Genomic DNA, 137,844 nt, shown 5'->3' with positions numbered 1-137,844 from the left:
CATGACTTCCGCCGAAGTTGGTCCCTCTCCTTGTTCGGGCGACGTTCGGCGGTCGACGTCACCGGCCTTCTAGCCATCGCCGATTCACTTTTCATTTTCTATTTGTTTTGTCTTTGTTTTACACATAATTCCCCAATTACATGTTCATTATTTTACCCTCTGTTTTACCCATGGTTTTTGTGCGTGTTTCTTTATTGTATTTCGGTCCTTTTGTGTGGGCTTGGTATTTCTTCATGAAATGTATATTATTGAGTAAAGTTGCTTTTATTACTCATCTCTGCTGTCCTGACTCCTCTGCACCAGCTACACCCAGACTGTTACAGTTATAGACTGATAGGAGATGGGTAATGTGGTGTGTGGATTTTAATGGTTATAGTATGCTCTGGGGAGGGTTACGGACTAGAGGTCGGCCGATTATGATTTTTCAACGCCGATAACGATACCGATTATTGGATTACCAAAAAAGTCGATACCGATTAATCGGCTGATTTAAAAAATATATATATATATTTGTAATAGTGACAACAATACTGAATGAACACTTATTTTAACTTAATATAATACGTCAAAAAAATCTATTTAGCCTCAAGGAAATAATGATAAATGTTCAATTTGGTTTATATAATGCAAAAACAAAGTGTTGGAGAAGAAAGTGAAAGTGCAATATGTGCCATGTAAGAAAGCTAACGTTTCAGTTCCTTGCTCAGAACATGAGAACATATGTGTAGTAACCTGGTATATTTATGTTTACCAATAGATGGCAGTATTGACTCAAGACGGGGGTTTGCTTCCCGCTATCCGTAGCCGTTTCCTATGTCTGCCTATTTAACTATGATTAAGAAAGCTTCAGGTAGTTTAAGCCAGGTGCATAAGATAATGTCAATCTAAGTTACAATTAAATACTAAACCGTACTTAAGTCTCATGAGTCGTAATTCTAAGAAGCCTTTAAGGATACTACAATATGAAAGCTGGTGGTTCCTTTTAACATGAGTCTTCAATATTCCCAGGTAAGAAGTTTCAGGTTGTAGTTATTATAGGAATTATAGGACTATTTCCTTCTATACCATTTGTATTTCATTAATCCCACCAAAGTGTCCGATTTCAAATATGCTTTTCAGCGAAAGCAATACAAACGATTATGTTAAAACCACAATAAGCACAGCCATTTTTCCAGCAAAAGATAGCTTTTGCAAAAAACAGAAATAGAGAAAATTAATCACTAACCTTTGATTATCTTCATCAGATGACACTCATAGGACTTCATGTTACACAATGCATTTGTTTGATTTAAGTTCATATTTATATTTTAAAAAATTGATTTTAGCGTTAGATTCACTAGTTGCAAAAAACATCAAGTGATTTTGCATAGCCACATCGTTTCAACAGAAATACTCATAAATGTAGATGATAATACAAGTTATACACATGGAATTATAGATATACCTCTCCTTAATGCAACCGCTGTGTCAGATTTCAAAAAAACTTTACGGAAAAATAAACCATGCAATAATCTGAGACTGAGCTCAGAACAATAGCCAAATTAGCCGCCATGTTGGACTCAACAGAAACCAGAAAATACATGATAAATGTTTCCTTAACTTTGATGAATTCATCAGAATGCAGTCCTAGTAATCCCAGGTCCACAATAAATGCTTGATTTGTTTTCGATAATGTCCGTTATTTATGTCCAATTAGCTACTTTGGACATGTATACCCTGAACAAGGCAGTTAACCCACCGTTCCTAGGCCGTCATTGAAAATAAGAATGTCTTTCTTAACTGACTGTTAAATAAAGATTAAATAAAGGTTAAATAAAAACCGAAAGTCCACTGTTCTTTAACATTGTAAAAAAAGAAGAAAGAAAATCGGCAAATCGGTGCCCAAAAATACCGATGAAAACTTTAAATCAATTAATTTAAACGGACTGGAGTGTTGGAGGAATTACTGGATGAGAAAGTGAGTCTTAATGACGGCCGGGGAACCACGATTGACCCAGTAACTGGAGATGAATCTGTTCTGGGTCTTTCTCTGATCTACAGTTCAATGGCAGATGTAGTTGGGAGGTTTCTGAGGAACCTACAGTAGTGATCACTATCACTGTCGGTGAGGAAGAAACAGTAGGAAATCAAATCAAAATAAATCTAATTGTATTGGTCACATAAAGTATAGTTCCGACATCTTACAAGTAATCTAACAATTTCACAACAACTACCTAATACACACAAATGTAAAGGGATGAATAAGAATATGTACATATACATATATGGATGAGCGATGATCGTGCGGCATAGGCAAGATGCTAGATGGTACAGTATATGAGATGAGTAATGTAGAGTATGTAAACATTATATAAAGTGCGGTTATTTAAAGTGACTAGTGATACATTTAACCCTAAGTCCATGTATTTAAGTGACCAGAGATTTAAGTCTGTATGTTGGCAGCAGCCACTCAATGTTAGTGATGGCTGTTGAACAGTCTGATGGCCTTGAGATAGAAGCTGTTTTTCAGTCTCTCGGTCCCTGCTTTGATGCACCTGTACTGACCTCGCCTTCTGGATGATAGTGGGGTGAACAGGCAGTGGCTCGGGTGGTTGTTGTCCTTGATGATCTTTTTGGTCTTCCTGTGACATCGGGTGGTGTAGGTGTCCTGGAGGGCAGGTAGTTTACCCCCGGTGATGCGTTGTGCAGACCTCACTACCCTCTGGAGAGCCTTACGGTTGACGGCGGTGCAGTTGCCGTACCAGGCGGTGAAACAGCCTGACAGGATGCTCTCGATTGTGCATCTGTAAAAGTTTGTGAGTGTTTTTGGTGACAAGCCAAATTTCTTCAGCCTCCTGAGGTTGAAGAGGCGCTGCTGAGCCTTCTTCACAACGCTGTCTGTGTGGGTGGACCAATTCAGTTTGTCTGTGATGTGTTCGCTGAAGAACTTAAAACTTTCCAGCTTCTCCACAACTGTCCCGTCGATGTGGATAGGGGGGTGCTCCCTCTGCTGTTTCCTGAAGTCTTCGATCTTCTCCTTTGTTTTGTTGACGTTGAGTGTGAGGTTATTTTCCTGACATCACACTCCGAGGGTCCTCACCTCCTCCCTGTAGGCTGTCTCGTCGTTATTGGTAATCAAGCCTACTACTGTAGTGTCACGGCTCCTCCTCTGCAGTGCAGGGGGCGGTTCCTCCTGCAGGCAGAGGAGGGTCGTTAGTGATTGGAGCCACCTGGGCTCAGGGTATAAAACTGCTTACTAATCACCTCTCTCTCTCTGCTCCTCCAGGTATGCTCATGATTTGTTTGTTCCTTTGTCGTTTTGCCTAGTTTTCATTCAGTCATGTTCACACACACATATTCACGCATCCATGCACTTTACATACACCTTACATTATGATACTTCCACACCTCATTCCTTTTTCTTAGTTTAAGTTAATAGTTTGTTGTAGAATAAAGAACCTTTTTTAATTGGCCTATACCTGTTGTTTGCGTCCCCTCATTTTTGTCACAGGCTATGAGCCGGCTTGTGACAGTAGTGTCATCTGTAAACTTGATGATTGAGTTGGAGGCGTGCATGGCCACGGAGTCATGGGTGAACAGGGAGTACAGGAGAGGGCTGAGAACGCACCCTTGTGGGGCCCCTGTGTTGAGGATCAGCGGGGTGGAGATGTTGTTTCCTACCCTCCAGGACCCAGTTGCACAGTGCTGGGCTGAGACCCATGGTCTCAGGTTAACTTCACTAGGACGGTAGCGTCCCACCTGGCCAACATCCGCTGAAATTGCAGAGCGCTAAAATTCTAAATACACCATTCGTAATATTAAACATTCTTGTTAATCACCATGTCAGATTTCAAAAAGGCTTTACGGCGAAAGCATACCATTCGATAATCTGAGGACAGCGCCCAGAACACAAAAGTTTACTAGCATTTTCCAACCAAGCATTAGCGTCACAAAAGTCAGAAATAACAATAAAATAAATCGCTTACCTTTGAAAATATTCCTCTGGTGCCAATTGTCCTAGCTACACAGTGAATGTTCGTTTTTGTTCGATAAAATCTATTTTTTTAGAAAACATTTGTAAACCGCTTGCGTCGTGATTTCCGTCTCATTCAACTTTGGACGAAACATTTGTGGTAAATACATGTTTGGTTTCATTGCTCTGGGTGTTACACTTGATGGTTCTTTTCACGGGACGAAACAAACCGATTTGAAGACACCAATCAATGACCTCATTGCGTACCAATGGTAGGAGCGGTCTATCATTGATTAACTGTATTTTGGCCCAATGACCACTGATCATCTTGAAATCTAGCTTGGTAGAAGAGCTATGAGGTAAACGGCAATATGTAATGGTTATACGTTCGAAGACCAGCCTTTGTCGTAAACTCTGGTGTAAAAGAGGTTCATTCGCCATTTCAAATCCTACTTGACGGAGCCACGAGTATTACGCATAGCAAAACATATTCAATAGCATTTTCAATAAGTTTATATATTTAACCTCTAATTCCTCCCAAACCCGGATCCGGGAGCACCCCCATCAGTAAAAAAGCTGATAAGGAAAAACAGTTTTGCTACCAGGAATGGACTGCATTCCGTTATGGAGTTATTGGATTTTCAACTGCTGGGGAAGGGCTACAAACTGTTTGTGGATAACTTCTACACAAGCCCTACTTACAGACGAAGAAGAGGGAAGTGTGGCACCATTCGGACCAACAGAGTGGGCTTTCCGAAGACACAAGTGAACGACATGCCTAAGCGGGCTGAGTGGGGTACCATGCGATGGATCGTGAAGATGGCCTGCTCTTTGAGGTGGATACCAGAGAGTTGGTCATGTGCACAACTATCCACAAGTCCTTCAGTGCGGGGCATGGGCCACAACATTTTTTCCCATTCCAGCTGCTGTGAAGGACTACAACAAGGGCATGGGAGGTGTGGACCTGTCAGACGCACTGATACTACAACAACATACGGATACTACAATATTCTCCACAAGACAATGAAATGGTACAAGACATTTTTCTATCATTTTCATTGACATTGCTGTGGTTGAATGCCTTCATCCTCCAGAAGGAAATGGCCAAGAGCTGTCGACAGCCCCCCATCTCACAGCTAGCCTTCAGGGAGCTGCTCATCCAGGAAGTCCACTGTAGCACCTTAGGTCCCCTCTACCTTTGTCCCTTCTGCTCCAACCAGTGGTGTTCACCTGCCCAGATTCATCTCTGCAGGCATGAATGTGCCTCAGGGCAAAAAAAAGGACACCGTAGGGAGACGTCCCATGACCTGCACCACCTGTTCAGTTTACAGCAGAAAGAGACTGCCATGGCACCAGCAGCACAATATAATGTAGAGGATTGAGGGTCTTCACAATATTGTAAATAGAAAATGTGTAAATAGTTACCCTTGTTATTTTGATTTATTTTTTTGTGTTAGAATAGCATTTATGTATTTTGTATATAGTTATTTGCTTCAAAATGTATCACTGTACAAATTCGGCCACTTGTGTACATTTGGGTACATTTGTGTGGGACACCTGGGTGACTTCATGCTCAATGTCATGTAGCTCGCTCATTTTTGAAGTTATCTGTCTAAAACTTTGCTCAGCTATTGTTGCCATCTTATGTTCTAACCAGCCATGTTCTTCATTCAAATCATCCACAGCATCCTATCTGTATGTTTGGCTGTTCTTGGTCATTTGAAAGATGATGCTACAACAATAAAAAACAGAAAACATATGTTTATTTCCTTGTATTTTCTTCTACCAGATCTATTGTGTTATATTCTCCTACATTCAATTCAAAATTCCACAACGTTCTGAGTATTTCATTTCAAATGATACCAAGAATATGCATATCCTTGCTACTGGGCCTGAGCTACAGGCAGTTAGATTAGGGTATGTCTTTAGGTGGAAATTGAGAAGGGGGGCTTACCCCGAAGAAGTTAATGATGAGTTTGGAGGGTACTATGGTGTTAAATGCTGAGCTGTAATCGATAATATAACATATACATAACGAGTTTGGTTCAGCAACACGGTATGACCTTCTATGCAGCCTCTGTGACATTGAGACGAAGCATGCTGTCCCTCACTCTGTGCTCAAACAGCCTCATGTCCAAGTTTGTCATTCCCAGCCACCAAGTCCTTCATCTTTTCATCTTTTCATTCATCGAAGTGTCTGGATAAAAAGAATAACAATGGACAGGTAATGAATATAATCATAGACATTTTAATAATCATAGACAACGTTTGTAAAATGTAAAAGGAGCAGAAGGCAAATTTTTGTTCGTTTATTTGTTTGTAACTTATTTTTTAACTTATTTTGAACGTAATGTTGCCGTTACCGTTATCTTATGACCGAAAATAACTTCTAGACATCAGGACTGCGATTACCCGGACAAACAGAATCCTTTTTCTTCTTTCATGACTCTGACGAGCCCGAGGTGGAGGATATACGGCTCCCTTGGGAACAGGCCCCAACCCCAGTGATCTGCATGAAGAGGAGGCGGAGAAAGAGAGGCCGGTGGGCGAGCTGCCTTCTGAGGAGTCGGAGGCGATTGAATAAACCCCCACTTCCCTCAACTCTGCTAGCAATTGTGCAATCTTTGGACAATAAAATTGATGAGTTACGCGGAAGATTAAACTACTAACGGGATATTAAAAACTGTAACAGTAAATGCTTCACGGAGTCGTGGCTGAACGACGACAACATCAACATACGCTGGACCGGCAGGATAGAACAGCGGCGTCTGGTAAGACGAGGGGTGGCGGTCAATGTATTTTTGTAAACAACAGCTGGTGCACGATATCTAAGGAAGTCTCGAAGCTATTGCTCGCCTGAGGTAGAGTTTCTGATGATAAGCTGTAGACCACACTACCTACCGAGAGAGTTTTCATCTTGTCAGTGCAGGAGAGCAGAGATGAATGGAAAACAGCTGGACGCAACTGCGTCACAACACTCCGGCCCAAGGAAAAAAGCGATAGCGCACAAATTACACAAATAGGTACAAATAACAAAACCACGGGTTACAACAATACCCGGCACAAAACCAGCCTGTAGCGTTACACGCGTAACAAATGAACAATACCACACAGACATGGGGGGAACAGAGGATAATATACACGTAGAGTAATGAGGGGATGTAAACCAGGTGTGCGGGAAAACAAGACAAAACAAATGGAAAATTAAAAGTGGAGCGGCGATGGCTAGAAGACCGGTGACTTCGACCGCCGAACGCCACCCGAACAAGGAGAGGGACTGACGTCGGCAGGGGTCGTGACAGTACCCCCCCCTTGACGCGCGGCTCCAGCAGCGCGCCGACACCGGCCTCAGGGACGACCTGGTGTAGGGCAATCCGGACGGCGACGGTGGAACTCCTGCAGCAGTGGAGGGTCCAGCACGTCCTTCACCGGAACTCAGCATCTCTCCTCCGGACCGTACCCCTCCCACTCCACGAAGTACTGAAGGCCCCTCGCCCAACGCCTCGTATCCAGTATGGAGCGAACGGAATACGCCGTGGCCCCCTCGATGTCCAGGGGGAGGGCGGAGGAACATCGTGACACATCTGTATTCTTTGTAGCGGTTTACATACCACCACAGTCAGAGGCACTAAGACAGCATTAAAGGATTCCGCCATAAGCAAACAAGAAAACGTTCACCCAGAGGCGGCGCTCCTAGTGGAGCTGGAAAACTTAAATTTTATTTAGTTTTACCAAATTTCTATCAGCATGTTAAATGTGCAGCCAGAGTGAAAAGAACTCTGGACCACCTTTACTCCACACACAGAGACGCATACAAAGCTCTCCCTCACCATCAATTTGGCAAATCTGACCATAATTCCATCCCCCTGATGGAAGCACCAGCGAATAGAGCAATTAAAAATTGGTCAGATGAAGCAGATGCTAAACTACAGGACTGTTTTGCTAGCACAGACTGGAATATGTTCCGGAATTCTTCCAATGGCATTGAGGAGTACACCACATCTGTCGCTGGCTTCATCAATAAGTGCATCGATGACGTCGTCCCCACAGTGACCGTACGTACATAACCTAACCAGAAACCATGGATTACAGGCAGCATCCACACTGAGCTAAAGGGTAGAGCTGCCGCTTTCAAGGAGCCGGACTCTAGCCCAGAAGCTCATAAGAAATCCCACTATGCTCTTCGCTATGATATAATCCTGCTATGCCCTCCGACGAACCCTCAAACAGCCAAAGCATCAATTCAGGACTAAGATCGAGTCATACTACACCGGCTCTGACGCTCGTCGGATGTGGCAGGGCTTGCAAACCATTACAGACTACAAAAGGAAGCGAGAGCTGCCCAGTGACACGAGTGCTGCCCAGTGACACGAGCCTACCAGACGAGCTAAACTACTTCTATGCTCGCTTCGAGGCAAATAGCACTGAAACATGCATGAGAGCACCAGCTGTACCGGAAGACTGTGTGATCACGCTCTCCGCAGCCGATGTGAGTAAGACCTTTAGACAGGTCAACACTCACAAGGCCGCAGGGCCAGACGGATTACCAGGACGTGTACTGCGAGCATTCGCTGACCAACTAGCAAGTGTCTTCACTCACATTTTCAACCTCTCCCTGTCGAAGTCTGTAATCCCAACATGTTTTTAGTTGACCACCATAGTGCCTGTGCCTGTGAACACTAAGGTAATCTGCCTAAATGACTACTGACCCGTAGCACTCACGTCTGTAGCCATGAAGTGCTTTGAAAAGCTGGTCATGGCTCACATCAATACCATCGTCACAGAAACCCTAGACCCACTTCTATTTGAATGAATACCACCCCAAAAGATCCACAGATGATTCAGTCACTATTCCACTCCACACTGCCCTTTCCCACCTGCACTAAAGGAACACCTATGTGAGAATGCTGTTCATTGACTACAGCTCAGCGTTCAACACCATGGTGCCCTCAAAGCTCATCAATAAGCTAAGGACCCTGGGACTAAACACATCCCTCTGCAACTGGATCCTGGACTTCCTGATGGGCCGCCCCCAGGTGGTAAGGCTAGGTAACAGCACCATGGTGTTATGGTAACAACACCACATCCGCCACGCTGATCCTCAACACAGGGGCCAGCAGTGCGTGCTCAGCCCCCTCCTGTACTCCCTGTTCACCCATGACTGCATGGCCAGGCACGATTCCAACACCATCATTAAATTTGCCAATGACACAACAGTGGTAGGCCTGATCACCAACAACAACGAGACAGCCTATAGGGAGGAGGTCAAAGACCTGGCCGTGTGGTGCCAGGACAACAACCTTTCCCTCAATGTGATCAAGACAAAGGAGCTGATTGTGGACTACAGGAAAAAGAGGACCGAGCACACCCCATTCTCATCGACGGGGCTGTAGTGGAGCAGGTTGAGAGCTTCAAGTTCCTTGGTGTCCACATCACCAACAAACTAACATGGTCCAAGCACACCAAGACAGTTGTGAAGAAGGGCACAACAAAACCTATTCCCCCTCAGGAGACTGAACATATTTGGCATGGGTCCCCAGATCCTCAGAAGGTTCTACAGCTGCACCATCGAGAGCATCCTGACTGGTTGCATCACTGCCTGGTACGGCAACTGCTCGGCATCTGACTGCAAGGCACTACAGAGGGTAGTGTGTATAACCTAGTACGTCACTGGGGCCAAGCTTCCTGCCATCCAGGACCTCTATACCAGGCGGTGTCAGAGGAAGGTCTTAAAAACTTATCAAAGACTCCAGCCACCCTAGTCATATACTGTTCTCTCTACTACCACACGGCAAGCGGTACCGGGGCACCAAGTCTAGGTCCAAGAGGATTCTTAACAGCTTCTACCCCCAAGCCATAAGGCTACTGAACATCTAGTCAAATGGCTACCCAGACTATTTGCATTGATCCCCCCCCACCTACCTCCCCTCTCCACACCACTGCCACTCTCTGTTGTCATCTATGCATAGTCACTTTAATTAACTCTAGCTACATGTACATACTACCTCAACTAACCGGTGCCCCCGCACATTGACTCTGTACCTGTACCCCCCTGTGTATAGTCTCGCTATTGTTATTTTACTGCTGCTCTTTAATTACTTGTTACTTTTATCTCTTATTCTTATCCGTATTTTTTTAAACTGCACTGCTGGTTAGGGGCTCGTAAGCATTTCACTGTTGTATTCAGCGCGTGTGACTAATAAAATTTGATTTGACTGTCAATCGGGACACATTATGCCATCTGAGACACACTGAACGGACATCAGAAACCTCAGTTGCTCTAAAGTGATGGCATAACAAGGTGCACCTCCAGCTCCTCTCCAAGCCCGAGGATCCCGGTAACTGTAACTGGCTGTAACAATAATACACTGTGTTTAGGCTACTTAATGTTGTGTTGTGACACAGCCCACCCTCCTCATTACAAAAACACTTTTTAAATTATAGTAACAAAATTGTGGCCAAATAATGTTTTTATAATATTGGATTTTAAAGCCAAGACATAAATAGAAATGTTGACCAAGAACGAATACAATGGGCAGCAGGAGAACCAATACAATGGGCAGCAGGAGAACCAATACAATGGGCAGCAGGAGAACCAATACAATGGGCAGCAGGAGAACGAATACAATGGGCAGCAGGAGAACCAATACAATGGGCAGCAGGAGAACCAATACAATGGGCAGCAGGAGAACCAATACAATGGGCAGCAGGAGAACCAATACAATGGGCAGCAGGAGAACCAATACAATGGGCAGCAGGAGAACCAATACAATGGGCAGCAGGAGAACCAATACAATGGGCAGCAGGAGAACCAATACTAAGGGCAGCAGGAGAACGGAGAGTGAAAACAGTTTGATGTCACTTGATAATAAGTCACCTTTATGTAGCCATTTTTTCAAGACGGCGCCGTTCACTGTGGCTATGGCCGGGGTGTGCAGCTAAATGTAAAATACTCCCTTGGCCTAATCAGACTTACAATATCAGCGACACCTAAGTTACTGAGCCTCCAACATAGCTGCCATACACAGATCCGTCCTCTGTGTTAGCTATAGCTGCATAGCCATACACAGATCCGTCCTCTGTGTTAGATATAGCTGCATAGCCATACACAGATCCGTCCTCTGTGTTAGATATAGCTGCATAGCCATACACAGATCCGTCCTCTGCGTTAGATATAGCTGCATAGCCATACACAGATCCGTCCTCTGTGTTAGCTATAGCTGCATAGCCATACACAGATCCGTCCTCTGTGTTAGCTATAGCTGCATAGCCATACACAGATCCGTCCTCTGTGTTAGCTATAGCTGCATAGCCATACACAGATCCGTCCTCTGTGTTAGATATAGCTGCATAGCCATACACAGATCCGTCCTCTGTGTTAGATATAGCTGCATAGCCATACACAGATCCGTCCTCTGTGTTAGATATAGCTGCATAGCCATACACAGATCCGTCCTCTGTGTTAGATATAGCTGCATAGCCATACACAGATCCGTCCTCTGTGTTAGCTATAGCTGCATAGCCATACACAGATCCGTCCTCTGTGTTAGCTATAGCTGCATAGCCATACACAAATCCGTCCTCTGTGTTAGCTATAGCTGCATAGCCATACGCAGATCTGTCCTCTGTGTTAGCCATAGTTGCATAGCCATACGCAGATCTGTCCTCTGTGTTAGCTAGCAGATCAACTTTATGATTAAGTATTAATAGTATTTAAAGAATAATCAACCTTGTTAACGTGGACTGAAGGGCATCAAGTCCAGGATTATCGGAAAGCAGAAGCCAAGAGCAGTCATTTAGGGTCTGTTTGCAGCGGATAAGGAAGTTCCTTCTCGCAATCTTCAATTGTTGTGTTGTTGCATCAAACTGACTTTACACACCGATTTAATGAAAGGAGGAGCTAGGGAAATTGGCTGGTAAAATTAGCATATTAAAGAACGCGTTAAGTTAGCGTGTGTATATAGAGTTAGTATATAGTATAGATATATATAGATAGTATATAGAGGTGTATATTTAGCAGCTGTAGGCGTTAATTTGACGTTTGCAGGACCGCTTGCAGCCGTTTATTTAGCATTTTTTGAAGCTTGAATGCGTCGGGTTTTGATCGCGTGCTGTTTGACCCAAACGGCGTTCCATAGAGGAATGAGATGGGAGTAACAATAATTTGTTGCAAGTTGGGGAACACAGCATATCAATACAGCAGTATGTACCGGTATGTTAGCTAGCTACCTGACGTTATGTTAGCTACGCTGTCCTTACGAACCACATAGCATATCAATACAGCAGTGTGTACCGGTATGTTAGCTAGCTACCTGACGTTATGTTAGCTACGCTGTCCTTACGAACCACATAGCATATCAATACAGCAGTATGTACCGGTATGTTAGCTAGCTACCTGACGTTATGTTAGCTACGCTGTCCTTACGAACCACATAGCATATCAATACAGCAGTATGTACCGGTATGTTAGCTAGCTACCTGACGTTATACATCAAACTAGCCAACGTTTATTGACTTGATTATTCCCGTCATGCTTAGTTTAGCTGGTATGATGGTACAGTCGTTGTGCGTTCTCAATGGACATTCGGGTGCTTTCATAAATTCACTCTGGCTATCTACCCCGATATCAGAGCACTCTCATCTGAGTGTACCAGAGCGCAGAATAATGAATTTACAAGCGCTCAACACCCGTTGAATATGGCCGGTGTCAGTAAACGTCAGCAAAAAATAAACGGTGGCAAAAAATAGTGATGAAATTGTTTCCAGCAGCACAGTTACAGTCACCAAACACGGAAGACAACCACCCACAAACAAACAGTGTGAACAACCTACCTTAATATGGTTCTCAATCAGAGGAAACGTAAAACACCTGTCCCTGATTGAGAACCATATCAGGCTAAATGACAATGAACCTAAACATAGAAACACATAACATAGAATGCCCACCCCAACTCACGCCCTGACCAACTAAACACATACAAAAACAAGAGAAAAATGGTCAGGAACGTGACAGTACTGTTACGTTTGGTTACATAAGGCCGATGGTTAAGAAGGCTAACGTGGGGTGAATGTCCTAAAGGTTACGGGTTCGAATCTCGTCATGGAAAACTTTAGCATTTTAGCTAATTAGCAACTTTTCAACTACTTACTTCTTTTTAGCTACTTTGCAGCTACTTAGCATGTTAGAACATGTATCTCTGATTGAACCATGTTGTAAAGTGTTGATAACTGTAGCTCTGATTGAACCATGTTGTAAAGTGTTGATAACTGTATCTCTGATTGAACCATGTTGTAAAGTGTTGATAACTGTAGCTCTGATTGAACCATGTTGTAAAGTGTTGATAACTGTATCTCTGATTGAACCATGTTGTAAAGTGTTGATAACTGTAGCTCTGATTGAACCAGGTTGTAAAGTGTTGATAACTGTAGCTCTGATTGAAACATGTTGTAAAGTGTTGATAACTGTAGCTCTGATTGAACCATGTTGTAAAGTGTTGATAACTGTAGCTCTGATTGAACCATGTTGTAAAGTGTTGATAACTGTAGCTCTGATTGAAACATGTTGTAAAGTGTTGATAACTGTAGCTCTGATTGAACCATGTTGTAAAGTGTTGATAACTGTAGCTCTGATTGAACCATGTTGTAAAGTGTTGATAACTGTAGCTCTGATTGAACCGTGTTATAATGATAACTGTATCTCTGATTGAACCATGTTGTAAAGTGTTGATAACTGTATCTCTGATTGAACCATGTTGTAAAGTGTTGATAACTGTAGCTCTGATTGAACCATGTTGAAAAGTGTTGATAACTGTATCTCTGATTGAACCATGTTGTAAAGTGTTGATAACTGTATCTCTGATTGAACCATGTTGTAAAGTGTTGATAACTGTATCTCTGATTGAACCATGTTGTAAAGTGTTGATAACTGTATCTCTGATTGAACCATGTTATAATGATAACTGTATCTCTGATTGAACCATGTTGTAAAGTGTTGATAACTGTATCTCTGATTGAACCATGTTGTAAAGTGTTGATAACTGTATCTCTGATTGAACCATGTTGTAAAGTGTTGATAACTGTATCTCTGATTGAACCATGTTATAATGATAACTGTATCTCTGATTGAACCATGTTGTAAAGTGTTGATAACTGTATCTCTGATTGAACCATGTTGTAAAGTGTTGATAACTGTATCTCTGATTGAACCATGTTATAATGATAACTGTATCTCTGATTGAACCATGTTGTAAAGTGTTGATAACTGTATCTCTGATTGAACCATGTTGTAAAGTGTTGATAACTGTAGCTCTGATTGAACCATGTTGTAAAGTGTTGATAACTGTATCTCTGATTGAAACATGTTGTAAAGTGTTGATAACTGTAGCTCTGATTGAACCATGTTTAAAGTGTTGATAACTGTATCTCTGATTGAACCATGTTGTAAAGTGTTGATAACTGTATCTCTGATTGAAACATGTTGTAAAGTGTTGATAACTGTAGCTCTGATTGAACCATGTTTAAAGTATTGATAACTGTAGCTCTGATTGAACCATGTTTAAAGTGTTGATAACTGGCTCTGATTGAACCATGTTGTAAAGTGTTGATAACTGTAGCTCTGATTGAACCATGTTGTAAAGTGTTGATAACTGTAGCTCTGATTGAACCATGTTGTAAAGTGTTGATAACTGTATCTCTGATTGAACCATGTTGTAAAGTGGAGATAACTAGCTCTGATTGAACCATGTTTTAATATAACTGTCTGTTTAGGAGAAACCACGGTACCCAGGGTGACACACCAAGACAAATATGGTATGTTGCTACATTATCTGCACACTGCACTGAGGCTAGGAAACACTGTCACCACCGATAAATCCACTATAATTGAGAATTTCAATAATAATTTTTCTACGGCTGGCCATGCTTTCCACCTGGCTACATAGACATAGATCTGATTCATAATAATTGATTTTCCTCAATCATGTAGCCTGTTTTTTAATCTGTTCTGAATGACATCACAACCACTTCGTTTTTAATTTCACTCACTTCCCTTTAAGTATCTTCTAAATGCTCCATTCCAGGTTTCCCCTACAGCCCCCAGGGCCTTGAGTATCTTCTAAATACTCCATTCCAGGTTTCCCCTACAGCCCCCAGGGCCTTGAGTATCTTCTAAATACTCCATTCCAGGTTCCCCCTACAGCCCCCAGGGCCTTGAGTATCTTCTAAATGCTCCATTCCAGGTTTCCCCTACAGCCCCCAGGGCCTTGAGTATCTTCTAAATGCTCCATTCCAGGTTTCCCCTACAGCCCCCAGGGCCTTGAGTATCTTCTAAATACTCCATTCCAGGTTTCCCCTACAGCCCCCAGGGCCTTGAGTATCTTCTAAATGCTCCATTCCAGGTTTCCCCTACAGCCCCCAGGGCCTTGAGTATCTTCTAAATACTCCATTCCAGGTTTCCCCTACAGCCCCCAGGGCCTTGAGTATCTTCTAAATACTCCATTCCAGGTTTCCCCTACAGCCCCCAGGGCCTTGAGTATCTTCTAAATGCTCCGTTCCAGGTTTCCCCTACAGCCCCCAGGGCCTTGAGTATCTTCTAAATACTCCATTCCAGGTTTCCCCTACAGCCCCCAGGACCTTGAGTATCTTCTAAATGATCCATTCCAGGTTTCCTCTACAGCCCCCAGGGCCTTGAGTATGTCTCTAATATTGAATTAATATTGAAGTATCATGCAGCAACTTGGTGATAACTCCACCTTCCTCTCTGATTAAATTAGTGTAATTTCTGCCATACTGCTCACACATATCTAGCTAGTCAACAACTGACAGTGAAAGTCACATTCATTTTATATGATCAGTGTTCTTGGGTCATTTCACATCGTAAGTTGTTACTAGCTGAAATATTTACTAGTTTCACGATTCACATTAGTGCTCGTATGTGTTTTAAGACATTTGACATGAAGTTAATGTCCATATCAGAACACTAGAGGGATCTAGATATCGCGAGATGACATGAAGTTAATGTCCATATCAGAACACTAGAGGGATCTAGATATCGCGAGATGACATGAAGTTAATGTCCATATCAGAACACTAGAGGGATCTAGATATCGCGAGATGACATGAAGTTAATGTCCATATCAGAACACTAGAGGGATCTAGATATCGCGAGATGACATGAAGTTAATGTCCATATCAGAACACTAGAGGGATGTAGATATCGCGAGATGACATTAAGTTAATGTCTATATCAGAACTAGAGGGATCTAGATATCGCGAGATGATATTCAACTAGAAGTACTGTAAGTGAAAGTGAAAGTAAAGTGTGAAACTCCACCACCCTTTTCCTCCGTTATTTCTGGAACAGACGTCGTGTTACATTCTGTTCGTTGACAAATTAGTCTTTCAACTGTTTTGGTTTATTTTTCTAAACTCCAAATAGTTTTATTCATCATTTACAAACAGCTTTACCTTGGAGTCAGACTTGTTTTGTTGGTGAAATGAAGACCTTTCCGACCGCGGCGGTCTGGTGTTTTGGGATTCTGTTCATCAGTGTTTCATTGATAACGACAGGTAGGCCACAACATTATTCCTTCATTATTTAGCCTGTAGGCTATTTTATTATCTGAACATAATATTAACAAGAAAGAAACGGGGAGAATTCAAGTGCAGGATCAAAACCGAGTGCAGGAAATGTAGATGTCTTGTCGTCTGATCAGACAGGACAGTTTGGGTGTGGTGGTGCTATAGGGTGTCCGTGGCAGAAACACACTATTTATTTTAACGTCGCTTCGATACAGCAGTGACTTGTTCGTAGCAGGTTAGGAGATTTTCCCAAAGTAGGTTAGGATAATTCATTTAAGTTTAGGAAAATGGTTAGGGTTAGCGAAAATGCTCTCCTAACTTGTTACGAAAATCGTAGCTGTATCGAAGTGGCGCATAAAGTAGAGAGTGGCGAACATTGTTAAGCTACAGGAAGTGTCGCCATGTTTATGACTAGAAAGAGGAGACCATCTGAGTTGAACAGACACCGTTATTCAGGGCAGGTGGGGCTCTAGCTAAAAAATATATATATATTTGTGTTGTTGCCTGTTTTGCATGTTATTTTGGCATTAATACGTGTCACATATCAGTTGCACACTGGCCTATTTTTATTAATTGTTTAAATATATTTTTTTATTATTATGAAAACAACAAATACAAAAAACTGAAATATACAAACAAGAGTACATAAACAGACAGGGGTATTACATATCAAGATTCATTTTCAACTTGTTAAATACTTTCATGGTGCGTATTGCATTTTTGTTTTTACATTTACTGATCATTTCAAAATAATATTTAAATTCTATCTTAAACAATGTGAAGAGGGTTCGTTCTCTGCCCACTTCATTTTATGGATAATGATGAAAGATAAACAAATGAACAATGAAAGTTAAATCAGGGTCCCAATCATTTGGATCAAAACAAAACATAATATCAGATTAACATTAATAGTAGTTTATTTTATAATAAAATCTTCTAACTCCAACATCTTCTGACATGAGAACAGTCCCAAAATAAATCTCTGGGTCACAACCACAGAATACACATTTGTTTCCAATAGCTATTTTGAATCTGTGTATAATAAAGGTCTTTACAGATTCTATGAATGAGTTATGGATTTTTGTTTTAGATTCCGTCTCTCACAGTTGAAGTGTACCTATGATAAAAATTACAGACCACTACATGCTTTGTAAGTAGGAAAACCTGCAAAATCGGCAGTGTATCAAATACTTGTTCTCCCCACTGTATGTTATTTGGACACACCTACTCATTCCAGGGTTTTTCTTTATTTTTTACTATTTTCTACATTGTAGAATAATAGTGAAGACATCAAAACTATGAAATAACACATATGGAATCATGTAGTAACCAAAAAAGTGTTAAACAAATCAAAATATATTTTATATTTGAGATTCTTCAAAGTAGCCACCCTTGATAACAGCTTCATGACAAAGTGAAAATAGGTTCAGAAAATGTAGCAAATCTGAAGATTTTTTTTCTTCCTGAATTACCTTATTGACATAAGTAATTAGACCATTTGCTATTAGACTCTACATTGAGTTCAGGTTCATCCTGTTTCCATTGATCATCCTTGAGATGTTTCTACAACTTGATTGGAGTCCACCTGTGGTAAATTCAATTGATTGGACATGATTTGGAAAGGCCCACACCTGTCTATATAAGGTCCCACAGTTGACAGTGCATGTCAGAGCAAAAAACCAAGCCATGAGGTCAAAGGAATTGTCCGCAGAGCTCAAAGACAGGATTGTGTCAAGGCACTAACATAATCCAAAACATGGACCCCTCTGGAGGAGCAGTTGTAGAGGTGTCTTTAACTGTGTGTCATTTGTTTTTCTCCAGGGTCGTCTGAAGTTCAGGTTGTTGGACCGGCTGACACCGTCGTTGCCTTGATTGGTGATGACGTTATTCTACCATGTTTCCTGAAACCCAATGTCAGCGCTGAGGACATGACAGTGGAGTGGACAGGATTGTACCTGAAAACAAGAAACGTCCATCTTTACAATGACGGTCGAGACTCCAATGAGGAGCAGCATCCATCCTACAGGGGAAGGACATCAATGTTTCATGAAGAACTGAAGAACGGCAACGTCTCTTTAAAGCTGACCAGAGTTACTCTCTCTGATGCTGGAAGATACAGGTGCTTCATTCCAAAACTGATGAAGGAAACCACCGTTCAACTCTTTGTTGGTGAGTCATGAATACTGGAGATGTGATCAGAGGTTGTATTGGTAAATCTGGCTACATGATTGGCTCCTAAAATATCAACATGTCTTCCTCCCTCATCATTCCTCTGTTATAGATCATGTATTCAGCTGGTCTTCCTCCCTCATCATTTCTTCCTCTGTTATAGATCATGTATTCAGCTGGTCTTCCTCCCTCATCATTCCTTCCTCTGTTATAGATCATGTATTCAGCTGCTCAGCACACAGCCTTTACAACACACTCCTCACACATCAAAACCTCCCACACTGTCACACTGCCTGTGTCCCAATATTCCTACTACCTGCTGTTGACTCACTTCTGTGTCCCAATATTCCTACTACCTGCTGTTGACTCACTTCTGTGTCCTAATATTCCTACTACCTTCTGTTGACTCACTGCTGTGTCCTAATATTCCTACTACCTACTGTTGACTCACTGTCTGTGTCCTAATATTCCTACTGTTGACTCACTGCTGTGTCCTAATATTCCTACTACCTACTGTTGACTCACTGCTGTGTCCTAATATTCCTACTACCTGCTGTTGACTCACTGCTGTGTCCTAATATTCCTACTACCTACTGTTGACTCACTGCTGTGTCCTAATATTCCTACTACCTACTGTTGACTCACTTCTGTGTCCTAATATTCCTACTACCTACTGTTGACTCACTGCTGTGTCCTAATATTCCTCCCACACTGTCACACTCTAAAATACTACAATAAAGAGAGGGGTGGACTCAGAGACATCAGACTAAACAAGACATGAATATAGAGAGGGGTGGACTCAGAGACATCAGACTAAACAAGACATGAATAAAGAGAGGGGTGGACTCAGAGACATCAGACTAAACAAGACATGAATATAGAGAGGGGTGGACTCAGAGAAGACATCAGACTAAACGAGACATGAATATAGAGAGGGGTGGACTCAGAGACATCAGACTAAACAAGACATGAATATAGAGAGGGGTGGACTCAGAGACATCAGACTAAACAAGACATGAATAAAGAGAGGGGTGGACTCAGACATCAGACTAAACAAGACATGAATAAAGAGAGGGGTGGACTCAGAGACATCAGACTAAACAAGACATGAATATAGAGAGGGGTGGACTCAGAGACATCAGACTAAACAAGACATGAATATAGAGAGGGGTGGACTCAGAGACATCAGACTAAACAAGACATGAATAAAGAGAGGGGTGGACTCAGAGAAGACATCAGACTAAACAAGACATGATTATAGAGAGGGGTGGACTCAGAGACATCAGACTAAACAAGACATGAATAAAGAGAGGGGTGGACTCAGAGACATCAGACTAAACAAGACATGAATATAGAGAGGGGTGGACTCAGAGACATCAGACTAAACAAGACATGAATATAGAGAGGGGTGGACTCAGAGACATCAGACTAAACAAGACATGAATATAGAGAGGGGTGGACTCAGAGACATCAGACTAAACAAGACATGAATAAAGAGAGGGGTGGACTCAGAGACATCAGACTAAACAAGACATGAATATAGAGAGGGGTGGACTCAGAGACATCAGACTAAACAAGACATGAATATAGAGAGGGGTGGACTCAGAGACATCAGACTAAACAAGACATGAATATAGAGAGGGGTGGACTCAGAGACATCAGACTAAACAAGACATGAATATAGAGAGGGGTGGACTCAGAGACATCAGACTAAACAAGACATGAATAAAGAGAGGGGTGGACTCAGAGACATCAGACTAAACAAGACATGAATAAAGAGAGGGGTGGACTCAGAGACATCAGACTAAACAAGACATGAATATAGAGAGGGGTGGACTCAGAGACATCAGACTAAACAAGACATGAATAAAGAGAGGGGTGGACTCAGAGACATCAGACTAAACAAGACATGAATAAAGAGAGGGGTGGACTCAGAGACGACATCAGACTAAACAAGACATGAATATAGAGAGGGGTGGACTCAGCGACATCAGACTAAACAAGACATGAATAAAGAGAGGGGTGGACTCAGAGACATCAGACTAAACAAGACATGAATATAGAGAGGGGTGGACTGAGAAGACCTCAGACTAAACAAGACATGAATAAAGAGAGGGGTGGACTCAGAGAAGACCTCAGACTAAACAAGACATGAATAAAGAGAGAGGTGGACTCAGATAAGACATCAGACTAAACAAGACATGAATAAAGAGAGGGGTGGACTCAGAGAAGACATCAGACTAAACAAGACATGAATATAGAGAGGGGTGGACTCAGAGACATCAGACTAAACAAGACATGAATATAGAGAGGGGTGGACTCAGAGACATCAGACTAAACAAGACATGAATAAAGAGAGGGGTGGACTCAGACATCAGACTAAACAAGACATGAATAAAGAGAGGGGTGGACTCAGAGACATCAGACTAAACAAGACATGAATATAGAGAGGGGTGGACTCAGAGACATCAGACTAAACAAGACATGAATATAGAGAGGGGTGGACTCAGAGACATCAGACTAAACAAGACATGAATAAAGAGAGGGGTGGACTCAGAGAAGACATCAGACTAAACAAGACATGATTATAGAGAGGGGTGGACTCAGAGAAGACATCAGACTAAACAAGACATGAATATAGAGAGGGGTGGACTCAGAGACATCAGACTAAACAAGACATGAATAAAGAGAGGGGTGGACTCAGAGACATCAGACTAAACAAGACATGAATAAAGAGAGGGGTGGACTCAGAGACGACATCAGACTAAACAAGACATGAATATAGAGAGGGGTGGACTCAGCGACATCAGACTAAACAAGACATGAATAAAGAGAGGGGTGGACTCAGAGACATCAGACTAAACAAGACATGAATATAGAGAGGGGTGGACTCAGAGACATCAGACTAAACAAGACATGAATATAGAGAGGGGTGGACTCAGAGACATCAGACTAAACAAGACATGAATATAGAGAGGGGTGGACTCAGAGACATCAGACTAAACAAGACATGAATATAGAGAGAGGTGGACTCAGAGACATCAGACTAAACAAGACATGAATATAGAGAGGGGTGGACTCAGAGACATCAGACTAAACAAGACATGAATATAGAGAGGGGTGGACTCAGAGACATCAGACTAAACAAGACATGAATATAGAGAGGGGTGGACTCAGAGACATCAGACTAAACAAGACATGAATAAAGAGAGGGGTGGACTCAGAGACATCAGACTAAACAAGACATGAATAAAGAGAGGGGTGGACTCAGAGACATCAGACTAAACAAGACATGAATATAGAGAGGGGTGGACTCAGAGACATCAGACTAAACAAGACATGAATAAAGAGAGGGGTGGACTCAGAGACATCAGACTAAACAAGACATGAATAAAGAGAGGGGTGGACTCAGAGACGACATCAGACTAAACAAGACATGAATATAGAGAGGGGTGGACTCAGCGACATCAGACTAAACAAGACATGAATAAAGAGAGGGGTGGACTCAGAGACATCAGACTAAACAAGACATGAATATAGAGAGGGGTGGACTCAGAGACATCAGACTAAACAAGACATGAATATAGAGAGGGGTGGACTCAGAAGACCTCAGACTAAACAAGACATGAATAAAGAGAGGGGTGGACTCAGAGAAGACCTCAGACTAAACAAGACATGAATAAAGAGAGGGGTGGACTCAGAGACGACATCAGACTAAACAAGACATGAATATAGAGAGGGGTGGACTCAGCGACATCAGACTAAACAAGACATGAATAAAGAGAGGGGTGGACTCAGAGACATCAGACTAAACAAGACATGAATATAGAGAGGGGTGGACTCAGAGACATCAGACTAAACAAGACATGAATATAGAGAGGGGTGGACTCAGAGACATCAGACTAAACAAGACATGAATATAGAGAGGGGTGGACTCAGAGACATCAGACTAAACAAGACATGAATATAGAGAGGGGTGGACTCAGAGACATCAGACTAAACAAGATATGAATATAGAGAGGGGTGGACTCAGAGACATCAGACTAAACAAGACATGAATATAGAGAGGGGTGGACTCAGAGACATCAGACTAAACAAGACATGAATATAGAGAGGGGTGGACTCAGAGACATCAGACTAAACAAGACATGAATAAAGAGAGGGGTGGACTCAGAGACATCAGACTAAACAAGACATGAATAAAGAGAGGTGTGGACTCAGAGACATCAGACTAAACAAGACATGAATATAGAGAGGGGTGGACTCAGAGACATCAGACTAAACAAGACATGAATATAGAGAGGGGTGGACTCAGAGACATCAGACTAAACAAGACATGAATAAAGAGAGGGGTGGACTCAGAGACGACATCAGACTAAACAAGACATGAATAAAGAGAGGGGTGGACTCAGAGAAGACCTCAGACTAAACAAGACATGAATAAAGAGAGGGGTGGACTCAGATAAGACATCAGACTAAACAAGACATGAATAAAGAGAGGGGTGGACTCAGAGAAGACATCAGACTAAACAAGACATGAATATAGAGAGGGGTGGACTCAGAGACATCAGACTAAACAAGACATGAATATAGAGAGGGGTGGACTCAGAGACATCAGACTAAACAAGACATGAATAAAGAGAGGGGTGGACTCAGAGACATCAGACTAAACAAGACATGAATAAAGAGAGGGGTGGACTCAGAGACATCAGACTAAACAAGACATGAATATAGAGAGGGGTGGACTCAGAGACATCAGACTAAACAAGACATGAATATAGAGAGGGGTGGACTCAGAGACATCAGACTAAACAAGACATGAATAAAGAGAGGGGTGGACTCAGAGAAGACATCAGACTAAACAAGACATGATTATAGAGAGGGGTGGACTCAGAGAAGACATCAGACTAAACAAGACATGAATATAGAGAGGGGTGGACTCAGAGACATCAGACTAAACAAGACATGAATAAAGAGAGGGGTGGACTCAGAGACATCAGACTAAACAAGACATGAATAAAGAGAGGGGTGGACTCAGAGACGACATCAGACTAAACAAGACATGAATATAGAGAGGGGTGGACTCAGCGACATCAGACTAAACAAGACATGAATAAAGAGAGGGGTGGACTCAGAGACATCAGACTAAACAAGACATGAATATAGAGAGGGGTGGACTCAGAGACATCAGACTAAACAAGACATGAATATAGAGAGGGGTGGACTCAGAGACATCAGACTAAACAAGACATGAATATAGAGAGGGGTGGACTCAGAGACATCAGACTAAACAAGACATGAATATAGAGAGGGGTGGACTCAGAGACATCAGACTAAACAAGACATGAATATAGAGAGGGGTGGACTCAGAGACATCAGACTAAACAAGACATGAATAAAGAGAGGGGTGGACTGAGACATCAGACTAAACAAGACATGAATATAGAGAGGGGTGGACTCAGAGAAGACATCAGACTAAACAAGACATGAATATAGAGAGGGGTGGACTCAGAGACATCAGACTAAACAAGACATGAATAAAGAGAGGGGTGGACTCAGAGACGACATCAGACTAAACAAGACATGAATATAGAGAGGGGTGGACTCAGCGACATCAGACTAAACAAGACATGAATAAAGAGAGGGGTGGACTCAGAGACATCAGACTAAACAAGACATGAATATAGAGAGGGGTGGACTCAGAAGACCTCAGACTAAACAAGACATGAATAAAGAGAGGGGTGGACTCAGAGAAGACCTCAGACTAAACAAGACATGAATAAAGAGAGGGGTGGACTCAGAGAAGACATCAGACTAAACAAGACATGAATATAGAGAGGGGTGGACTCAGAGACATCAGACTAAACAAGACATGAATATAGAGAGGGGTGGACTCAGAGACGACATCAGACTAAACAAGACATGAATAAAGAGAGGGGTGGACTCAGAGACATCAGACTAAACAAGACATGAATAAAGAGAGGGGTGGACTCAGAGAAGACATCAGACTAAACAAGACATGAATATAGAGAGGGGTGGACTCAGAGACATCAGACTAAACAAGACATGAATAAAGAGAGGGGTGGACTCAGAGACATCAGACTAAACAAGACATGAATAAAGAGAGGGGTGGACTCAGAGACATCAGACTAAACAAGACATGAATATAGAGAGGGGTGGACTCAGAGAAGACATCAGACTAAACAAGACATGAATATAGAGAGGGGTGGACTGAGACATCAGACTAAACAAGACATGAATATAGAGAGGGGTGGACTCAGAGACATCAGACTAAACAAGACATGAATAAAGAGAGGGGTGGACTGAGACATCAGACTAAACAAGACATGAATATAGAGAGGGGTGGACTCAGAGACATCAGACTAAACAAAACATGAATAAAGAGAGGGGTGGACTCAGAGACATCAGACTAAACAAGACATGAATATAGAGAGGGGTGGACTCAGAGACATCAGACTAAACAAGACATGAATAAAGAGAGGGGTGGACTCAGAGACATCAGACTAAACAAGACATGAATAAAGAGAGGGGTGGACTCAGAGACATCAGACTAAACAAGACATGAATAAAGAGAGGGGTGGACTCAGAGACATCAGACTAAACAAGACATGAATATAGAGAGGGGTGGACTCAGAGACGACATCAGACTAAACAAGACATGAATAAAGAGAGGGGTGGACTCAGAGACATCAGACTAAACAAGACATGAATAAAGAGAGGGGTGGACTCAGAGAAGACATCAGACTAAACAAGACATGAATATAGAGAGGGGTGGACTCAGAGACATCAGACTAAACAAGACATGAATAAAGAGAGGGGTGGACTCAGAGACATCAGACTAAACAAGACATGAATAAAGAGAGTGGTGGACTCAGAGACATCAGACTAAACAAGACATGAATATAGAGAGGGGTGGACTCAGAGAAGACATCAGACTAAACAAGACATGAATATAGAGAGGGGTGGACTGAGACATCAGACTAAACAAGACATGAATATAGAGAGGGGTGGACTCAGAGACATCAGACTAAACAAGACATGAATAAAGAGAGGGGTGGACTGAGACATCAGACTAAACAAGACATGAATATAGAGAGGGGTAGACTCAGAGACATCAGACTAAACAAGACATGAATATAGAGAGGGGTGGACTCAGAGACATCAGACTAAACAAGACATGAATATAGAGAGGGGTGGACTCAGAGACATCAGACTAAACATGACATGAATATAGAGAGGGGTGGACTCAGAGACATCAGACTAAACAAGACATTAATATAGAGAGGGGTGGACTCAGAGACATCAGACTAAACAAGACATGAATATAGAGAGGGGTGGACTCAGAGACATCAGACTAAACAAGACATGAATATAGAGAGGGGTGGACTCAGAGACATCAGACTAAACAAGACATGAATAAAGAGAGGGGTGGACTCAGAGACATCAGACTAAACAAGACATGAATAAAGAGAGGGGTGGACTCAGAGACATCAGACTAAACAAGACATGAATAAAGAGAGGGGTGGACTCAGAGACATCAGACTAAACAAGACATGAATATAGAGAGGGGTGGACTCAGAGACATCAGACTAAACAAGACATGAATAAAGAGAGGGGTGGACTCAGAGACATCAGACTAAACAAGACATGAATATAGAGAGGGGTGGACTCAGAGAAGACATCAGACTAAACATGACATGAATATAGAGAGGGGTGGAATCAGAGACATCAGACTAAACAAGACATGAATAAAGAGAGGGGTGGACTCAGAGACATCAGACTAAACAAGACATGAATATAGAGAGGGGTGGACTCAGAGACATCAGACTAAACAAGACATGAATAAAGAGAGGGGTGGACTCAGAGACATCAGACTAAACAAGACATGAATATAGAGAGGGGTGGACTCAGAGAAGACATCAGACTAAACAAGACATGAATATAGAGAGGGGTGGACTCAGAGAAGACATCAGACTAAACAAGACATGAATATAGAGAGGGGTGGACTCAGAGACATCAGACTAAACAAGACATGAATAAAGAGAGGGGTGGACTCATACATCAGACTAAACAAGACATGAATATAGAGAGGGGTGGACTCAGAGACATCAGACTAAACAAGACATGAATAAAGAGAGGGGTGGACTCAGAGAAGACATCAGACTAAACAAGACATGAATATAGAGAGGGGTGGACTCAGAGACATCAGACTAAACAAGACATGAATATAGAGAGGGGTGGACTCAGAGACATCAGACTAAAGAAGACATGAATATAGAGAGGGGTGGACTCAGAGACATCAGACTAAACAAGACATGAATATAGAGAGGGGTGGACTCAGAGACGACATCAGACTAAACAAGACATGAATATAGAGAGGGGTGGACTCAGAGACATCAGACTAAACAAGACATGAATAAAGAGAGGGGTGGACTCAGAGACATCAGACTAAACAAGACATGAATAAAGAGAGGGGTGGACTCAGAGAAGACATCAGACTAAACAAGACATGAATAAAGAGAGGGGTGGAGTCAGAGACATCAGACTAAACAAGACATGAATAAAGAGAGGGGTGGAGTCAGAGACATCAGACTAAACAAGACATGAATAAAGAGAGGGGTGGACTCAGACATCAGACTAAATAAGACATGAATATAGAGAGGGGTGGACTCAGAGACATCAGACTAAACAAGACATGAATAAAGAGAGGGGTGGACTCAGACATCAGACTAAACAAGACATGAATAAAGAGAGGGGTGGACTCAGAGACATCAGACTAAACAAGACATGAATATAGAGAGGGGTGGACTCAGAGACATCAGACTAAACAAGACATGAATATAGAGAGGGGTGGACTCAGAGACATCAGACTAAACAAGACATGAATATAGAGAGGGGTGGACTCAGAGACATCAGACTAAACAAGACATGAATATAGAGAGGGGTGGACTCAGAGACATCAGACTAAACAAGACATGAATATAGAGAGGGGTGGACTCAGAGACATCAGACTAAACAAGACATGAATATAGAGAGGGGTGGACTCAGAGACATCAGACTAAACAAGACATGAATAAAGAGAGGGGTGGACTCAGAGACATCAGACTAAACAAGACATGAATAAAGAGAGGGGTGGACTCAGAGAAGACATCAGACTAAACAAGACATGAATATAGAGAGGGGTGGACTCAGAGAAGACATCAGACTAAACAAGACATGAATAAAGAGAGGGGTGGACTCAGAGAAGACATCAGACTAAACAAGACATGAATATAGAGAGGGGTGGACTCAGAGAAGACATCAGACTAAACAAGACATGAATAAAGAGAGGGGTGGACTCAGAGACATCAGACTAAACAAGACATGAATAAAGAGAGGGGTGGAGTCAGAGACATCAGACTAAACAAGACATGAATAAAGAGAGGGGTGGACTCAGAGACATCAGACTAAACAAGACATGAATAAAGAGAGGGGTGGACTCAGAGAAGACATCAGACTAAACAAGACATGAATATAGAGAGGGGTGGACTCAGAGACATCAGACTAAACAAGACATGAATATAGAGAGGGGTGGACTCAGAGACATCAGACTAAACAAGACATTAATATAGAGAGGGGTGGACTCAGAGACATCAGACTAAACAAGACATGAATATAGAGAGGGGTGGACTCAGAGACATCAGACTAAACAAGACATGAATATAGAGAGGGGTGGACTCAGAGACATCAGACTAAACAAGACATGAATAAAGAGAGGGGTGGACTCAGAGACATCAGACTAAACAAGACATGAATAAAGAGAGGGGTGGACTCAGAGACATCAGACTAAACAAGACATGAATATAGAGAGGGGTGGACTCAGAGACATCAGACTAAACAAGACATGAATATAGAGAGGGGTGGACTCAGAGACATCAGACTAAACAAGACATGAATATAGAGAGGGGTGGACTCAGAGACATCAGACTAAACAAGACATGAATATAGAGAGGGGTGGACTCAGAGACATCAGACTAAACAAGACATGAATATAGAGAAGGGTGGACTCAGAAGACCTCAGACTAAACAAGACATGAATAAAGAGAGGGGTGGACTCAGAGAAGACCTCAGACTAAACAAGACATGAATAAAGAGAGGGGTGGACTCAGAGACGACATCAGACTAAACAAGACATGAATATAGAGAGGGGTGGACTCAGCGACATCAGACTAAACAAGACATGAATAAAGAGAGGGGTGGACTCAGAGACATCAGACTAAACAAGACATGAATATAGAGAGGGGTGGACTCAGAGACATCAGACTAAACAAGACATGAATATAGAGAGGGGTGGACTCAGAGACATCAGACTAAACAAGACATGAATATAGAGAGGGGTGGACTCAGAGACATCAGACTAAACAAGACATGAATATAGAGAGGGGTGGACTCAGAGACATCAGACTAAACAAGACATGAATATAGAGAGGGGTGGACTCAGAGACATCAGACTAAACAAGACATGAATATAGAGAGGGGTGGACTCAGAGACATCAGACTAAACAAGACATGAATATAGAGAGGGGTGGACTCAGAGACATCAGACTAAACAAGACATGAATAAAGAGAGGGGTGGACTCAGAGACATCAGACTAAACAAGACATGAATAAAGAGAGGTGTGGACTCAGAGACATCAGACTAAACAAGACATGAATATAGAGAGGGGTGGACTCAGAGACATCAGACTAAACAAGACATGAATAAAGAGAGGGGTGGACTCAGAGACATCAGACTAAACAAGACATGAATAAAGAGAGGGGTGGACTCAGAGACGACATCAGACTAAACAAGACATGAATAAAGAGAGGGGTGGACTCAGAGAAGACCTCAGACTAAACAAGACATGAATAAAGAGAGGGGTGGACTCAGATAAGACATCAGACTAAACAAGACATGAATAAAGAGAGGGGTGGACTCAGAGAAGACATCAGACTAAACAAGACATGAATATAGAGAGGGGTGGACTCAGAGACATCAGACTAAACAAGACATGAATATAGAGAGGGGTGGACTCAGAGACATCAGACAAAACAAGACATGAATAAAGAGAGGGGTGGACTCAGACATCAGACTAAACAAGACATGAATAAAGAGAGGGGTGGACTCAGAGACATCAGACTAAACAAGACATGAATATAGAGAGGGGTGGACTCAGAGACATCAGACTAAACAAGACATGAATATAGAGAGGGGTGGACTCAGAGACATCAGACTAAACAAGACATGAATAAAGAGAGGGGTGGACTCAGAGAAGACATCAGACTAAACAAGACATGATTATAGAGAGGGGTGGACTCAGAGAAGACATCAGACTAAACAAGACATGAATATAGAGAGGGGTGGACTCAGAGACATCAGACTAAACAAGACATGAATAAAGAGAGGGGTGGACTCAGAGACATCAGACTAAACAAGACATGAATAAAGAGAGGGGTGGACTCAGAGACGACATCAGACTAAACAAGACATGAATATAGAGAGGGGTGGACTCAGCGACATCAGACTAAACAAGACATGAATAAAGAGAGGGGTGGACTCAGAGACATCAGACTAAACAAGACATGAATATAGAGAGGGGTGGACTCAGAGACATCAGACTAAACAAGACATGAATATAGAGAGGGGTGGACTCAGAGACATCAGACTAAACAAGACATGAATATAGAGAGGGGTGGACTCAGAGACATCAGACTAAACAAGACATGAATATAGAGAGGGGTGGACTCAGAGACATCAGACTAAACAAGACATGAATATAGAGAGGGGTGGACTCAGAGACATCAGACTAAACAAGACATGAATATAGAGAGGGGTGGACTCAGAGACATCAGACTAAACAAGACATGAATATAGAGAGGGGTGGACTCAGAGACATCAGACTAAACAAGACATGAATAAAGAGAGGGGTGGACTGAGACATCAGACTAAACAAGACATGAATATAGAGAGGGGTGGACTCAGAGAAGACATCAGACTAAACATGACATGAATATAGAGAGGGGTGGAATCAGAGACATCAGACTAAACAAGACATGAATAAAGAGAGGGGTGGACTCAGAGACATCAGACTAAACAAGACATGAATAAAGAGAGGGGTGGACTCAGAGAAGACATCAGACTAAACAAGACATGAATATAGAGAGGGGTGGACTCAGAGACATCAGACTAAACAAGACATGAATATAGAGAGGGGTGGACTCAGAGACGACATCAGACTAAACAAGACATGAATAAAGAGAGGGGTGGACTCAGAGACATCAGACGAAACAAGACATGAATAAAGAGAGGGGTGGACTCAGAGAAGACATCAGACTAAACAAGACATGAATATAGAGAGGGGTGGACTCAGAGACATCAGACTAAACAAGACATGAATAAAGAGAGGGGTGGACTCAGAGACATCAGACTAAACAAGACATGAATAAAGAGAGGGGTGGACTCAGAGACATCAGACTAAACAAGACATGAATATAGAGAGGGGTGGACTCAGAGAAGACATCAGACTAAACAAGACATGAATATAGAGAGGGGTGGACTGAGACATCAGACTAAACAAGACATGAATATAGAGAGGGGTGGACTCAGAGACATCAGACTAAACAAGACATGAATAAAGAGAGGGGTGGACTGAGACATCAGACTAAACAAGACATGAATATAGAGAGGGGTGGACTCAGAGACATCAGACTAAACAAAACATGAATAAAGAGAGGGGTGGACTCAGAGACATCAGACTAAACAAGACATGAATATAGAGAGGGGTGGACTCAGAGACATCAGACTAAACAAGACATGAATAAAGAGAGGGGTGGACTCAGAGACATCAGACTAAACAAGACATGAATAAAGAGAGGGGTGGACTCAGAGACATCAGACTAAACAAGACATGAATAAAGAGAGGGGTGGACTCAGAGACATCAGACTAAACAAGACATGAATATAGAGAGGGGTGGACTCAGAGACGACATCAGACTAAACAAGACATGAATAAAGAGAGGGGTGGACTCAGAGACATCAGACTAAACAAGACATGAATAAAGAGAGGGGTGGACTCAGAGAAGACATCAGACTAAACAAGACATGAATATAGAGAGGGGTGGACTCAGAGACATCAGACTAAACAAGACATGAATAAAGAGAGGGGTGGACTCAGAGACATCAGACTAAACAAGACATGAATAAAGAGAGTGGTGGACTCAGAGACATCAGACTAAACAAGACATGAATATAGAGAGGGGTGGACTCAGAGAAGACATCAGACTAAACAAGACATGAATATAGAGAGGGGTGGACTGAGACATCAGACTAAACAAGACATGAATATAGAGAGGGGTGGACTCAGAGACATCAGACTAAACAAGACATGAATAAAGAGAGGGGTGGACTGAGACATCAGACTAAACAAGACATGAATATAGAGAGGGGTAGACTCAGAGACATCAGACTAAACAAGACATGAATATAGAGAGGGGTGGACTCAGAGACATCAGACTAAACAAGACATGAATATAGAGAGGGGTGGACTCAGAGACATCAGACTAAACATGACATGAATATAGAGAGGGGTGGACTCAGAGACATCAGACTAAACAAGACATTAATATAGAGAGGGGTGGACTCAGAGACATCAGACTAAACAAGACATGAATATAGAGAGGGGTGGACTCAGAGACATCAGACTAAACAAGACATGAATATAGAGAGGGGTGGACTCAGAGACATCAGACTAAACAAGACATGAATAAAGAGAGGGGTGGACTCAGAGACATCAGACTAAACAAGACATGAATAAAGAGAGGGGTGGACTCAGAGACATCAGACTAAACAAGACATGAATAAAGAGAGGGGTGGACTCAGAGACATCAGACTAAACAAGACATGAATATAGAGAGGGGTGGACTCAGAGACATCAGACTAAACAAGACATGAATAAAGAGAGGGGTGGACTCAGAGACATCAGACTAAACAAGACATGAATATAGAGAGGGGTGGACTCAGAGAAGACATCAGACTAAACATGACATGAATATAGAGAGGGGTGGAATCAGAGACATCAGACTAAACAAGACATGAATAAAGAGAGGGGTGGACTCAGAGACATCAGACTAAACAAGACATGAATATAGAGAGGGGTGGACTCAGAGACATCAGACTAAACAAGACATGAATAAAGAGAGGGGTGGACTCAGAGACATCAGACTAAACAAGACATGAATATAGAGAGGGGTGGACTCAGAGAAGACATCAGACTAAACAAGACATGAATATAGAGAGGGGTGGACTCAGAGAAGACATCAGACTAAACAAGACATGAATATAGAGAGGGGTGGACTCAGAGACATCAGACTAAACAAGACATGAATAAAGAGAGGGGTGGACTCATACATCAGACTAAACAAGACATGAATATAGAGAGGGGTGGACTCAGAGACATCAGACTAAACAAGACATGAATAAAGAGAGGGGTGGACTCAGAGAAGACATCAGACTAAACAAGACATGAATATAGAGAGGGGTGGACTCAGAGACATCAGACTAAACAAGACATGAATATAGAGAGGGGTGGACTCAGAGACATCAGACTAAAGAAGACATGAATATAGAGAGGGGTGGACTCAGAGACATCAGACTAAACAAGACATGAATATAGAGAGGGGTGGACTCAGAGACGACATCAGACTAAACAAGACATGAATATAGAGAGGGGTGGACTCAGAGACATCAGACTAAACAAGACATGAATAAAGAGAGGGGTGGACTCAGAGACATCAGACTAAACAAGACATGAATAAAGAGAGGGGTGGACTCAGAGAAGACATCAGACTAAACAAGACATGAATAAAGAGAGGGGTGGAGTCAGAGACATCAGACTAAACAAGACATGAATAAAGAGAGGGGTGGAGTCAGAGACATCAGACTAAACAAGACATGAATAAAGAGAGGGGTGGACTCAGACATCAGACTAAATAAGACATGAATATAGAGAGGGGTGGACTCAGAGACATCAGACTAAACAAGACATGAATAAAGAGAGGGGTGGACTCAGACATCAGACTAAACAAGACATGAATAAAGAGAGGGGTGGACTCAGAGACATCAGACTAAACAAGACATGAATATAGAGAGGGGTGGACTCAGAGACATCAGACTAAACAAGACATGAATATAGAGAGGGGTGGACTCAGAGACATCAGACTAAACAAGACATGAATATAGAGAGGGGTGGACTCAGAGACATCAGACTAAACAAGACATGAATATAGAGAGGGGTGGACTCAGAGACATCAGACTAAACAAGACATGAATATAGAGAGGGGTGGACTCAGAGACATCAGACTAAACAAGACATGAATATAGAGAGGGGTGGACTCAGAGACATCAGACTAAACAAGACATGAATAAAGAGAGGGGTGGACTCAGAGACATCAGACTAAACAAGACATGAATAAAGAGAGGGGTGGACTCAGAGAAGACATCAGACTAAACAAGACATGAATATAGAGAGGGGTGGACTCAGAGAAGACATCAGACTAAACAAGACATGAATAAAGAGAGGGGTGGACTCAGAGAAGACATCAGACTAAACAAGACATGAATATAGAGAGGGGTGGACTCAGAGAAGACATCAGACTAAACAAGACATGAATAAAGAGAGGGGTGGACTCAGAGACATCAGACTAAACAAGACATGAATAAAGAGAGGGGTGGAGTCAGAGACATCAGACTAAACAAGACATGAATAAAGAGAGGGGTGGACTCAGAGACATCAGACTAAACAAGACATGAATAAAGAGAGGGGTGGACTCAGAGAAGACATCAGACTAAACAAGACATGAATATAGAGAGGGGTGGACTCAGAGACATCAGACTAAACAAGACATGAATATAGAGAGGGGTGGACTCAGAGACATCAGACTAAACAAGACATTAATATAGAGAGGGGTGGACTCAGAGACATCAGACTAAACAAGACATGAATATAGAGAGGGGTGGACTCAGAGACATCAGACTAAACAAGACATGAATATAGAGAGGGGTGGACTCAGAGACATCAGACTAAACAAGACATGAATAAAGAGAGGGGTGGACTCAGAGACATCAGACTAAACAAGACATGAATAAAGAGAGGGGTGGACTCAGAGACATCAGACTAAACAAGACATGAATATAGAGAGGGGTGGACTCAGAGACATCAGACTAAACAAGACATGAATATAGAGAGGGGTGGACTCAGAGACATCAGACTAAACAAGACATGAATATAGAGAGGGGTGGACTCAGAGACATCAGACTAAACAAGACATGAATATAGAGAGGGGTGGACTCAGAGACATCAGACTAAACAAGACATGAATATAGAGAGGGGTGGACTCAGAAGACCTCAGACTAAACAAGACATGAATAAAGAGAGGGGTGGACTCAGAGAAGACCTCAGACTAAACAAGACATGAATAAAGAGAGGGGTGGACTCAGAGACGACATCAGACTAAACAAGACATGAATATAGAGAGGGGTGGACTCAGCGACATCAGACTAAACAAGACATGAATAAAGAGAGGGGTGGACTCAGAGACATCAGACTAAACAAGACATGAATATAGAGAGGGGTGGACTCAGAGACATCAGACTAAACAAGACATGAATATAGAGAGGGGTGGACTCAGAGACATCAGACTAAACAAGACATGAATATAGAGAGGGGTGGACTCAGAGACATCAGACTAAACAAGACATGAATATAGAGAGGGGTGGACTCAGAGACATCAGACTAAACAAGACATGAATATAGAGAGGGGTGGACTCAGAGACATCAGACTAAACAAGACATGAATATAGAGAGGGGTGGACTCAGAGACATCAGACTAAACAAGACATGAATATAGAGAGGGGTGGACTCAGAGACATCAGACTAAACAAGACATGAATAAAGAGAGGGGTGGACTCAGAGACATCAGACTAAACAAGACATGAATAAAGAGAGGTGTGGACTCAGAGACATCAGACTAAACAAGACATGAATATAGAGAGGGGTGGACTCAGAGACATCAGACTAAACAAGACATGAATAAAGAGAGGGGTGGACTCAGAGACATCAGACTAAACAAGACATGAATAAAGAGAGGGGTGGACTCAGAGACGACATCAGACTAAACAAGACATGAATAAAGAGAGGGGTGGACTCAGAGAAGACCTCAGACTAAACAAGACATGAATAAAGAGAGGGGTGGACTCAGATAAGACATCAGACTAAACAAGACATGAATAAAGAGAGGGGTGGACTCAGAGAAGACATCAGACTAAACAAGACATGAATATAGAGAGGGGTGGACTCAGAGACATCAGACTAAACAAGACATGAATATAGAGAGGGGTGGACTCAGAGACATCAGACAAAACAAGACATGAATAAAGAGAGGGGTGGACTCAGACATCAGACTAAACAAGACATGAATAAAGAGAGGGGTGGACTCAGAGACATCAGACTAAACAAGACATGAATATAGAGAGGGGTGGACTCAGAGACATCAGACTAAACAAGACATGAATATAGAGAGGGGTGGACTCAGAGACATCAGACTAAACAAGACATGAATAAAGAGAGGGGTGGACTCAGAGAAGACATCAGACTAAACAAGACATGATTATAGAGAGGGGTGGACTCAGAGAAGACATCAGACTAAACAAGACATGAATATAGAGAGGGGTGGACTCAGAGACATCAGACTAAACAAGACATGAATAAAGAGAGGGGTGGACTCAGAGACATCAGACTAAACAAGACATGAATAAAGAGAGGGGTGGACTCAGAGACGACATCAGACTAAACAAGACATGAATATAGAGAGGGGTGGACTCAGCGACATCAGACTAAACAAGACATGAATAAAGAGAGGGGTGGACTCAGAGACATCAGACTAAACAAGACATGAATATAGAGAGGGGTGGACTCAGAGACATCAGACTAAACAAGACATGAATATAGAGAGGGGTGGACTCAGAGACATCAGACTAAACAAGACATGAATATAGAGAGGGGTGGACTCAGAGACATCAGACTAAACAAGACATGAATATAGAGAGGGGTGGGACTCAGAGACATCAGACTAAACAAGACATGAATATAGAGAGGGGTGGACTCAGAGACATCAGACTAAACAAGACATGAATATAGAGAGGGGTGGACTCAGAGACATCAGACTAAACAAGACATGAATATAGAGAGGGGTGGACTCAGAGACATCAGACTAAACAAGACATGAATAAAGAGAGGGGTGGACTGAGACATCAGACTAAACAAGACATGAATATAGAGAGGGGTGGACTCAGAGAAGACATCAGACTAAACATGACATGAATATAGAGAGGGGTGGAATCAGAGACATCAGACTAAACAAGACATGAATAAAGAGAGGGGTGGACTCAGAGACATCAGACTAAACAAGACATGAATAAAGAGAGGGGTGGACTCAGAGAAGACATCAGACTAAACAAGACATGAATAAAGAGAGGGGTGGAGTCAGAGACATCAGACTAAACAAGACATGAATAAAGAGAGGGGTGGAGTCAGAGACATCAGACTAAACAAGACATGAATAAAGAGAGGGGTGGACTCAGACATCAGACTAAATAAGACATGAATATAGAGAGGGGTGGACTCAGAGACATCAGACTAAACAAGACATGAATAAAGAGAGGGGTGGACTCAGACATCAGACTAAACAAGACATGAATAAAGAGAGGGGTGGACTCAGAGACATCAGACTAAACAAGACATGAATATAGAGAGGGGTGGACTCAGAGACATCAGACTAAACAAGACATGAATATAGAGAGGGGTGGACTCAGAGACATCAGACTAAACAAGACATGAATATAGAGAGGGGTGGACTCAGAGACATCAGACTAAACAAGACATGAATATAGAGAGGGGTGGACTCAGAGACATCAGACTAAACAAGACATGAATATAGAGAGGGGTGGACTCAGAGACATCAGACTAAACAAGACATGAATATAGAGAGGGGTGGACTCAGAGACATCAGACTAAACAAGACATGAATAAAGAGAGGGGTGGACTCAGAGACATCAGACTAAACAAGACATGAATAAAGAGAGGGGTGGACTCAGAGAAGACATCAGACTAAACAAGACATGAATATAGAGAGGGGTGGACTCAGAGAAGACATCAGACTAAACAAGACATGAATAAAGAGAGGGGTGGACTCAGAGAAGACATCAGACTAAACAAGACATGAATAAAGAGAGGGGTGGACTCAGAGACATCAGACTAAACAAGACATGAATAAAGAGAGGGGTGGACTCAGAGACATCAGACTAAACAAGACATGAATATAGAGAGGGGTGGACTCAGAGACATCAGACTAAACAAGACATGAATATAGAGAGGGGTGGACTCAGAGACATCAGACTAAACAAGACATGAATATAGAGAGGGGTGGACTCAGAGACATCAGACTAAACAAGACATGAATATAGAGAGGGGTGGACTCAGAGACATCAGACTAAACAAGACATGAATATAGAGAGGGGTGGACTCAGAAGACCTCAGACTAAACAAGACATGAATAAAGAGAGGGGTGGACTCAGAGAAGACCTCAGACTAAACAAGACATGAATAAAGAGAGGGGTGGACTCAGAGACGACATCAGACTAAACAAGACATGAATATAGAGAGGGGTGGACTCAGCGACATCAGACTAAACAAGACATGAATAAAGAGAGGGGTGGACTCAGAGACATCAGACTAAACAAGACATGAATATAGAGAGGGGTGGACTCAGAGACATCAGACTAAACAAGACATGAATATAGAGAGGGGTGGACTCAGAGACATCAGACTAAACAAGACATGAATATAGAGAGGGGTGGACTCAGAGACATCAGACTAAACAAGACATGAATATAGAGAGGGGTGGACTCAGAGACATCAGACTAAACAAGACATGAATATAGAGAGGGGTGGACTCAGAGACATCAGACTAAACAAGACATGAATATAGAGAGGGGTGGACTCAGAGACATCAGACTAAACAAGACATGAATATAGAGAGGGGTGGACTCAGAGACATCAGACTAAACAAGACATGAATAAAGAGAGGGGTGGACTCAGAGACATCAGACTAAACAAGACATGAATAAAGAGAGGTGTGGACTCAGAGACATCAGACTAAACAAGACATGAATATAGAGAGGGGTGGACTCAGAGACATCAGACTAAACAAGACATGAATAAAGAGAGGGGTGGACTCAGAGACATCAGACTAAACAAGACATGAATAAAGAGAGGGGTGGACTCAGAGAAGACATCAGACTAAACAAGACATGAATATAGAGAGGGGTGGACTCAGAGACATCAGACTAAACAAGACATGAATATAGAGAGGGGTGGACTCAGAGACATCAGACTAAACAAGACATGAATAAAGAGAGGGGTGGACTCAGACATCAGACTAAACAAGACATGAATAAAGAGAGGGGTGGACTCAGAGACATCAGACTAAACAAGACATGAATATAGAGAGGGGTGGACTCAGAGACATCAGACTAAACAAGACATGAATATAGAGAGGGGTGGACTCAGAGACATCAGACTAAACAAGACATGAATAAAGAGAGGGGTGGACTCAGAGAAGACATCAGACTAAACAAGACATGATTATAGAGAGGGGTGGACTCAGAGAAGACATCAGACTAAACAAGACATGAATATAGAGAGGGGTGGACTCAGAGACATCAGACTAAACAAGACATGAATAAAGAGAGGGGTGGACTCAGAGACATCAGACTAAACAAGACATGAATAAAGAGAGGGGTGGACTCAGAGACGACATCAGACTAAACAAGACATGAATATAGAGAGGGGTGGACTCAGCGACATCAGACTAAACAAGACATGAATAAAGAGAGGGGTGGACTCAGAGACATCAGACTAAACAAGACATGAATATAGAGAGGGGTGGACTCAGAGACATCAGACTAAACAAGACATGAATATAGAGAGGGGTGGACTCAGAGACATCAGACTAAACAAGACATGAATATAGAGAGGGGTGGACTCAGAGACATCAGACTAAACAAGACATGAATATAGAGAGGGGTGGACTCAGAGACATCAGACTAAACAAGACATGAATATAGAGAGGGGTGGACTCAGAGACATCAGACTAAACAAGACATGAATATAGAGAGGGGTGGACTCAGAGACATCAGACTAAACAAGACATGAATATAGAGAGGGGTGGACTCAGAGACATCAGACTAAACAAGACATGAATAAAGAGAGGGGTGGACTGAGACATCAGACTAAACAAGACATGAATATAGAGAGGGGTGGACTCAGAGAAGACATCAGACTAAACATGACATGAATATAGAGAGGGGTGGAATCAGAGACATCAGACTAAACAAGACATGAATAAAGAGAGGGGTGGACTCAGAGACATCAGACTAAACAAGACATGAATAAAGAGAGGGGTGGACTCAGAGACGACATCAGACTAAACAAGACATGAATATAGAGAGGGGTGGACTCAGCGACATCAGACTAAACAAGACATGAATAAAGAGAGGGGTGGACTCAGAGACATCAGACTAAACAAGACATGAATATAGAGAGGGGTGGACTCAGAAGACCTCAGACTAAACAAGACATGAATAAAGAGAGGGGTGGACTCAGAGAAGACCTCAGACTAAACAAGACATGAATAAAGAGAGGGGTGGACTCAGAGAAGACATCAGACTAAACAAGACATGAATATAGAGAGGGGTGGACTCAGAGACATCAGACTAAACAAGACATGAATATAGAGAGGGGTGGACTCAGAGACATCAGACTAAACAAGACATGAATATAGAGAGGGGTGGACTCAGAGACATCAGACTAAACAAGACATGAATAAAGAGAGGGGTGGACTCAGAGAAGACATCAGACTAAACAAGACATGAATATAGAGAGGGGTGGACTCAGAGACATCAGACTAAACAAGACATGAATATAGAGAGGGGTGGACTCAGAGACATCAGACTAAACAAGACATGAATATAGAGAGGGGTGGACTCAGAGACGACATCAGACTAAACAAGACATGAATAAAGAGAGGGGTGGACTCAGAGACATCAGACTAAACAAGACATGAATAAAGAGAGGGGTGGACTCAGAGAAGACATCAGACTAAACAAGACATGAATATAGAGAGGGGTGGACTCAGAGACATCAGACTAAACAAGACATGAATAAAGAGAGGGGTGGACTCAGAGACATCAGACTAAACAAGACATGAATAAAGAGAGGGGTGGACTCAGAGACATCAGACTAAACAAGACATGAATATAGAGAGGGGTGGACTCAGAGAAGACATCAGACTAAACAAGACATGAATATAGAGAGGGGTGGACTCAGAGACATCAGACTAAACAAGACATGAATAAAGAGAGGGGTGGACTGAGACATCAGACTAAACAAGACATGAATATAGAGAGGGGTGGACTCAGAGACATCAGACTAAACAAAACATGAATAAAGAGAGGGGTGGACTCAGAGACATCAGACTAAACAAGACATGAATATAGAGAGGGGTGGACTCAGAGACATCAGACTAAACATGACATGAATATAGAGAGGGGTGGAATCAGAGACATCAGACTAAACAAGACATGAATATAGAGAGGGGTGGACTCAGAGACATCAGACTAAACAAGACATGAATATAGAGAGGGGTGGACTCAGAGACATCAGACTAAACAAGACATGAATATAGAGAGGGGTGGACTCAGAGACATCAGACTAAACAAGACATGAATAAAGAGAGGGGTGGACTCAGAGACATCAGACTAAACAAGACATGAATAAAGAGAGGGGTGGACTCAGAGACATCAGACTAAACAAGACATGAATAAAGAGAGGGGTGGACTCAGAGACATCAGACTAAACAAGACATGAATATAGAGAGGGGTGGACTCAGAGACGACATCAGACTAAACAAGACATGAATAAAGAGAGGGGTGGACTCAGAGACATCAGACTAAACAAGACATGAATAAAGAGAGGGGTGGACTCAGAGAAGACATCAGACTAAACAAGACATGAATATAGAGAGGGGTGGACTCAGAGACATCAGACTAAACAAGACATGAATAAAGAGAGGGGTGGACTCAGAGACATCAGACTAAACAAGACATGAATAAAGAGAGTGGTGGACTCAGAGACATCAGACTAAACAAGACATGAATATAGAGAGGGGTGGACTCAGAGAAGACATCAGACTAAACAAGACATGAATATAGAGAGGGGTGGACTGAGACATCAGACTAAACAAGACATGAATATAGAGAGGGGTGGACTCAGAGACATCAGACTAAACAAGACATGAATAAAGAGAGGGGTGGACTGAGACATCAGACTAAACAAGACATGAATATAGAGAGGGGTAGACTCAGAGACATCAGACTAAACAAGACATGAATATAGAGAGGGGTGGACTCAGAGACATCAGACTAAACAAGACATGAATATAGAGAGGGGTGGACTCAGAGACATCAGACTAAACATGACATGAATATAGAGAGGGGTGGACTCAGAGACATCAGACTAAACAAGACATGAATATAGAGAGGGGTGGACTCAGAGACATCAGACTAAACAAGACATGAATATAGAGAGGGGTGGACTCAGAGACATCAGACTAAACAAGACATGAATATAGAGAGGGGTGGACTCAGAGACATCAGACTAAACAAGACATGAATAAAGAGAGGGGTGGACTCAGAGACATCAGACTAAACAAGACATGAATAAAGAGAGGGGTGGACTCAGAGACATCAGACTAAACAAGACATGAATAAAGAGAGGGGTGGACTCAGAGACATCAGACTAAACAAGACATGAATATAGAGAGGGGTGGACTCAGAGACATCAGACTAAACAAGACATGAATAAAGAGAGGGGTGGACTCAGAGACATCAGACTAAACAAGACATGAATATAGAGAGGGGTGGACTCAGAGAAGACATCAGACTAAACATGACATGAATATAGAGAGGGGTGGAATCAGAGACATCAGACTAAACAAGACATGAATAAAGAGAGGGGTGGACTCAGAGACATCAGACTAAACAAGACATGAATATAGAGAGGGGTGGACTCAGAGACATCAGACTAAACAAGACATGAATAAAGAGAGGGGTGGACTCAGAGACATCAGACTAAACAAGACATGAATATAGAGAGGGGTGGACTCAGAGAAGACATCAGACTAAACAAGACATGAATATAGAGAGGGGTGGACTCAGAGAAGACATCAGACTAAACAAGACATGAATATAGAGAGGGGTGGACTCAGAGACATCAGACTAAACAAGACATGAATAAAGAGAGGGGTGGACTCATACATCAGACTAAACAAGACATGAATATAGAGAGGGGTGGACTCAGAGACATCAGACTAAACAAGACATGAATAAAGAGAGGGGTGGACTCAGAGAAGACATCAGACTAAACAAGACATGAATATAGAGAGGGGTGGACTCAGAGACATCAGACTAAACAAGACATGAATATAGAGAGGGGTGGACTCAGAGACATCAGACTAAAGAAGACATGAATATAGAGAGGGGTGGACTCAGAGACATCAGACTAAACAAGACATGAATATAGAGAGGGGTGGACTCAGAGACGACATCAGACTAAACAAGACATGAATATAGAGAGGGGTGGACTCAGAGACATCAGACTAAACAAGACATGAATAAAGAGAGGGGTGGAGTCAGAGACATCAGACTAAACAAGACATGAATAAAGAGAGGGGTGGAGTCAGAGACATCAGACTAAACAAGACATGAATAAAGAGAGGGGTGGACTCAGACATCAGACTAAACAAGACATGAATATAGAGAGGGGTGGACTCAGAGACATCAGACTAAACAAGACATGAATAAAGAGAGGGGTGGACTCAGACATCAGACTAAACAAGACATGAATAAAGAGAGGGGTGGACTCAGAGACATCAGACTAAACAAGACATGAATATAGAGAGGGGTGGACTCAGAGACATCAGACTAAACAAGACATGAATATAGAGAGGGGTGGACTCAGAGACATCAGACTAAACAAGACATGAATATAGAGAGGGGTGGACTCAGAGACATCAGACTAAACAAGACATGAATATAGAGAGGGGTGGACTCAGAGACATCAGACTAAACAAGACATGAATATAGAGAGGGGTGGACTCAGAGACATCAGACTAAACAAGACATGAATATAGAGAGGGGTGGACTCAGAGACATCAGACTAAACAAGACATGAATAAAGAGAGGGGTGGACTCAGAGACATCAGACTAAACAAGACATGAATAAGGAGAGGGGTGGACTCAGAGAAGACATCAGACTAAACAAGACATGAATATAGAGAGGGGTGGACTCAGAGAAGACATCAGACTAAACAAGACATGAATAAAGAGAGGGGTGGACTCAGAGAAGACATCAGACTAAACAAGACATGAATATAGAGAGGGGTGGACTCAGAGAAGACATCAGACTAAACAAGACATGAATAAAGAGAGGGGTGGACTCAGAGACATCAGACTAAACAAGACATGAATAAAGAGAGGGGTGGAGTCAGAGACATCAGACTAAACAAGACATGAATAAAGAGAGGGGTGGACTCAGAGACATCAGACTAAACAAGACATGAATAAAGAGAGGGGTGGACTCAGAGAAGACATCAGACTAAACAAGACATGAATATAGAGAGGGGTGGACTCAGAGACATCAGACTAAACAAGACATGAATATAGAGAGGGGTGGACTCAGAGACATCAGACTAAACAAGACATTAATATAGAGAGGGGTGGACTCAGAGACATCAGACTAAACAAGACATGAATATAGAGAGGGGTGGACTCAGAGACATCAGACTAAACAAGACATGAATATAGAGAGGGGTGGACTCAGAGACATCAGACTAAACAAGACATGAATAAAGAGAGGGGTGGACTCAGAGACATCAGACTAAACAAGACATGAATAAAGAGAGGGGTGGACTCAGAGACATCAGACTAAACAAGACATGAATATAGAGAGGGGTGGACTCAGAGACATCAGACTAAACAAGACATGAATATAGAGAGGGGTGGACTCAGAGACATCAGACTAAACAAGACATGAATATAGAGAGGGGTGGACTCAGAGACATCAGACTAAACAAGACATGAATATAGAGAGGGGTGGACTCAGAGACATCAGACTAAACAAGACATGAATATAGAGAGGGGTGGACTCAGAGACATCAGACTAAACAAGACATGAATATAGAGAGGGGTGGACTCAGAGACATCAGACTAAACAAGACATGAATAAAGAGAGGGGTGGACTCAGAGACATCAGACTAAACAAGACATGAATAAAGAGAGGGGTGGACTCAGAGACATCAGACTAAACAAGACATGAATATAGAGAGGGGTGGACTCAGAGACATCAGACTAAACAAGACATGAATAAAGAGAGGGGTGGACTCAGAGACATCAGACTAAACAAGACATGAATAAAGAGAGGGGTGGACTCAGAGACGACATCAGACTAAACAAGACATGAATATAGAGAGGGGTGGACTCAGCGACATCAGACTAAACAAGACATGAATAAAGAGAGGGGTGGACTCAGAGACATCAGACTAAACAAGACATGAATATAGAGAGGGGTGGACTCAGAGACATCAGACTAAACAAGACATGAATATAGAGAGGGGTGGACTCAGAAGACCTCAGACTAAACAAGACATGAATAAAGAGAGGGGTGGACTCAGAGAAGACCTCAGACTAAACAAGACATGAATAAAGAGAGGGGTGGACTCAGAGAAGACATCAGACTAAACAAGACATGAATATAGAGAGGGGTGGACTCAGAGACATCAGACTAAACAAGACATGAATATAGAGAGGGGTGGACTCAGAGACATCAGACTAAACAAGACATGAATAAAGAGAGGGGTGGACTCAGAGAAGACATCAGACTAAACAAGACATGAATATAGAGAGGGGTGGACTCAGAGACATCAGACTAAACAAGACATGAATATAGAGAGGGGTGGACTCAGAGACATCAGACTAAACAAGACATGAATATAGAGAGGGGTGGACTCAGAGACGACATCAGACTAAACAAGACATGAATAAAGAGAGGGGTGGACTCAGAGACATCAGACTAAACAAGACATGAATAAAGAGAGGGGTGGACTCAGAGAAGACATCAGACTAAACAAGACATGAATATAGAGAGGGGTGGACTCAGAGACATCAGACTAAACAAGACATGAATATAGAGAGGGGTGGACTCAGAGACATCAGACTAAACAAGACATGAATATAGAGAGGGGTGGACTCAGAGACGACATCAGACTAAACAAGACATGAATAAAGAGAGGGGTGGACTCAGAGACATCAGACTAAACAAGACATGAATATAGAGAGGGGTGGACTCAGAGAAGACATCAGACTAAACAAGACATGAATATAGAGAGGGGTGGACTGAGACATCAGACTAAACAAGACATGAATATAGAGAGGGGTGGACTCAGAGACATCAGACTAAACAAGACATGAATAAAGAGAGGGGTGGACTGAGACATCAGACTAAACAAGACATGAATATAGAGAGGGGTGGACTCAGAGACATCAGACTAAACAAGACATGAATAAAGAGAGGGGTGGACTCAGAGACATCAGACTTAACAAGACATGAATATAGAGAGGGGTGGACTCAGAGACATCAGACTAAACAAGACATGAATATAGAGAGGGGTGGACTCAGAGACATCAGACTAAACAAGACATGAATATAGAGAGGGGTGGACTCAGAGACATCAGACTAAACAAGACATGAATATAGAGAGGGGTGGACTCAGAGACATCAGACTAAACAAGACATGAATAAAGAGAGGGGTGGACTCAGAGACATCAGACTAAACAAGACATGAATAAAGAGAGGGGTGGACTCAGAGACATCAGACTAAACAAGACATGAATAAAGAGAGGGGTGGACTCAGAGACATCAGACTAAACAAGACATGAATATAGAGAGGGGTGGACTCAGAGACGACATCAGACTAAACAAGACATGAATAAAGAGAGGGGTGGACTCAGAGACATCAGACTAAACAAGACACGAATAAAGAGAGGGGTGGACTCAGAGAAGACATCAGACTAAACAAGACATGAATATAGAGAGGGGTGGACTCAGAGACATCAGACTAAACAAGACATGAATAAAGAGAGGGGTGGACTCAGAGACATCAGACTAAACAAGACATGAATAAAGAGAGTGGTGGACTCAGAGACATCAGACTAAACAAGACATGAATATAGAGAGGGGTGGACTCAGAGAAGACATCAGACTAAACAAGACATGAATATAGAGAGGGGTGGACTGAGACATCAGACTAAACAAGACATGAATATAGAGAGGGGTGGACTCAGAGACATCAGACTAAACAAGACATGAATAAAGAGAGGGGTGGACTGAGACATCAGACTAAACAAGACATGAATATAGAGAGGGGTAGACTCAGAGACATCAGACTAAACAAGACATGAATATAGAGAGGGGTGGACTCAGAGACATCAGACTAAACAAGACATGAATATAGAGAGGGGTGGACTCAGAGACATCAGACTAAACATGACATGAATATAGAGAGGGGTGGAATCAGAGACATCAGACTAAACAAGACATGAATATAGAGAGGGGTGGACTCAGAGACATCAGACTAAACAAGACATGAATATAGAGAGGGGTGGACTCAGAGACATCAGACTAAACAAGACATGAATATAGAGAGGGGTGGACTCAGAGACATCAGACTAAACAAGACATGAATAAAGAGAGGGGTGGACTCAGAGACATCAGACTAAACAAGACATGAATAAAGAGAGGGGTGGACTCAGAGACATCAGACTAAACAAGACATGAATAAAGAGAGGGGTGGACTCAGAGACATCAGACTAAACAAGACATGAATATAGAGAGGGGTGGACTCAGAGACATCAGACTAAACAAGACATGAATAAAGAGAGGGGTGGACTCAGAGACATCAGACTAAACAAGACATGAATATAGAGAGGGGTGGACTCAGAGAAGACATCAGACTAAACATGACATGAATATAGAGAGGGGTGGAATCAGAGACATCAGACTAAACAAGACATGAATAAAGAGAGGGGTGGACTCAGAGACATCAGAGTAGACAAGACATGAATATAGAGAGGGGTGGACTCAGAGACATCAGACTAAACAAGACATGAATAAAGAGAGGGGTGGACTCAGAGACATCAGACTAAACAAGACATGAATATAGAGAGGGGTGGACTCAGAGAAGACATCAGACTAAACAAGACATGGATATAGAGAGGGGTGGACTCAGAGAAGACATCAGACTAAACAAGACATGAATATAGAGAGGGGTGGACTCAGAGACATCAGACTAAACAAGACATGAATAAAGAGAGGGGTGGACTCATACATCAGACTAAACAAGACATGAATATAGAGAGGGGTGGACTCAGAGACATCAGACTAAACAAGACATGAATAAAGAGAGGGGTGGACTCAGAGAAGACATCAGACTAAACAAGACATGAATATAGAGAGGGGTGGACTCAGAGACATCAGACTAAACAAGACATGAATATAGAGAGGGGTGGACTCAGAGACATCAGACTAAAGAAGACATGAATATAGAGAGGGGTGGACTCAGAGACATCAGACTAAACAAGACATGAATATAGAGAGGGGTGGACTCAGAGACGACATCAGACTAAACAAGACATGAATATAGAGAGGGGTGGACTCAGAGACATCAGACTAAACAAGACATGAATAAAGAGAGGGGTGGACTCAGAGACATCAGACTAAACAAGACATGAATAAAGAGAGGGGTGGACTCAGAGAAGACATCAGACTAAACAAGACATGAATAAAGAGAGGGGTGGAGTCAGAGACATCAGACTAAACAAGACATGAATAAAGAGAGGGGTGGAGTCAGAGACATCAGACTAAACAAGACATGAATATAGAGAGGGGTGGACTCAGAGACATCAGACTAAACAAGACATGAATATAGAGAGGGGTGGACTCAGAGACATCAGACTAAACAAGACATGAATAAAGAGAGGGGTGGACTCAGACATCAGACTAAACAAGACATGAATATAGAGAGGGGTGGACTCAGAGACATCAGACTAAACAAGACATGAATAAAGAGAGGGGTGGACTCAGACATCAGACTAAACAAGACATGAATATAGAGAGGGGTGGACTCAGAGACATCAGACTAAACAAGACATGAATATAGAGAGGGGTGGACTCAGAGACATCAGACTAAACAAGACATGAATATAGAGAGGGGTGGACTCAGAGACATCAGATTAAACAAGACATGAATATAGAGAGGGGTGGACTCAGAGACATCAGACTAAACAAGACATGAATATAGAGAGGGGTGGACTCAGAGACATCAGACTAAACAAGACATGAATATAGAGAGGGGTGGACTCAGAGACATCAGACTAAACAAGACATGAATATAGAGAGGGGTGGACTCAGAGACATCAGACTAAACAAGACATGAATAAAGAGAGGGGTGGACTCAGACATCAGACTAAACAAGACATGAATATAGAGAGGGGTGGACTCAGAGACATCAGACTAAACAAGACATGAATAAAGAGAGGGGTGGACTCAGACATCAGACTAAACAAGACATGAATATAGAGAGGGGTGGACTCAGAGACATCAGACTAAACAAGACATGAATATAGAGAGGGGTGGACTCAGAGACATCAGACTAAACAAGACATGAATATAGAGAGGGGTGGACTCAGAGACATCAGATTAAACAAGACATGAATATAGAGAGGGGTGGACTCAGAGACATCAGACTAAACAAGACATGAATATAGAGAGGGGTGGACTCAGAGACATCAGACTAAACAAGACATGAATATAGAGAGGGGTGGACTCAGAGACATCAGACTAAACAAGACATGAATAAAGAGAGGGGTGGACTCAGAGAAGACATCAGACTAAACAAGACATGAATAAAGAGAGGGGTGGACTCAGAGAAGACATCAGACTAAACAAGACATGAATATAGAGAGGGGTGGACTCAGAGAAGACATCAGACTAAACAAGACATGAATAAAGAGAGGGGTGGACTCAGAGACATCAGACTAAACAAGACATGAATAAAGAGAGGGGTGGAGTCAGAGACATCAGACTAAACAAGACATGAATAAAGAGAGGGGTGGACTCAGAGACATCAGACTAAACAAGACATGAATAAAGAGAGGGGTGGACTCAGAGAAGACATCAGACTAAACAAGACATGAATATAGAGAGGGGTGGACTCAGAGACATCAGACTAAACAAGACATGAATATAGAGAGGGGTGGACTCAGAGACATCAGACTAAACAAGACATTAATATAGAGAGGGGTGGACTCAGAGACATCAGACTAAACAAGACATGAATATAGAGAGGGGTGGACTCAGAGACATCAGACTAAACAAGACATGAATAAAGAGAGGGGTGGACTCAGAGACATCAGACTAAACAAGACATGAATAAAGAGAGGGGTGGACTCAGAGACATCAGACTAAACAAGACATGAATATAGAGAGGGGTGGACTCAGAGACATCAGACTAAACAAGACATGAATAAAGAGAGGGGTGGACTCAGAGACATCAGACTAAACAAGACATGAATATAGAGAGGGGTGGACTCAGAGACATCAGACTAAACAAGACATGAATAAAGAGAGGGGTGGACTCAGAGACGACATCAGACTAAACAAGACATGAATATAGAGAGGGGTGGACTCAGCGACATCAGACTAAACAAGACATGAATAAAGAGAGGGGTGGACTCAGAGACATCAGACTAAACAAGACATGAATATAGAGAGGGGTGGACTCAGAGACATCAGACTAAACAAGACATGAATATAGAGAGGGGTGGACTCAGAAGACCTCAGACTAAACAAGACATGAATAAAGAGAGGGGTGGACTCAGAGAAGACCTCAGACTAAACAAGACATGAATAAAGAGAGGGGTGGACTCAGAGAAGACATCAGACTAAACAAGACATGAATATAGAGAGGGGTGGACTCAGAGACATCAGACTAAACAAGACATGAATATAGAGAGGGGTGGACTCAGAGACATCAGACTAAACAAGACATGAATATAGAGAGGGGTGGACTCAGAGACATCAGACTAAACAAGACATGAATATAGAGAGGGGTGGACTCAGAGACGACATCAGACTAAACAAGACATGAATAAAGAGAGGGGTGGAATCAGAGACATCAGACTAAACAAGACATGAATAAAGAGAGGGGTGGACTCAGAGAAGACATCAGACTAAACAAGACATGAATATAGAGAGGGGTGGACTCAGAGACATCAGACTAAACAAGACATGAATAAAGAGAGGGGTGGACTCAGAGACATCAGACTAAACAAGACATGAATAAAGAGAGGGGTGGACTCAGAGACATCAGACTAAACAAGACATGAATATAGAGAGGGGTGGACTCAGAGAAGACATCAGACTAAACAAGACATGAATATAGAGAGGGGTGGACTCAGACATCAGACTAAACAAGACATGAATAAAGAGAGGGGTGGACTCAGAGACATCAGACTAAACAAGACATGAATAAAGAGAGGGGTGGACTCAGAGACATCAGACTAAACAAGACATGAATAAAGAGAGGGGTGGACTGAGACATCAGACTAAACAAGACATGAATATAGAGAGGGGTGGACTCAGAGACATCAGACTAAACAAGACATGAATAAAGAGAGGGGTGGACTGAGACATCAGACTAAACAAGACATGAATATAGAGAGGGGTGGACTCAGAGACATCAGACTAAACAAGACATGAATGTAGAGAGGGGTGGACTCAGAGACATCAGACTAAACAAGACATGAATATAGAGAGGGGTGGACTCAGAGACATCAGACTAAACATGACATGAATATAGAGAGGGGTGGAATCAGAGACATCAGACTAAACAAGACATGAATATAGAGAGGGGTGGAATCAGAGACATCAGACTAAACAAGACATGAATAAAGAGAGGGGTGGACTGAGACATCAGACTAAACAAGACATGAATAAAGAGAGGGGTGGACTCAGAGACATCAGACTAAACAAGACATGAATATAGAGAGGGGTGGACTCAGAGACATCAGACTAAACAAGACATGAATAAAGAGAGGGGTGGACTCAGCGACATCAGACTAAACAAGACATGAATATAGAGAGGGGTGGACTCAGAGACATCAGACTAAACAAGACATGAATAAAGAGAGGGGTGGACTCAGAGACATCAGACTAAACAAGACATGAATATAGAGAGGGGTGGACTCAGAGACATCAGACTAAACAAGACATGAATATAGAGAGGGGTGGACTCAGAGACATCAGACTAAACAAGACATGAATATAGAGAGGGGTGGACTCAGAAGACCTCAGACTAAACAAGACATGAATAAAGAGAGGGGTGGACTCAGAGAAGACCTCAGACTAAACAAGACATGAATAAAGAGAGGGGTGGACTCAGAGAAGACATCAGACTAAACATGACATGAATATAGAGAGGGGTGGACTCAGAGACATCAGACTAAACAAGACATGAATATAGAGAGGGGTGGACTCAGAGACATCAGACTAAACAAGACATGAATATAGAGAGGGGTGGACTCAGAGACATCAGACTAAACAAGACATGAATAAAGAGAGGGGTGGACTCAAAGAAGACATCAGACTAAACAAGACATGAATATAGAGAGGGGTGGACTCAGAGACATCAGACTAAACAAGACATGAATATAGAGAGGGGTGGACTCAGAGACGACATCAGACTAAACAAGACATGAATAAAGAGAGGGGTGGAATCAGAGACATCAGACTAAACAAGACATGAATAAAGAGAGGGGTGGACTCAGAGAAGACATCAGACTAAACAAGACATGAATATAGAGAGGGGTGGACTCAGAGACATCAGACTAAACAAGACATGAATAAAGAGAGGGGTGGACTCAGAGACATCAGACTAAACAAGACATGAATAAAGAGAGGGGTGGACTCAGAGACATCAGACTAAACAAGACATGAATATAGAGAGGGGTGGACTCAGAGAAGACATCAGACTAAACAAGACATGAATATAGAGAGGGGTGGACTCAGAGACATCAGACTAAACATGACATGAATATAGAGAGGGGTGGAATCAGAGACATCAGACTAAACAAGACATGAATATAGAGAGGGGTGGAATCAGAGACATCAGACTAAACAAGACATGAATAAAGAGAGGGGTGGACTGAGACATCAGACTAAACAAGACATGAATAAAGAGAGGGGTGGACTCAGAGACATCAGACTAAACAAGACATGAATATAGAGAGGGGTGGACTCAGAGACATCAGACTAAACAAGACATGAATAAAGAGAGGGGTGGACTCAGCGACATCAGACTAAACAAGACATGAATATAGAGAGGGGTGGACTCAGAGACATCAGACTAAACAAGACATGAATAAAGAGAGGGGTGGACTCAGAGACATCAGACTAAACAAGACATGAATATAGAGAGGGGTGGACTCAGAGAAGACATCAGACTAAACATGACATGAATATAGAGAGGGGTGGAATCAGAGACATCAGACTAAACAAGACATGAATAAAGAGAGGGGTGGACTCAGAGACATCAGACTAAACAAGACATGAATAAAGAGAGGGGTGGACTCAGAGAAGACATCAGACTAAACAAGACATGAATATAGAGAGGGGTGGACTGAGACTTCAGACTAAACAAGACATGAATATAGAGAGGGGTGGACTCAGAGACATCAGACTAAACAAGACATGAATAAAGAGAGGGGTGGACTGAGACATCAGACTAAACAAGACATGAATATAGAGAGGGGTGGACTCAGAGACATCAGACTAAACAAGACATGAATATAGAGAGGGGTGGACTCAGAGACATCAGACTAAACAAGACATGAATATAGAGAGGGGTGGACTCAGAGACATCAGACTAAACATGACATGAATATAGAGAGGGGTGGACTCAGAGACATCAGACTAAACAAGACATGAATATAGAGAGGGGTGGACTCAGAGACATCAGACTAAACAAGACATGAATATAGAGAGGGGTGGACTCAGAGACATCAGACTAAACAAGACATGAATATAGAGAGGGGTGGACTCAGAGACATCAGACTAAACAAGACATGAATAAAGAGAGGGGTGGACTCAGAGACATCAGACTAAACAAGACATGAATAAAGAGAGGGGTGGACTCAGAGACATCAGACTAAACAAGACATGAATAAAGAGAGGGGTGGACTCAGAGAAGACATCAGACTAAACAAGACATGAATATAGAGAGGGGTGGACTCAGAGACATCAGACTAAACAAGACATGAATAAAGAGAGGGGTGGACTCAGAGACATCAGACTAAACAAGACATGAATATAGAGAGGGGTGGACTCAGAGAAGACATCAGACTAAACATGACATGAATATAGAGAGGGGTGGAATCAGAGACATCAGACTAAACAAGACATGAATAAAGAGAGGGGTGGACTCAGAGACATCAGACTAAACAAGACATGAATATAGAGAGGGGTGGACTCAGAGACATCAGACTAAACAAGACATGAATAAAGAGAGGGGTGGACTCAGAGACATCAGACTAAACAAGACATGAATATAGAGAGGGGTGGACTCAGAGAAGACATCAGACTAAACAAGACATGAATATAGAGAGGGGTGGACTCAGAGAAGACATCAGACTAAACAAGACATTAATATAGAGAGGGGTGGACTCAGAGACATCAGACTAAACAAGACATGAATAAAGAGAGGGGTGGACTCATACATCAGACTAAACAAGACATGAATAAAGAGAGGGGTGGACTCAGAGAAGACATCAGACTAAACAAGACATGAATATAGAGAGGGTTGGACTCAGAGACATCAGACTAAACAAGACATGAATATAGAGAGGGGTGGACTCAGAGACATCAGACTAAAGAAGACATGAATAAAGAGAGGGGTGGACTCAGAGACATCAGACTAAACAAGACATGAATATAGAGAGGGGTGGACTCAGAGAAGACATCAGACTAAACAAGACATGAATATAGAGAGGGGTGGACTCAGAGAAGACATCAGACTAAACAAGACATTAATATAGAGAGGGGTGGACTCAGAGACATCAGACTAAACAAGACATGAATAAAGAGAGGGGTGGACTCATACATCAGACTAAACAAGACATGAATAAAGAGAGGGGTGGACTCAGAGAAGACATCAGACTAAACAAGACATGAATATAGAGAGGGGTGGACTCAGAGACATCAGACTAAACAAGACATGAATATAGAGAGGGGTGGACTCAGAGACATCAGACTAAAGAAGACATGAATATAGAGAGGGGTGGACTCAGAGACATCAGACTAAACAAGACATGAATATAGAGAGGGGTGGACTCAGACACATCAGACTAAACAAGACATGAATAAAGAGAGGGGTGGACTCAGAGACATCAGACTAAACAAGACATGAATAAAGAGAGGGGTGGACTCAGAGACATCAGACTAAACAAGACATGAATAAAGAGAGGGGTGGACTCAGAGACATCAGACTAAACAAGACATGAATATAGAGAGGGGTGGACTCAGAGACATCAGACTAAACAAGACATTAATAAAGAGAGGGGTGGACTCAGACATCAGACTAAACAAGACATGAATATAGAGAGGGGTGGACTCAGAGACATCAGACTAAACAAGACATGAATAAAGAGAGGGGTGGACTCAGACATCAGACTAAACAAGACATGAATATAGAGAGGGGTGGACTCAGAGACATCAGACTAAACAAGACATGAATATAGAGAGGGGTGGACTCAGAGACATCAGACTAAACAAGACATGAATATAGAGAGGGGTGGACTCAGAGACATCAGACTAAACAAGACATGAATATAGAGAGGGGTGGACTCAGAGACATCAGATTAAACAAGACATGAATATAGAGAGGGGTGGACTCAGAGACATCAGACTAAACAAGACATGAATATAGAGAGGGGTGGACTCAGAGACATCAGACTAAACAAGACATGAATAAAGAGAGGGGTGGACTCAGAGAAGACATCAGACTAAACAAGACATGAATAAAGAGAGGGGTGGACTCAGAGAAGACATCAGACTAAACAAGACATGAATATAGAGAGGGGTGGACTCAGAGAAGACATCAGACTAAACAAGACATGAATAAAGAGAGGGGTGGACTCAGAGACATCAGACTAAACAAGACATGAATAAAGAGAGGGGTGGAGTCAGAGACATCAGACTAAACAAGACATGAATAAAGAGAGGGGTGGACTCAGAGACATCAGACTAAACAAGACATGAATAAAGAGAGGGGTGGACTCAGAGAAGACATCAGACTAAACAAGACATGAATATAGAGAGGGGTGGACTCAGAGACATCAGACTAAACAAGACATGAATATAGAGAGGGGTGGACTCAGAGACATCAGACTAAACAAGACATTAATATAGAGAGGGGTGGACTCAGAGACATCAGACTAAACAAGACATGAATATAGAGAGGGGTGGACTCAGAGACATCAGACTAAACAAGACATGAATATAGAGAGGGGTGGACTCAGAGACATCAGACTAAACAAGACATGAATAAAGAGAGGGGTGGACTCAGAGACATCAGACTAAACAAGACATGAATATAGAGAGGGGTGGACTCAGAGACATCAGACTAAACAAGACATGAATATAGAGAGGGGTGGACTCAGAGACATCAGACTAAACAAGACATGAATATAGAGAGGGGTGGACTCAGAGACATCAGATTAAACAAGACATGAATATAGAGAGGGGTGGACTCAGAGACATCAGACTAAACAAGACATGAATATAGAGAGGGGTGGACTCAGAGACATCAGACTAAACAAGACATGAATAAAGAGAGGGGTGGACTCAGAGAAGACATCAGACTAAACAAGACATGAATAAAGAGAGGGGTGGACTCAGAGAAGACATCAGACTAAACAAGACATGAATATAGAGAGGGGTGGACTCAGAGAAGACATCAGACTAAACAAGACATGAATAAAGAGAGGGGTGGACTCAGAGACATCAGACTAAACAAGACATGAATAAAGAGAGGGGTGGAGTCAGAGACATCAGACTAAACAAGACATGAATAAAGAGAGGGGTGGACTCAGAGACATCAGACTAAACAAGACATGAATAAAGAGAGGGGTGGACTCAGAGAAGACATCAGACTAAACAAGACATGAATATAGAGAGGGGTGGACTCAGAGACATCAGACTAAACAAGACATGAATATAGAGAGGGGTGGACTCAGAGACATCAGACTAAACAAGACATTAATATAGAGAGGGGTGGACTCAGAGACATCAGACTAAACAAGACATGAATATAGAGAGGGGTGGACTCAGAGACATCAGACTAAACAAGACATGAATATAGAGAGGGGTGGACTCAGAGACATCAGACTAAACAAGACATGAATAAAGAGAGGGGTGGACTCAGAGACATCAGACTAAACAAGACATGAATAAAGAGAGGGGTGGACTCAGAGACATCAGACTAAACAAGACATGAATATAGAGAGGGGTGGACTCAGAGACATCAGACTAAACAAGACATGAATAAAGAGAGGGGTGGACTCAGAGACATCAGACTAAACAAGACATGAATATAGAGAGGGGTGGACTCAGAGACATCAGACTAAACAAGACATGAATAAAGAGAGGGGTGGACTCAGAGACGACATCAGACTAAACAAGACATGAATATAGAGAGGGGTGGACTCAGCGACATCAGACTAAACAAGACATGAATAAAGAGAGGGGTGGACTCAGAGACATCAGACTAAACAAGACATGAATATAGAGAGGGGTGGACTCAGAGACATCAGACTAAACAAGACATGAATATAGAGAGGGGTGGACTCAGAAGACCTCAGACTAAACAAGACATGAATAAAGAGAGGGGTGGACTCAGAGAAGACCTCAGACTAAACAAGACATGAATAAAGAGAGGGGTGGACTCAGAGAAGACATCAGACTAAACAAGACATGAATATAGAGAGGGGTGGACTCAGAGACATCAGACTAAACAAGACATGAATATAGAGAGGGGTGGACTCAGAGACATCAGACTAAACAAGACATGAATATAGAGAGGGGTGGACTCAGAGACATCAGACTAAACAAGACATGAATAAAGAGAGGGGTGGACTCAGAGAAGACATCAGACTAAACAAGACATGAATATAGAGAGGGGTGGACTCAGAGACATCAGACTAAACAAGACATGAATATAGAGAGGGGTGGACTCAGAGACGACATCAGACTAAACAAGACATGAATAAAGAGAGGGGTGGAATCAGAGACATCAGACTAAACAAGACATGAATAAAGAGAGAGGTGGACTCAGAGAAGACATCAGACTAAACAAGACATGAATATAGAGAGGGGTGGACTCAGAGACATCAGACTAAACAAGACATGAATAAAGAGAGGGGTGGACTCAGAGACATCAGACTAAACAAGACATGAATAAAGAGAGGGGTGGACTCAGAGACATCAGACTAAACAAGACATGAATATAGAGAGGGGTGGACTCAGAGAAGACATCAGACTAAACAAGACATGAATATAGAGAGGGGTGGACTCAGACATCAGACTAAACAAGACATGAATAAAGAGAGGGGTGGACTCAGAGACATCAGACTAAACAAGACATGAATAAAGAGAGGGGTGGACTCAGAGACATCAGACTAAACAAGACATGAATAAAGAGAGGGGTGGACTGAGACATCAGACTAAACAAGACATGAATATAGAGAGGGGTGGACTCAGAGACATCAGACTAAACAAGACATGAATAAAGAGAGGGGTGGACTGAGACATCAGACTAAACAAGACATGAATATAGAGAGGGGTGGACTCAGAGACATCAGACTAAACAAGACATGAATGTAGAGAGGGGTGGACTCAGAGACATCAGACTAAACAAGACATGAATATAGAGAGGGGTGGACTCAGAGACATCAGACTAAACAAGACATGAATAAAGAGAGGGGTGGACTCAGAGAAGACATCAGACTAAACAAGACATGAATAAAGAGAGGGGTGGAATCAGAGACATCAGACTAAACAAGACATGAATAAAGAGAGGGGTGGACTCAGAGAAGACATCAGACTAAACAAGACATGAATATAGAGAGGGGTGGACTCAGAGACATCAGACTAAACAAGACATGAATAAAGAGAGGGGTGGACTCAGAGACATCAGACTAAACAAGACATGAATAAAGAGAGGGGTGGACTCAGAGACATCAGACTAAACAAGACATGAATATAGAGAGGGGTGGACTCAGAGAAGACATCAGACTAAACAAGACATGAATATAGAGAGGGGTGGACTCAGACATCAGACTAAACAAGACATGAATAAAGAGAGGGGTGGACTCAGAGACATCAGACTAAACAAGACATGAATAAAGAGAGGGGTGGACTCAGAGACATCAGACTAAACAAGACATGAATAAAGAGAGGGGTGGACTGAGACATCAGACTAAACAAGACATGAATATAGAGAGGGGTGGACTCAGAGACATCAGACTAAACAAGACATGAATAAAGAGAGGGGTGGACTGAGACATCAGACTAAACAAGACATGAATATAGAGAGGGGTGGACTCAGAGACATCAGACTAAACAAGACATGAATGTAGAGAGGGGTGGACTCAGAGACATCAGACTAAACAAGACATGAATATAGAGAGGGGTGGACTCAGAGACATCAGACTAAACATGACATGAATATAGAGAGGGGTGGAATCAGAGACATCAGACTAAACAAGACATGAATATAGAGAGGGGTGGAATCAGAGACATCAGACTAAACAAGACATGAATAAAGAGAGGGGTGGACTGAGACATCAGACTAAACAAGACATGAATAAAGAGAGGGGTGGACTCAGAGACATCAGACTAAACAAGACATGAATATAGAGAGGGGTGGACTCAGAGACATCAGACTAAACAAGACATGAATAAAGAGAGGGGTGGACTCAGCGACATCAGACTAAACAAGACATGAATATAGAGAGGGGTGGACTCAGAGACATCAGACTAAACAAGACATGAATAAAGAGAGGGGTGGACTCAGAGACATCAGACTAAACAAGACATGAATATAGAGAGGGGTGGACTCAGAGACATCAGACTAAACAAGACATGAATATAGAGAGGGGTGGACTCAGAGACATCAGACTAAACAAGACATGAATATAGAGAGGGGTGGACTCAGAAGACCTCAGACTAAACAAGACATGAATAAAGAGAGGGGTGGACTCAGAGAAGACCTCAGACTAAACAAGACATGAATAAAGAGAGGGGTGGACTCAGAGAAGACATCAGACTAAACATGACATGAATATAGAGAGGGGTGGACTCAGAGACATCAGACTAAACAAGACATGAATATAGAGAGGGGTGGACTCAGAGACATCAGACTAAACAAGACATGAATATAGAGAGGGGTGGACTCAGAGACATCAGACTAAACAAGACATGAATAAAGAGAGGGGTGGACTCAAAGAAGACATCAGACTAAACAAGACATGAATATAGAGAGGGGTGGACTCAGAGACATCAGACTAAACAAGACATGAATATAGAGAGGGGTGGACTCAGAGACGACATCAGACTAAACAAGACATGAATAAAGAGAGGGGTGGAATCAGAGACATCAGACTAAACAAGACATGAATAAAGAGAGGGGTGGACTCAGAGAAGACATCAGACTAAACAAGACATGAATATAGAGAGGGGTGGACTCAGAGACATCAGACTAAACAAGACATGAATAAAGAGAGGGGTGGACTCAGAGACATCAGACTAAACAAGACATGAATAAAGAGAGGGGTGGACTCAGAGACATCAGACTAAACAAGACATGAATATAGAGAGGGGTGGACTCAGAGAAGACATCAGACTAAACAAGACATGAATATAGAGAGGGGTGGACTCAGAGACATCAGACTAAACATGACATGAATATAGAGAGGGGTGGAATCAGAGACATCAGACTAAACAAGACATGAATATAGAGAGGGGTGGAATCAGAGACATCAGACTAAACAAGACATGAATAAAGAGAGGGGTGGACTGAGACATCAGACTAAACAAGACATGAATAAAGAGAGGGGTGGACTCAGAGACATCAGACTAAACAAGACATGAATATAGAGAGGGGTGGACTCAGAGACATCAGACTAAACAAGACATGAATAAAGAGAGGGGTGGACTCAGCGACATCAGACTAAACAAGACATGAATATAGAGAGGGGTGGACTCAGAGACATCAGACTAAACAAGACATGAATAAAGAGAGGGGTGGACTCAGAGACATCAGACTAAACAAGACATGAATATAGAGAGGGGTGGACTCAGAGAAGACATCAGACTAAACATGACATGAATATAGAGAGGGGTGGAATCAGAGACATCAGACTAAACAAGACATGAATAAAGAGAGGGGTGGACTCAGAGACATCAGACTAAACAAGACATGAATAAAGAGAGGGGTGGACTCAGAGAAGACATCAGACTAAACAAGACATGAATATAGAGAGGGGTGGACTGAGACTTCAGACTAAACAAGACATGAATATAGAGAGGGGTGGACTCAGAGACATCAGACTAAACAAGACATGAATAAAGAGAGGGGTGGACTGAGACATCAGACTAAACAAGACATGAATATAGAGAGGGGTGGACTCAGAGACATCAGACTAAACAAGACATGAATATAGAGAGGGGTGGACTCAGAGACATCAGACTAAACAAGACATGAATATAGAGAGGGGTGGACTCAGAGACATCAGACTAAACATGACATGAATATAGAGAGGGGTGGACTCAGAGACATCAGACTAAACAAGACATGAATATAGAGAGGGGTGGACTCAGAGACATCAGACTAAACAAGACATGAATATAGAGAGGGGTGGACTCAGAGACATCAGACTAAACAAGACATGAATATAGAGAGGGGTGGACTCAGAGACATCAGACTAAACAAGACATGAATAAAGAGAGGGGTGGACTCAGAGACATCAGACTAAACAAGACATGAATAAAGAGAGGGGTGGACTCAGAGACATCAGACTAAACAAGACATGAATAAAGAGAGGGGTGGACTCAGAGAAGACATCAGACTAAACAAGACATGAATATAGAGAGGGGTGGACTCAGAGACATCAGACTAAACAAGACATGAATAAAGAGAGGGGTGGACTCAGAGACATCAGACTAAACAAGACATGAATATAGAGAGGGGTGGACTCAGAGAAGACATCAGACTAAACATGACATGAATATAGAGAGGGGTGGAATCAGAGACATCAGACTAAACAAGACATGAATAAAGAGAGGGGTGGACTCAGAGACATCAGACTAAACAAGACATGAATATAGAGAGGGGTGGACTCAGAGACATCAGACTAAACAAGACATGAATAAAGAGAGGGGTGGACTCAGAGACATCAGACTAAACAAGACATGAATATAGAGAGGGGTGGACTCAGAGAAGACATCAGACTAAACAAGACATGAATATAGAGAGGGGTGGACTCAGAGAAGACATCAGACTAAACAAGACATTAATATAGAGAGGGGTGGACTCAGAGACATCAGACTAAACAAGACATGAATAAAGAGAGGGGTGGACTCATACATCAGACTAAACAAGACATGAATAAAGAGAGGGGTGGACTCAGAGAAGACATCAGACTAAACAAGACATGAATATAGAGAGGGTTGGACTCAGAGACATCAGACTAAACAAGACATGAATATAGAGAGGGGTGGACTCAGAGACATCAGACTAAAGAAGACATGAATAAAGAGAGGGGTGGACTCAGAGACATCAGACTAAACAAGACATGAATATAGAGAGGGGTGGACTCAGAGAAGACATCAGACTAAACAAGACATGAATATAGAGAGGGGTGGACTCAGAGAAGACATCAGACTAAACAAGACATTAATATAGAGAGGGGTGGACTCAGAGACATCAGACTAAACAAGACATGAATAAAGAGAGGGGTGGACTCATACATCAGACTAAACAAGACATGAATAAAGAGAGGGGTGGACTCAGAGAAGACATCAGACTAAACAAGACATGAATATAGAGAGGGGTGGACTCAGAGACATCAGACTAAACAAGACATGAATATAGAGAGGGGTGGACTCAGAGACATCAGACTAAAGAAGACATGAATATAGAGAGGGGTGGACTCAGAGACATCAGACTAAACAAGACATGAATATAGAGAGGGGTGGACTCAGACACATCAGACTAAACAAGACATGAATAAAGAGAGGGGTGGACTCAGAGACATCAGACTAAACAAGACATGAATAAAGAGAGGGGTGGACTCAGAGACATCAGACTAAACAAGACATGAATAAAGAGAGGGGTGGACTCAGAGACATCAGACTAAACAAGACATGAATATAGAGAGGGGTGGACTCAGAGACATCAGACTAAACAAGACATGAATAAAGAGAGGGGTGGACTCAGACATCAGACTAAACAAGACATGAATATAGAGAGGGGTGGACTCAGAGACATCAGACTAAACAAGACATGAATAAAGAGAGGGGTGGACTCAGACATCAGACTAAACAAGACATGAATATAGAGAGGGGTGGACTCAGAGACATCAGACTAAACAAGACATGAATATAGAGAGGGGTGGACTCAGAGACATCAGACTAAACAAGACATGAATATAGAGAGGGGTGGACTCAGAGACATCAGACTAAACAAGACATGAATATAGAGAGGGGTGGACTCAGAGACATCAGATTAAACAAGACATGAATATAGAGAGGGGTGGACTCAGAGACATCAGACTAAACAAGACATGAATATAGAGAGGGGTGGACTCAGAGACATCAGACTAAACAAGACATGAATAAAGAGAGGGGTGGACTCAGAGAAGACATCAGACTAAACAAGACATGAATAAAGAGAGGGGTGGACTCAGAGAAGACATCAGACTAAACAAGACATGAATATAGAGAGGGGTGGACTCAGAGAAGACATCAGACTAAACAAGACATGAATAAAGAGAGGGGTGGACTCAGAGACATCAGACTAAACAAGACATGAATAAAGAGAGGGGTGGAGTCAGAGACATCAGACTAAACAAGACATGAATAAAGAGAGGGGTGGACTCAGAGACATCAGACTAAACAAGACATGAATAAAGAGAGGGGTGGACTCAGAGAAGACATCAGACTAAACAAGACATGAATATAGAGAGGGGTGGACTCAGAGACATCAGACTAAACAAGACATGAATATAGAGAGGGGTGGACTCAGAGACATCAGACTAAACAAGACATTAATATAGAGAGGGGTGGACTCAGAGACATCAGACTAAACAAGACATGAATATAGAGAGGGGTGGACTCAGAGACATCAGACTAAACAAGACATGAATATAGAGAGGGGTGGACTCAGAGACATCAGACTAAACAAGACATGAATAAAGAGAGGGGTGGACTCAGAGACATCAGACTAAACAAGACATGAATAAAGAGAGGGGTGGACTCAGAGACATCAGACTAAACAAGACATGAATATAGAGAGGGGTGGACTCAGAGACATCAGACTAAACAAGACATGAATAAAGAGAGGGGTGGACTCAGAGACATCAGACTAAACAAGACATGAATATAGAGAGGGGTGGACTCAGAGACATCAGACTAAACAAGACATGAATAAAGAGAGGGGTGGACTCAGAGACGACATCAGACTAAACAAGACATGAATATAGAGAGGGGTGGACTCAGCGACATCAGACTAAACAAGACATGAATAAAGAGAGGGGTGGACTCAGAGACATCAGACTAAACAAGACATGAATATAGAGAGGGGTGGACTCAGAGACATCAGACTAAACAAGACATGAATATAGAGAGGGGTGGACTCAGAAGACCTCAGACTAAACAAGACATGAATAAAGAGAGGGGTGGACTCAGAGAAGACCTCAGACTAAACAAGACATGAATAAAGAGAGGGGTGGACTCAGAGAAGACATCAGACTAAACAAGACATGAATATAGAGAGGGGTGGACTCAGAGACATCAGACTAAACAAGACATGAATATAGAGAGGGGTGGACTCAGAGACATCAGACTAAACAAGACATGAATATAGAGAGGGGTGGACTCAGAGACATCAGACTAAACAAGACATGAATAAAGAGAGGGGTGGACTCAGAGAAGACATCAGACTAAACAAGACATGAATATAGAGAGGGGTGGACTCAGAGACATCAGACTAAACAAGACATGAATATAGAGAGGGGTGGACTCAGAGACGACATCAGACTAAACAAGACATGAATAAAGAGAGGGGTGGAATCAGAGACATCAGACTAAACAAGACATGAATAAAGAGAGAGGTGGACTCAGAGAAGACATCAGACTAAACAAGACATGAATATAGAGAGGGGTGGACTCAGAGACATCAGACTAAACAAGACATGAATAAAGAGAGGGGTGGACTCAGAGACATCAGACTAAACAAGACATGAATAAAGAGAGGGGTGGACTCAGAGACATCAGACTAAACAAGACATGAATATAGAGAGGGGTGGACTCAGAGAAGACATCAGACTAAACAAGACATGAATATAGAGAGGGGTGGACTCAGACATCAGACTAAACAAGACATGAATAAAGAGAGGGGTGGACTCAGAGACATCAGACTAAACAAGACATGAATAAAGAGAGGGGTGGACTCAGAGACATCAGACTAAACAAGACATGAATAAAGAGAGGGGTGGACTGAGACATCAGACTAAACAAGACATGAATATAGAGAGGGGTGGACTCAGAGACATCAGACTAAACAAGACATGAATAAAGAGAGGGGTGGACTGAGACATCAGACTAAACAAGACATGAATATAGAGAGGGGTGGACTCAGAGACATCAGACTAAACAAGACATGAATGTAGAGAGGGGTGGACTCAGAGACATCAGACTAAACAAGACATGAATATAGAGAGGGGTGGACTCAGAGACATCAGACTAAACAAGACATGAATAAAGAGAGGGGTGGACTCAGAGAAGACATCAGACTAAACAAGACATGAATAAAGAGAGGGGTGGAATCAGAGACATCAGACTAAACAAGACATGAATAAAGAGAGGGGTGGACTCAGAGAAGACATCAGACTAAACAAGACATGAATATAGAGAGGGGTGGACTCAGAGACATCAGACTAAACAAGACATGAATAAAGAGAGGGGTGGACTCAGAGACATCAGACTAAACAAGACATGAATAAAGAGAGGGGTGGACTCAGAGACATCAGACTAAACAAGACATGAATATAGAGAGGGGTGGACTCAGAGAAGACATCAGACTAAACAAGACATGAATATAGAGAGGGGTGGACTCAGACATCAGACTAAACAAGACATGAATAAAGAGAGGGGTGGACTCAGAGACATCAGACTAAACAAGACATGAATAAAGAGAGGGGTGGACTCAGAGACATCAGACTAAACAAGACATGAATAAAGAGAGGGGTGGACTGAGACATCAGACTAAACAAGACATGAATATAGAGAGGGGTGGACTCAGAGACATCAGACTAAACAAGACATGAATAAAGAGAGGGGTGGACTGAGACATCAGACTAAACAAGACATGAATATAGAGAGGGGTGGACTCAGAGACATCAGACTAAACAAGACATGAATGTAGAGAGGGGTGGACTCAGAGACATCAGACTAAACAAGACATGAATATAGAGAGGGGTGGACTCAGAGACATCAGACTAAACATGACATGAATATAGAGAGGGGTGGAATCAGAGACATCAGACTAAACAAGACATGAATATAGAGAGGGGTGGAATCAGAGACATCAGACTAAACAAGACATGAATAAAGAGAGGGGTGGACTGAGACATCAGACTAAACAAGACATGAATAAAGAGAGGGGTGGACTCAGAGACATCAGACTAAACAAGACATGAATATAGAGAGGGGTGGACTCAGAGACATCAGACTAAACAAGACATGAATAAAGAGAGGGGTGGACTCAGCGACATCAGACTAAACAAGACATGAATATAGAGAGGGGTGGACTCAGAGACATCAGACTAAACAAGACATGAATAAAGAGAGGGGTGGACTCAGAGACATCAGACTAAACAAGACATGAATATAGAGAGGGGTGGACTCAGAGACATCAGACTAAACAAGACATGAATATAGAGAGGGGTGGACTCAGAGACATCAGACTAAACAAGACATGAATATAGAGAGGGGTGGACTCAGAAGACCTCAGACTAAACAAGACATGAATAAAGAGAGGGGTGGACTCAGAGAAGACCTCAGACTAAACAAGACATGAATAAAGAGAGGGGTGGACTCAGAGAAGACATCAGACTAAACAAGACATGAATATAGAGAGGGGTGGACTCAGAGACATCAGACTAAACAAGACATGAATAAAGAGAGGGGTGGACTCAGAGACATCAGACTAAACAAGACATGAATATAGAGAGGGGTGGACTCAGAGACATCAGACTAAACAAGACATGAATATAGAGAGGGGTGGACTCAGAGACATCAGACTAAACAAGACATGAATATAGAGAGGGGTGGACTCAGAAGACCTCAGACTAAACAAGACATGAATAAAGAGAGGGGTGGACTCAGAGAAGACCTCAGACTAAACAAGACATGAATAAAGAGAGGGGTGGACTCAGAGAAGACATCAGACTAAACAAGACATGAATATAGAGAGGGGTGGACTCAGAGACATCAGACTAAACAAGACATGAATATAGAGAGGGGTGGACTCAGAGACATCAGACTAAACAAGACATGAATATAGAGAGGGGTGGACTCAGAGACATCAGACTAAACAAGACATGAATAAAGAGAGGGGTGGACTCAGAGAAGACATCAGACTAAACAAGACATGAATATAGAGAGGGGTGGACTCAGAGACATCAGACTAAACAAGACATGAATATAGAGAGGGGTGGACTCAGAGACGACATCAGACTAAACAAGACATGAATAAAGAGAGGGGTGGAATCAGAGACATCAGACTAAACAAGACATGAATAAAGAGAGGGGTGGACTCAGAGAAGACATCAGACTAAACAAGACATGAATATAGAGAGGGGTGGACTCAGAGACATCAGACTAAACAAGACATGAATAAAGAGAGGGGTGGACTCAGAGACATCAGACTAAACAAGACATGAATAAAGAGAGGGGTGGACTCAGAGACATCAGACTAAACAAGACATGAATATAGAGAGGGGTGGACTCAGAGAAGACATCAGACTAAACAAGACATGAATATAGAGAGGGGTGGACTCAGACATCAGACTAAACAAGACATGAATAAAGAGAGGGGTGGACTCAGAGACATCAGACTAAACAAGACATGAATAAAGAGAGGGGTGGACTCAGAGACATCAGACTAAACAAGACATGAATAAAGAGAGGGGTGGACTGAGACATCAGACTAAACAAGACATGAATATAGAGAGGGGTGGACTCAGAGACATCAGACTAAACAAGACATGAATAAAGAGAGGGGTGGACTGAGACATCAGACTAAACAAGACATGAATATAGAGAGGGGTGGACTCAGAGACATCAGACTAAACAAGACATGAATGTAGAGAGGGGTGGACTCAGAGACATCAGACTAAACAAGACATGAATATAGAGAGGGGTGGACTCAGAGACATCAGACTAAACATGACATGAATATAGAGAGGGGTGGAATCAGAGACATCAGACTAAACAAGACATGAATATAGAGAGGGGTGGAATCAGAGACATCAGACTAAACAAGACATGAATAAAGAGAGGGGTGGACTGAGACATCAGACTAAACAAGACATGAATAAAGAGAGGGGTGGACTCAGAGACATCAGACTAAACAAGACATGAATATAGAGAGGGGTGGACTCAGAGACATCAGACTAAACAAGACATGAATAAAGAGAGGGGTGGACTCAGCGACATCAGACTAAACAAGACATGAATATAGAGAGGGGTGGACTCAGAGACATCAGACTAAACAAGACATGAATAAAGAGAGGGGTGGACTCAGAGACATCAGACTAAACAAGACATGAATATAGAGAGGGGTGGACTCAGAGAAGACATCAGACTAAACATGACATGAATATAGAGAGGGGTGGAATCAGAGACATCAGACTAAACAAGACATGAATAAAGAGAGGGGTGGACTCAGAGACATCAGACTAAACAAGACATGAATAAAGAGAGGGGTGGACTCAGAGAAGACATCAGACTAAACAAGACATGAATATAGAGAGGGGTGGACTGAGACTTCAGACTAAACAAGACATGAATATAGAGAGGGGTGGACTCAGAGACATCAGACTAAACAAGACATGAATAAAGAGAGGGGTGGACTGAGACATCAGACTAAACAAGACATGGATATAGAGAGGGGTGGACTCAGAGACATCAGACTAAACAAGACATGAATATAGAGAGGGGTGGACTCAGAGACATCAGACTAAACAAGACATGAATATAGAGAGGGGTGGACTCAGAGACATCAGACTAAACATGACATGAATATAGAGAGGGGTGGACTCAGAGACATCAGACTAAACAAGACATGAATATAGAGAGGGGTGGACTCAGAGACATCAGACTAAACAAGACATGAACATAGAGAGGGGTGGACTCAGAGACATCAGACTAAACAAGACATGAATATAGAGAGGGGTGGACTCAGAGACATCAGACTAAACAAGACATGAATAAAGAGAGGGGTGGACTCAGAGACATCAGACTAAACAAGACATGAATAAAGAGAGGGGTGGACTCAGAGACATCAGACTAAACAAGACATGAATAAAGAGAGGGGTGGACTCAGAGAAGACATCAGACTAAACAAGACATGAATATAGAGAGGGGTGGACTCAGAGACATCAGACTAAACAAGACATGAATAAAGAGAGGGGTGGACTCAGAGACATCAGACTAAACAAGACATGAATATAGAGAGGGGTGGACTCAGAGAAGACATCAGACTAAACATGACATGAATATAGAGAGGGGTGGAATCAGAGACATCAGACTAAACAAGACATGAATAAAGAGAGGGGTGGACTCAGAGACATCAGACTAAACAAGACATGAATATAGAGAGGGGTGGACTCAGAGACATCAGACTAAACAAGACATGAATAAAGAGAGGGGTGGACTCAGAGACATCAGACTAAACAAGACATGAATATAGAGAGGGGTGGACTCAGAGAAGACATCAGACTAAACAAGACATGAATATAGAGAGGGGTGGACTCAGAGAAGACATCAGACTAAACAAGACATTAATATAGAGAGGGGTGGACTCAGAGACATCAGACTAAACAAGACATGAATAAAGAGAGGGGTGGACTCATACATCAGACTAAACAAGACATGAATAAAGAGAGGGGTGGACTCAGAGAAGACATCAGACTAAACAAGACATGAATATAGAGAGGGTTGGACTCAGAGACATCAGACTAAACAAGACATGAATATAGAGAGGGGTGGACTCAGAGACATCAGACTAAAGAAGACATGAATAAAGAGAGGGGTGGACTCAGAGACATCAGACTAAACAAGACATGAATATAGAGAGGGGTGGACTCAGAGAAGACATCAGACTAAACAAGACATGAATATAGAGAGGGGTGGACTCAGAGAAGACATCAGACTAAACAAGACATTAATATAGAGAGGGGTGGACTCAGAGACATCAGACTAAACAAGACATGAATAAAGAGAGGGGTGGACTCATACATCAGACTAAACAAGACATGAATAAAGAGAGGGGTGGACTCAGAGAAGACATCAGACTAAACAAGACATGAATATAGAGAGGGGTGGACTCAGAGACATCAGACTAAACAAGACATGAATATAGAGAGGGGTGGACTCAGAGACATCAGACTAAAGAAGACATGAATATAGAGAGGGGTGGACTCAGAGACATCAGACTAAACAAGACATGAATATAGAGAGGGGTGGACTCAGACACATCAGACTAAACAAGACATGAATAAAGAGAGGGGTGGACTCAGAGACATCAGACTAAACAAGACATGAATAAAGAGAGGGGTGGACTCAGAGACATCAGACTAAACAAGACATGAATAAAGAGAGGGGTGGACTCAGAGACATCAGACTAAACAAGACATGAATATAGAGAGGGGTGGACTCAGAGAAGACATCAGACTAAACATGACATGAATATAGAGAGGGGTGGAATCAGAGACATCAGACTAAACAAGACATGAATAAAGAGAGGGGTGGACTCAGAGACATCAGACTAAACAAGACATGAATATAGAGAGGGGTGGACTCAGAGACATCAGACTAAACAAGACATGAATAAAGAGAGGGGTGGACTCAGAGACATCAGACTAAACAAGACATGAATATAGAGAGGGGTGGACTCAGAGACATCAGACTAAACAAGACATGAATAAAGAGAGGGGTGGACTCAGAGACATCAGACTAAACAAGACATGAATATAGAGATGGGTGGACTCAGAGACATCAGACTAAACAAGACATGAATATAGAGAGGGGTGGACTCAGAGACGACATCAGACTAAACAAGACATGAATATAGAGAGGGGTGGACTCAGAGACATCAGACTAAACAAGACATGAATATAGAGAGGGGTGGACTCAGAGACGACATCAGACTAAACAAGACATGAATAAAGAGAGGGGTGGACTCAGAGACATCAGACTAAACAAGACATGAATATAGAGAGGGGTGGACTCAGAGAAGACATCAGACTAAACAAGACATGAATATAGAGAGGGGTGGACTGAGACATCAGACTAAACAAGACATGAATATAGAGAGGGGTGGACTCAGAGAAGACATCAGACTAAACAAGACATGAATATAGAGAGGGGTGGACTGAGACATCAGACTAAACAAGACATGAATATAGAGAGGGGTGGACTCAGAGAAGACATCAGACTAAACATGACATGAATATAGAGAGGGGTGGAATCAGAGACATCAGACTAAACAAGACATGAATAAAGAGAGGGGTGGACTCAGAGACATCAGACTAAACAAGACATGAATATAGAGAGGGGTGGACTCAGAGACATCAGACTAAACAAGACATGAATAAAGAGGGGTGGACTCAGAGACATCAGACTAAACAAGACATGAATATAGAGAGGGGTGGACTCAGAGACATCAGACTAAACAAGACATGAATATAGAGAGGGGTGGACTCAGAGACATCAGACTAAACAAGACATGAATATAGAGAGGGGTGGACTCAGAGACATCAGACTAAACAAGACATGAATATAGAGAGGGGTGGACTCAGAGACGACATCAGACTAAACAAGACATGAATAAAGAGAGGGGTGGACTCAGAGACATCAGACTAAACAAGACATGAATATAGAGAGGGGTGGACTCAGAGACATCAGACTAAACAAGACATGAATAAAGAGAGGGGTGGACTCAGAGACATCAGACTAAACAAGACATGAATATAGAGAGGGGTGGACTCAGAGAAGACATCAGACTAAACATGACATGAATAAAGAGAGGGGTGGACTCAGAGACATCAGACTAAACAAGACATGAATATAGAGAGGGGTGGACTCAGAGACATCAGACTAAACAAGACATGAATATAGAGAGGGGTGGACTCAGAGACATCAGACTAAACAAGACATGAATATAGAGAGGGGTGGACTCAGAGACATCAGACTAAACAAGACATGAATATAGAGAGGGGTGGACTCAGAGACGACATCAGACTAAACAAGACATGAATAAAGAGAGGGGTGGACTCAGAGACATCAGACTAAACAAGACATGAATATAGAGAGGGGTGGACTCAGAGAAGACATCAGACTAAACAAGACATGAATATAGAGAGGGGTGGACTGAGACATCAGACTAAACAAGACATGAATATAGAGAGGGGTGGACTCAGAGACATCAGACTAAACAAGACATGAATAAAGAGAGGGGTGGACTGAGACATCAGACTAAACAAGACATGAATATAGAGAGGGGTGGACTCAGAGACATCAGACTAAACAAGACATGAATATAGAGAGGGGTGGACTCAGAGACATCAGACTAAACAAGACATGAATATAGAGAGGGGTGGACTCAGAGACATCAGACTAAACATGACATGAATATAGAGAGGGTTGTAATCAGAGACATCAGACTAAACAAGACATGAATATAGAGAGGGGTGGACTCAGAGACATCAGACTAAACAAGACATGAATATAGAGAGGGGTGGACTCAGAGACATCAGACTAAACAAGACATGAATATAGAGAGGGGTGGACTCAGAGACATCAGACTAAACAAGACATGAATAAAGAGAGGGGTGGACTCAGAGACATCAGACTAAACAAGACATGAATAAAGAGAGGGGTGGACTCAGAGACATCAGACTAAACAAGACATGAATAAAGAGAGGGGTGGACTCAGAGACATCAGACTAAACAAGACATGAATATAGAGAGGGGTGGACTCAGAGACATCAGACTAAACAAGACATGAATAAAGAGAGGGGTGGACTCAGAGACATCAGACTAAACAAGACATGAATATAGAGAGGGGTGGACTCAGAGAAGACATCAGACTAAACATGACATGAATATAGAGAGGGGTGGAATCAGAGACATCAGACTAAACAAGACATGAATAAAGAGAGGGGTGGACTCAGAGACATCAGACTAAACAAGACATGAATATAGAGAGGGGTGGACTCAGAGACATCAGACTAAACAAGACATGAATAAAGAGAGGGGTGGACTCAGAGACATCAGACTAAACAAGACATGAATATAGAGAGGGGTGGACTCAGAGAAGACATCAGACTAAACAAGACATGAATATAGAGAGGGGTGGACTCAGAGAAGACATCAGACTAAACAAGACATGAATATAGAGAGGGGTGGACTCAGAGACATCAGACTAAACAAGACATGAATAAAGAGAGGGGTGGACTCATACATCAGACTAAACAAGACATGAATAAAGAGAGGGGTGGACTCAGAGAAGACATCAGACTAAACAAGACATGAATATAGAGAGGAGTGGACTCAGAGACATCAGACTAAACAAGACATGAATATAGAGAGGGGTGGACTCAGAGACATCAGACTAAAGAAGACATGAATATAGAGAGGGGTGGACTCAGAGACATCAGACTAAACAAGACATGAATATAGAGAGGGGTGGACTCAGAGACGACATCAGACTAAACAAGACATGAATATAGAGAGGGGTGGACTCAGAGACATCAGACTAAACAAGACATGAATAAAGAGAGGGGTGGACTCAGAGACATCAGACTAAACAAGACATGAATAAAGAGAGGGGTGGACTCAGAGAAGACATCAGACTAAACAAGACATGAATAAAGAGAGGGGTGGAGTCAGAGACATCAGACTAAACAAGACATGAATAAAGAGAGGGGTGGAGTCAGAGACATCAGACTAAACAAGACATGAATATAGAGAGGGGTGGACTCAGAGACATCAGACTAAACAAGACATGAATATAGAGAGGGGTGGACTCAGAGACATCAGACTAAACAAGACATGAATAAAGAGAGGGGTGGACTCAGACATCAGACTAAACAAGACATGAATATAGAGAGGGGTGGACTCAGAGACATCAGACTAAACAAGACATGAATAAAGAGAGGGGTGGACTCAGACATCAGACTAAACAAGACATGAATAAAGAGAGGGGTGGACTCAGAGACATCAGACCTAACAAGACATGAATATAGAGAGGGGTGGACTCAGAGACATCAGACTAAACAAGACATGAATATAGAGAGGGGTGGACTCAGAGACATCAGACTAAACAAGACATGAATATAGAGAGGGGTGGACTCAGAGACATCAGACTAAACAAGACATGAATATAGAGAGGGGTGGACTCAGAGACATCAGACTAAACAAGACATGAATATAGAGAGGGGTGGACTCAGAGACATCGGACTAAACAAGACATGAATATAGAGAGGGGTGGAATCAGAGACATCAGACTAAACAAGACATGAATAAAGAGAGGGGTGGACTCAGAGACATCAGACTAAACAAGACATGAATATAGAGAGGGGTGGACTCAGAGACATCAGACTAAACAAGACATGAATAAAGAGAGTGGTGGACTCAGAGACATCAGACTAAACAAGACATGAATATAGAGAGGGGTGGACTCAGAGAAGACATCAGACTAAACAAGACATGAATATAGAGAGGGGTGGACTCAGAGAAGACATCAGACTAAACAAGACATGAATATAGAGAGGGGTGGACTCAGAGACATCAGACTAAACAAGACATGAATAAAGAGAGGGGTGGACTCATACATCAGACTAAACAAGACATGAATAAAGAGAGGGGTGGACTCAGAGAAGACATCAGACTAAACAAGGCATGAATATAGAGAGGGGTGGACTCAGAGACATCAGACTAAACAAGACATGAATATAGAGAGGGGTGGACTCAGAGACATCAGACTAAAGAAGACATGAATATAGAGAGGGGTGGACTCAGAGACATCAGACTAAACAAGACATGAATATAGAGAGGGGTGGACTCAGAGACGACATCAGACTAAACAAGACATGAATATAGAGAGGGGTGGACTCAGAGACATCAGACTAAACAAGACATGAATAAAGAGAGGGGTGGACTCAGACATCAGACTAAACAAGACATGAATAAAGAGAGGGGTGGACTCAGAGAAGACATCAGACTAAACAAGACATGAATAAAGAGAGGGGTGGAGTCAGAGACATCAGACTAAACAAGACATGAATAAAGAGAGGGGTGGAGTCAGAGACATCAGACTAAACAAGACATGAATATAGAGAGGGGTGGACTCAGAGACATCAGACTAAACAAGACATGAATATAGAGAGGGGTGGACTCAGACATCAGACTAAACAAGACATGAATAAAGAGAGGGGTGGACTCAGACATCAGACTAAACAAGACATGAATATAGAGAGGGGTGGACTCAGAGACATCAGACTAAACAAGACATGAATATAGAGAGGGGTGGACTCAGAGACATCAGACTAAACAAGACATGAATATAGAGAGGGGTGGACTCAGAGACATCAGACTAAACAAGACATGAATATAGAGAGGGGTGGACTCAGAGACATCAGACTAAACAAGACATGAATATAGAGAGGGGTGGACTCAGAGACATCAGACTAAACAAGACATGAATAAAGAGAGGGGTGGACTCAGAGACATCAGACTAAACAAGACATGAATAAAGAGAGGGGTGGACTCAGAGAAGACATCAGACTAAACAAGACATGAATATAGAGAGGGGTGGACTCAGAGAAGACATCAGACTAAACAAGACATGAATAAAGAGAGGGGTGGACTCAGAGAAGACATCAGACTAAACAAGACATGAATATAGAGAGGGGTGGACTCAGAGAAGACATCAGACTAAACAAGACATGAATATAGAGAGGGGTGGACTCAGAGATATCAGACTAAACAAGACATGAATATAGAGAGGGGTGGACTCAGAGACATCAGACTAAACAAGACATGAATAAAGAGAGGGGTGGACTCAGAGAAGACATCAGACTAAACAAGACATGAATATAGAGAGGGGTGGACTCAGAGACATCAGACTAAACAAGACATGAATATAGAGAGGGGTGGACTCAGAGACATCAGACTAAACAAGACATGAATATAGAGAGGGGTGGACTCAGAGACATCAGACTAAACAAGACATGAATATAGAGAGGGGTGGACTCAGAGACATCAGACTAAACAAGACATGAATAAAGAGAGGGGTGGACTCAGACATCAGACTAAACAAGACATGAATAAAGAGAGGGGTGGACTCAGACATCAGACTAAACAAGACATGAATAAAGAGAGGGGTGGACTCAGACATCAGACTAAACAAGACATGAATAAAGAGAGGGGTGGACTCAGAGAAGACATCAGACTAAACAAGACATGAATATAGAGATGGGTGGACTCAGACATCAGACTAAACAAGACATGAATAAAGAGAGGGGTGGACTCAGACATCAGACTAAACAAGACATGAATATAGAGAGGGGTGGACTCAGAGACATCAGACTAAACAAGACATGAATATAGAGAGGGGTGGACTCAGAGAAGACATCAGACTAAACAAGACATGAATATAGAGAGGGGTGGACTCAGAGAAGACATCAGACTAAACAAGACATGAATATAGAGAGGGGTGGACTCAGAGACATCAGACTAAACAAGACATGAATAAAGAGAGGGGTGGACTCATACATCAGACTAAACAAGACATGAATAAAGAGAGGGGTGGACTCAGAGAAGACATCAGACTAAACAAGACATGAATATAGAGAGGAGTGGACTCAGAGACATCAGACTAAACAAGACATGAATATAGAGAGGGGTGGACTCAGAGACATCAGACTAAAGAAGACATGAATATAGAGAGGGGTGGACTCAGAGACATCAGACTAAACAAGACATGAATATAGAGAGGGGTGGACTCAGAGACGACATCAGACTAAACAAGACATGAATATAGAGAGGGGTGGACTCAGAGACATCAGACTAAACAAGACATGAATAAAGAGAGGGGTGGACTCAGAGACATCAGACTAAACAAGACATGAATAAAGAGAGGGGTGGACTCAGAGAAGACATCAGACTAAACAAGACATGAATAAAGAGAGGGGTGGAGTCAGAGACATCAGACTAAACAAGACATGAATAAAGAGAGGGGTGGAGTCAGAGACATCAGACTAAACAAGACATGAATATAGAGAGGGGTGGACTCAGAGACATCAGACTAAACAAGACATGAATATAGAGAGGGGTGGACTCAGAGACATCAGACTAAACAAGACATGAATAAAGAGAGGGGTGGACTCAGACATCAGACTAAACAAGACATGAATATAGAGAGGGGTGGACTCAGAGACATCAGACTAAACAAGACATGAATAAAGAGAGGGGTGGACTCAGACATCAGACTAAACAAGACATGAATAAAGAGAGGGGTGGACTCAGAGACATCAGACCTAACAAGACATGAATATAGAGAGGGGTGGACTCAGAGACATCAGACTAAACAAGACATGAATATAGAGAGGGGTGGACTCAGAGACATCAGACTAAACAAGACATGAATATAGAGAGGGGTGGACTCAGAGACATCAGACTAAACAAGACATGAATATAGAGAGGGGTGGACTCAGAGACATCAGACTAAACAAGACATGAATATAGAGAGGGGTGGACTCAGAGACATCGGACTAAACAAGACATGAATATAGAGAGGGGTGGAATCAGAGACATCAGACTAAACAAGACATGAATAAAGAGAGGGGTGGACTCAGAGACATCAGACTAAACAAGACATGAATATAGAGAGGGGTGGACTCAGAGACATCAGACTAAACAAGACATGAATAAAGAGAGTGGTGGACTCAGAGACATCAGACTAAACAAGACATGAATATAGAGAGGGGTGGACTCAGAGAAGACATCAGACTAAACAAGACATGAATATAGAGAGGGGTGGACTCAGAGAAGACATCAGACTAAACAAGACATGAATATAGAGAGGGGTGGACTCAGAGACATCAGACTAAACAAGACATGAATAAAGAGAGGGGTGGACTCATACATCAGACTAAACAAGACATGAATAAAGAGAGGGGTGGACTCAGAGAAGACATCAGACTAAACAAGACATGAATATAGAGAGGGGTGGACTCAGAGACATCAGACTAAACAAGACATGAATATAGAGAGGGGTGGACTCAGAGACATCAGACTAAAGAAGACATGAATATAGAGAGGGGTGGACTCAGAGACATCAGACTAAACAAGACATGAATATAGAGAGGGGTGGACTCAGAGACGACATCAGACTAAACAAGACATGAATATAGAGAGGGGTGGACTCAGAGACATCAGACTAAACAAGACATGAATAAAGAGAGGGGTGGACTCAGAGACATCAGACTAAACAAGACATGAATAAAGAGAGGGGTGGACTCAGAGAAGACATCAGACTAAACAAGACATGAATAAAGAGAGGGGTGGAGTCAGAGACATCAGACTAAACAAGACATGAATAAAGAGAGGGGTGGAGTCAGAGACATCAGACTAAACAAGACATGAATATAGAGAGGGGTGGACTCAGAGACATCAGACTAAACAAGACATGAATAAAGAGAGGGGTGGACTCAGACATCAGACTAAACAAGACATGAATAAAGAGAGGGGTGGACTCAGAGACATCAGACCTAACAAGACATGAATATAGAGAGGGGTGGACTCAGAGACATCAGACTAAACAAGACATGAATATAGAGAGGGGTGGACTCAGAGACATCAGACTAAACAAGACATGAATATAGAGAGGGGTGGACTCAGAGACATCAGACTAAACAAGACATGAATATAGAGAGGGGTGGACTCAGAGACATCAGACTAAACAAGACATGAATATAGAGAGGGGTGGACTCAGAGACATCGGACTAAACAAGACATGAATATAGAGAGGGGTGGAATCAGAGACATCAGACTAAACAAGACATGAATAAAGAGAGGGGTGGACTCAGAGACATCAGACTAAACAAGACATGAATATAGAGAGGGGTGGACTCAGAGACATCAGACTAAACAAGACATGAATAAAGAGAGTGGTGGACTCAGAGACATCAGACTAAACAAGACATGAATATAGAGAGGGGTGGACTCAGAGAAGACATCAGACTAAACAAGACATGAATATAGAGAGGGGTGGACTCAGAGAAGACATCAGACTAAACAAGACATGAATATAGAGAGGGGTGGACTCAGAGACATCAGACTAAACAAGACATGAATAAAGAGAGGGGTGGACTCATACATCAGACTAAACAAGACATGAATAAAGAGAGGGGTGGACTCAGAGAAGACATCAGACTAAACAAGACATGAATATAGAGAGGGGTGGACTCAGAGACATCAGACTAAACAAGACATGAATATAGAGAGGGGTGGACTCAGAGACATCAGACTAAAGAAGACATGAATATAGAGAGGGGTGGACTCAGAGACATCAGACTAAACAAGACATGAATATAGAGAGGGGTGGACTCAGAGACGACATCAGACTAAACAAGACATGAATATAGAGAGGGGTGGACTCAGAGACATCAGACTAAACAAGACATGAATAAAGAGAGGGGTGGACTCAGAGACATCAGACTAAACAAGACATGAATAAAGAGAGGGGTGGACTCAGAGAAGACATCAGACTAAACAAGACATGAATAAAGAGAGGGGTGGAGTCAGATACATCAGACTAAACAAGACATGAATAAAGAGAGGGGTGGAGTCAGAGACATCAGACTAAACAAGACATGAATATAGAGAGGGGTGGACTCAGAGACATCAGACTAAACAAGACATGAATATAGAGAGGGGTGGACTCAGACATCAGACTAAACAAGACATGAATAAAGAGAGGGGTGGACTCAGACATCAGACTAAACAAGACATGAATATAGAGAGGGGTGGACTCAGAGACATCAGACTAAACAAGACATGAATATAGAGAGGGGTGGACTCAGAGACATCAGACTAAACAAGACATGAATAAAGAGAGGGGTGGACTCAGAGAAGACATCAGACTAAACAAGACATGAATAAAGAGAGGGGTGGAGTCAGAGACATCAGACTAAACAAGACATGAATAAAGAGAGGGGTGGAGTCAGAGACATCAGACTAAACAAGACATGAATATAGAGAGGGGTGGACTCAGAGACATCAGACTAAACAAGACATGAATAAAGAGAGGGGTGGACTCAGACATCAGACTAAACAAGACATGAATAAAGAGAGGGGTGGACTCAGAGACATCAGACCTAACAAGACATGAATATAGAGAGGGGTGGACTCAGAGACATCAGACTAAACAAGACATGAATATAGAGAGGGGTGGACTCAGAGACATCAGACTAAACAAGACATGAATATAGAGAGGGGTGGACTCAGAGACATCAGACTAAACAAGACATGAATATAGAGAGGGGTGGACTCAGAGAAGACATCAGACTAAACAAGACATGAATATAGAGAGGGGTGGACTCAGAGACATCGGACTAAACAAGACATGAATATAGAGAGGGGTGGAATCAGAGACATCAGACTAAACAAGACATGAATAAAGAGAGGGGTGGACTCAGAGACATCAGACTAAACAAGACATGAATATAGAGAGGGGTGGACTCAGAGACATCAGACTAAACAAGACATGAATAAAGAGAGTGGTGGACTCAGAGACATCAGACTAAACAAGACATGAATATAGAGAGGGGTGGACTCAGAGAAGACATCAGACTAAACAAGACATGAATATAGAGAGGGGTGGACTCAGAGAAGACATCAGACTAAACAAGACATGAATATAGAGAGGGGTGGACTCAGAGACATCAGACTAAACAAGACATGAATAAAGAGAGGGGTGGACTCATACATCAGACTAAACAAGACATGAATAAAGAGAGGGGTGGACTCAGAGAAGACATCAGACTAAACAAGACATGAATATAGAGAGGGGTGGACTCAGAGACATCAGACTAAACAAGACATGAATATAGAGAGGGGTGGACTCAGAGACATCAGACTAAAGAAGACATGAATATAGAGAGGGGTGGACTCAGAGACATCAGACTAAACAAGACATGAATATAGAGAGGGGTGGACTCAGAGACGACATCAGACTAAACAAGACATGAATATAGAGAGGGGTGGACTCAGAGACATCAGACTAAACAAGACATGAATAAAGAGAGGGGTGGACTCAGAGACATCAGACTAAACAAGACATGAATAAAGAGAGGGGTGGACTCAGAGAAGACATCAGACTAAACAAGACATGAATAAAGAGAGGGGTGGAGTCAGAGACATCAGACTAAACAAGACATGAATAAAGAGAGGGGTGGAGTCAGAGACATCAGACTAAACAAGACATGAATATAGAGAGGGGTGGACTCAGAGACATCAGACTAAACAAGACATGAATATAGAGAGGGGTGGACTCAGACATCAGACTAAACAAGACATGAATAAAGAGAGGGGTGGACTCAGACATCAGACTAAACAAGACATGAATATAGAGAGGGGTGGACTCAGAGACATCAGACTAAACAAGACATGAATATAGAGAGGGGTGGACTCAGAGACATCAGACTAAACAAGACATGAATATAGAGAGGGGTGGACTCAGAGACATCAGACTAAACAAGACATGAATATAGAGAGGGGTGGACTCAGAGACATCAGACTAAACAAGACATGAATATAGAGAGGGGTGGACTCAGAGACATCAGACTAAACAAGACATGAATATAGAGAGGGGTGGACTCAGAGACATCATACTAAACAAGACATGAATATAGAGAGGGGTGGACTCAGAGACATCAGACTAAACAAGACATGAATATAGAGAGGGGTGGACTCAGAGACATCAGACTAAACAAGACATGAATAAAGAGAGGGGTGGACTCAGAGACATCAGACTAAACAAGACATGAATAAAGAGAGGGGTGGACTCAGAGAAGACATCAGACTAAACAAGACATGAATATAGAGAGGGGTGGACTCAGAGAAGACATCAGACTAAACAAGACATGAATAAAGAGAGGGGTGGACTCAGAGAAGACATCAGACTAAACAAGACATGAATATAGAGAGGGGTGGACTCAGAGAAGACATCAGACTAAACAAGACATGAATATAGAGAGGGGTGGACTCAGAGATATCAGACTAAACAAGACATGAATATAGAGAGGGGTGGACTCAGAGACATCAGACTAAACAAGACATGAATAAAGAGAGGGGTGGACTCAGAGAAGACATCAGACTAAACAAGACATGAATATAGAGAGGGGTGGACTCAGAGACATCAGACTAAACAAGACATGAATATAGAGAGGGGTGGACTCAGAGACATCAGACTAAACAAGACATGAATATAGAGAGGGGTGGACTCAGAGACATCAGACTAAACAAGACATGAATATAGAGAGGGGTGGACTCAGAGACATCAGACTAAACAAGACATGAATAAAGAGAGGGGTGGACTCAGACATCAGACTAAACAAGACATGAATAAAGAGAGGGGTGGACTCAGACATCAGACTAAACAAGACATGAATAAAGAGAGGGGTGGACTCAGACATCAGACTAAACAAGACATGAATAAAGAGAGGGGTGGACTCAGAGAAGACATCAGACTAAACAAGACATGAATATAGAGATGGGTGGACTCAGACATCAGACTAAACAAGACATGAATAAAGAGAGGGGTGGACTCAGACATCAGACTAAACAAGACATGAATATAGAGAGGGGTGGACTCAGAGACATCAGACTAAACAAGACATGAATATAGAGAGGGGTGGACTCAGAGAAGACATCAGACTAAACAAGACATGAATATAGAGAGGGGTGGACTCAGAGAAGACATCAGACTAAACAAGACATGAATATAGAGAGGGGTGGACTCAGAGACATCAGACTAAACAAGACATGAATAAAGAGAGGGGTGGACTCATACATCAGACTAAACAAGACATGAATAAAGAGAGGGGTGGACTCAGAGAAGACATCAGACTAAACAAGACATGAATATAGAGAGGAGTGGACTCAGAGACATCAGACTAAACAAGACATGAATATAGAGAGGGGTGGACTCAGAGACATCAGACTAAAGAAGACATGAATATAGAGAGGGGTGGACTCAGAGACATCAGACTAAACAAGACATGAATATAGAGAGGGGTGGACTCAGAGACGACATCAGACTAAACAAGACATGAATATAGAGAGGGGTGGACTCAGAGACATCAGACTAAACAAGACATGAATAAAGAGAGGGGTGGACTCAGAGACATCAGACTAAACAAGACATGAATAAAGAGAGGGGTGGACTCAGAGAAGACATCAGACTAAACAAGACATGAATAAAGAGAGGGGTGGAGTCAGAGACATCAGACTAAACAAGACATGAATAAAGAGAGGGGTGGAGTCAGAGACATCAGACTAAACAAGACATGAATATAGAGAGGGGTGGACTCAGAGACATCAGACTAAACAAGACATGAATATAGAGAGGGGTGGACTCAGAGACATCAGACTAAACAAGACATGAATAAAGAGAGGGGTGGACTCAGACATCAGACTAAACAAGACATGAATATAGAGAGGGGTGGACTCAGAGACATCAGACTAAACAAGACATGAATAAAGAGAGGGGTGGACTCAGACATCAGACTAAACAAGACATGAATAAAGAGAGGGGTGGACTCAGAGACATCAGACCTAACAAGACATGAATATAGAGAGGGGTGGACTCAGAGACATCAGACTAAACAAGACATGAATATAGAGAGGGGTGGACTCAGAGACATCAGACTAAACAAGACATGAATATAGAGAGGGGTGGACTCAGAGACATCAGACTAAACAAGACATGAATATAGAGAGGGGTGGACTCAGAGACATCAGACTAAACAAGACATGAATATAGAGAGGGGTGGACGCAGAGACATCGGACTAAACAAGACATGAATATAGAGAGGGGTGGAATCAGAGACATCAGACTAAACAAGACATGAATAAAGAGAGGGGTGGACTCAGAGACATCAGACTAAACAAGACATGAATATAGAGAGGGGTGGACTCAGAGACATCAGACTAAACAAGACATGAATAAAGAGAGTGGTGGACTCAGAGACATCAGACTAAACAAGACATGAATATAGAGAGGGGTGGACTCAGAGAAGACATCAGACTAAACAAGACATGAATATAGAGAGGGGTGGACTCAGAGAAGACATCAGACTAAACAAGACATGAATATAGAGAGGGGTGGACTCAGAGACATCAGACTAAACAAGACATGAATAAAGAGAGGGGTGGACTCATACATCAGACTAAACAAGACATGAATAAAGAGAGGGGTGGACTCAGAGAAGACATCAGACTAAACAAGACATGAATATAGAGAGGGGTGGACTCAGAGACATCAGACTAAACAAGACATGAATATAGAGAGGGGTGGACTCAGAGACATCAGACTAAAGAAGACATGAATATAGAGAGGGGTGGACTCAGAGACATCAGACTAAACAAGACATGAATATAGAGAGGGGTGGACTCAGAGACGACATCAGACTAAACAAGACATGAATATAGAGAGGGGTAGACTCAGAGACATCAGACTAAACAAGACATGAATAAAGAGAGGGGTGGACTCAGAGACATCAGACTAAACAAGACATGAATAAAGAGAGGGGTGGACTCAGAGAAGACATCAGACTAAACAAGACATGAATAAAGAGAGGGGTGGAGTCAGAGACATCAGACTAAACAAGACATGAATAAAGAGAGGGGTGGAGTCAGAGACATCAGACTAAACAAGACATGAATATAGAGAGGGGTGGACTCAGAGACATCAGACTAAACAAGACATGAATAAAGAGAGGGGTGGACTCAGACATCAGACTAAACAAGACATGAATAAAGAGAGGGGTGGACTCAGACATCAGACTAAACAAGACATGAATATAGAGAGGGGTGGACTCAGAGACATCAGACTAAACAAGACATGAATATAGAGAGGGGTGGACTCAGAGACATCAGACTAAACAAGACATGAATATAGAGAGGGGTGGACTCAGAGACATCAGACTAAACAAGACATGAATATAGAGAGGGGTGGACTCAGAGACATCAGACTAAACAAGACATGAATATAGAGAGGGGTGGACTCAGAGACATCAGACTAAACAAGACATGAATATAGAGAGGGGTGGACTCAGAGACATCAGACTAAACAAGACATGAATATAGAGAGGGGTGGACTCAGAGACATCAGACTAAACAAGACATGAATAAAGAGAGGGGTGGACTCAGAGACATCAGACTAAACAAGACATGAATAAAGAGAGGGGTGGACTCAGAGAAGACATCAGACTAAACAAGACATGAATATAGAGAGGGGTGGACTCAGAGAAGACATCAGACTAAACAAGACATGAATAAAGAGAGGGGTGGACTCAGAGAAGACATCAGACTAAACAAGACATGAATATAGAGAGGGGTGGACTCAGAGAAGACATCAGACTAAACAAGACATGAATATAGAGAGGGGTGGACTCAGAGATATCAGACTAAACAAGACATGAATATAGAGAGGGGTGGACTCAGAGACATCAGACTAAACAAGACATGAATAAAGAGAGGGGTGGACTCAGAGAAGACATCAGACTAAACAAGACATGAATATAGAGAGGGGTGGACTCAGAGACATCAGACTAAACAAGACATGAATATAGAGAGGGGTGGACTCAGAGACATCAGACTAAACAAGACATGAATATAGAGAGGGGTGGACTCAGAGACATCAGACTAAACAAGACATGAATATAGAGAGGGGTGGACTCAGAGACATCAGACTAAACAAGACATGAATAAAGAGAGGGGTGGACTCAGACATCAGACTAAACAAGACATGAATAAAGAGAGGGGTGGACTCAGACATCAGACTAAACAAGACATGAATAAAGAGAGGGGTGGACTCAGACATCAGACTAAACAAGACATGAATAAAGAGAGGGGTGGACTCAGAGAAGACATCAGACTAAACAAGACATGAATATAGAGAGGGGTGGACTCAGACATCAGACTAAACAAGACATGAATAAAGAGAGGGGTGGACTCAGACATCAGACTAAACAAGACATGAATAAAGAGAGGGGTGGACTCAGAGACATCAGAATAAAGTCAAAGTCCAGACCTAATATTGAGATGTTGTAGCTTGACTTGAAACCAGCAGTTGAAAACCCACAAATGTCGCTGAGTTAGTAGTTCTGCATTAGTGGGCCAGAATTCCTCCACAGAGACGTGAACAACTACATGAAGCGTTTGGTTGCGGTCATTGCAGTTAAAGGTGGAAATTACTTTTTCACATTTGGGGCATTTGGGTGTTGCATTACTTTGTTAATTAAATAAATAAAATAAGTATAGTTTTTTTTTTTTACTCAGGTTCTCTTTATCAAATATTAGGTTTTGGTTGAAGATCTGATAACAATCAGTATCAAATACTTTCCCAGCCAGTGATCTCTGTTTTATCTTGTATCTCAGCCAGTGATCTCTGTTTTATCTTGTATCTGTGTAGGTGCTGTATCTCAGCCAGTGATCTCTGTTTTATCTTGTATCTGTAGGTGCTGTATCTCAGCCAGTGATCTCTGTTTTATCTTGTATCTGTGTAGGTGCTGTATCTCAGCCAGTGATCTCTGTTTTATCTTGTATCTGTGTAGGTGCTGTATCTCAGCCAGTGATCTCTGTTTTATCTTGTATCTGTAGGTGCTGTATCTCAGCCAGTGATCTCTGTTTTATCTTGTATCTGTGTAGGTGCTGTATCTCAGCCAGTGATCTCTGTTTTATCTTGTATCTGTGTAGGTGCTGTATCTCAGCCAGTGATCTCTGTTTTATCTTGTATCTCAGCCAGTGATCTCTGTTTTATCTTGTATCTCAGCCAGTTATCTCTGGTTTATCTTGTATCTGTGTAGGTGCTGTATCTCAGCCAGTGATCTCTGTTTTATCTTGTATCTGTAGGTGCTGTATCTCAGCCAGTGATCTCTGTTTTATCTTGTATCTGTGTAGGAGCTATATCTCAGCCAGTGATCTCTGTTTTATCTTGTATCTGAGTAGGTGATGTATCTCAGCCAGTGATCTCTGTTTTATCTTGTATCTGTGTAGGTGCTGTATCTCAGCCAGTGATCTCTGTTTTATCTTGTATCTGTGTAGGTGCTGTATCTCAGCCAGTGATCTCTGTTTTATCTTGTATCTGTGTAGGTGCTGTATCTCAGCCAGAGATCTCTGTTTTATCTTGTATCTCAGCCAGTGATCTCTGTTTTATCTTGTATCTGTGTAGGTGCTGTACCTCAGCCAGTGATCTCTGGTTTATCTTGTATCTGTGTAGGTGCTGTATCTCAGCCAGTGATCTCTGTTTTATCTTGTATCTCAGCCAGTGATCTCTGTTTTATCTTGTATCTGTGTAGGTGCTGTATCTCAGCCAGTGATCTCTGTTTTATCTTGTATCTGTGTAGGTGCTGTATCTCAGCCAGTGATCTCTGTTTTATCTTGTATCTGTAGGTGCTGTATCTCAGCCAGTGATCTCTGTTTTATCTTGTATCTGTGTAGGTGCTGTATCTCAGCCAGTGATCTCTGTTTCATCTTGTATCTGTAGGTGCTGTATCTCAGCCAGTGATCTCTGTTTTATCTTGTATCTATCTCAGCCAGTGATCTCTGGTTTATCTTGTATCTGTGTAGGTGCTGTATCTCAGCCAGTGATCTCTGTTTTATCTTGTATCTGTAGGTGCTGTATCTCAGCCAGTGATCTCTGTTTTATCTTGTATCTCAGCCAGTGATCTCTGTTTTATCTTGTATCTGTAGGTGCTGTATCTCAGCCAGTGATCTCTGTTTATCTTGTATCTGTGTAGGTGCTGTATTTCAGCCAGTGATCTCTGTTTATCTTGTATCTGTGTAGGTGCTGTATCTCAGCCAGTGATCTCTGTTTTATCGTGTATCTGTAGGTGCTGTACCTCAGCCAGTGATCTCTGTTTTATCGTGTATCTGTAGGTGCTGTATCTCAGCCAGTGATCTGTTTGATCTTGTATCTGTGTAGGTGCTGTATCTCAGCCAGTGATCTTTTTTATCTTGTATCTGTGTAGGTGCTGTATCTCAGCCAGTGATCTCTGTTTTATCTTGTATCTGTGTAGGTGCTGTATCTCAGCTAGTGATCTCTGTTTTATCTTGTATCTCAGCCAGTGATCTCTGTTTTATCTTGTATCTGTGTAGGTGCTGTATCTCAGTCAGTGATCTCTGTTTTATCTTGTATCTGTGTAGGTGCTGTATCTGTCAGTGATCTCTGTTTTATCTTGTATCTCAGCCAGTGATCTCTGTTTTATATTGTATCTCAGCCAGTGATCTCTGTTTTATCTTGTATCTCTGTAGGTGCTGTATCTCAGCCAGTGATCTCTGTTTTATCTTGTATCTGTAGGTGCTGTATCTCAGCCAGTGATCTCTGTTTTATCTTGTATCTGTGTAGGTGCTGTATCTCAGCCAGTGATCTCTGTTTTATCTTGTATCTGTAGGTGCTGTATCTCAGCCAGTGATCTCTATTGATGGAACTAAAGGCTGGGGGGTGGTCCTGAAGTGTGAGTCTGGAGGCTGGTATCCTAAACCTGAGATGGAGTGGCTGGACAGTTCTGGAACCATCCTCCCTGCTTATGGACCTCCAGAGAGACACAGGGACTCAGAGGACCGCTACACTGTGAGACAACATGTCACCGTGAACCAGACTGACACCAACAGGTTCACCTGTAGAGTTAATCAGACGGAGATCAACCACCTGAAGGAGACAGAGATTCATGTCCCAGGTGAGGTCTTCATTGGTTAACCCAAATACCTGAGACCCCTAGTTAGTTAGACTAGTTAGTGGAGGACGGTTTCCTAGGGGATGACCTTATTGGTCTGTTTTCAGTAGTATTTATAAATGATGCTTTACTTCCTGTACAGTATATATGTACTGTTGTAATGGTTTGACATGACTTCTCTGTTTCAGATGACGTGTTTCCTAAATCACAAGTAGGGTTGATTGTTGGTCTGTCAATACTAGCTGTTGTGGTTCTTGCTGCTTCAGCTGGTGTCTACAAGTGGAGAAAAGATATTGAAGGTGAGTTTAACCTTGATCTCTGACTGGTCCTTGATGGTTATATTACTGTATTAGATCAGGATATAACTAGGAATGACCCATATACTGTCCATTAGACTCTATTCATTTATACCAGGTTACCTTCAGACCAGTCCTGTATTAGATCAGGATATAACTAGGAATGACCCATATACTGTCCATTAGACTCTATTCATTTATACCAGGTTACCTTCAGACCAGTCCTGTATTAGATCAGGATATAACTAGTAATGACCCATATACTGTCTATTAGACTCTATTCATTTATACCAGGTTACCTTCAGACCAGTCCTGTATTAGATCAGGATATAACTAGGAATGACCCATATACTGTCCATTAGACTCTATTCATTTATACCAGGTTACCTTCAGACCAGTCCTGTATTAGATCAGGATATAACTAGGAATGACCCATATACTGTCCATTAGACTCTATTCATTTATACCAGGTTACCTTCAGACCAGTCCTGTATTAGATCAGGATATAACTAGTAATGACCCATATACTGTCCATTAGACTCTATTCATTTATACCAGGTTACCTTCAGACCAGTCCTGTATTAGATCAGGATATAACTAGGAATAACCCATATACTGTCCATTAGACTCTATTCATTTATACCAGGTTACCTTCAGACCAGTCCTGTATTAGATCAGGATATAACTAGGAATAACCCATATACTGTCCATTAGACTCTATTCATTTATACCAGGTTACCTTCAGACCAGTCCTGTATTAGATCAGGATATAACTAGGAATGACCCATATACTGTCCATTAGACTCTATTCATTTATACCAGGTTACCTTCAGACCAGTCCTGTATTAGATCAGGATATAACTAGGAATGACCCATATACTGTCCATTAGACTCTATTCATTTATACCAGGTTACCTTCAGACCAGTCCTGTATTAGATCAGGATATAACTAGGAATGACCCATATACTGTCCATTAGACTCTATTCATTTATACCAGGTTACCTTCAGACCAGACCTGTATTAGATCAGGATATAACTAGGAATGACCCATATACTGTCCATTAGACTCTATTCATTTATACCAGGTTACCTTCAGACCAGTCCTGTATTAGATCAGGATATAACTAGGAATGACCCATATACTGTCCATTAGACTCTATTCATTTATACCAGGTTACCTTCAGAACAGTCCTGTATTAGATCAGGATATAACTAGGAATGACCCATATACTGTCCATTAGACTCTATTAATTTATACCAGGTTACCTTCAGACCAGTCCTGTATTAGATCAGGATATAACTAGGAATGACCCATATACTGTCCATTAGACCCTATTCATTTATACCAGGTTACCTTCAGACCAGTCCTGTATTAGATCAGGATATAACTAGGAATGACCCATATACTGTCCATTAGACTCTATTCATTTATACCAGGTTACCTTCAGACCAGTCCTGTATTAGATCAGGATATAACTAGGAATGACCCATATACTGTCCATTAGACTCTATTCATTTATACCAGGTTACCTTCAGACCAGTCCTGTATTAGATCAGGATATAACTAGGAATGACCCATATACTGTCCATTAGACTCTATTCATTTATACCAGGTTACCTTCAGACCAGTCCTGTATTAGATCAGGATACAACTAGTAATGACCCATATACTGTCTATTAGACTCTATTCATTTATACCAGGTTACCTTCAGACCAGTCCTGTATTAGATCAGGATATAACTAGTAATGACCCATATACTGTCCATTAGACTCTATTCATTTATACCAGGTTACCTTCAGACCAGTCCTGTATTAGATCAGGATATAACTAGGAATGACCCATATACTGTCCATTAGACTCTATTCATTTATACCAGGTTACCTTCAGACCAGTCCTGTATTAGATCAGGATATAACTAGGAATGACCCATATACTGTCCATTAGACTCTATTCATTTATACCAGGTTACCTTCAGACCAGTCCTGTATTAGATCAGGATATAACTAGGAATGACCCATATACAGTCCATTAGACTCTATTCATTTATACTGTCTAGGAATTAGCAGTTTTTTCATTTTATAAATTTGTACATTTGTTTGTTTTCTTTTGTCTAAACAGAAGTAAGCAAGAAGGCGATTAAACGATTGATAGAACAAGGTAAGTGGGCTTCTAATTGATTATAATTTAATCACAGACCTCATGGTTTATTACTATACTACTGATGGGTCAACTGTTAATCACAGACCTCATGGTTTATTACTATAATACTGATGGGTCAACTGTTAATCACAGACCACATGGTTTATTACTATAATACTGATGGGTCAACTGTTAATCACAGACCTCATGGTTTATTACTATAATACTGATGGGTCAACTGTTAATCACAGACCTCGTGGTTTATTACTATAATACTGATGGGTCAACTGTTAATCACAGACCTCATGGTTTATTACTATAATACTGATGGGTCAACTGTTAATCACAGACCTCATGGTTTATTACTATAATACTGACGGGTCAACTGTTAATCACAGACCTCATGGTTTATTACTATAATACTGATGGGTCAACTGTTAATCACAGACCTCATGGTTTATTACTATAATACTGATGGGTCAACTGTTAATCACAGACCTCATGGTTTATTACTATAATACTGATGGGTCGACTGTTAATCACAGACCTCATGGGTTATTACTATAATACTGCTGGGTCAACTGGTTATACTGATTTAATTTATTTATAATTATAATAAATTATAAATAATTTAAAAACTACAATAATACAACCAGAAAACATATTAATGAATATTGATTTTGTTTCCTTTTGTCTACAGTGAAGGACTTTAAATTGGCACAGAAAATGAAACGTAAGTAGTATATAACTCTACATCTAACCTGACTAGTAATGTCCTCTACAGTATATAACTCTACATCTAACCTGACTAGTAATGTCCTCTTGTTCTACAGTATATAACTCTACATCTAACCTGACTAGTAATGTCCTCTTGTTCTACAGTATATAACTCTACATCTAACCTGACTAGTAATGTCCTCTACAGTATATAACTCTACATCTAACCTGACTAGTAATGTCCTCTTGTTCTACAGTATATAACTCTACATCTAACCTGACTAGTAATGTCCTCTACAGTATATAACTCTACATCTAACCTGACTAGTAATGTCCTCTACAGTATATAACTCTACATCTAACCTGACTAGTAATGTCCTCTTGTTCTACAGTATATAACTCTACATCTAACCTGACTAGTAATGTCCTCTTGTTCTACAGTATATAACTCTACATCTAACCTGACTAGTAATGTCCTCTACAGTATATAACTCTACATCTAACCTGACTAGTAATGTCCTCTACAGTATATAACTCTACATCTAACCTGACTAGTAATGTCCTCTACAGTATATAACTCTACATCTAACCTGACTAATAATGTCCTCTTGTTCTACAGTATATACCTCTACATCTAACCTGACTAGTAATGTCCTCTACAGTATATAACTCTACATCTAACCTGACTAGTAATGTCCTCTTGTTCTACAGTATATAACTCTACATCTAACCTGACTAGTAATGTCCTCTACAGTATATAACTCTACATCTAACCTGACTAGTAATGTCCTCTACAGTATATAACTCTACATCTAACCTGACTAGTAATGTCCTCTACAGTATATAACTCTACATCTAACCTGACTAGTAATGTCCTCTTGTTCTACAGTATATAACTCTACATCTAACCCGACTAGTAACGTCCTCTTGTTCTACAGTATATAACTCTACATCTAACCTGACTAGTAATGTCCTCTTGTTCTACAGTATATACCTCTACATCTAACCTGACTAGTAATGTCCTCTACAGTATATAACTCTACATCTAACCTGACTAGTAATGTCCTCTTGTTCTACAATATATAACTCTACATCTAACCTGAGTAGTAATGTCCTCTACAGTATATAACTCTACATCTAACCTGACTAGTAATGTCCTCTTGTTCTACAGTATATAACTCTACATCTAACCTGACTAGTAATGTCCTCTACAGTATATAACTCTACATCTAACCTGACTAGTAATGTCCTCTTGTTCTACAGTATATAACTCTACATCTAACCTGACTAGTAATGTCCTCTACAGTATATACCTCTACATCTAACCTGACTAGTAATGTCCTCCTGTTCTACAGTATATAACTCTACATCTAACCTGACTAGTAATGTCCTCTACAGTATATAACTCTACATCTAACCTGACTAGTAATGTCCTCTACAGTATATAACTCTACATCTAACCTGACTAGTAATGTCCTCTTGTTCTACAGTATATAACTCTACATCTAACCTGACTAGTAATGTCCTCTACAGTATATAACTCTACATCTAACCTGACTAGTAATGTCCTCTACAGTATATAACTCCACATCTAACCTGACTAGTAATGTCCTCTTGTTCTACAGTATATAACTCTACATCTAACCTGACTAGTAATGTCCTCTTGTTCTACAGTATATACCTCTACATCTAACCTGACTAGTAATGTCCTCTACAGTATATAACTCTACATCTAACCTGACTAGTAATATCCTCTACAGTATAACTTACCTGGTAAAATAACGGTAAAATAAATAAATAAATAAATAAAAATATACCTCTACATCTAACCTGACTAGTAATGTCCTCTACAGTATATACCTCTACATCTAACCTGACTAGTAATGTCCTCTACAGTTTATAACTCTACATCTAACCTGACTAGTAATGTCCTCTACAGTATATACCTCTACATCTAACCTGACTAGTAATGTCCTCTACAGTTTATAACTCTACATCTAACCTGACTAGTAATGTCCTCTTGTTCTACAGTATATAACTCTACATCTAACCTGACTAGTAATGTCCTCTACAGTATATAACTCTACATCTAACCTGACTAGTAATGTCCTCTTGTTCTACAGTATATAACTCTACATCTAACCTGACTAGTAATGTCCTCTACAGTATATAACTCTACATCTAACCTGACTAGTAATGTCCTCTACAGTATATAACTCTACATCTAACCTGACTAGTAATGTCCTCTTGTTCTACAGTATATAACTCTACATCTAACCTGACTAGTAATGTCCTCTACAGTATATAACTCTACATCTAACCTGACTAGTAATGTCCTCTTGTTCTACAGTATATAACTCTACATCTAACCTGACTAGTAATGTCCTCTACAGTATATAACTCTACATCTAACCTGACTAGTAATGTCCTCTACAGTATATAACTCTACATCTAACCTGACTAGTAATGTCCTCTACAGTATATAACTCTACATCTAACCTGACTAGTAATGTCCTCTTGTTCTACAGTATATAACTCTACATCTAACCTGACTAGTAATGTCCTCTACAGTATATAACTCTACATCTAACCTGACTAGTAATGTCCTCTACAGTATATAACTCTACATCTAACCTGACTAGTAATGTCCTCTTGTTCTACAGTATATAACTCTACATCTAACCTGACTAGTAATGTCCTCTTGTTCTACAGTATATAACTCTACATCTAACCTGACTAGTAATGTCCTCTACAGTATATAACTCTACATCTAACCTGACTAGTAATGTCCTCTACAGTATATAACTCTACATCTAACCTGACTAGTAATGTCCTCTACAGTATATAACTCTACATCTAACCTGACTAGTAATGTCCTCTACAGTATATAACTCTACATCTAACCTGACTAATAATGTCCTCTTGTTCTACAGTATATACCTCTACATCTAACCTGACTAGTAATGTCCTCTACAGTATATAACTCTACATCTAACCTGACTAGTAATGTCCTCTTGTTCTACAGTATATAACTCTACATCTAACCTGACTAGTAATGTCCTCTACAGTATATAACTCTACATCTAACCTGACTAGTAATGTCCTCTTGTTCTACAGTATATAACTCTACATCTAACCTGACTAGTAATGTCCTCTTGTTCTACAGTATATAACTCTACATCTAACCTGACTAGTAATGTCCTCTACAGTATATAACTCTACATCTAACCTGACTAGTAATGTCCTCTACAGTATATAACTCTACATCTAACCTGACTAGTAATGTCCTCTACAGTATATAACTCTACATCTAACCTGACTAGTAATGTCCTCTTGTTCTACAGTATATAACTCTACATCTAACCTGACTAGTAACGTCCTCTTGTTCTACAGTATATAACTCTACATCTAACCTGACTAGTAATGTCCTCTTGTTCTACAGTATATACCTCTACATCTAACCTGACTAGTAATGTCCTCTACAGTATATAACTCTACATCTAACCTGACTAGTAATGTCCTCTTGTTCTACAATATATAACTCTACATCTAACCTGAGTAGTAATGTCCTCTACAGTATATAACTCTACATCTAACCTGACTAGTAATGTCCTCTTGTTCTACAGTATATAACTCTACATCTAACCTGACTAGTAATGTCCTCTACAGTATATAACTCTACATCTAACCTGACTAGTAATGTCCTCTTGTTCTACAGTATATAACTCTACATCTAACCTGACTAGTAATGTCCTCTACAGTATATACCTCTACATCTAACCTGACTAGTAATGTCCTCTTGTTCTACAGTATATAACTCTACATCTAACCTGACTAGTAATGTCCTCTACAGTATATAACTCTACATCTAACCTGACTAGTAATGTCCTCTACAGTATATAACTCTACATCTAACCTGACTAGTAATGTCCTCTTGTTCTACAGTATATAACTCTACATCTAACCTGACTAGTAATGTCCTCTACAGTATATAACTCTACATCTAACCTGACTAGTAATGTCCTCTACAGTATATAACTCCACATCTAACCTGACTAGTAATGTCCTCTTGTTCTACAGTATATAACTCTACATCTAACCTGACTAGTAATGTCCTCTTGTTCTACAGTATATACCCCTACATCTAACCTGACTAGTAATGTCCTCTACAGTATATAACTCTACATCTAACCTGACTAGTAATATCCTCTACAGTATATACCTCTACATCTAGCCTGACTAGTAATGTCCTCTACAGTATATACCTCTACATCTAACCTGACTAGTAATGTCCTCTACAGTTTATAACTCTACATCTAACCTGACTAGTAATGTCCTCTACAGTATATACCTCTACATCTAACCTGACTAGTAATGTCCTCTACAGTTTATAACTCTACATCTAACCTGACTAGTAATGTCCTCTACAGTATATACCTCTACATCTAACCTGACTAGTAATGTCCTCTACAGTTTATAACTCTACATCTAACCTGACTAGTAATGTCCTCTTGTTCTACAGTATATAACTCTACATCTAACCTGACTAGTAATGTCCTCTACAGTTTATAACTCTACATCTAACCTGACTAGTAATGTCCTCTTGTTCTACAGTATATAACTCTACATCTAACCTGACTAGTAATGTCCTCTACAGTATATACCTCTACATCTAACCTGACTAGTAATGTCCTCTACAGTTTATAACTCTACATCTAACCTGACTAGTAATGTCCTCTTGTTCTACAGTTTATAACTCTACATCTAACCTGACTAGTAATGTCCTCTTGTTCTACAGTATATAACTCTACATCTAACCTGACTAGTAATGTCCTCTACAGTATATAACTCTACATCTAACCTGACTAGTAATGTCCTCTTGTTCTACAGTATATAACTCTACATCTAACCTGAGTAGTAATGTCCTCTACAGTATATAACTCTACATCTAACCTGACTAGTAATGTCCTCTTGTTCTACAGTATATAACTCTACATCTAACCTGACTAGTAATGTCCTCTACAGGATATAACTCTACATCTAACCTGACTAGTAATGTCCTCTACAGTATATAATTCTACATCTAACCTGACTAGTAATATCCTCTTGTTCTACAGTATATAACTCTACATCTAACCTGACTAGTAATGTCATCTTGTTCTACAGTATATAACTCTACATCTAACCTGACTAGTAATGTCCTCTACAGTATATAACTCTACATCTAACCTGACTAGTAATGTCCTCTACAGTATATAACTCTACATCTAACCTGACTAGTAATGTCCTCTACAGTATATAACTCTACATCTAACCTGACTAGTAATGTCCTCTACAGTATATAACTCTACATCTAACCTGACTAGTAATGTCCTCTACAGTATATACCTCTACATCTAACCTGACTAGTAATGTCCTCTACGGTATATAACTCTACATCTAACCTGACTAGTAATGTCCTCTACAGTATATAACTCTACATCTAACCTGACTAGTAATGTCCTCTTGTTCTACAGTATATAACTCTACATCTAACCTGACTAGTAATGTCCTCTACAGTATATAACTCTACATCTAACCTGACTAGTAATGTCCTCTTGTTCTACAGTATATAACTCTACATCTAACCTGACTAGTAATGTCCTCTACAGTATATAACTCTACATCTAACCTGACTAGTAATGTCCTCTACAGTATATAACTCTACATCTAACCTGACTAGTAATGTCCTCTACAGTATATAACTCTACATCTAACCTGACTAGTAATGTCCTCTACAGTATATAACTCTACATCTAACCTGACTAGTAATGTCCTCTACAGTATATAACTCTACATCTAACCTGACTAGTAATGTCCTCTACAGTATATAACTCTACATCTAACCTGACTAGTAATGTCCTCTACAGTATATAACTCTACATCTAACCTGACTAGTAATGTCCTCTTGTTCTACAGTATATAACTCTACATCTAACTTGACTAGTAATGTCCTCTTGTTCTACAGTATATAACTCTACATCTAACCTGACTAGTAATGTCCTCTTGTTCTACAGTATATAACTCTACATCTAACCTGACTAGTAATGTCCTCTACAGTATATAACTCTACATCTAACCTGACTAGTAATGTCCTCTTGTTCTACAGTATATAACTCTACATCTAACCTGACTAGTAATGTCCTCTACAGTATATAACTCTACATCTAACCTGACTAGTAATGTCCTCTACAGTATATAACTCTACATCTAACCTGACTAGTAGTGTCCTCTACAGTATATAACTCTACATCTAAACTGACTAGTAATGTCCTCTACAGTATATAACTCTACATCTAACCTGACTAGTAATGTCCTCTTGTTCTACAGTATATAACTCTACATCTAACCTGACTAGTAATGTCCTCTACAGTATATAACTCTACATCTAACCTGACTAGTAATGTCCTCTTGTTCTACAGTATTTAACTCTACATCTAACCTGACTAGTAATGTCCTCTACAGTATATAACTCTACATCTAACCTGACTAGTAATGTCCTCTACATTATATAACTCTACATCTAACCTGACTAGTAATTTCCTCTACAGTATATAACTCTACATCTAACCTGACTAGTAATGTCCTCTACAGTATATAACTCTACATCTAACCTGACTAGTAATGTACTCTACAGTATATAACTCTACATCTAACCTGACTAGTAATGTCCTCTACAGTATATAACTCTACATCTAACCTGACTAGTAATGTCCTCTTGTTCTACAGTATATAACTCTACATCTAACCTGACTAGTAATGTCCTCTACAGTATATAACTCTACATCTAACCTGACAAGTAATGTCCTCTTGTTCTACAGTATATAACTCTACATCTAATCTGACTAGTAATGTCCTCTTGGTCTACAGTATATAACTCTACATCTAACCTGACTAGTAATGTCCTCTACAGTATATAACTCTACATCTAACCTGACTAGGAATGTCCTCTTGTTCTACAGTATATAACTCTACATCTAACCTGACTAGTAATGTCCTCTACAGTATATAACTCTACATCTAACCTGACTAGTAATGTCCTCTTGTTCTACAGTATATAACTCTACATCTAACCTGACTAGTAATGTCCTCTTGTTCTACAGTATATAACTCTACATCTAACCTGACTAGTAATGTCCTCTTGTTCTACAGTATATAACTCTACATCTAACCTGACTAGTAATGTCCTCTTGTTCTACAGTATATAACTCTACATCTAACCTGACTAGTAATGTCCTCTACAGTATATAACTCTACATCTAACCTGACTAGTAATGTCCTCTACAGTATATAACTCTACATCTAACCTGACTAGTAATGTCCTCTTGTTCTACAGTATATAACTCTACATCTAACCTGACTAGTAATGTCCTCTACAGTATATAACTCTACATCTAACCTGACTAGTAATGTCCTCTACAGTATATACCTCTACATCTAACCTGACTAGTAATGTCCTCTACAGTATACAACTCTACATCTAACCTGACTAGTAATGTCCTCTTGTTCTACAGTATATAACTCTACATCTAACCTGACTAGTAATGTCCTCTTGTTCTACAGTATATAACTCTACATCTAACCTGACTAGTAATGTCCTCTTGTTCTACAGTATATAACTCTACATCTAACCTGACTAGTAATGTCCTCTTGTTCTACAGTATATAACTCTACATCTAACCTGACTAGTAATGTCCTCTACAGTATATAACTCTACATCTAACCTGACTAGTAATGTCCTCTACAGTATATAACTCTACATCTAACCTGACTAGTAATGTCCTCTTGTTCTACAGTATATAACTCTACATCTAACCTGACTAGTAATGTCCTCTACAGTATATAACTCTACATCTAACCTGACTAGTAATGTCCTCTTGTTCTACAGTATATAACTCTACATCTAACCTGACTAGTAATGTCCTCTACAGTATATAACTCTACATCTAACCTGACTAGTAATGTCCTCTACAGTATATAACTCTACATCTAACCTGACTAGTAATGTCCTCTACAGTATATAACTCTACATCTAACCTGACTAGTAATGTCCTCTACAGTATATAACTCTACATCTAACCTGACTAGTAATGTACTCTACAGTATATAACTCTACATCTAACCTGACTAGTAATGTCCTCTACAGTATATAACTCTACATCTAACCTGACTAGTAATGTCCTCTTGTTCTACAGTATATAACTCTACATCTAACCTGACTAGTAATGTCCTCTACAGTATATAACTCTACATCTAACCTGACAAGTAATGTCCTCTTGTTCTACAGTATATAACTCTACATCTAATCTGACTAGTAATGTCCTCTTGGTCTACAGTATACAACTCTACATCTAACCTGACTAGGAATGTCCTCTTGTTCTACAGTATATAACTCTACATCTAACCTGACTAGTAATGTCCTCTACAGTATATAACTCTACATCTAACCTGACTAGTAATGTCCTCTTGTTCTACAGTATATAACTCTACATCTAACCTGACTAGTAATGTCCTCTTGTTCTACAGTATATAACTCTACATCTAACCTGACTAGTAATGTCCTCTTGTTCTACAGTATATAACTCTACATCTAACCTGACTAGTAATGTCCTCTTGTTCTACAGTATATAACTCTACATCTAACCTGACTAGTAATGTCCTCTACAGTATATAACTCTACATCTAACCTGACTAGTAATGTCCTCTACAGTATATAACTCTACATCTAACCTGACTAGTAATGTCCTCTTGTTCTACAGTATATAACTCTACATCTAACCTGACTAGTAATGTCCTCTACAGTATATAACTCTACATCTAACCTGACTAGTAATGTCCTCTACAGTATATACCTCTACATCTAACCTGACTAGTAATGTCCTCTACAGTATATAACTCTACATCTAACCTGACTAGTAATGTCCTCTTGTTCTACAGTATATAACTCTACATCTAACCTGACTAGTAATGTCCTCTTGTTCTACAGTATATAACTCTACATCTAACCTGACTAGTAATGTCCTCTTGTTCTATAGTATATAACTCTACATCTAACCTGACTAGTAATGTCCTCTTGTTCTACAGTTTATAACTCTACATCTAACCTGACTAGTAATGTCCTCTACAGTATATAACTCTACATCTAACCTGACTAGTAATGTCCTCTACAGTTTATAACTCTACATCTAACCTGACTAGTAATGTCCTCTTGTTCTACAGTATATAACTCTACATCTAACCTGACTAGTAATGTCCTCTACAGTATATACCTCTACATCTAACCTGACTAGTAATGTCCTCTACAGTTTATAACTCTACATCTAACCTGACTAGTAATGTCCTCTTGTTCTACAGTTTATAACTCTACATCTAACCTGACTAGTAATGTCCTCTTGTTCTACAGTATATAACTCTACATCTAACCTGACTAGTAATGTCCTCTACAGTATATAACTCTACATCTAACCTGACTAGTAATGTCCTCTTGTTCTACAGTATATAACTCTACATCTAACCTGAGTAGTAATGTCCTCTACAGTATATAACTCTACATCTAACCTGACTAGTAATGTCCTCTTGTTCTACAGTATATAACTCTACATCTAACCTGACTAGTAATGTCCTCTACAGGATATAACTCTACATCTAACCTGACTAGTAATGTCCTCTACAGTATATAATTCTACATCTAACCTGACTAGTAATATCCTCTTGTTCTACAGTATATAACTCTACATCTAACCTGACTAGTAATGTCATCTTGTTCTACAGTATATAACTCTACATCTAACCTGACTAGTAATGTCCTCTACAGTATATAACTCTACATCTAACCTGACTAGTAATGTCCTCTACAGTATATAACTCTACATCTAACCTGACTAGTAATGTCCTCTACAGTATATAACTCTACATCTAACCTGACTAGTAATGTCCTCTACAGTATATAACTCTACATCTAACCTGACTAGTAATGTCCTCTACAGTATATAACTCTACATCTAACCTGACTAGTAATGTCCTCTACGGTATATAACTCTACATCTAACCTGACTAGTAATGTCCTCTACAGTATATAACTCTACATCTAACCTGACTAGTAATGTCCTCTTGTTCTACAGTATATAACTCTACATCTAACCTGACTAGTAATGTCCTCTACAGTATATAACTCTACATCTAACCTGACTAGTAATGTCCTCTTGTTCTACAGTATATAACTCTACATCTAACCTGACTAGTAATGTCCTCTACAGTATATAACTCTACATCTAACCTGACTAGTAATGTCCTCTACAGTATATAACTCTACATCTAACCTGACTAGTAATGTCCTCTACAGTATATAACTCTACATCTAACCTGACTAGTAATGTCCTCTACAGTATATAACTCTACATCTAACCTGACTAGTAATGTCCTCTACAGTATATAACTCTACATCTAACCTGACTAGTAATGTCCTCTACAGTATATAACTCTACATCTAACCTGACTAGTAATGTCCTCTACAGTATATAACTCTACATCTAACCTGACTAGTAATGTCCTCTTGTTCTACAGTATATAACTCTACATCTAACCTGACTAGTAATGTCCTCTTGTTCTACAGTATATAACTCTACATCTAACCTGACTAGTAATGTCCTCTTGTTCTACAGTATATAACTCTACATCTAACCTGACTAGTAATGTCCTCTACAGTATATAACTCTACATCTAACCTGACTAGTAATGTCCTCTTGTTCTACAGTATATAACTCTACATCTAACCTGACTAGTAATGTCCTCTTGTTCTACAGTATATAACTCTACATCTAACCTGACTAGTAATGTCCTCTACAGTATATAACTCTACATCTAACCTGACTAGTAATGTCCTCTTGTTCTACAGTATATAACTCTACATCTAACCTGACTAGTAATGTCCTCTACAGTATATAACTCTACATCTAACCTGACTAGTAATGTCCTCTACAGTATATAACTCTACATCTAACCTGACTAGTAATGTCCTCTACAGTATATAACTCTACATCTAAACTGACTAGTAATGTCCTCTACAGTATATAACTCTACATCTAACCTGACTAGTAATGTCCTCTTGTTCTACAGTATATAACTCTACATCTAACCTGACTAGTAATGTCCTCTACAGTATATAACTCTACATCTAACCTGACTAGTAATGTCCTCTTGTTCTACAGTATATAACTCTACATCTAACCTGACTAGTAATGTCCTCTACAGTATATAACTCTACATCTAACCTGACTAGTAATGTCCTCTACAGTATATAACTCTACATCTAACCTGACTAGTAATGTCCTCTACAGTATATAACTCTACATCTAACCTGACTAGTAATGTCCTCTACAGTATATAACTCTACATCTAACCTGACTAGTAATGTCCTCTACAGTATATAACTCTACATCTAACCTGACTAGTAATGTCCTCTACAGTATATAACTCTACATCTAACCTGACTAGTAATGTCCTCTACATTATATAACTCTACATCTAACCTGACTAGTAATGTCCTCTACAGTATATAACTCTACATCTAACCTGACTAGTAATGTCCTCTACAGTATATAACTCTACATCTAACCTGACTAGTAATGTACTCTACAGTATATAACTCTACATCTAACCTGACTAGTAATGTCCTCTACAGTATATAACTCTACATCTAACCTGACTAGTAATGTCCTCTTGTTCTACAGTATATAACTCTACATCTAACCTGACTAGTAATGTCCTCTACAGTATATAACTCTACATCTAACCTGACAAGTAATGTCCTCTTGTTCTACAGTATATAACTCTACATCTAATCTGACTAGTAATGTCCTCTTGGTCTACAGTATATAACTCTACATCTAACCTGACTAGTAATGTCCTCTACAGTATATAACTCTACATCTAACCTGACTAGGAATGTCCTCTTGTTCTACAGTATATAACTCTACATCTAACCTGACTAGTAATGTCCTCTACAGTATATAACTCTACATCTAACCTGACTAGTAATGTCCTCTTGTTCTACAGTATATAACTCTACATCTAACCTGACTAGTAATGTCCTCTTGTTCTACAGTATATAACTCTACATCTAACCTGACTAGTAATGTCCTCTTGTTCTACAGTATATAACTCTACATCTAACCTGACTAGTAATGTCCTCTTGTTCTACAGTATATAACTCTACGTCTAACCTGACTAGTAATGTCCTCTTGTTCTACAGTATATAACTCTACATCTAACCTGACTAGTAATGTCCTCTTGTTCTACAGTATATAACTCTACATCTAACCTGACTAGTAATGTCCTCTACAGTATATAACTCTACATCTAACCTGACTAGTAATGTCCTCTACAGTATATAACTCTACATCTAACCTGACTAGTAATGTCCTCTACAGTATATATCTCTACATCTAACCTGACTAGTAATGTCCTCTTGTTCTACAGTATATAACTCTACATCTAACCTGACTAGTAATGTCCTCTACAGTATATAACTCTACATCTAACCTGACTAGTAATGTCCTCTACAGTATATAACTCTACATCTAACCTGACTAGTAATGTCCTCTACAGTATATAACTCTACATCTAACCTGACTAGTAATGTCCTCTACAGTATATAACTCTACATCTAACCTGACTAGTAATGTCCTCTTGTTCTACAGTATATAACTCTCCATCTAACCTGACTAGTAATGTCCTCTACAGTATATAACTCTACATCTAACCTGACTAGTAATGTCCTCTTGTTCTACAGTATATAACTCTACATCTAACCTGACTAGTAATGTCCTCTACAGTATATAACTCTACATCTAACCTGACTAGTAATGTCCTCTTGTTCTACAGTATATAACTCTACATCTAACCTGACTAGGAATGTCCTCTACAGTATATAACTCTACATCTAACCTGACTAGTAATGTCCTCTACAGTATATAACACATCTAACCTGACTAGTAATGTCCTCTACAGTATATAACTCTACATCTAACCTGACTAGTAATGTCCTCTTGTTCTACAGTATATAACTCTACATCTAACCTGACTAGTAATGCCCTCTACAGTATATAACTCTACATCTAACCTGACTAGTAATGTCCTCTACAGTATATAACTCTACATCTAACCTGACTAGTAATGTCCTCTACAGTATATAACTCTACATCTAACCTGACTAGTAATGTCCTCTACAGTATATAACTCTACATCTAACCTGACTAGTAATGTCCTCTTGTTCTACAGTATATAACTCTACATCTAACCTGACTAGTAATGTCCTCTACAGTATATAACTCTACATCTAACCTGACTAGTAATGTCCTCTACAGTATATAACTCTACATCTAACCTGACTAGTAATGTCCTCTACAGTATATAACTCTACATCTAACCTGACTAGTAATGTCCTCTACAGTATATAACTCTACATCTAACCTGACTAGTAATGTCCTCTTGTTCTACAGTATATAACTCTCCATCTAACCTGACTAGTAATGTCCTCTACAGTATATAACTCTACATCTAACCTGACTAGTAATGTCCTCTTGTTCTACAGTATATAACTCTACATCTAACCTGACTAGTAATGTCCTCTACAGTATATAACTCTACATCTAACCTGACTAGTAATGTCCTCTTGTTCTACAGTATATAACTCTACATCTAACCTGACTAGGAATGTCCTCTACAGTATATAACTCTACATCTAACCTGACTAGTAATGTCCTCTACAGTATATAACACATCTAACCTGACTAGTAATGTCCTCTACAGTATATAACTCTACATCTAACCTGACTAGTAATGTCCTCTTGTTCTACAGTATATAACTCTACATCTAACCTGACTAGTAATGCCCTCTACAGTATATAACTCTACATCTAACCTGACTAGTAATGTCCTCTACAGTATATAACTCTACATCTAACCTGACTAGTAATGTCCTCTACAGTATATAACTCTACATCTAACCTGACTAGTAATGTCCTCTACAGTATATAACTCTACATCTAACCTGACTAGTAATGTCCTCTTGTTCTACAGTATATAAATCTGTTTTCTTTCCTGTCTAGGTGATGTCCAGTTTGTGAACAGAATCAAGGATTACCTCATTCAGAATGTTACCATGGTGATTCCCATAGCATTTTACTTGATCCGTTCTGAGACGTACTCTGAGATCCGTGCTGCCAGGACCAGACAGGACCAGATGAGACTGTTGTACCAGGCTCTAGACAAGGACAAGCTGAAATCAGACTTTTACAGGATTCTACTGGATCTGGAACCTGACCTTGTCATCGACCTGGGTAAGAACCCCTCTACCTCTGGTTACATATCACTGGAATATAAACCTTATCTAGTCTATCACCTGGGTAAGAACCTCTCTACCTCTGGTTACATATCACTGGAATATAAACCTTATCTAGTCTATCACCTGGGTAAGAACCTCTCTACCTCTGGTTACATATCACTGGAATATAAACCTTATCTAGTCTATCACCTGGGTAAGAACCTGTCTACCTCTGGTTACATATCACTGGAATATAAACCTTATCTAGTCTATCACCTGGGTAAGAACCTGTCTACCTCTGGTTACATATCACTGGAATATAAACCTTATCTAGTCTATCACCTGGGTAAGAACCTCTCTACCTCTGGTTACATATCACTGGAATATAAACCTTATCTAGTCTATCACCTGGGTAAGAACCTCTCTACCTCTGGTTACATATCACTGGAATATAAACCTTATCTAGTCTATCACCTGGGTAAGAACCTCTCTACCTCTGGTTACATATCACTGGAATATAAACCTTATCTAGTCTATCACCTGGGTAAGAACCTGTCTACCTCTGGTTACATATCACTGGAATATAAACCTTATCTAGTCTATCACCTGGGTAAGAACCTCTCTACCTCTGGTTACATATCACTGGAATATAAACCTTATCTAGTCTATCACCTGGGTAAGAACCTCTCTACCTCTGGTTACATATCACTGGAATATAAACCTTATCTAGTCTATCACCTGGGTAAGAACCTCTCTACCTCTGGTTACATATCACTGGAATATAAACCTTATCTAGTCTATCACCTGGGTAAGAACCTCTCTACCTCTGGTTACATATCACTGGAATATAAACCTTATCTAGTCTATCACCTGGGTAAGAACATCTATACCTCTGGTTACATATCACTGGAATATAAACCTTATCTAGTCTATCACCTGGGTAAGAACCTGTCTACCTCTGGTTACATTTCACTGGAATATAAACCTTATCTAGTCTATCACCTGGGTAAGAACCTCTCTACCTCTGGTTACATATCACTGGAATATAAACCTTATCTAGTCTATCACCTGGGTAAGAACCTCTCTACCTCTGGTTACATATCACTGGAATATAAACCTTATCTAGTCTATCACCTGGGTAAGAACCTGTCTACCTCTGGTTACATATCACTGGAATATAAACCTTATCTAGTCTATCACCTGGGTAAGAACCTGTCTACCTCTGGTTACATATCACTGGAATATAAACCTTATCTAGTCTATCACCTGGGTAAGAACCTGTCTACCTCTGGTTACATATCACTGGAATATAAACCTTATCTAGTCTATCACCTCGGTAAGAACCTGTCTACCTCTGGTTACATATCACTGGAATATAAACCTTATCTAGTCTATCACCTGGGTAAGAACCTCTCTACCTCTGGTTACATATCACTGGAATATAAACCTTATCTAGTCTATCACCTGGGTAAGAACCTGTCTACCTCTGGTTACATATCACTGGAATATAAACCTTATCTAGTCTATCACCTGGGTAAGAACCTCTCTACCTCTGGTTACATATCACTGGAATATAAACCTTATCTAGTCTATCACCTGGGTAAGAACCTGTCTACCTCTGGTTACATATCACTGGAATATAAACCTTATCTAGTCTATCACCTGGGTAAGAACCTCTCTACCTCTGGTTACATATCACTGGAATATAAACCTTATCTAGTCTATCACCTGGGTAAGAACCTGTCTACCTCTGGTTACATATCACTGGAATATAAACCTTATCTAGTCTATCACCTGGGTAAGAACCTGTCTACCTCTGGTTACATATCACTGGAATATAAACCTTATCTAGTCTATCACCTGGGTAAGAACCTGTCTACCTCTGGTTACATATCACTGGAATATAAACCTTATCTAGTCTATCACCTCGGTAAGAACCTGTCTACCTCTGGTTACATATCACTGGAATATAAACCTTATCTAGTCTATCACCTGGGTAAGAACCTCTCTACCTCTGGTTACATATCACTGGAATATAAACCTTATCTAGTCTATCACCTGGGTAAGAACCTGTCTACCTCTGGTTACATATCACTGGAATATAAACCTTATCTAGTCTATCACCTGGGTAAGAACCTCTCTACCTCTGGTTACATATCACTGGAATATAAACCTTATCTAGTCTATCACCTGGGTAAGAACCTGTCTACCTCTGGTTACATATCACTGGAATATAAACCTTATCTAGTCTATCACCTGGGTAAGAACCTCTCTACCTCTGGTTACATATCACTGGAATATAAACCTTATCTAGTCTATCACCTGGGTAAGAACCTGTCTACCTCTGGTTACATATCACTGGAATATAAACCTTATCTAGTCTATCACCTGGGTAAGAACCTGTCTACCTCTGGTTACATATCACTGGAATATAAACCTTATCTAGTCTATCACCTGGGTAAGAACCTGTCTACCTCTGGTTACATATCACACATACCATCCATGGACGCTATTGAACGTTTCCAGCGTTGCAGGAGCTTTGTTCCGGCTGTGTTCCGGCTGTGTTCCGGCTGTGTTCCGGCTGTGTTCCGGCTGGGTTCCGGCTGTGTTCCGGCTGGGTTCCGGCTGGGTTCCGGCTGGGTTCCGGCTGGGTTCCGGCTGGGTTCCGGCTGTGTATGTATGTATAGGGTATGTGGTAATCATGAGTTGTGGTAATCAGAGTTACACTGTTGGCACTGAGCCCCAGTAGAAAGACCACTTTTTGCAGCTCACCCTGCACTATCAGCTCCAATGTAAATAACATGACTAAGTCTACCTCTGATAAACTTCCCAGTAAAGCGTTAAAACAATCAAGAAACCCAGAACAGTGCTAAAAACAGCCCATATTAACATATTTAACCTAATAAACAAGGTCCATGAAGTCAATACCTTGCTTGTAACATTCATATTCTGACCATCTCTGAAACTCACTTAGATAATACCGTTGATGATACAGTGGTAGCAATACATGGTTATAACATCTACAGAAAATACAGAAATGCCAACGGGGGAGGTGTTGCGAACCACATTCCTGTAAAGATTAGAGAGGATCTCATGTTAAATACTGTTGAAGTAATATGGCTACAGGTTCATCTGCCTCACCTAAAGCGGAGCAACCAGACGCTGCTGGTCTGTGGTGTGTAATGAGGAGCAACCAGACGCTGCTGGTCCGTGGTGTGTAATGAGGAGCAACCAGACGCTGCTGGTCCGTGGTGTGTAATGAGGAGCAACCAGACGCTGCTGGTCCATGGTGTGTAATGAGGAGCAACCAGACGCTGTTGGTCTGTGGTGTGTAATGAGGAGCAACCAGACGCTGCTGGTCCATGGTGTGTAATGAGGAGCAACCAGACGCTGCTGGTCTGTGGTGTGTAATGAGGAGCAACCAGACGCTGTTGGTCTGTGGTGTGTAATGAGGAGCAACCAGACGCTGTTGGTCTGTGGTGTGTAATGAGGAGCAACCAGACGCTGCTGGTCTGTGGTGTGTAATGAGGAGCAACCAGACGCTGCTGGTCCGTGGTGTGTAATGAGGAGCAACTAGACGCTGCTGGTCCGTGGTGTGTAATGAGGAGCAACCAGACGCTGCTGGTCCGTGGTGTGTAATGAGGAGCAACCAGACGCTCTTGGTCCGTGGTGTGTAATGAGGAGCAACCAGACGCTGCACTTGACACATTTATGAAACTACTTATTCCAGTTACTAATAAACACCATTAAGAAAATGACTGTAAAATTGGATTGATGAGGAATTGAAAAAGAAGGATGAGGAAAAAGGTATGGAAATTAAGTCTGGCAGCCCAACTGATCGGCAAACGTATTGCAAATTGAAAAATCATGTGACTAAACTAAATAAAAAGAAGAAGAAACTACTGAAACAAAAATAAATTATATAAAGAATGACAGTAAAATCATGCATGCAGTAAAAAGCTTTAGAGAATGAAAGGTTTGGAGCACCTTAAATACAATTTAGGGAAAAAAGCCAATTCGGCTCCTTCATTTATTGAATCAGATGACTGATTTGTCAAACTACTTTCATTCATCACAAAGACCACTGATATTGCAAACTACTTTAATGACTTTTTCATTGGCAACACAAACTTAGGGATGACATGTCATCAACAAATGCTGACACTACACATCCAAGTATATCGGACCAAGTTATGAAAGACAAGAATTGTAATTTTGAATTCAATAAAGTGAGTGTGGAAGAGGAGAAACAATTACTGTTGTCTATCAACAATGACAAGCCACCAGGGTCTGACAATCTGGATGGTAAATTACTGTTGTCTATCAACAATGACAAGCCACCAGGGTCTGACAATCTGGATGGTAAATTACTGAGGATAATAGCAGACGATATTTCCACTCCTATTTGCCATTTCTTCATTCTAATCCTACTAGAAAGTGTGTGCCCTCAGGCCTGGAGGGAAGCTAAAGTCATTCCACTACCTAAGAATAGTAAAGCCCCCTTTACTGGCTCAAATAGCCGACCAATCAGCCTGTTACCAACCTCTAGTAAACTTCTGGAAAAAATAGTGTTTGACCAGATTGTTAAAGGAATTTAATTCCTATATGTTTATCAACCAATTCAATTAAAACACTCTGCCCATACATAAGAATTTGTAAGATACTTATTAGCAGTAAATGGACAGAAACCAGTTTTCAAAATCAATCAATCAATAGCGTTTATTCTCGAGAGTACTGATCATAGTACATTTTACATCAGGTTACTTCTTTGTGGTATTCTCATTAGTTCATCAGTTCGCCATAGAACGCGTCACTGCACACGCACTGAACACCTCTGGGAAGCTCTGTACACTCTCATCAGGAATCTCAACAACTGAACACCTCTGGGAAGCTCTGTACACTCTCATCAGGAATCTCAACAACTGAACACCTCTGGGAAGCTCTGTACACTCTCATCAGGAATCTCAACAACTGAACACCTCTGGGAAGCTCTGTACACTCTCATCAGGAATCTCAACAACTGACAGCTTTATGGAAACGACTAGAGATGGTGACACGACAGGCCACACACGCTCACCAGCCAAGTTATTCCCGAGAATAACGTCGATACCCTCAATAGGCAACGAAGGACGCACCCCCACAACAACCTCACCTTTCACCAGCCCACAATCCAACATCAGTTTATGCAATGGAACTGACAGAGTGTTCAAACCTATTCCCCGAATCAGTCTCAGCTGAAAAAGGGTAACACAGACTCCAACACAAATGATTCAGAGGCACCTGTGTCTCTCAGGATCTTAACTGTCACTAATTCCTTACTTCCTAATATAGACACAAAACCTTCCGTAATGAAAGGTAAATAGTCTGGGTCAATATGGACTTTCACGCCTGGAGCTGAGACCAGGCGCAGCTAACGCCGTAGGCTTAGATTTAACGTAATCACGCATACTGAATTTACCCTGAGAACCGGACATTCGTTTTTCCAATGACCTGAACCTTGACAGTAGTGACCCTCTTGCCCAAAGTCAGCTTTACCACGAGAGTCAGGCTCAACCCTAGTTGAATAGGACTCTGCCCATGAACCATAGTATTTCGGTGAGCGAAGCCCAAATCTATCCGAACGCCCCCACTCATTCCGAATACGGGGCTCTGCAAAGACACTTTTGTGAGTCAACACATACTCATCCGCTAAAACCGCAGCTTCAGCAACATTCTTTACTTTTCATTCGTTAATATACGTGGCAATACGATCAGGGATTGTGTCCTTAAATTGCTCTAACATAATCAGATCACAAAAAAGTCACAACTGCAGAGGCGGAAGACCAGCGATTAAACTGTAAAGAAATCTCTCGCGCAACTCAACATGAGTCTGTTTATCATCCCTTTGTAAAGTTCTAAATCGTTGGCTGTAAGCCTCAGGGACCAATTCATAAATTTGTAACACAGCCGTTTTAACCTTATCATAACTGACACTGTCGTGTACACTAAGAGCTGAATATGCTTCCTGCGCTTTACCAGTCAACACACTGCAACATTAAGGTCAGAATCAGACCAACTCCTAGCGTCAGCAACACGCTCAAACAACAAAAAGAATGTCTCAGGGTCCTTTTCATTAAACTGAGGTAATAACCGTAAGTTCCCAACAATATCAAATGTGTCCGGGGCACGACCAAAAGAGGATCGACCCCTGGGTAAATCTGGGTCAGCTTCCCAGAACAAACTCTCCCCTGAGATCTTTCCTTCCCTAATCAACTCTATCCGTTCTTGTTGCAACTTGATTTTAGCATGCTCCATATCTTGTTTAAATGCTAATTCCTTTTCATACTTTACGCGATCGTGCTCTAGCTTCTCACGGTCGTGCTCTAGCTTCTCACGGTCGTGCTCTAGCTTCTCACGGTCGTGCTCTAGCTTCTCACGGTCGTGCTCTAGCTTCTCACGGTCGTGCTCTAGCTTCTCACGGTCGTGCACTAGCTTCTCACGGTCGTGCTCTAGCTTCTCACGGTCGTGCTCTAGCTTCTCACGGTCGTGCTCTAGCTTCTCACGGTCGTGCTCTAGCTTCTCACGGTCGTGCTCTAGCTTCTCACGACCGTGCTCTAGCTTCTCACGGTCGTGCTCTAGCTTCTCACGGTCGTGCTCTAGCTTCTCACGGTCGTGCTCTAGCTTCTCACGGTCGTGCTCTAGCTTCTCACGGTCGTGCTCTAGCTTCTCACGGTCGTGCTCTAGCTTCTCACGGTCGTGCTCTAGCTTCTCACGATCGTGCACTAGCTGTAACAGAAGCAGTTCTTTCTGCTGTTCAAAAAGAAGACTACCATGACTAACCGATGGAATGGCCATTGCAACGTTACGGGGAGATGACTCCTCAGCAGAGGCTGGTCCAGTGGTAACTTCAAGAATACCACTCTCCATCAGATTGGCCTTCAATATCAACCTAATAGAATTCTTTAGACGTTTATCACTAATTTCAACCTTGTAGTGTTCAGCGATCTTCAACAGCTGTTCTTTAGTACATGATTCTAACAATTCCTCTGATGGAAAGCGAATGAACTCATCTACATAAGACGCCATAGAGCACACCAGACCACAACCCGAGAAATGACAATCACCCTGAGCACCACAGAAGAGATGAGATACGGAGCTTCCCCAAAACCTACAGTAACTCAACCCTCGTCTTCATGCGGATTTGCGGTGGGAATTTACGCACCGCTGGCAAGGAAATAAACCCCCCAGCACGCTGGCAGATTCCACCAAGCCACGGATGTGTCCCCGAGACAACTGCTCAGTCCACAGACATATTTACGCACTGTAGCCCGCTGGCAAGGAAAAACTCCTCAGCACGCTGGCAGATTCGCTAAGCCTATCAGGGGTAAAAGGCTATAGCTCCGGGTAGCAAGTTCCACTACCCTACCCAAATCTCCCACTGAGGTACACAGCCGATTACTCACCTCCTCAGACTGATGTCCCAACAGAAAGTAGAACAAGAGTTTCCAGGCTGGGCAGGGCATGGAAACTAAGCATTATACTCTCCAACTCAGCACACAAACCAAAAAACAAAGGCAACCAATACTGGGCCTATCAGACTCAACCAACATATGCAAACCAAACACGTACCTCCACGTTCTCCCAAACCAATACGTTCTGATCCAGGATGAGCCCCCACTTGTCATGAACCGGCTCAAAGTTCGTAACAAAAAGGGAGACAACGTGGAGATTTATTAACTAAATGCAATTAACAATGGTGTGTGTGTAATCAGTAGTGTAAGTGAGTGTTTTGCATGCATAAATGTGATAATGCAGGATGTTGAAAGGTGCTAAAGCAAACAACCTAAAAGCCACTACAAAATCTATGACGGTGTCTGCATGGAAAGAGTCTCCTCCATGAATGGGGAAGTGGTGTATTTATCCTGGGAGACACCAGGCCCAGGTGTGTCTGCATGGAGAGAGTCCCCTCCATGAATGGAGAAGTGGTGTATTTATCCTGGGAGACACCGGGCCCAGGTGTGTCTGCATGGAGAGAGTCTCCTCCATGAATGGGGAAGTGGTGTATTTATCCTGGGAGACACCGGGTCCAGGTGTGTGTGACTGGAGAGAGTCTCCTCCATGAATGGGGAAGTGGTGTATTTATCCTGGGAGACACTGGGCCCAGGTCTGTCTGCATGGAGAGAGTCCCCTCCATGAATGGGGAAGTGGTGTATTTATCCTGGGAGACACTGGGCCCAGGTGTGTCTGCATGGAGAGAGTCTCCTCCATGAATGGGGAAGAGGTGTATTTATCCTGGGAGACACCGGGCCCAGGTGTGTCTGCATGGAGAGAGTCTCCTCCATGAATGGGGAAGTGGTGTATTTATCCTGGGAGACACCGGGCCCAGGTGTGTTGGAGAGAGTCTCCTCCATGAATGGGGTAGTGGTGTATTTATCCTGGGAGACACCGGGCCCAGGTGTGTCTGCATGGAGAGAGTCTCCTCCATGAATGGGGAAGTGGTGTATTTATCCTGGGAGACACCGGGCCCAGGTGTGTCTGCATGGAGAGAGTCTCCTCCATGAATGGGGAAGTGGTGTATTTATCCTGGGAGACACCGGGCCCAGGTGTGTCTGCATGGAGAGAGTCTCCTCCATGAATGGGGAAGAGGTGTATTTATCCTGGGAGACACCGGGCCCAGGTGTGTCTGCATGGAGAGAGTCTCCTCCATGAATGGGGAAGTGGTGTATTTATCCTGGGAGACACCCGGCCCAGGTGTGTCTGCATGGAGAGAGTCTCCTCCATGAATGGGGAAGAGGTGTATTTATCCTGGGAGACACCGGGCCCAGGTGTGTCTGCATGGAGAGAGTCTCCTCCATGAATGGGGAAGAGGTGTATTTATCCTGGGAGACACTGGGCCCAGGTGTGTTGGAGAGAGTCTCCTCCATGAATGGGGAAGTGGTGTATTTATCCTGGGAGACACCGGGCTCCAGTTGTGTCTGCATGGAGAGAGTCTCCTCCATGAATGGGGAAGTGGTGTATTTATCCTGGGAGACACCGGGCCCAGGTGTGTCTGACTGGAGAGAGTCTCCTCCATGAATGGGGAAGTGGTGTATTTATCCTGGGAGACACCGGGCCCAGGTGTGTCTGCATGGAGAGAGTCTCCTCCATGAATGGGGAAGAGGTGTATTTATCCTGGGAGACACCAGGCCCAGGTGTGTCTGCATGGAGAGAGTCTCCTCCATGAATGGGGAAGAGGTGTATTTATCCTGGGAGACACCGGGCCCAGGTGTGTCTGCATGGAGAGAGTCTCCTCCATGAATGGGGAAGTGGTGTATTTATCCTGGGAGACACTGGGCCCAGGTGTGTTGGAGAGAGTCTCCTCCATGAATGGGGAAGAGGTGTATTTATCCTGGGAGACACCAGGCCCAGGTGTGTCTGCATGGAGAGAGTCTCCTCCATGAATGGGGAAGTGGTGTATTTATCCTGGGAGACACCGGGCTCCAGGTGTGTCTGCATGGAGAGAGTCTCCTCCATGAATGGGGAAGTGGTGTATTTATCCTGGGAGACACCGGGCCCAGGTGTGTCTGCATGGAGAGAGTCTCCTCCATGAATGGGGAAGTGGTGTATTTATCCTGGGAGACACCAGGCCCAGGTGTGTCTGCATGGAGAGAGTCTCCTCCATGAATGGGGAAGTGGTGTATTTATCCTGGGAGACACCGGGCCCAGGTGTGTCTGACTGGAGAGAGTCTCCTCCATGAATGGGGAAGTGGTGTATTTATCCTGGGAGACACTGGGCCCAGGTGTGTCTGCATGGAGAGAGTCCCCTCCATGAATGGGGAAGTGGTGTATTTATCCTGGGAGACACCGGGCCCAGGTGTGTCTGCATGGAGAGAGTCTCCTCCATGAATGGGGAAGTGGTGTATTTATCCTGGGAGACATCGTGCTCCAGGTGTGTCTGCATGGAGAGAGTCTCCTCCATGAATGAGGAAGAGGTGTATTTATCCTGGGAGACACCGGGCCCAGGTGTGTCTGCATGGAGAGAGTCTCCTCCATGAATGAGGAAGAGGTGTATTTATCCTGGGAGACACTGGGCCCAGGTGTGTCTGCATGGAGAGAGTCCCCTCCATGAATGGGGAAGTGGTGTATTTATCCTGGGAGACACCGGGCCCAGGTGTGTCTGCATGGAGAGAGTCTCCTCCATGAATGGGGAAGTGGTGTATTTATCCTGGGAGACACCAGGCCCAGGTGTGTCTGCATGGAGAGAGTCTCCTCCATGAATGGGGAAGAGGTGTATTTATCCTGGGAGACACTGGGCCCAGGTGTGTCTGCATGGAGAGAGTCTCCTCCATGAATGGGGAAGTGGTGTATTTATCCTGGGAGACACCGGGCACCGGTGTCTGCATGGAGAGAGTCTCCTCCATGAATGGGGAAGAGGTGTATTTATCCTGGGAGACACTGGGCCCAGGTGTGTCTGCATGGAGAGAGTCTCCTCCATGAATGGGGAAGTGGTGTATTTATCCTGGGAGACACCGGGCCCAGGTGTGTCTGCATGGAGAGAGTCTCCTCCATGAATGGGGAAGTGGTGTATTTATCCTGGGAGACACCGGGCTCCAGGTGTGTCTGCTTGGAGAGAGTCTCCTCCATGAATGGGGAAGAGGTGTATTTATCCTGGGAGACACTGGGCCCAGGTCTGTCTGCATGGAGAGAGTCTCCTCCATGAATGGGGAAGTGGTGTATTTATCCTGGGAGACACTGGGCCCAGGTGTGTCTGCATGGAGAGAGTCTCCTCCATGAATGGGGAAGTGGTGGATTTATCCTGGGAGACACCAGGCCCAGGTGTGTCTGCATGGAGAGAGTCTCCTCCATGAATGGGGAAGAGGTGTATTTATCCTGGGAGACACTGGGCCCAGGTGTGTCTGCATGGAGAGAGTCTCCTCCATGAATGGGGAAGTGGTGTATTTATCCTGGGAGACACCGGGCACCGGTGTCTGCATGGAGAGAGTCTCCTCCATGAATGGGGAAGAGGTGTATTTATCCTGGGAGACACTGGGCCCAGGTGTGTCTGCATGGAGAGAGTCTCCTCCATGAATGGGGAAGTGGTGTATTTATCCTGGGAGACACCGGGCCCAGGTGTGTCTGCATGGAGAGAGTCTCCTCCATGAATGGGGAAGTGGTGTATTTATCCTGGGAGACACCGGGCTCCAGGTGTGTCTGCATGGAGAGAGTCTCCTCCATGAATGGGGAAGAGGTGTATTTATCCTGGGAGACACTGGGCCCAGGTCTGTCTGCATGGAGAGAGTCTCCTCCATGAATGGGGAAGTGGTGTATTTATCCTGGGAGACACTGGGCCCAGGTGTGTCTGCATGGAGAGAGTCTCCTCCATGAATGGGGAAGTGGTGTATTTATCCTGGGAGACACCGGGCCCAGGTGTGTCTGCATGGAGAGAGTCTCCTCCATGAATGGGGAAGTGGTGTATTTATCCTGGGAGACACTGGGCTCCAGGTGTGTCTGCATGGAGAGAGTCTCCTCCATGAATGGGGAAGAGGTGTATTTATCCTGGGAGACACTGGGCCCAGGTGTGTCTGCATGGAGAGAGTCTCCTCCATGAATGGGGAAGTGGTGTATTTATCCTGGGAGACACCGGGCCCAGGTGTGTCTGCATGGAGAGAGTCTCCTCCATGAATGGGGAAGTGGTGTATTTATCCTGGGAGACACCGGGCTCCAGGTGTGTCTGCATGGAGAGTCTCCTCCATGAATGAGGAAGAGGTGTATTTATCCTGGGAGACACCGGGCCCAGGTGTGTTGGAGAGTCTCCTCCATGAATGGGGAAGTGGTGTATTTATCCTGGGAGACACTGGGCCCAGGTGTGTCTGCATGGAGAGAGTCTCCTCCATGAATGGGGAAGTGGTGCATTTATCCCGGGAGACACTGGGCCCAGGTGTGTGCATGGAGAGAGTCTCCTCCATGAATGGGGAAGTGGTGTATTTATCCTGGGAGACACCAGGCCCAGGTGTGTCTGCATGGAGAGAGTCTCCTCCATGAATGGGGAAGTGGTGTATTTATCCTGGGAGACACTGGGCTCCAGGTGTGTCTGCATGGAGAGAGTCTCCTCCATGAATGGGGAAGTGGTGTATTTATCCTGGGAGACACCAGGCCCAGGTGTGTCTGCATGGAGAGAGTCTCCTCCATGAATGGGGAAGTGGTGTATTTATCCTGGGAGACACTGGGCTCCAGGTGTGTCTGCATGGAGAGAGTCTCCTCCATGAATGGGGAAGTGGTGTATTTATCCTGGGAGACACCGGGCACCGGTGTCTGCATGGAGAGAGTCTCCTCCATGAATGGGGAAGAGGTGTATTTATCCTGGGAGACACTGGGCCCAGGTGTGTCTGCATGGAGAGAGTCTCCTCCATGAATGGGGAAGTGGTGTATTTATCCTGGGAGACACCGGGCCCAGGTGTGTCTGCATGGAGAGAGTCTCCTCCATGAATGGGGAAGTGGTGTATTTATCCTGGGAGACACCGGGCTCCAGGTGTGTCTGCATGGAGAGAGTCTCCTCCATGAATGGGGAAGAGGTGTATTTATCCTGGGAGACACTGGGCCCAGGTCTGTCTGCATGGAGAGAGTCTCCTCCATGAATGGGGAAGTGGTGTATTTATCCTGGGAGACACTGGGCCCAGGTGTGTCTGCATGGAGAGAGTCTCCTCCATGAATGGGGAAGTGGTGTATTTATCCTGGGAGACACCGGGCCCAGGTGTGTCTGCATGGAGAGAGTCTCCTCCATGAATGGGGAAGTGGTGTATTTATCCTGGGAGACACTGGGCTCCAGGTGTGTCTGCATGGAGAGAGTCTCCTCCATGAATGGGGAAGAGGTGTATTTATCCTGGGAGACACTGGGCCCAGGTGTGTCTGCATGGAGAGAGTCTCCTCCATGAATGGGGAAGTGGTGTATTTATCCTGGGAGACACCGGGCCCAGGTGTGTCTGCATGGAGAGAGTCTCCTCCATGAATGGGGAAGTGGTGTATTTATCCTGGGAGACACCGGGCTCCAGGTGTGTCTGCATGGAGAGTCTCCTCCATGAATGAGGAAGAGGTGTATTTATCCTGGGAGACACCGGGCCCAGGTGTGTTGGAGAGTCTCCTCCATGAATGGGGAAGTGGTGTATTTATCCTGGGAGACACTGGGCCCAGGTGTGTCTGCATGGAGAGAGTCTCCTCCATGAATGGGGAAGTGGTGCATTTATCCCGGGAGACACTGGGCCCAGGTGTGTGCATGGAGAGAGTCTCCTCCATGAATGGGGAAGTGGTGTATTTATCCTGGGAGACACCAGGCCCAGGTGTGTCTGCATGGAGAGAGTCTCCTCCATGAATGGGGAAGTGGTGTATTTATCCTGGGAGACACTGGGCTCCAGGTGTGTCTGCATGGAGAGAGTCTCCTCCATGAATGGGGAAGTGGTGTATTTATCCTGGGAGACACCAGGCCCAGGTGTGTCTGCATGGAGAGAGTCTCCTCCATGAATGGGGAAGTGGTGTATTTATCCTGGGAGACACTGGGCTCCAGGTGTGTCTGCATGGAGAGAGTCTCCTCCATGAATGGGGAAGAGGTGTATTTATCCTGGGAGACACCAGGCCCAGGTGTGTCTGCATGGAGAGAGTCTCCTCCATGAATGGGGAAGTGGTGTATTTATCCTGGGAGACACTGGGCTCCAGGTGTGTCTGCATGGAGAGAGTCTCCTCCATGAATGGGGAAGTGGTGTATTTATCCTGGGAGACACCGGGCACCGGTGTCTGCATGGAGAGAGTCTCCTCCATGAATGGGGAAGAGGTGTATTTATCCTGGGAGACACTGGGCCCAGGTGTGTCTGCATGGAGAGAGTCTCCTCCATGAATGGGGAAGTGGTGTATTTATCCTGGGAGACACCGGGCCCAGGTGTGTCTGCATGGAGAGAGTCTCCTCCATGAATGGGGAAGTGGTGTATTTATCCTGGGAGACACCGGGCTCCAGGTGTGTCTGCATGGAGAGAGTCTCCTCCATGAATGGGGAAGAGGTGTATTTATCCTGGGAGACACTGGGCCCAGGTCTGTCTGCATGGGGAGAGTCTCCTCCATGAATGGGGAAGTGGTGTATTTATCCTGGGAGACACTGGGCCCAGGTGTGTCTGCATGGAGAGAGTCTCCTCCATGAATGGGGAAGTGGTGTATTTATCCTGGGAGACACCGGGCCCAGGTGTGTCTGCATGGAGAGAGTCTCCTCCATGAATGGGGAAGTGGTGTATTTATCCTGGGAGACACTGGGCTCCAGGTGTGTCTGCATGGAGAGAGTCTCCTCCATGAATGGGGAAGAGGTGTATTTATCCTGGGAGACACTGGGCCCAGGTGTGTCTGCATGGAGAGAGTCTCCTCCATGAATGGGGAAGTGGTGTATTTATCCTGGGAGACACCGGGCCCAGGTGTGTCTGCATGGAGAGAGTCTCCTCCATGAATGGGGAAGTGGTGTATTTATCCTGGGAGACACCGGGCTCCAGGTGTGTCTGCATGGAGAGTCTCCTCCATGAATGAGGAAGAGGTGTATTTATCCTGGGAGACACCGGGCCCAGGTGTGTTGGAGAGTCTCCTCCATGAATGGGGAAGTGGTGTATTTATCCTGGGAGACACTGGGCCCAGGTGTGTCTGCATGGAGAGAGTCTCCTCCATGAATGGGGAAGTGGTGCATTTATCCCGGGAGACACTGGGCCCAGGTGTGTGCATGGAGAGAGTCTCCTCCATGAATGGGGACGTGGTGTATTTATCCTGGGAGACACCAGGCCCAGGTGTGTCTGCATGGAGAGAGTCTCCTCCATGAATGGGGAAGTGGTGTATTTATCCTGGGAGACACTGGGCTCCAGGTGTGTCTGCATGGAGAGAGTCTCCTCCATGAATGGGGAAGTGGTGTATTTATCCTGGGAGACACCAGGCCCAGGTGTGTCTGCATGGAGAGAGTCTCCTCCATGAATGGGGAAGTGGTGTATTTATCCTGGGAGACACTGGGCTCCAGGTGTGTCTGCATGGAGAGAGTCTCCTCCATGAATGGGGAAGAGGTGTATTTATCCTGGGAGACACCAGGCCCAGGTGTGTCTGCATGGAGAGAGTCTCCTCCATGAATGGGGAAGTGGTGTATTTATCCTGGGAGACACTGGGCTCCAGGTGTGTCTGCATGGAGAGAGTCTCCTCCATGAATGGGGAAGTGGTGTATTTATCCTGGGAGACACCAGGCCCAGGTGTGTCTGCATGGAGAGAGCCTCCTCCATGAATGGGGAAGTGGTGTATTTATCCTGGGAGACACCGGGCTCCAGGTGTTTCCCATGTAGCTGACGACCCTCCCTAACTCCGCCCACCAGCATCCTAATAAGGAAACAAGAACAAAGAGAGAATACGGCAGACAGAGTGGGAGGGTCGTCACATATAATAAAGATGATGTCATAGGTTTTAATGTCCATCCTCCTCTCGGATACAATGGCCGTATAGTTGGAGTTCTCATTACTGTCTGCCACCTGTTAAACTATCTACAACCAACCCAAGGTCTTCCCCCTCCCTGGGTAGACACATCATTCTAGCCTGTCTGAAGATAAACCCATTCTTTCTAACAAGGAACACATTACATTCAGCATTTATGATTATAATAAGATTCATTCATACAGTAACATAGTAGTATTCTGTAGCGTTCTCATTCTGTTTAATTCAAATGTATACATGTTTTAGTCATTATTCATAAAAATCCCATAACACAGATGCAATGCTATTTTACAGTAAACAAATTGACAACAGACGTTCAGCACGGGGGAAGGACACTCAACAAGCACAGCACTTACACAAACGACTGATGATTGGCTGAGAGAAATTGATGATAAAATGATTGTGGGGGCTGTTGTGTTAGACTTCAGTGCAGCTTTTGACATTATTGATCATAGTCTGCTGCTGGAAAAACAGTGTTATGGCTTTACACCCCCTGCTATAATGTGGATAAAGAGTTACCTGTCTAACAGAACACAGAGGGTTTCTTTAATGGAAGCCTCTCCAACATAATCCAGGTAGAATCAGGCATTCCCCAGAGTAGCTGTTTAGGCCCATTGCTTTTTTCAACTTTTCTAACGACATGTTATGTGGATGACTCAACACTAGACATGTCAGTTACTACAGAGACTGAAATGACTGCAACACTTAACAAAGAGCTGCAGTTAGTTTCAGAATGGGTGGCAAGGAATAAGTTAGTCCTAAATATTTATAAAACTAAAAGCATTGTATTTGGAACAAAACACTCACTAAACCCTAAACCTCAACTACTTCTAGGAATACATAATGTAGAAATTGAACAAGTTGAGATGACTAAACCTAATGGAGTAACCCTGGATTGTAAACTGTCCTGGTCAAAACATATTGATACAACAGTAGCTAAAATGGGGAGAAGTCTGTCCATAATAAACCGCTGCTCTGCCTTAAAACTTCTTAGGGATGAGATGGGCTGAAATCCCGTTAACGGGATCGATATGACAACAGCCAGTGAAAGTGCAGAGCGCCAAATTCAAACAACAGAAATCTCATAATTAAAATTCCTCAAACATACATGTATTTTACACCATTTTAAAGATAAACTTGTTGTTAATCTCACCACAGTGTCCGATTTCAAAAAGGCTTGACGACGAAAGCATACCATGCAATTATGTTAGGTCAGCACCTCGTCACAGAAAAACACTGCCATTTTTCCAGCCAAAAAGCAGAAATAGAGATGAAATGAATCACTAAACTTTGATCTTCATCAGATGACACTCATAGGACTTCATGTTACACAATTCATGTATGTTTTGTCCGATAAAGTTCATATTTATATCCCAAATTCTGTTTACATTGGCACGTTACGTTCAGTAATGTTTTGCTTCCAAAACATCCGGTGATTTTGCAGAGAGCCACATCAATTTACAGAAATACTCACCATAAATGTTGATGAAAATACAAGTGTTATACATGGAATTAAAGATATACTTCTCCTTAATGCAACCGCTGTGTCAGATTTCAAAAAAGCTTTACGGAAAAAGCAAACCATGCAATAATCTGAGTACAGCGCGCACACACAAAATCCCATACAGATATCTGACATGTTATGGAGTCAGTAAAAGTCAGAAATAGCATTATAAATATTCACTTACCTTTGATCTTCATCGGAATTCACTCCCAGGAATCCCAGTTCCACAATAAATGTTTGTTTTTTCGATAAAGTCCATCATTTATGTCCAAATACCTCCTTTTGTTAGCGCGTTTAGTTTACAAATCCAAATTCATGAGGCGCAGGCACACTTAGTCCAGATGAAAAGTCAAAGTTATATTACAGTTCGTAGAAACATGTCAAACGATGTATAGAATCAATCTTTAGGATGTTTTTATCATAAATCTTCAATAATGTTTCAACCGGACAATTCCTTTGTCTTTATATGAGCTCTCATGGCATTCTGCCAGACCCCAGACTCAAACAGCTCTTATTCTCTCCCCCTTCACAGTAGAAGCCTGAAACAAGGTTCTAAAGACTGGTGACATCTAGTGGAAGCCTTAGGAAGTGCAATCGGACCAAATTTACACGGTATATTCGATAGGCAAAGAGTTGAAAACCTCAGATTTCCCACTTCCTGGTTGGATTTTTTTCTCAGGTTTTTGCCTGCCATATGAGTTCTGTTATACTCACAGACATCATTCAAACAGTTTTAGAAACTTCAGTGTTTTCTATCCAAATCTACTAATAATATGCATATCTTAGCTTCTGGGCCTGAGTAGCAGGCAGTTTACTCTGGGCACGCTTCTCATCCAAACGCGGAACTAGCGCCTCTCATCCATCAGAAGTTAACTATCAACAAGGCAGGTCCTAGTTTTGTCTCACCTGGACTTGCAGTTGGCTCAGAACAGGGCAGCACGGCTGGCCCTTGGATGTACACAGAGAGCTAACATTAATAACATGTTGAATGCACCAAGCTGTAACTGATGCAGCAGTAAAATCAGATTTTAAAGACAGATTAAAAAAACACATTATGGAACAGCGGGGACTGTGAAGCAACACAAACATAGGCAAACACACACACACACACACACACACACACACACACACACACACACACACACACACACACACACACACACACACACACGATACATAAACATGGATTTAGTACTGTAGATATGTGGTAGTGGTGGGCCTGAGGGACCACAGTGTGTTCTGAAATCTGTGAATATATTGTAATGTTTTTAAAATGGTATAAACTGCCTTAATTTTAATGGACATTAGGAAGACTAGCTGCTTTGGCAGCATAATAATAAATACAAATACAAAACCCTCTAACCATAACCTCTAACCCCTAAACTCTACAGTAAGTTGCTTACTTACATACAAACCAGGCTCTGAGGGGTGACCAGTCCTCTACTGGCTGTACTGGGTAGAGAGGAACCAGGCTCTGAGGGGTGACCAGTCCTCTACTGGCTGTATTGGGTAGACCAGAGGAACCAGGCTCTGAGGGGTGACCAGTCCTCTACTGACTGTACTGGGTAGAGAGGAACCAGGCTCTGAGGGGTGACCAGTCCTCTACTGGCTGTAATGGGTAGACCAGAGGAACCAGGCTCTGAGGGGTGACCAGTCCTCTACTGACTGTACTGGGTAGAGAGGAACCAGGCTCTGAGGGGTGACCAGTCCTCTACTGGCTGTACTGGGTAGAGAGGAACCAGGCTCTGAGGGGTGACCAGTCCTCTACTGGCTGTACTGGGTAGAGAGGAACCAGGCTTTGAGGGGTGACCAGTCCTCTACTGGCTGTAATGGGTAGACCAGAGGAACCAGGCTCTGAGGGGTGACCAGTCCTCTACTGGCTGTACTGGGTAGAGAGGAACCAGGCTTTGAGGGGTGACCAGTCCTCTACTGGCTGTACTGGGTAGACCAGAGGAACCAGGCTCTGAGGGGTGACCAGTCCTCTACTGGCTGTACTGGGTAGAGAGGAACCAGGCTCTGAGGGGTGACCAGTCCTCTACTGACTGTACTGGGTAGAGAGGAACCAGGCTTTGAGGGGTGACCAGTCCTCTACTGGCTGTACTGGGTAGACCAGAGGAACCAGGCTTTGAGGGGTGGTATACATAGTAATGTCCTCTTGTTCAACAGTATATAACTCTACATCTAACCTGACTATTAATGTCCTCTTGTTCTACAGTATATAACTCTACATCTAACCTGACTAAATCAAATCAAATTTTATTAGTCACATACACATGGTTAGCAGATGTTAATGCGAGTGTAGCGAAATGCTTGTGCTTCTAGTTCCGACAATGCAGTAATAACCAACAAGTAATCTAACCTAACAATTCCACAACTACTACCTTACACACACACACAAGTGTAAAGGGATAAAGAATATGTACATAAAGATATATGAATGAGTGGTGGTACAGAACGGCATGGCAAGATGCAGTAGATGGTATAGAGTACGGCATATACATATGAGATGAGTACTGTAGGGTATGTAAACATAAAGTGGCATAGTTTAAAGTGGCTAGTGGTACATGTATTACATAAAGATGGCAAGATGCAGTAGATGATATAGAGTACAGTATATACATATGAGATGGGTAATGTAGGGTATGTAAACATTATATTAAGTGGCATTGTTTAAAGTGGCTAGTGGTACATTTTTACATAATTTCCATCAATTCCCATTTTTAAAGTGGCTGGAGTTGAGTCAGTATGTTGGCAGCGGCCGCTAAATGTTAGTGGTGGCTGTTTAACAGTCTGATGGCCTTGAGATAGAAGCTGTTTTTCAGTCTCTCGGTCCCTGCTTTGATGCACCTGTACTGACCTCGCCTTCTGGATGATAGCGGGGTGAACAGGCAGTGGCTCGGGTGGTTGTTGTCCTTGATGATCTTTATGGCCTTCCTGTGACATCGGGTGGTGTAGGTGTCCTGGAGGGCAGGTAGTTTGCCCCCGGTGATGCGTTCTGCAGACCTCACTACCCTCTGGAGAGCCTTACGGTTGTGGGCGGAGCAGTTGCCGTACCAGGCGGTGATACAGCCCGACAGGATGCTCTCGATTGTGCATCTGTAGAAGTTTGTGAGTGCTTTTGGTGACAAGCCGAATTTCTTCAGCCTCCTGAGGTTGAAGAGGCGCTGCTGCGCCTTCTTCACAACGCTGTCTGTGTGGGTGGACCAATTCAGTTTGTCCGGGATGTGTACACCGAGGAACTTAAAACTTTCCACCTTCTCCACTACTGACCCGTCGATGTGGATAGGGGGGTGCTCCCTCTGCTGTTTCCTGAAGTCCACAATCATCTCCTTTGTTTTGTTGACGTTGAGTGTGAGGTTATTTTCCTGACACCACACTCCGAGGGCCCTCACCTCCTCCCTGTAGGCCGTCTCGTCGTTGTTGGTAATCAAGCCTACCACTGTAGTGTCATCCGCAAACTTGATGATTGAGTTGGAGGCGTGCATGGCCACGCAGTCGTGGGTGAACAGGGAGTACAGGAGAGGGCTCAGAACGCACCCTTGTGGGGCCCCAGTGTTGAGGATCAGCGGGGTGGAGATGTTGTTACCTACCCTCACCACCTGGGGGCGGCCCGTCAGGAAGTCCAGGACCCAGTTGCACAGGGCGGGGTCGAGACCCAGGGTCTCGAGCTTGATGACGAGTTTGGAGGGTACTATGGTGTTAAATGCTGAGCTGTAATCGATGAACAGCATTCTCACATGGGTATTCCTCTTGTCCAGATGGGTTAGGGCAGTGTGCAGTGTGGTTGCGATTGCGTCGTCTGTGGACCTATTGGGTCGGTAAGCAAATTGGAGTGGGTCTAGGGTGTCCGGTAGGATGGAGGTGATATGGTCCTTGACTAGTCTCTCAAAGCACTTCATGATGACGGAAGTGAGTGCTACGGGGCGGTAGTCGTTTAGCTCAGTTACCTTAGCTTTCTTGGGAACAGGAACAATGGTGGCCCTCTTGAAGCATGTGGGAACAGCAGACTGGGATAAGGATTGATTGAATATGTCCGTAAACACACCAGCCAGCTGGTCTGCGCATGCTCTGAGGACGCGGCTGGGAATGCCGTCTGGGCCTGCAGCCTTGCGAGGGTTAACACGTTTAAATGTTTTACCCACCTCGGCTGCGGTGAAGGAGAGCCCGCAGGTTTTGGTAGCGGGCCGTGTCGGTGGCACTGTATTGTCCTCAAAGCGGGCAAAAAAGTTGTTTAGCCTGTCTGGGAGCAAGACATCCTGGTCCGCGACGGGGCTGGTTTTCTTTTTGTAATCCGTGATTGACTGTAGACCCTGCCACATACCTCTTGTGTCTGAGCTGTTGAATTGCGACTCGATTTTGTCTCTGTACTGGGACTTAGCCTGTTTGATTGCCTTGCGGAGAGAATAGCTACACTGTTTGTATTCGGTCATGCTTCCGGTCACCTTGCCCTGGTTAAAAGCAGTGGTTCGCGCTTTCAGTTTCACGCGAATGCTGCCGTCAATCCACGGTTTCTGGTTTGGGAATGTTTTAATCGTTGCTGTGGGTACGACATCGTCAATGCACTTCCTAATGAACTCGCTCACCGAATCAGCATATTCGTCAATATTGTTGTTGGACGCAATGCGGAACATATTCCAATCCGCGTGATCGAAGCAGTCTTGAAGCGTGGAATCAGATTGGTCGGACCAGCGTTGAACAGACCTGAGCGCGGGAGCTTGTTGTTTTAGTTTCTGTTTGTAGGCTGGAATCAACAAAATGGAGTCGTGGTCAGCTTTTCCGAAAGGAGGGCGGGGGAGGGCCTTATATGCGTCGCGGAAGTTAGTATAACAATGATCTAGGGTTTTTCCAGCCCTGGTAGCACAATCGATATGCTGATAGAATTTAGGGAGTTTTGTTTTTAGATTAGCCTTGTTAAAATCCCCAGCTACGATGAATGCAGCCTCAGGGTGTGTGGTTTCCAGTTTACAAAGAGTCAGATAAAGTTCGTTCAGGGCCATCGATGTGTCTGCTTGGGGGGGAATATATACGGCTGTGATTATGATTGAAGAGAATTCCCTTGGTAGATAATGCGGTCGACATTTGATTGTGAGGAGTTCTAGATCAGGTGAACAGAATGACTTGAGTTCCTGTGTGTTGTTATGATGATCACACCACGTCTCGTTAATCATAAGGCATACCCCCCCGCCCCTCTTCTTACCAGAAAGATGTTTGTTTCTGTCGGCGCGATGCATGAAGAAACCAGCTGGCTGCACCGACTCCGTTAGCGTCTCTTGAGTTAGCCATGTTTCCGTGAAGCAGAGCACGTTGCTGATGTCTCTCTGGAATGCTACCCGTGCTCGGATTTCATCAACCTTATTGTCAAGAGACTGGACATTGGCGAGTAGTATGCTAGGGAGTGGAGCGCGATGTGCCCGTCTCCGAAGCCTGACCAGGAGACCGCCTCGTTTGCCCCTTTTACGGCGTCGCGTAGGGTCGCCGGCTGGGATCAGATCCATTGTATTGGGTGGAAGGCAAAACACTGGATCCGTTTCGGGAAAGTCATATTCCTGGTAGGAACGATGATGAGTTGACGTTAATCGTATATTCAGTAGTTCCTCCCGACTGTATGTAATGAAACCTAAGATTACCTGGGGTACCGATGTAAGAAATAACACATAAAAAAACAAAATACTGCATATTTTCCAAGGAACGCGAAGCGAGGCGGCCATCTCGTTTCGGCGCCGGATGTAAACTAGTAATGCCCTCTTGTTCTACAGTATATAACTCTACATCTAACCTGACTAGTAATGTCCTCTACAGTATATAACTCTGCATCTAACCTGACTAGTAATGTCCTCTACAGTATATAACTCTACATCTAACCTGACTAGTAATGTCCTCTACAGTATATAACTCTACATCTAACCTGACTAGTAATGTCCTCTTGTTCTACAGTATATAACTCTACATCTAACCTGACTAGTAATGTCATCTTGTTCTACAGTATATAACTCTACATCTAACCTGACTAGTAATGTCCTCTTGTTCTACAGTATATAACTCTACATCTAACCTGACTAGTAATGTCCTCTACAGTATATAACTCTACATCTAACCTGACTAGTAATGTCCTCTACAGTATATAACTCTACATCTAACCTGACTAGTAATGTCCTCTTGTTCTACAGTATATAACTCTACATCTAACCTGACTAGTAATGTCCTCTACAGTATATAACTCTACATCTAACCTGACTAGTAATGTCCTCTACAGTATATAACTCTAAATCTAACCTGACTAGTAATGTCCTCTTGTTCTACAGTATATAACTCTACATCTAACCTGACTAGTAATGTCCTCTTGTTCTACAGTATATAACTTTACATCTAACCTGACTAGTAATGTCCTCTTGTTCTACAGTATATAACTCTACATCTAACCTGACTAGTAATGTCCTCTACAGTATATAACTCTACATCTAACCTGACTAGTAATGTCCTCTGGTTCTACAGTATATAACTCTACATCTAACCTGACTAGTAATGTCCTCTACAGTATATAACTCTACATCTAACCTGACTAGTAATGTCCTCTACAGTATATAACTCTACATCTAACCTGACTAGTAATGTCCTCTACAGTATATAACTCTACATCTAACCTGACTAGTAATGTCCTCTACAGTATATAACTCTACATCTAACCTGACTAGTAATGTCCTCTACAGTATATAACTCTACATCTAACCTGACTAGTAATGTCCTCCACAGTATATAACTCTACATCTAACCTGACTAGTAATGTCCACTTGTTCTACAGTATATAACTCTACATCTAACCTGACTAGTAATGTCCTCTACAGTATATAACTCTACATCTAACCTGACTAGTAATGTCCTCTACAGTATATAACTCTACATCTAACCTGACTAGTAATGTCCTCTTCAGTATATAACTCTACATCTAACCTGACTAGTAATGTCCTCTTGTTCTACAGTATATAACTCTACATCTAACCTGACTAGTAATGTCCTCTTGTTCTACAGTATATAACTCTACATCTAACCTGACTAGTAATGTCCTCTACAGTATATAACTCTACATCTAACCTGACTAGTAATGTCCTCTACAGTATATAACTCTACATCTAACCTGACTAGTAATGTCCTCTTGTTCTACAGTATATAACTCTACATCTAACCTGACTAGTAATGTCCTCTTGTTCTACAGTATATAACTCTACATCTAACCTGACTAGTAATGTCCTCTACAGTATATAACTCTACATCTAACCTGACTAGTAATGTCCTCTACAGTATAGAACTCTACATCTAACCTGACTAGTAATGTCCTCTACAGTATATAACTCTACATCTAACCTGACTAGTAATGTCCTCTACAGTATAGAACTCTACATCTAACCTGACTAGTAATGTCCTCTACAGTATATAACTCTACATCTAACCTGACTAGTAATGTCCTCTACAGTATATAACTCTACATCTAACCTGACTAGTAATGTCCTCTACAGTATATAACTCTACATCTAACCTGACTAGTAATGTCCTCTACAGTATATAACTCTACATCTAACCTGACTAGTAATGTCCTCTACAGTATATAACTCTACATCTAACCTGACTAGTAATGTCCTCTTGTTCTACAGTATATAACTCTACATCTAACCTGACTAGTAATGTCCTCTACAGTATATAACTCTACATCTAACCTGACTAGTAATGTCCTCTTGTTCTACAGTATATAACTCTACATCTAACCTGACTAGTAATGTCCTCTACAGTATATAACTCTACATCTAACCTGACTAGTAATGTCCTCTACAGTATATAACTCTACATCTAACCTGACTAGTAATGTCCTCTACAGTATATAACTCTACATCTAACCTGACTAGTAATGTCCTCTTGTTCTACAGTATATAACTCTACATCTAACCTGACTAGTAATGTCCTCTTGTTCTACAGTATATAACTCTACATCTAACCGGACTAGTAATGTCCTCTACAGTATATAACTCTACATCTAACCTGACTAGTAATGTCCTCTTGTTGTATAGTATATCACTCTACATCTAACCTGACTAGTAATGTCCTCTACAGTATATAACTCTACATCTAACCTGACTAGTAATGTCCTCTACGGTATATAACTCTACATCTAACCTGACTAGTAATGTCCTCTACAGTATATAACTCTACATCTAACCTGACTAGTAATGTCCTCTACAGTATATAACTCTACATCTAACCTGACTAGTAATGTCCTCTACAGTATATAACTCTACATCTAACCTGACTAGTAATGTCCTCTTGTTCTACAGTATATAACTCTACATCTAACCTGACTAGTAATGTCCTCTTGTTCTACAGTATATAACTCTACATCTAACCTGACTAGTAATGTCCTCTACAGTATATAACTCTACATCTAACCTGACTAGTAATGTCCTCTACAGTATATAACTCTACATCTAACCTGACTAGTAATGTCCTCTACAGTATATAACTCTACATCTAACCTGACTAGTAATGTCCTCTTGTTCTACTGTATATAACTCTACATCTAACCCGACTAGTAATGTCCTCTTGTTCTACAGTATATAACTCTACATCTAACCTGACTAGTAATGTCCTCTACAGTATATAACTCTACATCTAACCTGACTAGTAATGTCCTCTTGTTCTACAGTATATAACTCTACATCTAACCTGACTAGTAATGTCCTCTTGTTCTACAGTATATAACTCTACATCTAACCTGACTAGTAATGTCCTCTACAGTATATAACTCTACATCTAACCTGACTAGTAATGTCCTCTACAGTATATAACTCTACATCTAACCTGAGTAGTAATGTCCTCTACAGTATATAACTCTACATCTAACCTGACTAGTAATGTCCTCTACAGTATATAACTCTACATCTAACCTGACCAGTAATGTCCTCTTGTTCTACAGTATATAACTCTACATCTAACCTGACTAGTAATGTCCTCTACAGTATATAACTCTGCATCTAACCTGACTAGTAATGTCCTCTACAGTATATAACTCTACATCTAACCTGACTAGTAATGTCCTCTACAGTATATAACTCTACATCTAACCTGACTAGTAATGTCCTCTTGTTCTACAGTATATAACTCTACATCTAACCTGACTAGTAATGTCATCTTGTTCTACAGTATATAACTCTACATCTAACCTGACTAGTAATGTCCTCTTGTTCTACAGTATATAACTCTACATCTAACCTGACTAGTAATGTCCTCTACAGTATATAACTCTACATCTAACCTGACTAGTAATGTCCTCTACAGTATATAACTCTACATCTAACCTGACTAGTAATGTCCTCTTGTTCTACAGTATATAACTCTACATCTAACCTGACTAGTAATGTCCTCTACAGTATATAACTCTACATCTAACCTGACTAGTAATGTCCTCTACAGTATATAACTCTAAATCTAACCTGACTAGTAATGTCCTCTTGTTCTACAGTATATAACTCTACATCTAACCTGACTAGTAATGTCCTCTTGTTCTACAGTATATAACTTTACATCTAACCTGACTAGTAATGTCCTCTACAGTATATAACTCTACATCTAACCTGACTAGTAATGTCCTCTACAGTATATAACTCTACATCTAACCTGACTAGTAATGTCCTCTGGTTCTACAGTATATAACTCTACATCTAACCTGACTAGTAATGTCCTCTACAGTATATAACTCTACATCTAACCTGACTAGTAATGTCCTCTACAGTATATAACTCTACATCTAACCTGACTAGTAATGTCCTCTACAGTATATAACTCTACATCTAACCTGACTAGTAATGTCCTCTACAGTATATAACTCTACATCTAACCTGACTAGTAATGTCCTCTACAGTATATAACTCTACATCTAACCTGACTAGTAATGTCCTCTACAGTATATAACTCTACATCTAACCTGACTAGTAATGTCCTCTTGTTCTACAGTATATAACTCTACATCTAACCTGACTAGTAATGTCCTCTACAGTATATAACTCTACATCTAACCTGACTAGTAATGTCCTCTTGTTCTACAGTATATAACTCTACATCTAACCTGACTAGTAATGTCCTCTTGTTCTACAGTATATAACTCTACATCTAACCTGACTAGTAATGTCCTCTACAGTATATAACTCTACATCTAACCTGACTAGTAATGTCCTCTACAGTATAGAACTCTACATCTAACCTGACTAGTAATGTCCTCTACAGTATATAACTCTACATCTAACTTGACTATTAATGTCCTCTTGTTCTACAGTATATAACTCTACATCTAACCTGGCTAGTAATGTCCTCTACAGTATATAACTCTACATCTAACCTGACTATTAATGTCCTCTTGTTCTACATTATATAACTCTACATCTAACCTGACTAGTAATGTCCTCTACAGTATATAACTCTACATCTAACCTGACTAGTAATGTCCTCTACAGTATATAACTCTACATCTAACCTGACTAGTAATGTCCTCTACAGTATATAACTCTACATCTAACCTGACTAGTAATGTCCTCTACAGTATATAACTCTACATCTAACCTGACTAGTAATGTCCTCTACAGTATAGAACTCTACATCTAACCTGACTAGTAATGTCCTCTACAGTATATAACTCTACATCTAACCTGACTAGTAATGTCCTCTACAGTATAGAACTCTACATCTAACCTGACTAGTAATGTCCTCTACAGTATATAACTCTACATCTAACCTGACTAGTAATGTCCTCTACAGTATATAACTCTACATCTAACCTGACTAGTAATGTCCTCTACAGTATATAACTCTACATCTAACCTGACTAGTAATGTCCTCTACAGTATATAACTCTACATCTAACCTGACTAGTAATGTCCTCTACAGTATATAACTCTACATCTAACCTGACTAGTAATGTCCTCTTGTTCTACTGTATATAACTCTACATCTAACCTGACTAGTAATGTCCTCTTGTTCTACAGTATATAACTCTACATCTAACCTGACTAGTAATGTCCTCTACAGTATATAACTCTACATCTAACCTGACTAGTAATGTCCTCTACAGTATATAACTCTACATCTAACCTGACTAGTAATGTCCTCTTGTTCTACAGTATATAACTCTACATCTAACCTGACTAGTAATGTCCTCTTGTTCTACAGTATATAACTCTACATCTAACCTGACTAGTAATGTCCTCTACAGTATATAACTCTACATCTAACCTGACTAGTAATGTCCTCTACAGTATATAACTCTACATCTAACCTGAGTAGTAATGTCCTCTACAGTATATAACTCTACATCTAACCTGACTAGTAATGTCCTCTACAGTATATAACTCTACATCTAACCTGACCAGTAATGTCCTCTTGTTCTACAGTATATAACTCTACATTTAACCTGACTAGTAATGTCCTCTACAGTATATAACTCTGCATCTAACCTGACTAGTAATGTCCTCTACAGTATATAACTCTACATCTAACCTGACTAGTAATGTCCTCTACAGTATATAACTCTACATCTAACCTGACTAGTAATGTCCTCTTGTTCTACAGTATATAACTCTACATCTAACCTGACTAGTAATGTCCTCTACAGTATATAACTCTACATCTAACCTGACTAGTAATGTCCTCTACAGTATATAACTCTACATCTAACCTGACTAGTAATGTCCTCTTGTTCTACAGTATATAACTCTACATCTAACCTGACTAGTAATGTCCTCTACAGTATATAACTCTACATCTAACCTGACTAGTAATGTCCTCTACAGTATATAACTCTAAATCTAACCTGACTAGTAATGTCCTCTTGTTCTACAGTATATAACTCTACATCTAACCTGACTAGTAATGTCCTCTTGTTCTACAGTATATAACTTTACATCTAACCTGACTAGTAATGTCCTCTACAGTATATAACTCTACATCTAACCTGACTAGTAATGTCCTCTACAGTATATAACTCTACATCTAACCTGACTAGTAATGTCCTCTGGTTCTACAGTATATAACTCTACATCTAACCTGACTAGTAATGTCCTCTACAGTATATAACTCTACATCTAACCTGACTAGTAATGTCCTCTACAGTATATAACTCTACATCTAACCTGACTAGTAATGTCCTCTACAGTATATAACTCTACATCTAACCTGACTAGTAATGTCCTCTACAGTATATAACTCTACATCTAACCTGACTAGTAATGTCCTCTACAGTATATAACTCTACATCTAACCTGACTAGTAATGTCCTCTACAGTATATAACTCTACATCTAACCTGACTAGTAATGTCCTCTTGTTCTACAGTATATAACTCTACATCTAACCTGACTAGTAATGTCCTCTACAGTATATAACTCTACATCTAACCTGACTAGTAATGTCCTCTTGTTCTACAGTATATAACTCTACATCTAACCTGACTAGTAATGTCCTCTTGTTCTACAGTATATAACTCTACATCTAACCTGACTAGTAATGTCCTCTACAGTATATAACTCTACATCTAACCTGACTAGTAATGTCCTCTACAGTATAGAACTCTACATCTAACCTGACTAGTAATGTCCTCTACAGTATATAACTCTACATCTAACCTGACTAGTAATGTCCTCTACAGTATATAACTCTACATCTAACCTGACTAGTAATGTCCTCTTGTTCTACAGTATATAACTCTACATCTAACCTGACTAGTAATGTCCTCTACAGTATATAACTCTACATCTAACCTGACTAGTAATGTCCTCTTGTTCTACAGTATATAACTCTACATCTAACCTGACTAGTAATGTCCTCTACAGTATATAACTCTACATCTAACCTGACTAGTAATGTCCTCTACAGTATATAACTCTACATCTAACCTGACTAGTAATGTCCTCTACAGTATATAACTCTACATCTAACCTGACTAGTAATGTCCTCTTGTTCTACAGTATATAACTCTACATCTAACCTGACTAGTAATGTCCTCTTGTTCTACAGTATATAACTCTACATCTAACCGGACTAGTAATGTCCTCTACAGTATATAACTCTACATCTAACCTGACTAGTAATGTCCTCTTGTTGTATAGTATATCACTCTACATCTAACCTGACTAGTAATGTCCTCTACAGTATATAACTCTACATCTAACCTGACTAGCAATGTCCTCTACAGTATATAACTCTACATCTAACCTGACTAGTAATGTCCTCTACAGTATATAACTCTACATCTAACCTGACTAGTAATGTCCTCTACAGTATATAACTCTACATCTAACCTGACTAGTAATGTCCTCTACAGTATATAACTCTACATCTAACCTGACTAGTAATGTCCTCTACAGTATATAACTCTACATCTAACCTGACTAGTAATGTCCTCTTGTTCTACAGTATATAACTCTACATCTAACCTGACTAGTAATGTCCTCTACAGTATATAACTCTACATCTAACCGGACTAGTAATGTCCTCTACAGTATATAACTCTACATCTAACCTGACTAGTAATGTCCTCTTGTTGTATAGTATATCACTCTACATCTAACCTGACTAGTAATGTCCTCTACAGTATATAACTCTACATCTAACCTGACTAGTAATGTCCTCTACGGTATATAACTCTACATCTAACCTGACTAGTAATGTCCTCTACAGTATATAACTCTACATCTAACCTGACTAGTAATGTCCTCTACAGTATATAACTCTACATCTAACCTGACTAGTAATGTCCTCTACAGTATATAACTCTACATCTAACCTGACTAGTAATG

At 41.9% G+C, this 137,844-nt stretch overlaps 2 protein-coding genes across 3 annotated transcripts in view; both read left to right on the top strand.

The window, feature by feature from the left end:
• Nucleotides 1-16,246: 16,246 nt before the first annotated feature.
• On the top strand, nucleotides 16,247-92,727 carry LOC139561621 (butyrophilin subfamily 2 member A2-like). The gene is made up of 6 exons (XM_071378841.1): nucleotides 16,247-16,519; nucleotides 18,353-18,700; nucleotides 89,268-89,552; nucleotides 89,738-89,848; nucleotides 91,966-92,004; nucleotides 92,687-92,727. Exons 1-6 carry the CDS (start codon nucleotides 16,447-16,449, stop codon nucleotides 92,725-92,727), a joined length of 897 nt encoding a protein of 298 aa, XP_071234942.1. The 5' UTR covers nucleotides 16,247-16,446.
• A 14,104-nt stretch (nucleotides 92,728-106,831) lies between these two features.
• The window catches only part of LOC139561882 (uncharacterized), a 189,959-nt gene continuing 158,946 nt past the window's right edge, over nucleotides 106,832-137,844 (top strand). For both annotated transcript variants that reach the window (XM_071379270.1, XM_071379269.1), the window contains exon 1: nucleotides 106,832-107,081. In XM_071379270.1, coding sequence (XP_071235371.1) covers nucleotides 106,904-107,081 — 178 coding nt within the window. In that variant the 5' untranslated portion in view covers nucleotides 106,832-106,903. The remainder of the gene's footprint in view (nucleotides 107,082-137,844) is intronic.

This window comes from Salvelinus alpinus, chromosome 31, assembly GCF_045679555.1.
Source record: "Salvelinus alpinus chromosome 31, SLU_Salpinus.1, whole genome shotgun sequence".
In the NCBI taxonomy this organism is placed as follows: Eukaryota; Metazoa; Chordata; class Actinopteri; order Salmoniformes; family Salmonidae; genus Salvelinus; species Salvelinus alpinus.
Note: the sequence above shows the minus strand (reverse complement) of the source record. Positions and strands in the feature narration are given on the sequence as shown.

Excerpts from the sequence above, each read along its gene's own strand:
- LOC139561621 (XM_071378841.1), top strand. The coding sequence starts at position 16,447 with ATGAAGACCTTTCCGACCGCGGCGGTCTGGTGTTTTGGGATTCTGTTC. Across the intron at positions 89,553-89,737 it reads GACAGAGATTCATGTCCCAG|ATGACGTGTTTCCTAAATCA; the intron begins GTGAGGTCTTCA and ends TCTCTGTTTCAG. Across the intron at positions 92,005-92,686 it reads TAAACGATTGATAGAACAAG|TGAAGGACTTTAAATTGGCA; the intron begins GTAAGTGGGCTT and ends TTTTGTCTACAG.